The sequence below is a fragment of the Chionomys nivalis genome, chromosome 13, assembly GCF_950005125.1.
Source record: "Chionomys nivalis chromosome 13, mChiNiv1.1, whole genome shotgun sequence".
NCBI classification, from domain to species: domain Eukaryota; kingdom Metazoa; phylum Chordata; class Mammalia; order Rodentia; family Cricetidae; genus Chionomys; species Chionomys nivalis.
Genome location: NC_080098.1, coordinates 41,509,006 through 41,650,691, shown reverse-complemented (window position 1 = coordinate 41,650,691; position 141,686 = coordinate 41,509,006). Strand labels below are relative to the sequence as shown.

The 141,686-nt window shown below is 43.3% G+C and overlaps 7 protein-coding genes, 1 long non-coding RNA gene and 6 other non-coding genes across 21 annotated transcripts; 7 read left to right on the top strand and 7 right to left on the bottom strand.

Moving 5' to 3' along the window:
- Window positions 1-131: 131 nt before the first annotated feature.
- Zscan26 (zinc finger and SCAN domain containing 26) lies at window positions 132-13,290 on the top strand. The gene is made up of 6 exons (XM_057787551.1): window positions 132-269; window positions 5,205-5,279; window positions 5,376-5,435; window positions 6,196-6,513; window positions 6,763-6,880; window positions 8,868-13,290. Exons 2-6 carry the CDS (start codon window positions 5,265-5,267, stop codon window positions 9,767-9,769), a joined length of 1,413 nt encoding a protein of 470 aa, XP_057643534.1. The 5' UTR covers window positions 132-269; window positions 5,205-5,264; the 3' UTR covers window positions 9,770-13,290.
- Window positions 13,291-14,521: 1,231 nt separating this feature from the next.
- Window positions 14,522-18,915, top strand: LOC130885891 (uncharacterized). 2 transcript variants are annotated; one of them, XR_009058201.1, is made up of 2 exons: window positions 14,522-14,802; window positions 17,334-18,915. It is a non-coding gene; the product is annotated as an uncharacterized LOC130885891 (long non-coding RNA). The 2 variants fall into 2 exon arrangements; XR_009058202.1 differs by having other exon boundaries at window positions 14,522-15,078.
- A 3,829-nt stretch (window positions 18,916-22,744) lies between these two features.
- On the top strand, window positions 22,745-22,849 carry LOC130886303 (U6 spliceosomal RNA). Its single transcript, XR_009058276.1, has one exon. It is a non-coding gene; the product is annotated as a U6 spliceosomal RNA (small nuclear RNA).
- A 9,807-nt stretch (window positions 22,850-32,656) lies between these two features.
- On the top strand, window positions 32,657-45,697 carry LOC130885592 (zinc finger protein with KRAB and SCAN domains 3). 6 transcript variants are annotated; one of them, XM_057787163.1, is made up of 6 exons: window positions 32,657-32,718; window positions 38,884-39,358; window positions 40,511-40,658; window positions 40,958-41,022; window positions 41,282-41,405; window positions 43,980-45,697. In XM_057787163.1, exons 2-6 carry the CDS (start codon window positions 38,942-38,944, stop codon window positions 44,882-44,884), a joined length of 1,659 nt encoding a protein of 552 aa, XP_057643146.1. In that variant the 5' UTR covers window positions 32,657-32,718; window positions 38,884-38,941; the 3' UTR covers window positions 44,885-45,697. The 6 variants fall into 6 exon arrangements, with proteins under 6 accessions (XP_057643146.1, XP_057643144.1, XP_057643145.1 ...); XM_057787161.1 differs by having other exon boundaries at window positions 38,881-39,358; XM_057787162.1 differs by lacking the exon at window positions 32,657-32,718 and adding an exon at window positions 32,729-32,997.
- Window positions 45,698-49,007: 3,310 nt separating this feature from the next.
- On the bottom strand, window positions 49,008-60,236 carry Zscan12 (zinc finger and SCAN domain containing 12). 2 transcript variants are annotated; one of them, XM_057787899.1, is made up of 4 exons: window positions 60,099-60,236; window positions 58,488-58,894; window positions 55,790-55,934; window positions 49,008-54,460 (listed from the first exon to the last, which is right to left on the bottom strand). In XM_057787899.1, exons 2-4 carry the CDS (start codon window positions 58,887-58,889, stop codon window positions 53,553-53,555), a joined length of 1,455 nt encoding a protein of 484 aa, XP_057643882.1. In that variant the 5' UTR covers window positions 58,890-58,894; window positions 60,099-60,236; the 3' UTR covers window positions 49,008-53,552. The 2 variants fall into 2 exon arrangements, with proteins under 2 accessions (XP_057643882.1, XP_057643881.1); XM_057787898.1 differs by having other exon boundaries at window positions 58,488-58,941; window positions 60,099-60,168.
- A 7,790-nt stretch (window positions 60,237-68,026) lies between these two features.
- On the bottom strand, window positions 68,027-68,971 carry LOC130886015 (olfactory receptor 2B11-like). The gene has a single exon (XM_057787900.1). The coding sequence runs from the start codon at window positions 68,969-68,971 to the stop codon at window positions 68,027-68,029; it is 945 nt and encodes a 314-aa protein (XP_057643883.1).
- A 9,553-nt stretch (window positions 68,972-78,524) lies between these two features.
- On the top strand, window positions 78,525-78,597 carry Trnam-cau (transfer RNA methionine (anticodon CAU)). Its single transcript has one exon. It is a non-coding gene; the product is annotated as a tRNA-Met (tRNA).
- Window positions 78,598-82,901: 4,304 nt separating this feature from the next.
- On the bottom strand, window positions 82,902-82,975 carry Trnat-cgu (transfer RNA threonine (anticodon CGU)). Its single transcript has one exon. It is a non-coding gene; the product is annotated as a tRNA-Thr (tRNA).
- A 4,202-nt stretch (window positions 82,976-87,177) lies between these two features.
- On the bottom strand, window positions 87,178-96,718 carry Gpx6 (glutathione peroxidase 6). The gene is made up of 5 exons (XM_057787909.1): window positions 96,632-96,718; window positions 95,039-95,192; window positions 90,048-90,165; window positions 89,488-89,587; window positions 87,178-87,384 (listed from the first exon to the last, which is right to left on the bottom strand). Exons 1-5 carry the CDS (start codon window positions 96,716-96,718, stop codon window positions 87,178-87,180), a joined length of 666 nt encoding a protein of 221 aa, XP_057643892.1.
- Window positions 96,719-104,740: 8,022 nt separating this feature from the next.
- Window positions 104,741-105,832, bottom strand: LOC130885977 (rRNA 2'-O-methyltransferase fibrillarin-like). Its single transcript, XM_057787846.1, has one exon. It carries the CDS (start codon window positions 105,773-105,775, stop codon window positions 104,792-104,794), a length of 984 nt encoding a protein of 327 aa, XP_057643829.1. The 5' UTR covers window positions 105,776-105,832; the 3' UTR covers window positions 104,741-104,791.
- A 12,454-nt stretch (window positions 105,833-118,286) lies between these two features.
- Window positions 118,287-125,644, top strand: Gpx5 (glutathione peroxidase 5). Its single transcript, XM_057787888.1, has 5 exons — window positions 118,287-118,373; window positions 121,215-121,368; window positions 123,309-123,426; window positions 124,271-124,370; window positions 125,438-125,644. The coding sequence occupies exons 1-5, from the start codon at window positions 118,287-118,289 to the stop codon at window positions 125,642-125,644; spliced, it is 666 nt and encodes a 221-aa protein (XP_057643871.1).
- Window positions 125,645-130,548: 4,904 nt separating this feature from the next.
- Trnar-ucg (transfer RNA arginine (anticodon UCG)) lies at window positions 130,549-130,621 on the bottom strand. Its single transcript has one exon. It is a non-coding gene; the product is annotated as a tRNA-Arg (tRNA).
- Window positions 130,622-133,596: 2,975 nt separating this feature from the next.
- Window positions 133,597-133,670, bottom strand: Trnat-ugu (transfer RNA threonine (anticodon UGU)). Its single transcript has one exon. It is a non-coding gene; the product is annotated as a tRNA-Thr (tRNA).
- Window positions 133,671-141,265: 7,595 nt separating this feature from the next.
- On the top strand, window positions 141,266-141,337 carry Trnaq-uug (transfer RNA glutamine (anticodon UUG)). The gene has a single exon. It is a non-coding gene; the product is annotated as a tRNA-Gln (tRNA).
- The last annotated feature ends 349 nt before the right edge of the window (window positions 141,338-141,686 follow it).

Sequence of the window (141,686 nt, the reverse complement as noted above, 5' to 3'; positions counted from 1 at the left end):
CTCGTGTAAACGAAGCGTTTCGACTAGACCCAGCCAGGGCACCACCGAGTCGAGTCGTGGTCCTCCCACCGTCCTAGAGTGGAGCCGGAAGCTACTGGGCTGGAACACTGAGGGGCCATGTGACTGACCCTGCGGCCAGGGCGAGAGGACGTAGGGTCGTCGGGTTCGAGCGGAGTCGGAACGGCAACCTTGGGACTCTGCAGCAGCGCGTCTGGCAGGAACACACACAGAACCGGTCCACGCCTCGGAGCTGGGAGAACCAGAAGCGGGTGCGTGGCGGAAGCTACCGTTCTCGGGCATGGGAGGGGGTGACGCTGAGGCTGTTTCGTGCTTATCCAGGAACGCACTATGTAGCTCAGGCTGACGTCAGACCCCCTAATATCAGCCTCCCGAGTGCTGAGATTACAAACGTGATCCAACACGCCTGGCTTCTGTTGGTTTTATTTTTGTTGTGGTTTTGTTTTGAGAGGGTTTCGTGCCGCCCATATTGGCCTCACTCCTTTAGCGGAAAATACCTTTGATTTGAACCAAGCGCCGAGCTCATAGACTGGCGCTACCGCACATGGTTTCTGCTGCATGTTTAAGTAGTTTCCAATGCAAATAAACAGAATATTTGGGTAGATAATCCAAGGAAGATAGATAGACGTAGATGGCTTTAAGAGGCATGCGCGGTGGGGCCTGGGGTGATGGCGCACGCCTTTAATCCCAACTTTTGGAAGGCAGAGGCACAGGCAGATGGACATCTTTGAGTTCGAGGCCAGACTGGTCTACAAGAGCTAGTTCCAGGACAGTCTCCATAGCCACGGAGAATCCCTGTCTCGAAAAACCAAAAACAGAAAAGAAAAGAAAAAAAAAAAAAAAAAAAACGAGCAGTGAGCGCACAGAGACTCGAAAGCTGGAGCTTGTTTTGTCTTATTTAGGGAATAACAGGGCCACAGGGGTGTTTTGAGAGCAAAATTGTCAGAAAGAATAAGTGTAGAAAACGAAAAGGTGGGCATTTTGTTGTGTGAGGAACTTGGTCTTGGCGTGAAAGATATAATCCGACATGTTTGAAAGCATTTGTAATTGGAAATCCATAATAGGGATAGATGGGAGGATGGGCCCAAATGAAATCCAGAATAATTCAAAGTTGGATGCACTACACCTGAGCATGGTGGATAATTTTATAGTCCTAGCACTTGGGATACTGAGGCAAGAGGATTGCCATTACTGACTGCAGAATGAGACCCTTGGGAGAAAGAAAAATTGGCAGGAATTCTAGTGGGAAGTGAAGTCTGACTGTGGTGGCTGTGGCTAGGTGGAGCCCACAGCATTCGCTTCTGGATCAGATGCACACAAGCAAGAAAAAAGGGAAAAATAAATTCAAAATTTTGGATCTATGAATTAAAAAAATTTTTTTTTTTTGGACAGAAGCTCTGAAGTTCGGCTTTAAGACCTTGTGTAAATTCTCCAACTCTCCACGTCAAGTTTTCTCTGTAGTATAAGGTTGGAAATATTTCTTAGGTTTCTGAGGAGATTGAATTAGCAAGTGAAAAGCAGGTGGAGCAACTCTATTGGCTTGTTTATTATGCTGGGACATGACGTGTGACTGGTCATTAATAAGAAGAAAAGAAATTGAAGGGGTTTTTCATGTAAGAGTGAGATTTATAAGGGCCCAAGAACAAACAAAGAAGCCAAAGTATTACAAGTGTGAGAAACTGAAAGTAGTTCATTAAAGCATAAGAGAAGTTTAGACCGTATTCAATGTCTTGAGCTTGATCTTAATGGTGATGGCCCATCTTTATACGCAACAGGCACAAGGGAGGTGTGCTTCGTTTCCTCCTTAGGAAGATCACAAGTGCAGTGTGGGAAATAGGTTGGTGTCAGGAAGAGAACAGTGGTTCTCAACCTTCCTAACGCTGTGATTCTGTAAGACAGTTCCTCGTGTTGTGGTAATCCCTGGCCATAAAACTATTTCGATTGTTTCTTCATAGCTATAATTTTGCTATTGTATTGACTTGTAGTGTAAGTATTTTGGAGATAGAAGTTTGCCAAAGGGGTCACAACCCACAGATTAAAGGATTGCTGCTTTAGAGTATTCCAAGTAAGAGACCATGTCACCAAGAAGCTACAAGAAAGATGTATTTGAGGGATATGAAGCTGTAGAAGCAAAAGAACATGGGACTGCTGGAGAGGTGACTCAACAGTTAGGAGCAGGGGGCTGGAGAGATAGCTCAGCGGTTAAGAGCATTGCCTGCTCTTCCAGAGGTCCTGAGTTCAATTCCCAGCAACCACATGGTGGCTCACAACCACTTGTAATGAGGTCTGGTGCCCTCTTCTGGCCTGCAGGCATACACAGAACATTGCATACATAATAAATAAATAGATATTAAAAAAAACAGGAGCACTAGCCAATCTTCTATAAGACCCAGAATCAGATCCCCACACCCACACGGCAGCTCAACCATTGGTAACTCGGGTTTTAAGAGATCTACACCCTCTTCTGGAACTCGTGTGATGCACAGACATACGTGCAGGCAAAGCACCCATACACAATTTTTTACAGGAACTTGATTAATTTTATACATACAATATGAAAGGAGGAGGAATGATCAGTTTCCTGTCTTTAATCTCAAGGTAGCTGGACCCTCCCAAAGACGTTAAACTACTATATTGTGTATTGAGCAGTTATACTTAATCACATTTAAATATAATTACTCATCTACTTAATATATTTCATCTAATTATTATAATATTTAATCTAATTACTAATCCCATGTTTGATTAATTGATCACATAATTGATTAATTAAGAGTCACCACTAATTTATGTGTTATGCTTGTGCTAGAGTTTTTACTACCTTTAAAAAGAGATTTGACTTTTAAATTGTTTATATATGTCTCGGTTTGTACTGTTGTCCTTGGAAACAAGAAAGGTACTCAGATTTCTTGGTACTGAAGTTGTCAGTATTGTGACAAGGATTCAAGAAGCCTCGGTGGTACCCTCTGCAAGAGCAGGCTGCTGTCTTAACCACAGAGCCAGCTCTTCAGTCCCTTTATTAGTTATTTAAAGAAATATTACCATTTTTTATATTAGTTTTGGTTAGTAGATGTCTAAAAAGAGATTTATTTTTAGAAATAAAGTAGAAGGGGATTGTTTGGGAACAGGATCATGGGAGTGGGGTGCCAATTGATTGAGATACAGGTGTATGACATGCCATAATGAAATCCATTGTGCATAGTTAATAAGTGCTAATTTTAAAAAGAATAGGAAAAAAGGTCAAAGATTATTACAAGGATTGCCTCATGATTATGGCAGCTATCAAGTCCCAATATCTTTAGGGGAATTAATCTAGAAACAAAACAGCAAATGATTTCATTCTAGTGCAGGCCAAAGACGTGTGAACTACAAAAGTTGATTATGTAGTTCAAGTCTGAAGACAAGAGACTTAGCACCCAGAGGAACTGAAGTCTCAGTCCAGAGCTGAAGGCAGAGTATCTGAGTTCAAAAGCTGCTAGAGAAGAAGTCTTATTATTCCCTTACATGGGAGAGAGGATCAGTCTTTCTCTTCTCAGACCTTCAGCTGACCGGGCAAGGCCCAGTGCATTATGAAGGACAATCTGTTTTACTCAGTCTGCAGTCTATTCAAATATCCAAAATAATGTTTGACCAAATGTCTTCACACTGTTTTTCCCAGAATTGCCTACCACAATACCAAACTACATTTTCTGGCTAATAATCATCACTTTCTTGGACATTTTCAAACATCTACTAACAGGACATGGTGATGCAAGCCCCGCACATCATTGTTACTTGAAAGGTTGAAATACAGAGGATTGGTGGTGGCGCACGCCTTTAATCCCAGCACTCGGGAGGCAGAGGCAGGCGGATCTCTGTGAGTCCAAGACCAGCCTGGTCTACAGAGCTAGTTCCAGGACAGACTCCAAAGCCACAGAGAAACCCTGTCTCGAAAACCCCCCCAAAAAAACCACAGAGGATTTTTTTCACTGCAGGCATATGCGTCTATGCTGAGTAACATAGCATGACCGCATCACAAACAAACAAAAGAATACACTTGGTAGCTTTTAAATTTAATTATTTTTTAACTTTTATTTATTTATCTTTAAAAAACCAAACTTTATCATTAAATATACCAATCCAAGTTCCCATTCCTTCCACATATCCCTCACCCCACCCTCCATCCACTTCCCAGAGAGGGTAAGGCACATTGCTTTGGAAAAGGTCCAAGGCCCTCCCTACTATATCTAGGCTGAGCAAGGTATCCCTCCAAAGAGAATGGGTTCCCACAAAGCCAGAACAAACAGTAGTGATAAATTCTGGTGCCATTGCCAGTGACCCCTATTTATTAATGCAGGATCCCATTGTGTAGCCTGGGTTGACCTCAAAACATGCAAGCCTTCTGCCTCAGCTTTTGGAATGTTGGGATATAGGCCTGAAGTACCAATTCTGGTTTTAGATGTTTGATATTTTGTTTTTAATGCACCAATTCATATTTCCTTTAGTCATGTCTCCTTAGCCTAGAACAGTAACCTCCCAGCATCTGCTTTGTTTTGGGGAAATTGGATCCATGCCTGTTGTAGATGGACCAGAGTTCTGGATTTCTCAGAAAGTTTCCTCGGCAAATTTATGATAAATAATATTTATTAAAAGTGTTTCATAGGTGATAGGGTAGTTAGTGTTGGAATCTTACTATGGATGCTGCTAAGTTTGATTATTTGGTTATATTTGCAGCTGCCAGATCCTTCATTTCCCTTCATTAATACAGTGTGGTGGTTAATGCTGGGAGCATCCTGTTCTTCCTTCTTTTGCCCCAGTGGTTTTAGCATTCATTTGTGCTTTTTAACTGAATTGTTTAATTTTGAGAGTTTAAAAATGATGAATTTTTTTTTTTTTTTTTGAGCCAGGCCTTGGTGGCACACATCTTTAATCCTAGCACTTGGGAGGCAGACACAGGCAGATCTCTGTGAGTTTGAGGCTAGTCTGGTCTACAGAGGAGTTCAAGGACAGGCTCCAAAGCTATACTGAGAACCATGTCTCAAAAAAACAAAAACCGGTGATTTTTCAGATCTCCACTATTGCTAGGTTATGTGGTATTCTATAAAGGTTCTTCACTTTGCTTATTTTGAAGAAAACAACCCTAAGGAAAGATTATTTTGCTGTTCTTACTACTAGCATTGCTGTTTCTGTGACTCTTGTGTCTTTAGGAGTGTCCCTGAGGATACAGTCAAAGAAAGTTCTCCAGAACAAAGTGCCTGCAGCACAGGATGGCACTGGCCTTGGTGAGTGTGTGTTCATGTGCATTCTTATTTTGAAAAAGTTCTTTGAGTTTTCAACATGTTCTGATCATATTCTGTTCCACACATACCTCTTCCCAGATCCACCCTAGCAAGCGTGCATACTCTTTTTCTCCCCTGAGTCTGAAGGAGGAGCTTCAGGTAATGAGGGGATCACTGCTGTTCATGGAATCAGAGGTGTGACCTTGGGGGTCCTAGCAGACTAAAATTAGTGACTTGCCACTCAGCCCAGTGAGAGAGGTGAGTGGTAGTGAGATAACAGGATTTATTACTTAGCGTGTCCATACTGGGAGGAACCAGGAAGACAGTGCCCTAAGCCCCATCTTAGGCCTGACAAGAGCTTCAGGATTAAATGGGAAAAGGACAAAATCTGAGAGGAAGAGGGACAAATAGCATACATAGTCCTTGTCAGTCTGTCTTGGACAAATTGATCAGCCATTGTTTCATGCTGGTTCTGTAAGGTCCTGAAAACTCCAGCGGAGTCACTACTGCTGAGGCAGCCAGTACTGGTGCCTGGGGATCCCATCTCATGGGTGATCTGTCTGCAGAGTTCTTGGTCTCTTAGTGATACTAGCCAGAAAGGGGGACTAGAAGCTGTGCATTGTAGTTTAGGACTTTAATCCCAGCACTCAGTGGCAGGTAGATCTCTGTGAGGCCAGCCGGAGTCACGTAGTGAGATCCTGTAGAAGAAAGAAGAGTGGGGGTATTATCAAGACTAGGTAGATTAGGGACATCAAGCTTTGTTTGCCAGTTGTCAGAGAGACACTGCTTAAATGATTAGGATATATATGCAGAGCTAAGTAGAAATCTGACTCCGAGTATAAGGTAGCAAAAGAGATGATAGTTGCAGATCCAAGTCTGTGCTTTAAGCCACTGTTAAAACTACTGTGCTTGGGAACAGGGATTCAAAGTTCAAGGAAACAGAAAAGGCCTTGGGCAGGAGCCGTTGAGCAAACAGTTCAGGCAGCTGCGCTATGAGGAAAGCACTGGACCTCGAGAGGTTTTACGCCGACTCAGGGAGCTCTGCAGACAGTGGCTGCAGCCTGAGACCCGCAGCAAGGAGCAGATCCTGGAGCTGCTGGTGCTGGAGCAGTTCCTGACCATCCTGCCAAGCGATCTGCTGGTCCAGGTGCTCGAGCACCACCCAGAGACTGGGGAGGACCTGGTGGGAATACTGGAAGATTTGCAGCGGGACCGTGGAGAAGCAGGACAACAGAAGGTAAGGGGTACAGGTGTCCTTTTGCAGGAAAGTAAGTGAGCCCCCAGGTCAAATAGGTGGACATGAACACAGCAGTGGGGGGGGTCACTGCTCACTGCTGGTCAGTTTCGGCCTCATCTCTCCCTGCCATCCCATGGTGTGAGGAGGCCCTTCATTCCTCTGCCTCTTAAAGTTTCTCTTTGTTCTCTTTTCTAACACTGAGGTGGCTTTTTGTAAACCAGCTTTCTAATTATCTATACTTATCTCTAGGACCCAACCCAAGGAAACAGACAGACTGTGCTGGTTGGAGGGCCAGCCCTTCACAAAGAAGCACAGGAGCAGCTGGTCCTACCTGAGCATGAGCTGCAAAAGCCCGAGGAAGAGAAGGGTAAGAACTAAATGGCATCCTTTTACATTTGAGTTATGGTAGGCCTTGCAGTGCCCTCTGCCTTGGTACTTTTAGTTTTTTGTGTTTTGATTTTATCAGATGTGTTGTGGTATAATTTATATATACAATCCACACTGGAGCCTCACTAGTTAGTGAGTTTCTTGTATATACAATAAACTTAGTCAGTACCACAGTCAAGATCTAAAAGACCAGCCACTCCATAAACAACTCGAATAAACAACACATCGGGGAGAAGTGGATCTGGACCCCACCTGCCTTCTCTTCTCACCCGAGACAATGGGTCTCAGGATCCAGGCACAAGTTTCCTTATGCATTTTCTTATCTCCTTCAAATGACTATAAATGCAAGTAATGAGGGCAGTTAGTTGGTCTGGGTTTGTTTGTTTTTGTTGGTTTTGTTGTTGTTGTGTGTGTGTGTGTGTGTAGACAGAGTCTTCCTCTGTAACCCGGGTTGATCTCAACTGCAATTATGTAGACTAGGGTGGTCTTGAAATCTCCACAGTGTCTTCTTGATAGTTCCATTTAGTGGCCCTCTGTTCTTTTCTGTTGCTTAAAGATAAATGTATTGTTTTCTCTTCCTGAAAAGCTTTAGTGAACTGGGTACTTATATTTTTTCATATATGAAAACTGGCCATGTTGAAAAGAAGAGCAGCAAAATGCAGCAAACCCCCAAGTTCAATAGCAAGTTGTCCCTGCCTCTCACACACAGGCACTTCTGTCACGCCCCATTTCATTACCCATCTCCTCCTGGGTCTCTCCTGCCTTGTTCATTTTGTTCCCCACTTTTCCAACTCCCTGCCTCCCTTTATCCTTCCTCTGAATCTGGGTCAGTGTCCCACATGTGTTGTCATGTTACATTACATTGTAGTTTCTGGCTTCTCTTCTCTTTCCAGAGTTAAAGGGCAGATTTGTACTGTGCCCTACCCTTGTGTAACCAGTATCTACTAGTGTTTGGCTGTTCTTATTTCTAAAGCTGACTTTCTGTGTTCTTCCCTTACATGTGTAAGTTAAGAAGCCTCTGTTCCTCTCTTGGAGGAAATACTTCATGTTTCAACACATGATATTTTTGTGGATTCGTTATTCTCAAGGTCCAGTGCTGTTGATTTACTGATAAGGACTCACACTGCTTTTTCTAAGGTTACATTCTGCTCAGTGATCAATTGTCACTATGCCAACAGATTTTCATTTTTCAACATACCATCCCTTTTTAATGTGATTGTCCTCGGATGACTTAGTTTTATGGTTTTATGCTTTTTGTTCCCCATGTAACAAATCATGATCAAGTATGTGCATTCATGCTTGGTTGCTTCTATGTCTGTGATTTATATCACATAATAAAATGTAGAGCATCTCACCTCCCACCACAACCCTGTTCCCCCAAGCCAGTCATAGTTAACAATTTCTCGGCTGACAAGCTCGATTTGCTGGCACCTGAATGTGATCTCAGGACTTGAGAGATTGAGGGAGGAGGCTTTGTGGCCAGGTTGTTCTGCTTATTAAACCTTTTCTCAAGGAAAACCAAAAATCAAAACCACAGATTCTTGTGAATTGTTCCATAAATATATTTTAAATAATCATAAGCAAAGGTTTTGTTTGTTTGTTTGTTTGTTTGTTGTGGGTTTGTTTTGTTGTTGTTTACTTTGTGGGGACTGAAGAGATGGTTCAGCTGTTAAGAGCACTGACTACTCTAATAGAGAACCTGGTTTCAGTTCCTAGCACCCACATTGCAGCTCACAAAATTCTATAGCTCCAGTTCCACGAAACCAGACACCCCCTTATGGTCGTCATGGGCACTACATGCATGTGGAGCACATGTACGCAAAACATTCATTCATATACAGAAAATGTTTTGTTTTCTTTTAAATTTGTACACATGGCTTGATTTAAATATTTCTTCCTATTTGCAGATATCTTTTCCTGAGCACCAAAAATGAAATAAGTAGTGATGTATATATTTAATGTTCTAGGTAAGGAACTATGGAATGAGAATGGGCAGCTCATTGTAGTGGCAGACTCTTTTGGAAGAATACAATCATGTTACACAACATCTGAACACATCCAGGCCCTCTGTATGGACTTAAGCTTGGAAAAGCAACCAGCCATGGCCCAGGAGAAGACTAGCAGCCAGTGGTCGGAAACTGAGGAGGGACTCGCCCAGCCCTCGGAGCTGACTGAGCATGAAAGGGCACATGCAGGAGAAGAGTCTTATGAGTCCACAGTGTATCAGAGTTCTCTTCCTACTGAACACCCAGAAGACCTCTCTAGAGAGAAAGGTCACCCCTGCCATGAGTGTGGAAAAATCTTTCAAAGGAGTTCACACCTCGTCCGACATCAGAAAATCCATCTTGGTGAGAAGCCTTTCAAGTGCAAAGAGTGTGGAAAAGTCTTTAGCCAGAATGCAGGTCTTTTGGAGCATCTCAGAATCCATACTGGAGAAAAACCCTATCTGTGTATCTATTGTGGAAAGAACTTTAGGCGAAGCTCTCATCTTAATCGACACCAAAAAATTCACGGTCAGGAGGAGCCCTGTCAGTGCAAGGACTGTGGGAAAACCTTTAGTAAGGCCCTGCTCCTCAGCCACCATCAGAAAGTCCATGGTCGCTTCAAAAGACATCACTGTAATGAGTGTGGGAAAGCCTTCAGTTTGACTTCGGACCTTATTCGACATCACAGGATTCACACTGGAGAAAAACCTTTCAAATGTAAAGTGTGTCAGAAAGCCTTCCGTCTAAACTCACACCTCGATCAGCATGTCAGAATCCACAATGAAGAAAAACCCTACCAGTGTAGTGAATGCAAAGAAGCCTTTAGGCAGAAGTCTGGTCTCTTTCAGCATCAGAGACATCACCACAAAAAGAAAGCGGCTTAATGAGGTTCTCTGTCTGCGATAACAGAATGTTACATCGACAAGCAAACAATGCTTTGTAGAGTCACCATGGCATCGATTCTTGGAGGCTAAATTGGAAGCCATTTGCCTCCGTTGCTTCTTTCTTCTTTGTTTTTCTTAAAGCCATAATTAATTAGACTATAATAATTTTACTTTAGATTATAGGATCAGAGTTAAGAGTTCTTCACTACAGGATGTGACAGAGCTTTTAATGTGATAAGTACATGATTATCTCTAATAGTCTTGTGTATGAATGAAATCTTTTAAATCACCAAGTCAAGTGCCTACAGATTTATACAGAATGGGAGCAAGCTGATATTTTTGCAAGTACTATAGCAACAGGCTCCTGTAAAATAAAACTAATGAGGATTGGGGAGATGGCTTGGTGACTGAGCCAGTTGCTATGCAAGTGTAAGGACAGTGCTTTGGGTCTCCAGCATTCCTGTAGAAGTCAAATGGGTGTACGGCCCACCTGTGCACCCACCCCTCAGGAGGCGGAAATCGGATCTTTAGAGCAAGCTGACTGCCTGTCCTGGCTATATCAACAAACTCTGGATTCAGGTGGGAGGATTTGGTGACCAGTTGGTAGAATGATCAAGGCAGACTCCAGTGTTAATCGAAGTGCACATGTATACCCACACATGTAAATATCACACACATGAAAATAATCCCCAGGGGCTGGAGTGATGACTCAGCAGTTAACACACACTGCTCTTGCAGAGAATCCATCCATCTTCGGTTCCTAGCACCTGGATAGCAGTTCACAACCACCTGTAACTCCAGTTCCGGGGATTTGATGCCGTCTTATGGATGATCTTGTATACAAATGGCCCACATAAGCTCACACAGGTACACACATACACAAATTAAAAAATCGTCAAAAACACTAAGCCCAAAATAAATGGGATAATGCTTATATGTACACATTCTCGAAAGTCTAACATGGGTTAGCTAAACCTTCTTCCTACTGGTTTACCCACACGTGGTCCTTATCTCCACTTTACCAGTGAACCATCAATGAATGCAGCTTCAGAAAGCAAAGAGAATTTTTTTTCTGTTTAACTGTGGAGCCTAATTTTTTTTCTGTTTAACTGTGGAGCCTACCCCTCATGGATTAGCTCATGTTATTTTACATTTCCTACCTGTTTTAACCACAGTATCAAATTAAGTTATAAATCAAAGTTTTCTTTAAACTATGCAAGAGACTGAGTCATTTAAATGACCTGTGTTGAATTAATCTAAGCAGCAGCTTTCTTACATGGCAACTCCAGTGCCATTAGCGTGACTGCTTGAAGAACACTTTAATGAATGTCCCTTGGGGGGAAAACGACTTTTTCCCTTTAAATACCAATGATGCGAATTTTAAATGATATTTATTTTTGAAATAATTTTGACCATTAAAATAAAATCTGGTTGGAGAGATGGTCATGATGCTGGTGATACAGAATAAGCTTGGGGAGTCTTCCCCGACATGTTGCCGGGATGGTGAACATTGCTTTGGGAATAGCACAGGGTATAGTTCTCCCAGAAAAGGCTTCTCAAGTTATGCCACTCTGGGAAGATAAGTGGACCTTTGTAGCCATTACAACTTGGTTTCACTATACTTGGTTTACAAATATGTTCCTTGTCCAATAGAAAAGGCTGAGGTCAGGCAAAGATGATTCATACTTTGACTCCAGTCTGAATCTCTGGCCTTTTGGCTCCGTCATCACAGCCCATGCCATGAGCTTTTAAGGCCATATGACTGCTGACGTTGCACCCATCACATGCCAGGTGTGGGCAAGGAGGGTAAAGAGGTTCTGCCTGGTTTCGGTAAACCCTTATTGAGCTGCTTTCCCCAAATTTGCTTAGCATATGTGTCTTGGGCCAAAACTTTGACAAAGGAAGCAGGAGAGGGTCATGTTTCGTGCAGAGCTAAAAACATGGCTAAAGGGATGAAAGGAAGATGTCACGGTCACACCTAGCAGTAGTCCTTGGCCTGTTCCCTCCTACTTAGAGCAAGCGGACTAGAAGCAACTTACCGTCTTCTATAGGGATACCAAATGTGTAAGAGATAGGTGTGGCATTTTGAAACACTAAAAATCTTCATGCAAAGTCAGTTCTGTTGCTTATAAGCTAAAACTATTTTCTTCTGCCTTTACAGACAAAATTAATTTGATATTATGGGTACTTTTCCCAAATAATTTGAGGACTATACTAAGGTCAATACCTAAACAGTTCCATGTTAAAATTTAAAGCTGATTTATTTCAGTTTAGTAAGGAAGCATATAGCTAGTATCTTGTTCTGATGAAGAACTTTTAAATTGGAAACCCTGCATACTCAGAATTACTTGGTTATTTGGTCTAAGCTTTAGGTAGTATCCTGCCTTTAATAGAGTGTTTCCTCCCTCTCAGTTCTCCCCTTTGTAGAAGGTAAATGCAGTTATATGATTTGCCACTACTGAATATGAACAAATAAGAGAGGGGTAAGTAACTGATTGTCATATCTTTATAAATTCATAATTCACTTATCTTCTGCCTCAGCTCCCTCCCCCCACCCCTAGTGCTGAGATTAAAGGTTTATGCCATCATGCCCACCACTTAGGTTTTTGATAGAAGTTTGAATTATATTTTCCTAGTAATTTTTAAAGATAATATCTTTTCTAAATTATGTGCCATGGGGTGAGGGTGGGCAGGGGTGTCCGTGTAGGCCAGAGTTGTTAGATCTCCCTGGGAGCTAGAGTTCAAAGCAGTGAATTGCCCAGTGTGGGTGCTGGGAATTGAACTCTGGTCTTCTAGAAGAGTAGTATGTTCTGCTAAGTTATCTCTCCAACCCTATTATAATAGTAATATAATACAACCTAAAAACAACCTTGAAGTTGGTACTGTGTTGCATAGGATACTGAAGCAGGGGACCACAGGTTCAAATCCAGCCTTAGTTATGTATTTATAAGACCCTATCTCAAAACACAAGCGCTAAGGATACATCTCAGTGATAGAGCATTTGTATAGCATGTGCATGGGCCTGGGTTACGTCCCCAGCACCACCATGTTTTATTCATGTCCATACAAAAACCTGCATGTAGGAATTTATCACACTTGTGCTATTCCTAACCCTCCGAAGACAGCTAGTTATCCTTCCGCAAATAGAACCTGTTTTAGAACATGCTTTATATTTCTACTGTTGAACATTCTTTTCCATGTTGATTAATCATTTGCTGCTGGTTGTGTGAAAGTGATAATCTTTTTCTGGCTTTTCTGTTAACATTTTCTTTTACTCCTAAACAGCATGGCCCTTAAAAGTTAGAGAACTATCAAATTTTTAAATGTACATTACTTTTTGTCAGTTTGTGTGTGTCATATTTACCCAACAGATATATTTAAAACAATGTAAAAAAACATAATTTAAATATTGATAATATAAAGAGAATACTTTCTTATGGAAATAGCGATATTGACAGTACTTTAACAGTCTGTAAAGAGTTATAATGTTTCAGAGTAATTTTTCAATAAAGTTTAAGTTTTAAAAATAATTTAAAGATTTTGAATGGTGTTTCCTATAGCGTTACTTAGAAAGAATATAGCCTAAGCCTATTAGTGAGGATACATTGTAGCCTTTACAATGGAATACCATTGTTGGGATGTTTATAAACTAAGCTTAAGCCTAGGGGAGGCTCAGTTGGAAAAATGCCTATGACAGGAGTTCAGAACCTGAGTTCAGACTGCCGGAAGCTATGTAAAACGGTGGAGATAGTAGCACACAGCTTTAATACCCTTGGGGGCATGGGGATCCCTGGAGTTTGCTGGTCCATCGGTGACGCTGCGTCAGTGAGCTCCACAATCAATGAGAGACCTTGCCTAAAAACGAGAAGAGTAACAGAGCATCTGGCATCGACCTCTGGCCTCCACGCCCACATACACGTGTGCATGCTCGTGAGCTCGCGTACAGAACACTTTTTAAAAGCTGGAAAAAAATCCCATGCTATCTTAGCAGAAAAAAACTCAAGTGCAAAATTCCATTGTGATTTCCATAAGTGCTTCGAGCACTAATATACTCTCTGAACAAAACGTTTCAAGGGGGGTCCTGAGAATATTTTATAAAACTCGGGGAGGCTGTGGAAATGGGACCCTGAGTAACAGCGCTTGCCGCCAAGTCTGACAACCTAAGTTCAATCCCTAGGGCCTTTATAGCAAAACGAGAACCAACTCCAGGTTGTCCTCTGACCCCCATTCGAACAGACAACGGAAATAAATGTAAATATGGTGATTCTTGAATTCACACTACCTGGATTTTTGTCACACATATAAAATCTGTGTACTTCCTCACCTTGCGGCTTTGTGCCTTTTTACTCCTCTGGCTCTCCGCACAAGGCCGGGTAAAGGTAACTCGGCTTTGTCTTTTCAGATGCTAGTTGTCTAGGAAAGAAACTATTTTTCCCTCGAGGTGCTGGGGACTGAACCCAGTAAGTATGCCAAGCAAGAGCTCGCCCTCAGGTACATCCGACGGGTTTTTTGGCTGAAATGATTGATATAAATGTACGCCTGATTGAGCGATTCGGAACCACCAGGAGAGGCTGGTGCCGAGCAGGAAAACCTCGACCTGGCTCCACCGGAGCACCAGAGACTGGGGCCTCGCTCCTGAAGTGCACAGTGGCAGCCGGAAGTTGCCTCTGAGCTCCAGCTCCGTCTACAGGAAGTGTTCCTTGGTGCCCCGCTCTGTCTGCAGGAAGTGCCCCTGTCTCTCATCCCGTTGGACCCCGCCGAACTGCACCATTGAGGGCTCGGACTAACAGCAGGCACAGCCAGACTGTGGAGCTCTGGCCTCCTGACTCCGGTAGCATCCTTTCATGAGCTCGGCACATCCTCCTTGCACACGTCCCCTAAAGCTTTAAGCAGCAAATACACACTTAACTGCAGTGCGCAAGCGCTGGCTCAGAGTCTTAGCATAGATTGGGCGCGCTAGAGCCCTGGCTAATGCTCCTCAGGTACATCTGTTACATACGTCAAGAAGTCCATCAGTCTGTGTTGGGTACCAGGTACGTGCTGCGTTTGAAGAGTCTACGCAGAGGTCTGCTTGGGGCAAAGATGACTGTGCAGTGATCTGTAATAACAGCTGGAGACCGAAGTGCACACACGTCCCGGAGTGCTGCCACCTGTGTGGCTGTCTTCTCCATTCGTACATTAGGTTTGAGGGTGGCCACCAAAGACTATGCACATACAGAGTACAGAGTAGGCCACATGCCATTGGGAAATTGAAGAGAAAGCCCAGTACAAAGTGGGCAGGAAAATGTCAGCCTGCAGTGACTGCGGAGGTGAGAAAACTGTGATTTTCTTGTAGGTAGGAACTAACTTCTTGTATTCCAAGATTAACTTTACACCTGGAAAATAATTAGGCGTTTAATATGATGGGTGGTAAACTGGAAGTAAAACGCAGGTAAGATCCGATTCTGGGAGTCTGAAGTTAGTTCAAGAAGTGTTTGAACCTTGGCGGTGGTGGTGGTGCTGGTGAAGGTGCTGGTGGTGGTGGTGCTGGTGGTGGCGGTACTGGTGGTGGTGCTGCTGGTGGTGGCGGTGCTGGTGGTGGCGGTACTGGTGGTAGCGGTGCTGGTGGTGGCGGTACTGGTGGTGGCGGTGCTGGTGGTGGCGGTACTGGTGGTGGCGGTGCTGGTGGCGGTGCTGGTGGCGGTGCTGCTGGTGGTGCTGCTGGTGGCGGTGCTGGTGGTGGCGGTACTGGTGGTGGCGGTGCTGGTGGCGGTGCTGCTGGTGGTGCTGCTGGTGGTGGCGGTGCTGGTGGTGGCGGTACTGGTGGTGGTGATTTTCAACATCCAGTTTAAAAGCTCCAGCTTATTTTGCCCGCGCTTCTGACCCACTGGCTGGAAACCAGGGTGTTTACTACCCCTTCCAGAGGCACAGAACCCAGGAGACATTCTTACTGGTGTGCTTAAAGTACATTGCAAAGAATACAGATGAAGCAGAAAGTGTGCTTGTGTTTCCCAGGATATGATTAAGGGGTGTGGTGCTCCCAAGCCCTCTGTGAAGACATCAACCTCCAACTGCTTGGAAGCTCCACAAAACCTGCCATTTGGGGTTTTGATGGAGACTTTATTATATAGACCTGATTAATTAAATAATTGCTTAGTGGCCATCGATTTAACTTACAGCTTATCCCACCCGAAAAATTTTAGGAGTTACGTGCAAGCAAACAGTATTCCACATTAACACAGGAGGCATGTTGAATTATGATCAAAATTGTGCTTTAGGAAATATTAGTGATGGAAGGTCAGAAGTAAGAAAAAAAATTATTGTAATAGTGGATGGAAATGGTAACTAAAGGAACAGGAAACAAGGAATAGCTGCAAGAGGTGTTTTGAAGAAATAGTAGCTGAACTCAATGGTTATCTGGGACCTGATGTTAAGCCTAAATGCATGGGAAGTGCTGACCTCAAGAGAAACGGAGGGCTAGATAATGAACGCGCCTGTGAGCGGGCTCATGTTTCCTTTCGATGTGGGATTAAATGATGGTACAAGACAGGAATGAGGCTGGAGGCATCCTGCTAGCGCTGGAAGGTGGGGGTCTGGAGTCAAAGGCAAGTTGGAGCCAGTAAGGGATCTCCATGTCCTTGAAACAGATATGCTGAATTGAGATCACAGAAGGAGAAAATGAGATGAGGGAAAATAAAGAAATTGCTGTGTGTTTGCTGTTTCAGGTCTGCTGTGGTTCTATTTTTAAAAAATAATAAAACCCTAGTAATGTAAACAGTTTCTTGGGGTTCTATGGGTTGACTTCCCAGCTCTACTGCTTGGAGTTACTCATGTAACTGTATTAGCTAATAAATTATCTAGGCCCTAGGCCTGCCTAGGCTTTAGCTTGGACAACAGTATGGTTGTCTTATGGAGGTATCTTAAGAGCTACAGGACACTTCCTTTTACTGTGCCATGTCTGTCATACTGTTTATCAAAGCAGGTCATAGGCACACACACACAGGTCTGAGACAAGAATTATGGGAGGCATATATGACCAGATCTCGCTACAGAAGGCATTTGGTGATTGAGCGCTTTGTAAGAATACTACCATACCTGTGCATAAAGTGAAATATTCAATGCATGTCGATAAATGACCTTTGAACTATACTGTGTTTCTGCCAAGATAGCTTCTCCAAGTGTCAAATTATCCATCCTCTCTAGCTTAAGTATAATACATTCAAGTATTCTTACTGTGTATTAGTTTAGGAGGTTCTGTTGTTGTTTTCGGTTTCACTGAGCCAGAGTCTCTATATTTAGCCCAGGTTAACCTTGAACTTGCTAAGTAGTGCACACTAGCTCCTGCGCCTGCACGCTGGGATTTCAGGCCCGCACCACCATGCCTGGGCAGTCATCCTTATAGTTAGTCTTTCTCTCCTCATGGTGTATCCCTTCCCTCTAGGCTCCGCTCCCTTAATGTTCAGGATATGATTTTGATGCATGGAACCCTATGTGCATAGCATAGTTGAGACAAAAATAAAAGTATGTTTCATGGGGTTTTGACACTCTTTTGGCTTTAATTTTCTGTTCAATTCTTTCACTGTAGATGTTTCTTTAGCCATACTTTCCTGAAGCATAGACTTCAGCCAAATGAACCTTACTGCAGCTTCTGAGTTCAACATGTATGAAGCTTTGCCGGGTTCCACCCCTGAGATGAAAACAACCTTGTGACAGCGAAGGAGGAAAAGACCAGCTGGGAGCAGCCAGGCAACTCACAGGAGGGCAGGAGCCACACTCAGGGGTTTACTGCCTGAGATTTTGACAGTTCTGCTACCAGGAGGCTCCTGGGCCCCCGGAAGCTGTGGCCCAACTTCGGGAACTTTGCCATCAGTGGCTGAGGCCAGACACCCACAGCAAGGAGCAGATCCTGGAGCTGCTGGTGCTGGAGCAGTTCCTGACCATCCTGCCCAAAGAGCTCCGAGGCTGGGTACAAATGTATCATCTACAGAGTGGTGACGAGGCGCCAACATCGCTGGAGAATCTAGCCCCGGAACTCGGAGACACAGGCAGCAGGTGGGAAGATGAGGAATGTTCTAGTGTGGGAGAGACAGGGTGAGGAGTGTCTGTTTGCTAGCGTGTCACCTTTTATTCTGAAATAATCCAATTAAGAGAAGGACCGAAAAAACCGTGTAGAGCGCTCAGATCCTTTTCGGACAGATTTAGCTGTTGGTAGCACTAGTTCTGTGATATAGCCCACCCACCCCATCCATATTCCTGTGCAAGCCAAATTCATTATCTTTCGTATAGGCATGCACATTTATCCAGACTCTTTTCCCCTTAACCAGCTGATAATTAATTATAAATATGTCTTTTTACCACCAACTACTTCAGCATGTATTTATGAAGATAAGGAAATGCTTTTACAGTCTGAATATGGTCATCAGATTGTTCCCTTTGGCTGCCTATTTACCCCAGGGGCAGTGCATTCGCTTGCCCATCTTCTCATAGGTACATAGGGTGGTTTTGCCTTAGTCACGGGGTCATAGGAGTGCTTGTCCAGATTTCTTCTCTAGAGAATTATCATTTTTCCCCTTTGTAGGTATTGTGTAAATTGGTGGAAGACATCTTGAGAGCGTACAGACCCTAGTCCTGATGACATGTTTGCCTGTAATCCATTGTGTGTTTCTGGGGCACAGGTCCTTTGTCTGTCTTGCCAGCCTTGATTGTTGAGTCCCCAGACACGGAGGAGAGCCTGTCTGAGTGAGTCTGCAGTGCTAATTTGCTGAATGAATGTGTGTCAGTCTTCTTGAACCTTCTTTAGAGGGGTAAATGGAGCTCGTTCTGTGTTCCCCTGCAAGAGTCTCTGCTTCCCCCCAGGATACTTATTCAAGGTGAATCTTTTGTCTCCAGGCGCTTTCTAGCCTAGTGGCGACAGAGTATCAAGGCGCCTCTTTGGAGTATCAGAGTCTTCAGTTCCTCCAGCCTGGGGCCACGCCCATGGCATGTGACCCTCTACAGGTGCCCCAAGAAGTAAGTGGTGAGTGCTAGATGGTGGGTTTGGTGCAGACACCAGAGGAGGCCACCAATAGATACATTGTTTTCTCAGAAGAGAGCTGACTGTCTCTAGCCTCAAGGTCTTCTTTCTTGTTTTTGTATACAAAGTAATTAAAGTATCATCTCATAGTCAATCACGTGTGGTGTGTGTGTGTGGTTATAATTTAGGGGCTGGAGATGTGGCTCAGGTAAATATGCTTGCCCCTCAGCCTGACAACCTAAGTCAGATCCCCAGGACCCACATGGTGGATGGAGAGACTCTTGCAAGTTATCTTCTGACCTCAATGTGCATGCTGGAACGCAGGTATATAAACACACACACACATGCACACACACACACACAAATAAACGGTTTAAAAACAGAAAATATTTGAGACCTACTTATTAAATTTTGAGTATGAAATTAGTCACAGTGATACAGTGACAACTCTGACACATGCCCGTAGTTTCAGCTACTCAGGAGACTGAGGCAAGATTGCTTGAGCCCAGATTTCTTGTGTGTGTGTGTGTGTGTGTGTGTGTGTGTGCTGTTATTGTTTTGGTTGGGGATGTTTTGGGTTTTCTTTGTCTGTTTGTTTTGTTTTGATTTAAGTCTGGGTCTCAGTATATAGTCATGGCTGACTTGGAACTCACATGAAGACCAGGATGGACTTGAACTAGACCACCAGCCTCCACCTCCCAAGGGCTGGGGTTAAAGTCCTGCACCCCCATATATGTGTGTATTTGTGTGCTCACAGGAGCCATGGCACAAGTCTGAAGATCAAAAGACGACTTGCGGGATTCAGTTTTCTCCTTCCACTCTGTGAGTTCTGGGAATCAAATCCAGGTCCACTGGCTTAGCAGCAAGCGCCTTTACCCACTGGGACATCTCTCTGACCCCTCCCTTTTGTCTTTTTTATGCTTTATTGGGACTCGAACCCAGGGTTTTATATGTGCTAAATGAACACTCTACCAACCGAGCTATTATCACCTCCCTTTTTGTGTTGTGGGGAGGCAGGGTCTTACGTAGCCCAGGCCAGCCTCAAACTCACTGTACAGTCAAGAATGACCTTTAACTCTTCCTCCTCTGTGCCCACCTCCCAAGCTGGGTTTATGGACATATACCACGAAGACTAACCAGAGCCCAGGACTTCAAGACCAGCCCGGGGAACACAGTGAGACATTGCCTTGATATATTAATCATCATATAAGATACTCAGGCATACAATTTATGATTCATGTTAGTTACCACAGTATTCATTAAATTTCCATTATTTGACACTTTTTATAAATACAAGTTTATATCTTGTATTTAAAGCTGTGACTTTTGTTCATTCCCATATCAAAGCAAGTTTTTAAAATGATACAAAATTGCAAACTGTTATAATTTTACCATATTGTTTATCTTGCCTGTACGGTGGGGGGAGGTGTTTGTGCACATGCTATATAGCAAGTGTGCATAGGTCAAAGGACAAGTTGTGGGGATCAATTCCATCCTTCTACCATGTGGATCCTGAGGATCAAACTCAGGTCCCAAGGCTTGGTGACTTTAGCCACTTTAACCACTCGGTCACTTGAACCACTGAACCATCTCACCAGTTCCGAATTATAACATCTTTTTTATTTAATACCTTCAATTAATAGGAAAACCAAAATTTAGTTTAAATGATTTGCCCAAGACCAAGAGATTCAGAGCTACTTCTAAAATATAAGGCTCCTGACCTTTGGCCCTTGTCTACCACATGTCTGGTTTATAGCAAAAGCACAGGTCTTGTGTGAAGATTCACCTTAGCAAGCTCTGTTATCTGAATGCAGCCTGCACCAGCAGCTTCTTCCTTCTCTTTCCCTTCACAGTGACATACTTCCTCCAACAAAGCCACACCTCCAGATAATGCCACTCCCTGTGGCTTATGAGGGCCAATAACTTTCAGACTGCCACACTAGTATAGCACAAAGTCAGAACAATGAAACTACACCATTGCTGCAATGCCACTATGCTTTTTGCCTTGTCTATCAGAACTGGTCAGGTGTGTCAGGCCTGTCATCAGGCCAGGCTGCCACCACCACCCACGTGTTCTGTCTAGTCAGTGGCTGTGCCAGTACAGCACAGTTAACTTTCTCCTGGTGTATGCCATTAGGTGGGCTGCGAGATCTTCTGACTGTATATAAAGTCTTCCCACACTTACAACAGGTGGACTTTTTCCATTGTCTGTTTGTCCACTGGCCAGTTCTGTCCCATCTGGAGCTCTGATAGGTGTGTGAAGTCTGCATGGAGTTGCTAAAGGGGAGTTTGTATCTTCAGATGTTTCTTGCTTGACAGCCAGCTCATTTTGTTGCCCGTGGTCTCTACATTTTCAACCTTGGGAAGCTGGAGGATATAGCTCCATGCTACAGTGTCTGTATGAAATCAAGGTTCAGTCCCCAGTACAAGTGTGGGGAAAACTGGATTCTTCATCAGAAATTCAGAAGAAATTTGTCAACTCTTCCCCATTCCGAGAGAGGGAAAGATGACTCAAATGAAGTTACTGTAAGCTCGAGTACCAGTAAAGGACTGCAGAGAGGCCCTGTGTAGGAGCCAGGAAAATCCAGGAGGGTGGGCTTGGCTAGGTGTTGAAGCCTGGTAGATGTTTAGATAGCAAGGACAAACAATGCAGAGAGCTAGAATGAAGATGAGAAGAGCTTTGGGACTTAGTAGTCATAGAAAAAGGGGTTTGCTGAATAGAGCTTAAAAATAAAACGGGGGGTGGAGATATGGCTCGGTGTTTAAGAGCATTTGTTCTTGTAGAGGACCCAGATTTGGTTCCCGGAACCAACATGGCAGTTCACAGCCATCTGCAACTTTAGTTCTAGAAGATCCAACACCACCTTCTGACCTCTTTGGGCACTGAACACATACATGCAGATTAAAAAAAAAATGGAAAATAAATAAAATACCCAAAGAATTTTATAGTATGATATCTGGGTTACAAGCTGATATGAACAGTAGTCTGCTGCCAAACAAAGAGTTTTGGCAGAGGCAAAGGATGAATGAAGACCATGAACATCCTGATGGTGTGATGGAGAAGACTCCCAGGGGCAAAGAAAGGGGTGAGAAATACAGACTCAAAGGAAAAAAGAGATTCTTACCCAGAGGAGCCAAGGAGATGTAGAGCGGGCCAGTGAACTACATGGTCTCTGGGCCGACAAACGAGGTGAGTTCCAAAAGCATTTCCCAAATCACCTGAACCAAAGCACCAAAGGAACTGTTGTGAGGCAAGGAGAGAGCGGGCAACTTTGGTTCCTCTGACAAAGGTTGGAATCATCATGGATGTGACTTAGCACTAACCTTGTGTGTTTGTGTGTCTGTGCCTGTGTATCTGTGTGCTGTAGTGTGTTCATGTGTGCCTGTTAATATACGTGGAAGCCAGAGGAAAACCGTCAGTGTCCTTTCTCATGCACTGCCCACACCTTCCTCTTAGTTTTCTTCAAACAGGCTCTCTCACTGGTCTGGACCTCACCGCCTTCTGCCACTGGGATTACAAGAATACTACCATACCCAGATTAATATGTATGTTAATAGGTTCTAGGGATCAAAGTCCTCATGGTTTCAGGACAAGCCCTTTACCAACTGAGCTCTTCCCAGCCCAGCATCTAGTTTCCTAAACTATAGCTTGCAAATCCATGTGGGGGTCATATAATTGAGTGGAGATTATAAAAAATGCAACAGTACAAGTTTCTGAATGTGAAATGACCAAAAATTAAATAAAAATGTGTGACTAGGAGACGTTCCTAGTAACTCCTGCCTATATTATACCACACAGCAACTCCACTATAGCCTCGGTTTTGAATGCACAACAAGCATATCATTCCATCACACCCTGCCGTTCCAATAAGCATTGTCTAAAACGACCTCAGCTCAGATTTGAAAACGCTGTATGTTACGCACTGAAGTGTTTTTACTGTACATAAAAAGCTTTCTGTTGTTACAGAAACACAGTGGCTTATGTTCCCATTGACAGCACATATATGAAAATCAGAGCAATACACAGAAGATTAGCACGGCCCTTAAGCAAGGATGACACTCAAATTTGTGAAGCGGTCCATACCGTTTAGCAAGGAAATGGAACCACCCTAGATGTTCAGAGTCTATGGATTACCTGCAATCTACTATAGATGGAAGTTTCTGTCCCACCCAGCCATCCAGCTGTTCAATCCCAAAGAAATACACAGAGGCTTATATTAATTATAAACTGTTTAGCTTATTAGCTCATGCTTATTATTAACTAGCTCTTACAACTTAAATTAAGCCATAATTCTTGTCTGTTTAGCCACATGGCTTGGTACCTTTTCTCAGTAAGGCATTCTCATCTTGCTTCCTCTGCATCTTGCTGGAGACTCACTTCCTGCCTTTCCACTTCTCAGAATTCTCCTAGTCTGGTCTCCCCAATCAGCGTTTTATTAAACTAATATGATTGACAAATCTTTACAGTGTACAAAAGCATTATCTCACAGCAATCCACAAAGAAATTCTTTTGTAAATATTTTCTACGTGCCTAATGTGTGTTAGGCAGTGAAGTAATTCTAGTTTGATGTGTTCACATTTTCCTCCTTCCGTAACTAAAAATTGAGAGAAAGTATATGAACTTTTTTTTTCATTGGCTTTGGTATAGTTAGTAATAACAGAAAATTTCCCAAAGGATACCCGGTCACAATTACAGGGAAATAGAGGAATACCGTTAAGTACCATGAAGACTCAAGCAAATTTGTAAGCAGATGATTTGTAGGAGAGTTAGTGGAATCTCAACAAGATGGTGGAATGGAAAGAAAGGAGAGGAGAGGTGGGATTATAACGAAAAGAAAATTTGAAACTACATACACCAAGTGGCCTATAATTACATTCTAGGTGGCAGAAATCAACAGCAAAAGAAATCTGTGAGACAACTGTGGGGGTAAAGGGAATCTGAATGTAGTCTGCTATTAGGGAACGCTCCTGCTCATAACTGTGTCCGCTAATAATACGAGGATGTAGGAAAATGTCCTTAGAAATGTACTAAAGCCTGGAGAGATGGCTCAGTAGTTCTTGCAGAGGAGTCTGTCCTCAGCACCCATGTGACAGCTTACGAAATGTCCATAACTCTTGTACTCTAACTCTAGTACGGTACTCAGGGCACCACACACCTCCTGGCTTCCATGGGCACCTGGCAGCACACACACTGCACATGCACACGTTCAGGTGAACCACTCAAACACATAAACAAAAATTAATAAATCTTAAAAAAATATACTGGGGGGGTGACATGTCGCGATTCTTGTAGTTTATTTTACAACAAAGAAAAGTATATGAAACAAATGCTACCTCGTGTTAACATTTATGACGTGAGAGTGACGGTATGGCTAAGGTCTAGCTGACCGGCAGAACGGTCTCACCGCTAGACTGGCGTTTAGCATGTCCCTGGCTTCAATAACCAACATCGTAAAATACAAATAAGGGCTGGAGCTCGGCGGCAGAGTGTTCGCCTATAGTAAGAGGATGCCCTGGGCTCCACTCCCAGCACAATCAATCCATCAACTCCTCTACTCGTCTCAGGTGCCTTAGGACTGGGCTTGAGCCGGGAAGATCCAGACTCCTCCGGATTTCACCCAGTCTCTGAGCTCCTAATCGGGGTCACATCGCGCAGGCGCAATTGTTCCCTAGCTCCTTTCCAAATAAGGGCCTTAAATCTCCTGGAAGCCTGAGAGTCGGCAAAGCCGTCCGGACTCAGCTTCCCAGCCCCGGAGCGGCTGACCGCCACAAAGACGGGAAGTGCGTCATTGGCCCCGAGCCCAGGCGCCAAATTAAGCCTTCCTTCCCTCTTTCTAAAAGCAGTTTTTCCCTGGGAATTACAAGATTATTAACGCCGCGGTGACCTGTAGTTGTCAGGCTTGGGCCACGAACGGCAGCCCCACGGCTGGAGGCTGAGTTTATAGGGGGCGCTGTTGCGAGCACGAACACCAAAAAGGAGACCGGAAGGGACTGCTAGTTCCCCACCTGTATTTCTTACCCTTTAGTTCCGGTGACGAATCTGTTCCCCAATCTTGACTCTAATTGACAGTGTGAAGAGAGAAGAAAGGCGGCAAACGAAAACATAAACTTGTTCCTCTTTAGTTTGTTTTTTTTTTCCCCTCCTAAATCCCCCTTCATTTCTCTTCTGGAATCTTAAACCCCAGAAGACAAATGTGTAGGTAAATAACTGAAAGACTGGCTTGGCGTAGGAAATGAATTAAATATTTGTAAGTTGATTAGAGGAGTAAATTCTGTACCTGCCGAGCAGGTAACGTAGACACTGCCTTGCTGAGAAGTAGCCCTCACCTGGACCCACAAGGTCACTAAACCCACGGTAAAAAGCCTGTCATCCCTGCCTTCTTTTTGTAGTCTTTACGTCAGGTCCTGCTCAACTCTGCATATAGGTATGTTAATCATTTAAGTAGGTTCTGTCTAAAACTTGATGATACTCCTCCCCAGTCAAGGTTGAAGAGTAATAGAAGTACTTATGGCCAGCTTTTGTCAGTTCTTATCCCGGGTCCTGCAATGGCACCGGAAAAGCCCTCAATCCTGGGTCTAAACCTCCAGACATGTGAACAACAGGGAAAACAGGGCCCTACAAACAGATAATCCCAGGAAGATGCAGGAGAGAAGATATTTCCTGGCTGACAGAAACCTTAAGTCGAACAGTCTGCTTTATAGCCAGAATGATGCAATGGTGTTTTTATGTGGAACCGTTTGCATCAGTCACAGTAGGGTCCTTTTGGTGGATCACCAAGGACAGCATTCGCCCTCTGACCTGGGTGAAAATGGCTCCAGAGTTCACCAAAGCAAGTGATGCTTAAACATGTCCAGCATTAACAGTTACAGCTGGAATAGTGCCTTCCGAACTGGAACTATGTTTTAGCAGCAAGCAGCTAAAGTCGACATGTAGTCCTTAAGGTTTCCTTGGAGTACTTAAAGCAGATGGATTTGACATTAGATCAGCCCGGCTGGCCGTGGCTAATAGTCCTTGCTCAGGGCAGCTAGGACCAAAGGAAACGGAAAACAAAACAAAACAAAACAAAAGCCAGCTATTAATTAGTGAGTCAAATAGCCCCAACTTTGAATATCTTTGCATACTTAAAAAATATTAAAATAAGTGGTAATAATAAAGCTCTGTTATTAAATTTTAACAGTGCTTTTGGTATTGCTTTAACAATACTTTCAAACAAACAAATACTATTTGAGAAAGTTGAGATACCTGATATATCCAAACTGATGTATCCAAAGAATTAAGCAGTTCTGCTTGACTAGGAAGTAGAATTTGTGGCAAAGAGCACCAACTGTATCCTGAACAGAGGAACCTGGGCAATATGATTACTTTTGCAGCTAGAAGTGTTCTTGCAGCAGCTCTGTGGGAGACAGACTCTACTGATGGAGTTCAGGATGTGAACAAAGAGGCCCGTAAAGAGACTGCAGTAAAACCCTGACTGGAATACTGTGAGTGGGAGTAAAGGTGGTAACCACAGAAACAGAGAACAGATATGCCAGAAGCTTAAAGTGATGCATTTTTTGTTTTTGAAACAGAGTCTCCTATAGTTGAGTCTGACCTCAAACTCACAGTTCAGCCTAGGATAGCCTTGAGCTCCTGATCCTCCTGCCTCTGCCTCCCAAATGTGGGAAGTTTATGCCATCAATTGACTTGTTAAATTTAAATAATTGTTCAAAGTCTGTTTAATACAATATTATGCTACATAATAATCATGAACACAAGTTCCTCATTCTCATGAATGTTATAATACAAAATAAACAACATACTATTTGCAAGAACATATCTAAGGAAAATAAATCAAAATTATAAATATAGGTACCAAATAGAGATTTAGAATGGAAAAAATCATGCCAAATGTTACAGTTTTAAAGTCTTGCAGATATCTCAAGCAAAATCAGGAAAGCAATAGTTTTATTATGTAAATGCATGACACACATCTACAATATTTTATTATTTCTTTGACTTTATGCCCGTGGACCTCTTCTTTATATATGCATTTCTTTTTGATATCCTAGACTGGCCTCAAACTCAATATGTAGCCAATGATGACCTTGAATTCCTGCCACTATCTCCCAAGTGATGGAATTACTGGCATGTGTCACCATGCTCTGCTTATGTGGTACTGGGCACTGAAGCTAGGGCTCTGCGCATGTTGAGGATGGACTCTTCTTGCTGAAACTACATTTTAAGCCTCTTCATATTAATTTTATTTTTTTAATTTCCATAAATAGATATTGGAGAGATGGATCAATAGTTAGCATTTATTGCTCTTGCCAGAGCCCCAGGTTTGATTCTCAGCACCTACATGGCAGCTCCCGGCCACCTGTAACTCCAGCTGTAGTAGCTCCAGACTCTTTTCTGGCTTCCTCCAGTGCTAGGCAATCACATGATGGCAGATATACATTCGGGCAAAATACTCATACACATTAAAAAAAAAATAGTGAAATAAGAAAGTCTCATTTACACTGGGTTTTACCAATTAGATGCTAATCATTTCTCCCAATAGAAGTGTTTCCAATATTTTTCTCCAGCCCAATGTGTATGTAATCTCAGTACTTAATATCCTTATGTAAGAGAACAAACACAGATTCTTATTTCTTTTTTTTTTTTTATGGTTTTTCGAGACAGGGTTTCTCTGTGGCTTTGGAGCCTGTCCTGGAAATAGCTCTTGTAGACCAGACCAGGCTGGTCTCGAACTCACAGAGATTCACCTGCCTCTGCCTCCCAAGTGCTGGGATTAAAGGCGTGCGCCACCACCGCCCGGCACAGATTCTTATTTCTGATCCTGTACAAAAACCAACCCTAACTGAATCAAAGCCCTATTGAAAGACCTGAAACTCTGATACTCTTAGAGGGAAAAGTAGGAGAAATCCTTCATAGGCAAGGAATTACGAAGAAATAAATGCCAACAATTCACAAATGGTTTCTAAAGAAATTAAAATGTGTCTTTACAGCAAATGAAGTGAGTAAAAAGACTACAAGATGGGAGAAAATCATTCACTACATCACCGACAAGATTAATACCCACAATCAATAAATAGGCTAGTTAAATCAACAGACGGTTCTCAAAACTTTAAGTACAAATGTCCAATAAACAAATGAAAACTCAACCTTGTTAGACATCGGAAAAATTCACATTAAAACTAGATTGAGATTCCATTTTCCTTCAGTCAGAATGACATTAAGAAAAAAATGCTGATGGGAATGCTGAAAACACAGAGCCCTTAATCACTGCTGGGGGAAATGAGAACTAGCCCACCACTGTAGAAATCAGCATGGAGGCTCTTCAGAAAGTTATACACAGATGTGCCATGTGACCTAGTTATACTACTGCTGAGTATTATCCAATGACAGGTCAGTATAACAGATAATTGCATATCGATGTTTATTACATCACTATTCACAATAGCTAAGTACTGGAACCAACCTGGGCATCTATTCAACAGAGAACTATGTTTAAAAACTATGTGTGTGTGTGTGTGTGTGTATATGTATATATATGAGATATACATACTATATATACCTATATATACTGTATATATTTCATAATTTCTCAGCCGTAAAGAATAAAGGTTATCATTTACAGGAAAATGGATATAATTGGTGATAATCAACTAAGCAAATTCAGTTTCAGAAAGATAAATATTGCATGCTTTCATTTGGAGTTCCTAGACTTCATATAGACACTTAAAATCATGTACATGTTTATGACACAAAAGTAGAAACAAACTTCTGGAGCAGTGGTTCTCAACATGTGGGTTACAACCCCTTTAGGAGTTGAATGACCCTTTCCCAGGGTTGCCTAAGACCATCCGAAAACACAGATATTTCCATTATGATTCATAACGGTAGCAAAATTATAGTTAGGAAGTAGCAAATGAAAATAACTTTATGATTGTGGGATCACCTCAACATGAGGAACAATATTTATGGATCACCACAGCATTAGGAAGGCTAAAAAACACTGGTCTAGAAGAACAATACTAAACACAGATACAGGAAATATCTAAACACAGGGGGGAAATGGGACTTATGGAGGTATATACTCAAAGTATATTATATAGTTGTATGAGAAATGTCCTTAAACAAGCCAATATCCTGTACAATGAATATTCACCAATGGAAAATGTTAATTGGAGATGCAAAGCTGTCCTCATCATTCCCTCCTTTTTCTCGGTTGCCTATCCTCACAAAACCAGACAGATCCTAGGGAATGATAGTTAACTGCAAACTAAACAAAGTAGTTGCCCCAGTCAAAGCTGTAATGCCAGATGGGGTGTTATCTAAAAACAGACTAGTGGGACCTCAGGCATATGATCACCAGTTGTGAAATTTTGAAATGCATTCTTCTATCTCTTTTGGAAAGGAGAATAAGAAATTCATATTTGTAAAAGATGAACAAAATTTTTATTTCTGTCTCCCAGCATTCCTGTTGTGATTTGAGTAAGAAAGGCCCCCATAGACTCATAGTTTTGAATGCTTTCATCAGGGAGGGGCACTGCTTGACAGGGGTTAGGAGGTGCGGGCTTGCTGGAGTAGGTGTGACTTTGTTGGAGGAAGTGCGTCACTGGAGGTGGGCTTTAAGGTTTCAAAGGCCCAAGTCAGTCCTAGTGTCTGTCTTCCTGCTGCCTGTTGATCTGGATGTAGAAGTCTTCCCGCAAATGATGATAATGGACTAAACCTCTGAAATTGTAGGCAAGCCCTAATTAAATTCTTTCTTTTGTAAGTGTTGCTATGGCATGGTGTTTCTGTACAGCAATAGAAAAGTGGCTAAGACAGTTCCTCTCCTATGCATCACATCATAGTCAGAAGGACCTGGAATAACAGGACAATATTTTATTAATAATTAATTTTTCCAGGCCCCATCACATTTCCCCCTCCCTCTGTGACTAGCCTGAAAGGATTCTTATCCATTTTTCCCATTTGGCTATGATCTTTTTATTTATTTGGATATATTCATTTTCTATTCAGTGTAATGCTCTTTTCCTGATACTGTGTGTCACAAATAATTTCTCCAAGTCTTTCAACTGTCATTTCTACTAGCTTCTGCCATTTTTATTTCTATATACATAGTTCTAATTTCTAATAAGATAAGATTTTTTTTCTTCAATTTGTATTTTGTTCAGTGTCTTAGTTGCTTTTCAATTGCTATGCTAGACACCATTACCAAGGCAACCTATAGAAGAGAAAGTGTATTTGGGGCTTACAGTTCTAGAAAGATAATAGTCCATCACCGTCATGGGGAACATGGCAGCAGGTGCCAGAGCCCCAGGCGAATACTCACAGGAAGCACAGAGAGCTAATTCAAAAGGCAGGAGTCTTTTTATCCTCAAAGCCCAGCCCTAGTGACATACTCTCTCCTGGAAGGCCAAACCTCCTAATCCTCCACCAACAGCCACCAAGTATTCAAAGGCAGGAGCTTATGGAGGTCACTTCATTCAAACCACCACATCCAGTTTAAGAGAAATCCTGCCTAGGGTTGATAAATAAGCAATCCTATATATTTTTTAAAAATAAAAGTTCTTTTTACTTTACAGTGGAATTGATCAGTCTGTGACATGTTAAGTAGAAACCCAATCATATTTTATTCCTTCACTTAGCTACCTAAATGTCACCTATTTGTCAAGTAGCTACTGCTTTCTCCAGTGACTTAGAATGCCGCTTTTGTCATGTGTTGAACATCTATACATACATGTTTGTTTCCCCATGCTCAGTTCAGTTTCACGGATCTCCTTGTCTTTAGTGGTGTCTCTATTACACTGTTGAAACTCCTTCGCATTTTAAGCCATCTTTATTTCAGGCAAAGCCAGTTTTACGTTACTTTCATTTGCTTAAAAATTTAATTCCATATTCATGACTCTCATTATTCTGTAACAATTTAAAATAGACCAATTAGGTTCCATTGAATACACACTGTTGGGGTTTCTATTTATTCTGGAGTCATTTTTTAAGAGTATCGATGCTTTATGAATTTTCATGTCATCCTGTGCAGTGTCATAATAATCTGTGTATCTATCTAATTATAGGCTATGGTGCTGAAACAGGCACTCTGCATTAAATTTTTGTATTAATTTAGGGAAAAATAACACCCTAATACAGTTGAATTATCAAATACATGATATTTGATATTATCTTTATTATTATTTATTTATATTTGTTATTTGGTAGGGATATCTTTCAATAGGTATGTACTTTTATGGTTTAAAATTCTATTATTATTTGACAATTTCATACACTTACATTGAGTTTTGATTATCTTCATCTCTCATCACCCTCCCCCTTCCTCACTTAAACCGTCTCCCACTGAAATCCTTCTTCCCATGTCTCCTCTACTTTGATGTCTTTTTCTGTGTGTGACCCATTGAGTTTAATTACGGTTGCTCGTGTGATCATGAACGGGGTTGTTTTGTTTTATGAGGATGGGTCTCACACTGTAATTCAGGACTCACAGTGTAGACCAAACTAGCCTTGAACATGAGGCTGTAATTTAAAGTGAGTCTCTTTCCTCAGCTTCCCACGTGCTGGGATTATAGACATAAACCGACTTATCTGGCTCTCAACTATTGATCCTCCATCAATAAAGCCTTATGTTTCCATTTAGGTCTCTTATACTTTCTTGCTACTGTAATGGTTGCCTTTTTAAGGTGATGTTTTCTTATTTGGGTTGGTGATGAAAAACGTAATTATCGACATCAAAATTTTTCAATTTAACATCTTAGACCTAAATTTTTAATTATAATTTGAAGATTTTCTTGGATTTTCTGTAAAAATTATTCAGAATTTTCATTAAAAATGTGTTGTATTTATAATTAACATTTTAATCAGAAAATACAACTAGTTGTAAATTAAAAAAAAAAAACACATTCCCCTCATCCTTAGTTCCCTTTTTCATCCAGTTTCTAAACATTTGCATAATTTTCTGATACATTGCCTTAGGACTTCTTTGCAATGACACAAGAAAATAGAATTTTCTTTTTACCTTTTTCTACTCACAGAGATGTCAGCCGATACAAAGACTCATTATTTTGTTATCTTTCCTTAGTTGTCCTTGGAAAAATCACGTTTTGAAAGTCTGTTGGTGCTAGAGCCATATAGCTACCACCCCTCATCAAAGAAGCCTCTCTTTACAACCAATAGAGAAGACCTCACAGAAAACCGCAACTGGACACAATGTAGAGATCAACAGATACATTTACATCTGCATCTATGGCTCAGAGAACATGGAGGAACAGGAGGAAAAAGATTATTAAGAGCCAGAATACCAAGAAGCCAGCCGTGAAACAGTTCCACCCAGAAATGGCTGCATACACAAGACTGGAACATGTTAACTTGGGGGGTGGCAAAATTTCACCGGGTGCCACCCCTAACCAGAGAACCACAGGCAACTATTGACTGCTGAGGAATGGAGAATGGAGAATTAGTCTGTCCCAGGGATGACTCTTACTGGTTGTCAATGCAAAGTGGTCAGCCTTGAAATCATATATACACAACAACAAACCCGGCATAGCAGGTTGAGTGTGTGTGTGTGTGCGCGCGCGCGCGCGTGCGTAAATATAAATAAATAAATATAATTTGTGCGTGCACATACATACGTACATATACGAATTTAACAGTAATAAAAAGAGGCTATCAACTTTAGAGTGGGAGAGTATGGAAGGGTTTCTTGGAAAGACCTGGAGGGAAGAAAGGGAGGAGAGAAAGTGATGTAATTCTACTTCAGTTAAAAATATACACTTTTTTTTTTTAAAAAAAAATCTTTTTCACGAAGCAACCACGAAGAGGAGGGAGAAAGTGGGGGTGAGACGAACCATAGAGTGTCGCTGTTGCCTAGAGAGGCCGGAAGTGCCCTGTGCCCCGCCCCCCGGGGTCGGACTTTCGGACACTTTTGTGACTGCGGGGTGCTGCGCGGTGCTGCGATCGCGGGTGGGTTTGGGTCACGTCTTGCTACAGTCCTCCAGCGGGCCGGGCTGCTTATGGGTCGGTGAGGGTGGGACAGAACGCCTTCCCCTGCGGCCTAGCGGCGCCGGAAAAAAACCTCGATGGCCATTTGGGCCGAGTGCCCGACAGGGCCTCGGGCGCCTCGCCTCGGGCCGGTTCCGGGTGTCTGGTCAGTCTCAGGGCGTTTGGAGATGGGATTCTTGGGTCTTGTGCTTAAGCTTTGAAAATGGGAGACGGCACAGTTTTGCTTTTCCTGGAGACAAGGTCAGTTCCAAGGTCTTTATTCTGGGGTACTGGAAAAGAGCCAGAACTTTGGAGTCGGGTTGCCTGGTGGATTTTGGCCTGTGCTATTTTGTGACTTTCTCCCAGTCCCTTAACTTTTCTATGTTTTGCTATTTTAGGGGATAATGATATCGCCTAACTTACTGGATTGCTGTGAGGAGTAAAAGGCTTCGTTTGTGCAAGGTGCTTAAAATAGTACCAGGCACGGGGTAATCTGCAGTGTAAAGATTGCTTTTATTATTGCTGTCGCTCTTTCTAACTAGAACAGCACTTTCGCCTCGGTGACTAGCCTTGGTACTGGCTGTTGCCTTTTGAATTTTAGTGCTATTTACCAGTTCTCTTTGTAATGGGTAATTTCTGTGATGGGTATTTTAGGAAGGAAAATAAAACTCTGGAGAAGAGCCTATCCCAAAGGAAAGATGAGAAGTGGTTTGTGTGATGTGATGCTCAGACTCATAGAGTTTTACAGTCTTGGGGATGCCATTTTTTTAGGGGGAGGAGGAGCTTGAGAAACAGAAGGAGCAGCAAGAGGTATCTAACAGTGAAGAGACTAAGGACCCTGGTGTAAGCTGACATTCCTGTTTTGCAACCTGCCAGCTTTCTGGCCCTCAGCAAGAATCCTCATCTGCATAAGGATCCCATGGATGGATGATCGATATGACTGATAGTTAGGTAGCTTGGTGACAGATTAGCGATAGATAGATTTGAAACTGAGTCATACTAACACTTGGTTCTTGTTGTAGGTTTTTAAGGCTAATGTTGACCATATATCGTTTACCATTGTCACTGAATCGATGTCTCTTGCAATCTTTTATAATCCTTTTATCTGCCTCCTTTTCTTGGAGAATTTGGGGTTTTTAACATTTTTGGAACCTACAGGGATCCCTGTAACATTCTTTTCTCTATTTGTAACTTAACAAAAAAACTAAAAGCCTTGTCTTTGGTTTACTTATTTGGCAAACTCTCCGACTTTGTACACAGTCCTGATCCTGCACTTTTGAACTCTGCCCAGTTGGGCAGAGACTTCAGATAGGACAGGCTGTGAAACGTGAGTGGCTGAAAATGATTTCTAGGAATATATCAGCGTTCCTTTTTCTCCCTACAGTCTCTCTCTCCCAACACCCTTTCGATCTTGGGTTTACTCTTACCTCCCTTGACCCCAACAAAATGTTTTGGACTGTATTTAGGAAAGAAAGGATAGGATTTTGTTTCATGTTTAGCATTATATGAAAAAGGTGTAAATGTCAGTTGGCGAAAAATTTCAGCTCGACTGCGGCAGTCAGCCCAGCATTCAGCAGTTTTACTTAATTTCATTCGCGTTTTTCCTGGTTTTCCCATGTCCTTCACTTTCCTCCTCTCGCCATCTGTCCTTCCCTGCCTCCCTTTTCCTTTTTCTCCTCTTCCTCCCATCTTCCTTTCATTCATTTTACAGCAGACTGGAGGCCAAGACATCATAACCATCTGCAAGCATGTCAGTACTAAGATAGGAACTTTACTTTAGCCACACTGTCACAATAAACAGAATTGACAGCAATTCCTTAACACTGTGTTCATGTTTTCCTGATCGAACCACAAATATCTTTTTACAGTTTGGGGATGTTGTTTAAACTACATAGCTTGTACTGAATTGCTGTCTCTTCTAATCTATGCTAGTCTGCCATCCCTTTGCTTCCTCTTTAGCATACTATTTATTTATGGGAAAATGGGTTTTTAATATTCTCATATCAATTGCTTTATTCTACTGATACTTAAAAAAAAAAAAAACTCTTCTCTTTAGCTTCTTAGTTCTCACCCTTGGCTGTACTTTGGATCACACAGTAAGTTCTCACATACTGAGGCCTATAGCTCACCCTGAGAAGCTGGTTCAGTTGACCTTATCTGCCTAACTATCATAGGCTTTAAAGGCTTTTCAGTGAGTCTGTTGTGTAGCAAAGCTTTAATAATTTTAATTTGCTCTTATGTTTTTACCTGTACTTGAGTTCTTGGATCTAAAGTATGATTAAATTAGGTTTACTTGAGAAAAAGTTAGAGTATACCAGATCTCTTGTGATGGCTAATTAGAAGGAAGGGTTTTTTTTTTAATTTTTTAATTAATTAATTAATTTTTTTTTTTTTTTGGTTTTGTTTTGTTTGTTTTTTCCTAACAGTTGATGTGATGTTCATCCAGATGTAATGGTTCACACCAGTAATCTCAGCTCTTGGGAAGTTGAGTCAGGAAGATTGCCCTGAGTTCAAGGACACCATGGGTTACGTGGTAAACCCAGGGCCTTCCTGAACTGGAGTGAGACCCTGTCTTATAAAACCAAAAGAAAAAGCACAATTAAGTCAAGGTTCCTCAGCTTCCGTCTGTCATCTATGCTGTCCCTGGAACTGTAGAAAACTGGAGTGAGAGGTAGAAATTGAAATGGGCACACACTTGGAAATATCCTTGCCTTAGCTGCTCCGCCAGTCTTGCTCGCTCTGGTCTTGCTCCAGCGGGTGAAGAGGAGCGCTCTGACAGTACTCACTGAACTTCACAGACAGTTCTAGCCTAGTCCCTCCCATTCCTTCTAGTCATAGGAATCAGATCGTCCACCCCTTTTAGGAATCACAGGTCTCACAGTTTCTGAGAAGCTGTGAAAACCTTGAGGCACTGACTGGTTAATATGTGACATTTCCAAGGTCTGATAGTGGGTAGAGGAAGGGCCTCCATAAATGTTGTCTTATTCTAGTGCCCATATTCTAACGCAGGTGGGGTACTCATCCAGTCTTCTTTGACATGGATTATGCCAACTTCATTTCCCTTGTGAAGCCTATTAGACAGCCACTGAATGCCCACTTAACACAGATTTGGTTACGCAGTGGAGGAAAAGAAGGGGTGCCTCCCTTTACTCAGTCTGCATGTGTCAGATCTCCGACACATTGCCCATCCATCTGCTATCTGTTGTTCAACCCTGGGAAACAAACATGCCTGCCGGGGTGCTACGGAGGCAGCCTGTATCCTTACCTCCTTAACCTCCTCTGGTTTCTAAGTTTCCTGTAAGCTTAGAACACAGAGATGAATCAGCATATTTTCTAGTTTTGAAGTCTACAGTGTGTGTGGTATGTTTGTTCAAATGTTTGTGTGCTTGTACATACGGGTACATGCACACACGTGTGCACATGGAAGCCAGAGATCAGTATTGAATGTCTTCCTCTATTGTTCTCCACCTTTATCTATTTATGTTTCTGAGACAGGTCTCTCACTAAACCTATTGCTCACCAATTGGGCAAGAGTTGGCCATCCAATCTAGGGATACTCTGTTCTGTACATTCCTGCAGCTAGAATTACAGATCCACTGAAACTTGGCTGCCCTAGTCTCAATTTCTCTCTCCAGGGGTATGAGGTGTTCAGACCCATTTCCAGAACATCCTTTGGAGAGCTTATTGTAGGGTTCAGATTTCCTAATTACTCTAGCAAAATACCTAGCAGTATAACTTAAAGAAGGGTTTATTTGAAGATATTGTCTACCGTAGCGGGGAATCAGTGTCGAAGGTTGGGGTGGCGGGTCACATTCTGTCATCAGGAAGCAGAGAGAGAGATGGATGCCAGTGCTCTACTTTCTACTTTTTATTCAGTCTAGGATCTTAGCCCATGGAATGGTACTACCTTTATACACAGTAAGTCTTCTTACCTCAGTTAAAGTTCTCTAAAAATGCCCTCAGAGTTTCCTAAGTGATCTTAAACCCTGTCACGTTAACAAGATTAACTTGTCATAATTAAATGCATCACTTAAATATAACATATTAACCCTGACCCCCACAGTCACATTCTGATAAGGTAAAATGTGTTTTAGTCTTTCTCCAAATATCCATATAGTATTTAACAGTCCCAACATTATTCAGAATATAAGTGCAGAGTTTTTTCTGAAACTCAGGCAATCTAACTGTGAGTTTCTATAAAATAATATAAGTAATGTACTTCTTATGTACACGGGCTCAAAGTAAACATTCCTATTCCAGACATGAGAAACAGGAACATAGCAGGGCAAGATTGGACTAAAGCAAGACCCGGAGGAAAACACTAAATCCTGCATGCCTTGGACTCGTGATGCAGTCATCTGGGCTTAACAACTCTGGGCAGCTCCACCTCTCCAGCTCTGTTGTCTACAGCACATGACCTCTCTAGTTCCAGCTCTCCTCTGTGCCTTGGCTTTCCTCAGCGGATGTCCCATGATCCTAGCATCTCCTATATTTTGGAATTTCCATTGCAATGTAGGCTTTATATTCCCAGCTTCATGCAACGACCTTCTTATGGGGAATCTGACCCCAGCACACAGCCTAGTTGGAGGGTCTTTCTGGAATTGTACAAGCCTCCTTGATTCCTTTACTTTTATATCTTTCATGCTTGCAAAGCCAGTACTACTTGGATGATTCTTTCAAGTATTGCTTGTTTGAAATGTAGCTTGATTCCTTTTCACTACTGTTATAGTGGTCTCCGCATGCCTTTGAGGCTGTCCCGGGGGACATGTTTCCATAGGCTGCCATTTTGAATCAGTAAACTCTTATGGTGATCTTCTCAGTTTCGGTTCTCCCTTTTAAATGAATTTCACAAGTTAGAATTCTGAATGGATGTGTGGGGTCTTGCCCTCAGAGAGCTTTTCCTATTTCCCAGATGTGGAACACAAGATTTATCTTTCACAATGCTCATGTGACAGCTGCAGAAGCTTTACCTGCCTGCACCCTCATTGTTGCATTGCACAGGACACTGCAGAAGCTTTACCTGCCTGCACCCTCATTGTTGCATGGCACAGGACACTGCAGAAGCTTTACCTGCCTGCACCCTCATTGTTGCATGGCACAGGACACTGCAGAAGCTCTACCTGCCTGCACCCTCATTGTTGCATGGCACAGGACACTGCAGAAGCTTTACCTGCCTGCACCCTCATTGTTGCATGGCACAGGACACTGCAGAAGCTTTACCTGCCTGCACCCTCATTGTTGCATGGCACAGGACACTGCAGAAGCTTTACCTGCCTGCACCCTCATTGTTGCATGGCACAGGACACTCGCCTTTCCTCAACAGACCACAGTTTTCATATATTTTTGGTTTCTCTACTTACTGATCTGAATAAGTGAGCACTAGTCATGCCACAGCCTGCATGCTATCCTAATTGGAATTTCTTCTGTCAAATAAATTAGTCTGCTATTTTTTTAATTCAGTCTTATGGCATGGACTGAATGCAGCCAGATACTTTGTCAGGATGTAAACATAAAGAGATTCTGTTCCTGTTCCTGAAAGGGTCTATATTCGACTCTGAAACTCCGTCAGCTGGGCTTCCACTGCTCACGTTTCTGGCATTCTGGAATTCCACACTCTCACCAGAATGGCCTATTAAACTTTAGTTGTGACCATTTAGGGCTTGGGTAAGAAACACGTGGTCAAGTTTATCACAGCAGCGGCCCCTCTTCTCAGGTCTAGTTAAGTTAGGTACTTCCTTATTGCTGGGACAAACTGCCCAACAGAAGCAAGCAGAGGAAGGGTTTCCTTTGGTTGACAGTTTGAGGGTACAGTCCAACAAGGAGGCAGCTGCTGACATCTGTCTGTAGTGGGGAAGCAGAGAGATGAATGCTGCTGTTCCACGTGTTAGCTCCTTTTCGTGTGAGGCCGGAGCACGTGGAGTGATGCCACCCGCAGTCACGTGGATCTTCAGACTCAAGTTTAACCTCTCCGGAACACACAGACATGCCTAGTTGATCCCAAGTCCCCCAGAATGGAAACCTACAGAGGCATTTGAACATGGGGATCTCCCCAGCTGCTCCTTGGCAGATTCCCCGGGGTCCTGGGCATAGGAGGAGGGGAGTATTTGCAACTCCAAGTGGCTCATAGTCCTCTCCACCTCTCAGTAGTCTCTTGCAGAAATACAGCTCACAGCTGCAGTGAAACGGGAGAACTCCTTGGCTCGGGATGGCTAGAGAATCAAGGGAAAGCACAGCCCTGGACTCACACTCTGCAGAGGACCAGATGGAGTTACTGGTCATAAAGGTGGAACAGGAAGAGGCTTCCCCCTTGGCAGAGGAGGCCAGTTGGCTGGGTAGCCCTGGGCCAGACCGCTCCCGCCAGCGCTTCCGCGCTTTCCGCTACCCAGAGGCTGCTGGACCCCGGCAGGCGCTGAGCCGGCTCCGAGAGCTCTGCAGACAATGGCTGCGGCCAGATATGCACAGCAAAGAGCAGATTCTGGAGCTGCTGGTGCTGGAGCAGTTCCTGACCATCCTGCCAGGGGAGCTGCAGGCCTGGGTGCGCGAGCAGCACCCCGACAGCGGGGAGGAGGTGGTGGCGCTGTTGGAGTACTTGGAGAGGCAGCTGGACGAGACGCCTCCACAGGTAGAAGGAACAGGTTTAGGGTCTGAGACCTATGCCCTGTGCCTTTCAGAAACCTCGAGCAAGATCCAAGGGAGGCATTGCTTAGAGCCTGCGAAGTCTCAGTCTGAACTGGGAACCTGAGGCAACAGCGAAGTGGCCTGGACCCCTCAGAATAGTTAAAAGCACAAAGGAAAGTACAAGGGTTGGGGAGAACTCAGAGCTAGCGCAGCTCGGGTAGACTGTGTCGAGCTGAGTGGTGAAAGGTTAGATGTGAACTCGTAACTGGTGTGCTGAGTAAGACCCGAAGACAGGCTTGAGCACAGTGGCAGTGGGCACTAACGACTTGATAAGTTTTCTTGGCTTGCCACATGTGACGACATCTTCAGTGCTGTCGTACTTAGCCACCTTGCTTTGTTGTTCTCGTTGAAAATGGAGGGAAATTCCACAGTTTTCTTAGAATCTAAAAGGTTTTTTCCTGTCCAAATTCATGGATCCCTTGTTTGATCCTCTGGTAGAAAATGGGCTGCTTTTAGCTTCCATCTCCTGGCCTATTATAGCAGACAGTTTCCTCTCTGCATTCCCTAGTGTTTTTATTCAGGAGACACGTGGCTTTCTAAGCAGTGACCGAAGTCAAAGGTCTGGACTTGGAGTTACTGCCTGAGTTTTCTAACAGTGAAAAGTCACCACAGCTGCTGAGCTTCAGTCGGTGAAAGGTGTGGGGATGCTGAGCTTGGGAGAGAGCGGAACTTAGAAACTGTAACAGTGATCTGAAGGAAACCTGCTGTCAGACAGCATGTGCCACGCCCTACTGGGTGGCTTCATATACTGTCGGCTTTCTGGTTTCACCCATTCTATAGACTAAACTAGAAATAGCATCCTCAGGTTTCTGGTAAGAAATTAGCATGGATTGGGTTTATATCACCATTTTCCTAAGCGAGTTCATAAATCTACATATATAGGAAGCATTGAATGAACTATGGAAACATTTGCCTGGTCGCTCCTCTTAGCTTTGCCATTTAGTAGAGTAATTTTGAGTAAGCTGTGCCCTCATGAAGTCGTTGTCTGCATTAAATGAGTACATATTTGTAGAGTTTGGAGACAGTGTCAAACTGAAATTACTTTGGGAATGTCTAATAAATATATGGAAAATAAAAATAAATGAATGACTTCTAGGTTCCAGATGATGACGATGGGCAGGAAATCCTTTGTTCCAAGGCAGTACTGTTGACATCAGCTCAGGGCTCAGAGAGTAGCCAGATGGAGCCCATGGAGCCTCTGCTTAAGCAGGAGTCTTTGGGAACCCTGCCCTCAGAAGTCAGAGGTTAGTGTTACTGGGCTTTATGTCATTTTCCTTCTTGTGGTGGTACATGTAATGAAATCCAGGACTTCACACATGCTAATCAAGTGCTTTCCCAATGACCCGTACTCTGGCTCTCCAAGAGCTTTTGTGTATCTTCACAGAATATCTTTGGCTCTGGTGGCAATCAGGTATTTTGGAAAAGAAAATTTTTTATAAACATGTATTTGCAAAAATTTATTGGTTAAGCTTTTAAACCTGGGTTTCCCAATTTGAGGGGACTGTGTACTAGTGGGAGTCTCACCCAGAGCTTTCTGTTGTAGTCACCCAGGGGGGCCACTGTGAAGAAGATGGAGTGGCAGCTCCCAGGCTCACTTCCGAGTTGCAGGTGAGCTAGAGTTGTTCCCCTCTTCAACATCCTTTACTAGTGTGCCCCCTTTCCGCTCCATCCCTCCCCCGGCCCCTGTTCTCCACCCAGTTCTTAGTTGGAGTCTGAATTTCCATTTTCATCCCAAGCTCTTCTTACTGTTCAATTTCCCATAGCGTGCTTGAGACTTTGCCATTTGGGGGTGGAATGGTCGAGCCTGTGAACTTGCAACCCAGAGTATCCCTGGTCCATTTCTTTGGTGGACTTTTATTTTTTTTAGGGGTTGCTAAAAATGGAAGATGTAGCTCCAGCCCTTTCTCCCAGATGGACAGAACAGGATTCCTCTCAGATGAACCTCTACAAGGACGACATGCAGGAAAACCCTGGCAGCCTGGTTTCCCTAGGTAAGACTGGAAGATGCTCCCCTGTCGGGCTGTTAGGAGCTATTGAGTTCATTATGCATGAAGTTATAAACACACTTTGAAAGCCTATTATTGACTAGCTCCTTAATGCTTGTAATCTTGATTCTTTTTTTTTTAAAAGATTTTATTTATTACATATACAATACAGTGTTCTGCCTCCATGTATGCCTGCATGCCAGAAGAGGGCACCAGATCTCATTTTAGATGGTTGTGAGCCACCATGTGGTTGCTGGGAATTGAACTCAGGACCTCTGGAAGAACAGTCAGTGTCCTTAACCTCTGAGCCATCTCTCCAGCCCGTAATCTTGATTCTTTATCCTCTGTCGCAGTTAGGGTTTCTATTGCTGTCACAAAACACTATGAGTAAAAGCAAGTTGGGGAATAAAGGGTTTATTTCAGTGTACAGTTCCACATTAAAGTTCAACATCAGTGTTCTGGCCTGCAGACATACATGGAAGGAATGCTGTATACATAATAAATAAATAAATATTTAAAAAAAAAAGTTCAACATCAGAGTCAGCACAAAACTCAAGCAGAAACCTTGAGTAGAAACAGGAGCCATGGCAGGGTACTGCTTCCTGGCTGGCTTTCCCAGCTTATTTAACCTGTTTCATTATATACTGTAGGACATCGTGCTCAGAGATGGCACTGCCACTTTTACAATCAAGAAAATGTCCCCACAGACTTACCTACGGGCCAGTCTTATACAGGGATTATCTCAATTAAGATTTTCCCCCAGTATACCCAGATTTGTGTCAAATTGACGAAGACAGTAGCACACTCCCTGGGTACTCTAGTATACAGTAGCACACTCCCTGGTACTCTAGTAGACAGTAGCACACTCCCTGGGTACTCTAGTATACAGTAGCACACTCCCTGGTACTCTAGCATAGATGAGGGGAATAAAGTAGATCCTGTCCGTAGTGCTGTGCTGGCTCAGAGGAGATTCTGGGTAAAGACTGAGTGCTGGGCCTGTGCATCTCAGAGGTAGAACACTTGCCTACCATGTATGAGACCATGGCTTGAATGAACCGGAAAAAAAAAATCTTCCCTTTCCCTTCCTATTCCCATCCATGACTAGTGAAAAAGCTGAGGAGCCTCTCCACAAGAAATGGGTCATGGAGTCACAGTGTGAGAATGAAGCAACATTAGATATCAGCTATAGGTGTGTGTATATACACATATACATGCATACACATACACCCACCGCGCGCGCGCGCACACACACACACACACCTAGAGGCAAGGACATAGGGTTGCCAGACTTGTCAAAAGTCACACAACTCATTGGTGGCATGGTGGTGACTCCAATTTTGTCTCAGAGAGCTGATACTCTATTCTGGTGTGCCCACGACTGCCACGGCATAGGTCAGCATAACTGCCTTTGTCTCTATTGTGAACAAATGTGAACACTGCCCTGCTCTCTGTTACTTCCTGTACTTAGTCTTTCTCACATCTGGTCTAGTTTGTTTTCTCCTGCAATAATAAATACCATATGACTCACTACTATGACTCTTTGCAGGGCTCCAGGATTTATTTCCATGACACCATTGAGGGAAATTAGAGCAGGAACTCAAACAGGAATCTGAGGGCAGGGACTGAAGCAGAGACCATTGACAGAATCTACAAACTGGCTTACCTCTTCCTTCTTGTATGATCAGGACTACCTGTCCAGGGACGGCACCCCACAGTGTGGTGGACCCTTCCCACGTCAGTGATCAAACAAGAAAATGCCCCACAGACTTGTCTGCAGAGCGGTCTGATGGAGGTGGCTACTCAACTGAGATGCCTTCTCAGGAGTGACTCTAGTTTGTGTCAGGTTGACAGAAAGTAACCGGCACAAATCAGTTGACCCTTGTCAAGCTGACATAAAAATACACCACTATTAAAGCAACCTTTCCTTTCTTGTCCCCAAGATTTTATCCCAATATAAAGCAGTATAACTTTTTAAAATCTCATAGCCTTTTTAAAAATCTCAACACTTTAGAATGCAGAGTCTTTTAAAAAATATCCAGTCTCTTTAACTGTTGGTTCCTGTAAGATTAAGAACAAGTTCGAAATTCTTTACCCCAAAAGGGAAGAACTGGGGCATAAAAACCATCACACTTAAGCAAAGCCAAAGTCCAGCAGCATAGCTTCACACCTTGTGGTTCAGTATCCAAGATCTGTGACCACTAATGATTTTCTGGCCTCCAAAGGCTTGGTCAGCTCCACTCCTCCCCAGCAGAGAAAGTGCAGTACTAACCTTGGGTGTATGTCTGTGCTGCCTTTCTAGTATCCTGCACCACCTCTACTCTGTATCCACAGGAGTCGTCGGTTCTCACTGGTTTCCTCCGCTCCCTCCTCTCAGTTGTACCCGTCTATTAACAGCCCCACTCCTGTCTCCAGGTCTCCCTAGCTTCACTGTATCCTCCTTTTGTCCCATCCTAATTTCTGCATTTAAATGCTTGACCTTGGTGTATATATATAGACCTTTGTAATTCTTTCTGTCCATGCTAGTCATCATAGTGCTCCAATGCAAAACGTAATTAGCAGTTGTTGGCATTTGTGTTTCAGATCAGGACATGCAGACTAAGATTAGGGACTTGCCTCCCACTGAGGAGTACACAGAACAAAAGCCTGAGCAGACACTGTGCTTCTTGGGTGAAGACACTGTCCAGATTCCAGCAGGTGCAGAAGCCAGTGAGCAGGAAGGCAAGTTACAGACAACACAGAAAGCTGCCACTGGAAATAGGCGGTTCTACTGCCGTGAATGTGGAAAGAGTTTTGCTCAGAGTTCAGGCTTAAGTAAACACAAAAGAATCCACACTGGATTGAAACCCTATGAATGTGAGGAGTGTGGCAAAGCCTTCATTGGAAGCTCAGCTCTCATCATTCATCAGCGGGTTCACACTGGTGAGAAGCCATACGAGTGTGAAGAATGTGGCAAAGCCTTCAGTCACAGCTCAGATCTAATCAAGCACCAGCGAACCCACACCGGGGAAAAGCCCTATGAGTGTGATGACTGTGGGAAGACCTTCACCCAGAGCTGCAGCCTCCTTGAGCATCACAGAATTCACACCGGGGAGAAGCCGTACCAGTGCAATATGTGTCCCAAAGCCTTTAGGCGCAGCTCACATCTCCTGAGACACCAGAGGACCCATACTGGGGATAAAGATTTTTTTGTTCCAGAACCTTACTGGGAAAGTCATAGTAGGGTGGAAAGCCATTGGGAAAATATTGAAACTCCTGTGTCTTATCAATGCAATGATTGTGCGAGAAGTTTCAGTAGGATTACAAGCCTTATTGAACACCAAAAAGTACACACTGGTGAAAAACCCTTTGAGTGCAAAACATGTGGAAAAGGCTTCACCCGCCCTTCATACCTTATTCAACATCAGAGAAGACACACAGGGAAGAAACCTGTCACAGTGACCCCCGCTGTACATTCCGAAGTTGGTGTTCAACTGTCATTGAACTGAAGTCACCCTTGAGCCTTATGACTGCAGAAGTCATAGCCTAGGGCTCTATCTAATAATGCACATTCTTAGATATTAGGGATCTGGCTGAGACTCATTATCTTCTACATGCTAGAAGGTAACTAGAGGAAAACAAAAAACTTATTTCATAGGAGGTTATGAGAAAGAGTTTTCTGTAAGAGTTCTCACCCATTGGAATCAAATGGGCTTCCTGACTGGCAAATTGCCTTCCCTTGACCTGCATCTCAGGTCTCCTGAGGGACACTTATGCTTTGGGGGGGTTACTCTGACCCTTTTTAGGCTAATGAGCCCTTCACAAGTGGTCAGACTTGGAAATCATATGTCCTGCTTTGTGCCTTGTATACAGGTGCTAACTCATAGAGACTTATTAAATATACTGGTGTGGTTTCCTGCATAGCTCTAAAAACCCATTATTATCTGGAAAATTTCACCAAGGCCATTTGTATATCTTAAAAAACAAACAACAGGATGTTTTAGATTGAGTCAATGTAGTACTGCCTTGTTTTTATTTTTGCTTTTGTTTTTTGCCAAGTTCTCTGACTTGGCAGGGGAGGGGTGAAGGTGAGGTTACTATGCTAGAATCCTTTAATTTTTTACCTAATTTAGGAATTCTGTGAGAGTGCCTTAAACAGCTTCTTTAGCATTAAGTCATTGTGAATGTGCCACCCATGGAATTCCAGTAATATTTTTTTTCTGTTAATTTTGTTACTCTTGGGAGAAAAAAAAAAAAAAAACCCTTTCCTACTCATGTAGTGTGAAAACCAGTTCCAGAATAAAGTGATCAATGTCTAAGGATTAGCCTCTTGATTCTCACTTTGCTGGTTGTCATGGGCCTAACCAAGAGCTCCTGCCTCCTCTCCTTATGTCCTAACCACAGGCTCAATTGTACTAAAGCAGTGGGGTTATGATACCAAGAGATAAAAACAAACAAAACCCCTCAGAGCTGGGGAAGGTTCATAAGTACATGTGGTGAGCAGGTTACTCACAAGATCCTGTGTGTGGGGAACAAGAGTTCACGGGAGCCTCACTAGTGGATAGACAGCATGTGTTCTCTTCATGTGCTGTTCCACAGTGCTTACTACCGGGAGGGGTTTCACAGATAACACTAGGTAGGCAGTGACATTGCTAGTTTGCTATGTCCTTGTATGACCAGCTTCCTAAGAAAGAACTAACATCAAATGCTTTCCCTGTCTCCTACAGTGGTGCTGGGGAACTATGTGAATACTCTCTAGCTTGACTCTAAGTCTTAAGAGTATTTTAGTAGCCAAGCTTAATCCCAGCACTTGGGGGGTGGGGGTAGAGGCAGGTAGATTTCTGAGTTCAAGGGTAGCCTGATCTACAAAGCAAGTTCTAGGCAAGTCAGGGCTATACAGAGAAACCCTGTCTCAAAAAAACAAAATAACAAGAAGTATTTTAGTAGGACACTTGTTCTTGCAGAGGATCTAGGCTCAATACTCAGTACCCACACGATGTACTGAAATTTCCCAGTTCCAGGAAATCCAAACACCCTCTTCTGACCACTGAGGGCACTGAGCACACTTGGTGCACAGACATACATATGAGCAAAACACTCATATATATATATCTAAACATCTCTTTATAGAAAGTTTCAGGAACCTGGTCGTTGATGTTCTACTTTTCCCGAAGATCATTCACCTACAACATATGGATAATAAACTGCACAAAACCTACCCCTGCTAAGTCCATACTTGAGCAAGCCAGTGAATTCACACTAACTATTTAAAATAGGGATTGCTTCTTTTGGGGTCCAGAGCACTAGTGTGAGTGTGCAACAGTCTTTGCTCTCTTACATGTTGACTCCAAATCACCCATACCCAATGCTGCTTAACTGCGCAGGCGAGTATGTGAGCTTTATGTACGTCCTCAGTACTCGCCTTGGACACTGCAGAGCAGCATCTGGTTGGTTGGTTGTTCATTTGTTTATTTTGTTTTTAATCATGGTGAAAATTTCATACTTATCAACTGAAGTCAGCACTGTGAAAGTATCACGTATATCTCCAATGGCGCTGCTTCTGCAAAGGTCTTAGAACACCTGCTTTCTTGCAAACTTTTATTAGTCGATCACAGTGGTTTTCAGCCTTCCTAATGCTGCGACCCTTTAATACAGTTACTCATGTTGTGATCCCCACCAGAAAATTTCTGTGTTGCTACTTAATAGCCATAATTTTGCTACTGTTATGAATTGTAAATATCTGATACACAGGATATCTGATATGCAAACCCCAAGGGGGTAATGCCCTACAGATTGAGACTCGCTGGTCTGTCACTTAGGAGAAATACTCCCATTACTGTATATTCTTATATTTCTCCATTGGTTTCTAGCATCAGCGGTCTTCCATACTTATAGGAGTAATGTGGAGATTCTGAAGTTTGGAGATAGCAAACCTTTCTAGTTTGATTTCACAATGATTTTACTTATGTGTTATATTCTCTCTCACTAAATGCATTTTCTTTTAAAGCTAGGAATCTAACCCCCTCACAGACTTATCTAGGTCTCTCTCTGTGTTTATGAGTTTCCACAGTTTGGTACATCAAGGTTTTCAGAAACCTACAGACACGTGTTTGACAAATCCTAATGTAAGTGGTTTGCATTTCAATAATAAATAATATTTAAAAATAATAAATTTTAATGTTTAGTTTTATTTTAATTACTAAGTTAACATTTAACAATATTTAAATCTAAAAATAAATGATAAATAATAATAAACCACATTTTTATTGTGTGAGCTTTTAAATGTAAAAATACATGGTATGGTCTCTAAACTTTCTGAATGTGTATTACGTACGATCCTGCAGAAAATCAACACAATGTGTGTGAGTGTTGGAGGGGGCATATCTTTGAGGAATTGGGCTGTGTGATTATGGACACTGCTTTCTGTAATCTGGAGACCAACGATGTGAGTTTCAGTTCAAAAGCGGCATGGTTCCAGACTAAAAGAACAATGTTCAGTTTGCATCCAAGAACTAAGGAAGCCAATGTCCTGCACAAGGTTTTGGAAGGAATGCTATCACTTTTCTAGGGAGAGTCAGCTTTTTGTTCTCTCAGGCCTTTAACTGATTGGATGAGAGCTGGGGCGGGGTAGGGGGTGGGCAGTGTACTTACTGAATTACTCATTCAAATGTTAATCTCCAAAACTACCTTCACAAGCACACTCAGAATGATGCCTGGCCAAAATCTGTGGTCCAGAGGACACAGGAAATTAACCCTCCTGATGCTGCAGTTGAGGATTAGAGAGAACATTCCCATTTGGCATCATGCTGTCTGTCACACTTTCCATGTGTATTTCCTATCCCAGACTGACTTCAACTTCTCTTTGTAGCCAAGGATGATCTTAAACTCCAGATCCTCTTGCCTCCACTTCTTAGGTGTGGGGATCACAGGTGTGTCTATCACAATCACACCTGACTTCTCCCACCTTTCCCCTCTGTTCTTTCCATTGGTAATGGAGCAAGGAAGGTAGTTTGTAGCCTCCCTACTCTGTTTCTAGATCAGAAGAGGAGCACTGTGAGGTTGAGGTAAGTTAAATGAATGTTCTACAGCATCCAAAATACACTCAGATTCTAGAAGAGTGCCTGTTTAATTCACAAAATTGACTGCTTCTACATTTCTTTTGATATAAAATGCCCAGGTGCTTACTGCTTTAGACCAAAATGTTTCTATCCTGTTTTCAGAAATGAAGATTCTCTATTTCCAAATTGTATCTTTAAAACCTCCGTGGCCTGACTATGTTGGGGCAGGTTAGAAGGAATCAATGGGCACGAGTATGAGAAGAACTAAGTCCTCTTCCCTCTTGTCCACCCAACAGGGAACTGACTGCATGTATTATAGCTGCCTGGTAACTAGCATTGTCTGCATGTGCCACACAGATTAAGACTTCACACAAGATGACCTAAACCCTGTCACCTACCCTGATCGTAAAATAAGATGCCTGGACCTGTGAAAGGCATCTCTGTGTATGAGAGTGTCTCCAGATCTGAGTAACTATATTACTTTTGTCGCTGTGATAAAATACCATGACCAAAGGCAACTTAAGGAAGAATTTTTTTTTAATCGAAAAGGTTTTTTTTCATACAATGTATTCTAATTATGTTCCCCTCCCCTTCTAGCTCCTTCTTACCTCCTCTCCCATCCAGACCACACTTAGTCTCCTTAAAAAAACAAGCATCTAGCCAGTGGTGGTGGTGTACAAATTTAGTCCCAGCACTCTGGAGGCAGATCTCCATGAGTTCAAGGCCAGTCTGTAGACAGAAGTTTCTGTCCTGACCAGCCCTGCAGCTGTTCAGTCCCAAAGAAACACACAGAGGCTTGTATTAATTATAAACTGTTTGGCCTATTAGCTCAGGCTTATTATTAACTAGTTTTTATTACTTAACTCATAATTCTTATCTATGTTTAGTACATGGCTTGGTACCTTTTCTCAGTAAGGCATTTTCATCTTGCTTCCTCTGCATTTGGTTGACAACTCTGTCTCTGCCTTTCCTCTTTCCAGAATTCTCCTAGTCTGGTTGTCCCGCCTATACTTGCTGCCTGACTACTGGCCAACCAGTGTTTTATTAAACCAATACAAGTGACAAATCTTTACAGTGTACAAGAGCATTATCCCACAGCACCAACCTGGTTTACAGAGCAAGTTCCAGGACAGCCAGGACTATACAGAGAAATCCTGTATTGAAAAACAAAACAAAAACAAGCATCTAGAGAATAATAATAAAATAAGATAAATAAAAAACAAATTGGAATATAACCAAACAAGATAAAGAGCCAAAGAAAAAGCATAAGAAACACACAAGAGATGCAGAAGACACACATGTTCACACACTCAGGAATCCCATAAAAATTCAAAATTGGAATCACATGATATATATATATATATATATATATATATATATATATATATATATAGAGAGAGAGAGAGAGAGAGAGAGAAAGACCTACAAGGTAAAGAAGACAAACAAAACAAAACCAAAAAATGTCCTTGATCGTTGACTTTGTTCCATGTTGGTCATCTACTGCTGAACACAAAGCCTACCCTTAAGAGTAGTGTGTTTCCCTAGTGAAACCCTCTTGGAAAAAACTAACTTTTTATTTGTAAATGGTTTTCAATCGGAGCTAGCTTCTGGGTTACGGATGGAGACGTGTTCAGTTCTCCTTTCAACTCTAGGAACCCATCTGGTGCAGATCCATGCAGCCCCATGCAGGCTGCCACAGTTTCTGAGTTCCTATGTGCACAGCCCTGTTGTCTACAAGGTCTTGTTTCCTTGGTGTCCTCCATCCCCTCTGGCTCTCTCTTTCTGACTCCTCTTCCAGGGGATTCCCTGAACCCCGAGGGGAGGGGTATAGTGATATTTCATTTGTATTTTAATAAATAACGCTTGCTTGAAGATCAGAGAGTAGAAGAGTCACCCTGGTCAGCCTTACAGAGCAGGGAGTGGTGACACACACCTTTAATCCCAGTAGCCACACTAGTTTGGCATAGAAACCAGGTAGGTGGTACTGGTGCATGTCTTTAATCCCAGCACTAGAGAGGTATATAAGATGGGAGGAGACAGCTCTTGGTCAGTCTCATTTTGAGAATTCCTGGAGGCAGGATCACCATTTTGTACTGAGGTAGAGATGAATTAGTGGCTGGCTGTTTTGCTTTTCCGACCTTCAGGTTGAACCCCAATATCTCTCTCTGGGTTTTGATTAATTGTGCTACAATAAAAATTCACAAATATGAACTGTTTATACAATACATACAGAAACAGTATAAATCTACAAAAATGTGCAAGGATGCCTTACCAATCATTCTGAAGTACATTTGGAGGAAATATGAAAAGCTAGTGAGATAAGTTTCTGGAGGGGTTGCAGTATGAGAACTTTCAATTAGGGATAGAAGCTAGAAAGAAATTCAAGTAAAAGTCAGCAAGTGGTTATTCCCAGGGTGGAGACATTGTTACTCCAGGATTTGTGGCCTCTAGAATTAGCAGAGCACCTTCTGACCTCTAAGAGGAAAAACTGGAGCAAATGAAAACGTTCTTTTCAGTGCCAGAAAACAAGTCCAAGATTAAGCAAGCCGCTCGACAACTGCTGCTTCCCAGGCCCATTTTATAGAATATACTTTCTATCTTCCTGCCACGAGACAAAACCTGTGGTCCAGACTAGTCCTACACTACTGAGTTCAAAGATCCTCATGCCTCAGCCTCCTGAGTGCTGGGGTGACAGTTATGCCACCAGCTCCCTTCCCAGCCAGGGCTACAGTATAAGAGTCCTTGTTAACAACAGATGTGCTGAGTCGACACCATTTGAGCTATCTCCCTAAATAGGATTTGTACTGAGAAGACAGTCAGATATCCCCCGTCTCGATAGGAAGGCAGAGTCTGAATTACGGTTTTAGGATGAAAGCTGATCCTTACTTAAATAAGGGCTCACTTTCGAGGTAGACGGGTCTTCTGCAAATCTTCCCTGTCCTGATTACCACTGGGGCTGACGTTTATGGAACATTGGCCAAATTGCACAAGATTTACTATGGAGAGACAATGATACCAGAATACTGAGGTGTTCGGATGAGGGTCTGGGCTTTTCTACTTAGGCTAAAAGGAGCTGAAACTGTCTGTAAAAAATTATGCAGGGTCCTGAAGACCACTGCAATGCAAGTTTATCCAACTAAAATAAGCACCATGTGGAAGAACTTAAAAGTATATGATCTGGAACACAGCTGCTTGTGTTCAAACCTGATCCGACCGTGCACTGCGTGACTTTGAGCAAATGGAATCCAAACTCAGCCTGTGTTTACGATTATGTCTTTCCACGGCTGCAGAGACTCAGCCCCACCCAACCACTTGTGCACTGTTTCACCATGAAATGTCTCAAAGTGAATTCATTATAAAACAAGAAGTCAGACAACCTGAACAGCTACTTCTACTTGACTGTCGAATTACTGGCTGCATTTCTTCCACCTTGAACCCACTTTGTTCTTCCATTCCTCTCAGCTTCCTGCTGTGCATTTCAAAATCTACTTTAAGATGCAGAGGGAATCAGGTTCACAGCTCAGAGTCATAATCCTAGCACTTAGAAGGCTGAGGTAGGAGGGCTATCAAAAACCTGAGACCACCCTGGGCTACATAACTACAAAAAGATGTCCTCGGGGCCATCACACAGCACTCTCCGCTCTCTGTGTCATGAACTGGGACACCCCACTACACACTTCCCATCTGTCATGGCCTCCATTTGACTGTTGCCAATTTGGCTCTACCTAGCCACATTCCACTCTATTTTGAGTCTGATCTCCTTCAAAGCTTTGGGGATTGAACCCAGGGCCTCATTCAGTGCACACAGCATTTTAAATACATGAGGCAGATGTCCAACCACGTCGAAGTTTCACAGGCATAATAGACAGGCTGAGAAGCCAGTCCCAGGAACTAGGTTTCTATGAGGAGTGTTTTGCCTGCATGTATGCAAATGCACCACCTGTGTGCCTTGTACTCCACAGAGGTCAGAAGAGGGCACCAGCTAACCTGAAACTGGAGTTATGGGTGGTTTTGAGCCACCATGTGGGTGATCCGAATCTCTGCAAGAGCAACAAATGCTCAGAACTGCTGAGCTACCTTTCCAGCCCCTAGCATCCTCTTTTCTTTTTCTTGAGGTCTCATGTAGTTCAGTCTGGCCTTGAATTTCCTAAGAAACCAAAGATAGCACAGAACTCCTAATCCTCCTGTCTCAGCATCACAGTGCTGAGATAGACAAGCATCATTCCTAAAATGAACTTGTACTTAGAGCTATTTTAGAGATAAAGAGAAGAGTGTTCTGTGTCAAAGCACTGCCAAGTGTTGGCTAGCATTCCTAGCACTGGAACTCTCCTACTCTGTCCCCAAGCTACTTCCAACCGATACCCATCGGTTAAGCTCTTAAATCAGCTCTCCAGTAGGATGGCTAGTCTCATCACTGATGCTTCCGAACCACCCAAATTCTTGCTTCTGCTCACCTCTGTTTTACCTACATGTGTTTCTTCCTTCTGACTACCAAGTCAATCCATCATACCCTTATTTTCAATAAAATCTTTCAGGAACTCTTCCCTGACCTAGTGTACAAATAATCTGTTCTTCAGAGTTTACGATACTTACTTTCTCCTATTTTAATTCTAAAACACACTGAGCATCAATCCACTGTCCTTCTTTTTAACTAACTATGGCAGATTTTCACATCCCAGGCTGGGCTTTAAGAAATCTAGTGTTAAAACTTCTTTCCTTCATGGTCCCATACAATGAGCAGTACACAGTGGATGCCATCAAATATTTATGGTCTTCTTACAGTACCAAGGGCTGAAGTGCGGCTACAAAGCATTACAAATAGTCTTTCTCATCATCCTGCACGCTGGGAGATGGCTGCCCTGCAGTCACCACACAGAAAGAGTTCCTGCTCCTTTGTGAACAGGCTGATGAGCAGGAGCTGAGCTCGGCCTGGACAATTCCCCACACGTGTTACCCTCAGAGGGGCCACTTCTACCATAAATTCTCTGGGCTTACTAATATCTGACCTCTGTCTGAAGGTCTGGCCACACTCACACTTGTGGGGCCTCTCCCCACTGTGGATTCCCTGATATTGAATAAAGCCGGTGCTTCCCGGGAAGGCATTCTCACACTCAGCACATTAATAGGGTCTCTCTCCAGCATGAATCTGCTCACGTTCTGTAAGACTTGATTTCTGAACAAAGCCTTTCCCACAGGCATCGCGTGTGTAGGGCTTCTCCCTGGTGCGGCTTCTCTGCCGCCGAGAAGGACCCCTTTGAGCGAGGGCTTTCTCCTTGTGGTGCGTTTCCTGATGGCTAACAAGAGAGGAGTTATACACAAAAGCTCTGCCACACTCATTGCACTCATAGGGTTTTGCACCAGTGTGAACTCCTTGGTGCTGAGTGAGTGTGGACCGGCGATTGAAACTTTTACTACACTTTAGACACTGGTAAGGTTTGTTCCTTTTGTGGCTCTTGAGATGGTGAAAGAGGCCTGCTTTCTGGCAAAAGGCTTTGCCACACTCATTGCAGTGGTAGTGCTTTTCTCCCGAGTGAAGCCTCTGATGTTGGTTAAGGACTGACCACTGGCCAAAGGCCCGGCCACATTCATTACACTTGTACGGTTTCTCTCCGGTGTGCACCACCTTATGTCGAATAAGCACAGTCTTCCACCGGAAGGTTTTCCCGCATACTTCACACCTGTAGGGCTTGTCTCCAGTGTGGACGCTTTTGTGTTCGAGGAGGCGTGAGTGCTGACTATACGTTTTCCCACAGTCCTCACAACCATACAGTTTCCGCCCCGGACAGACGTTCTGGTCTTTAACATGGTCTAGGTTCTCAGGCAAGTCTGTCCCACTTTCATTAGGCGGAGGCTGGTTGTCCTCACTAGAAGCGCTAGAAGGTTCCTCTCCAGGGTCACGGGCTTCCTCACACTGAAGTGCATCCTTTCCTAATCCGCTGGAGGTATTCTGTTCAGCTTCCATTCCTTCACAAAGGTCTTGCTTTAGAGTGGTATTCCTGGACTCATTTCCAGTCTCAACACCTGAAACTGCAAAAAGGACCCTGCGTGTTACCCACTCTCCAGGGGCAGTAAACAGCAGCTCACGAAACCAGCAACAGAAAATTATAAAATGAAAGTCACATAAGACCCCAGAGCTTCTACTACAGACTATAGAACTGTGTTAGGATATAAGATGATCCATGTGAAAAAGTACTCCACAAACAAATAAAGAGATAATAACTCGACAGAAAACTAGGCAAAGGGAAACTACAGTTTCTAAAACAGGAGACACACAGCCCTTACCACAGGGAGAGAAACTGCTCCAGAATCAGGCAAAGATGAGTTACACGGCACAGATAAAATTTTAAAAACCTTTTATTAATGGGCACACACTGCTGCTGTGAGTTCATCCAGAGTGTCAGGAAGAGCAATGTCACATCTGCTTTTATAACCTCTGACACGGAGTACTACAGAGAGAAGTCTAAGCTATGTTATCTATTACAAAACTATTGGTTATGACAAAACACCAAAGACAAATTAGCAGCTGGCTAATCTGCTTCATGGTTTGTCTGCGTTTTAATACTAAGCAGCTGTTAAGAAATAAAAAACACAAGAGTCTACCATCGTAATGTAAAGGAGAAGAAAATGTTTAATATAAAAAGTCTCTAGAAGGGCACATAAGAAACCAGAAACAGTGACAATTGACTTCAGCTGGGGGAGGAGACTAGATGAGTCAATGGCACAAACATTTTTTATTGAATAATTTTTATAAATCTTTCTTTTAAAACCATAAAAAACGAGGAAGCAAGGATGAAGAAGGCAGCAAGTCCCCATCTATTCGCCTTCTTTAACATTTCTGGCATGTTCTCCTTACTGCTCCTTCACTCACAGATAAATACTTCTTTTTCTCTCAGACTACTTGATAGCTGCAGACAGCATGGAGGAAAACTCAGTTACTAAAAGGACTGAGGATACAGTCCAAGTGGAAGACAAAAATGCTGTTTAATAGGTCAAAGTCTACAAATAGCAGAGGTCAGAATAAAGGATTACAACTATCAGAAGAATGAAATTAAGTAAAGCTAAATAAAATAAAGCCAAAATTTAGAAAAGCACCAATTTTAAGAAGAAAGGGGGCTGTGGATATGCCTTCAAGAGCTACAGTGCCTGTCGGGCATGCATGAGGTTCTGGGTTTAAAGGAAGATGGGGGATGGGAAGGAAAAGTAAAATGACAAACCATGACATCTGGAAGTCTACACACGAGCACCAGATTTCCGGACAGGCCCTCCAGACTTTACTGAGAAGAACGGCGGGAAGTACAAACAAGCCCTCAGGCCCCATCTTAGCTCTGCTTTCCCTTCTGCACCTTTCTCCTTTACCTTTATCCTCTGGGGCTTCCCATTCTGCAGGTTCACACTTCAGCCTGGCTTTCAGAAGTTGATGGGATGCACTGGGTTCTGGCTCTGCTCCTAAAGTCTTCGTCTCCTGCAAAAACACTTTCTGTTCTTCAGTTTGCACTGAGGCCTGTGAGAGAAGAGACATGTACTCTAATAACAGCAAACAAGAGTATAGTGTTCATAACGTTGGCACCTGGCCTGCTCAAGCCTGAATGGACTTTTCCACAGCCAGCAGCCTGCCTCAATCCCACTCATTTTTTAAGATCATTTTAAAATGTCACCCTCTCCAGGGAACCTTCCTTTCCCCACTACAGCTACATTTTAATTTTCTACATTTTGTTAATTGTCTAATGCTCAAGAAGTAGAGCCGGGAAAGAGGCGAAAAGAGATAAAAAGAAGGCAGAGAGGAGGAAAGACTGAAGGTGGAAGCAGCTGGAGACAAGGCTCGGTAGTTGAGAACATTTGCTGCTGTTCAGAGGATCGGGATTTGGGGGTCCCGGTATCCACGTCACGTGACTTCCAACTGTCTGTCCTTCTAGTTAATCGGTACAACTTCCCAAAATGATTCCCACCTACTATCACTGTAGAATACACTGAGTGCTTATTTTAGAAATTTTTGTATTTACAATTCAGAGTGCTTATTTTAAAATTTAGTTTATATTTCTTTTCTGCTCAAGCTAGGAACTGACTTTCCATCTACCAAAATCTAAATTCTTTATAATGGTCTGCAAGGCTCTACAGGATATAATTTCTTAATTCTTTCATCTTCTCCAATAATTCACCTGCACTCTAGCATACTAGCAATACCTAAGGCCTATACAATGGGCATTCCTCTGCTGACCAACCGCTCTGTGGCCTGTCTATCAAATGGTACAGCCCTCAATTCCTTCATTATTCTTTTCCTCTATGGTTTTCAGTAGATTTATCAGCACCTGACACTTTTACTCTTTTTCCCTCTATCTCTTCCAAGGAGACTAGACTCTGCATATGAACAGTAACTTGCACATGACATTCACTGCTCCATCCAAGGGTCTTTGATGGCATGTGACAGAAAACTGGTATTTCGTTACTGCAGAATGGCCACCTACAGTCTTCAACTCTGCCGGAAGTGTCTTCATCACAGTTCTCTTACAAGCTTTAAGCCCTGAGTGCAGAGCCTACAACAGATTCCTCAGTAAGGACACCTCCACTGACACAGACCCTCCCATGTCAAAAATAAGAAAGGCAATACGCCTCTTTTACATAATTTTTAAAGCTCACTTAGACAGTGGAGAAAAGATACGGAGCCTTTGTACTAGAAGAAAATTTAAGACAAGACGTTGATGGTCAATGTCATGAACTCTGTATCTCAACTTTTCTACACAAACTTCGCCTTTCCCATAGAGATGGGCTTTCTATACCGCAAACGTGTCCTGCCCGCCCTGCCCCCCCATCTAACTTTCCATTCTCCACAAACGTGTCCTGCCCGCCCTGCCCCCCCCATCTAACTCTCCATTCTCTGCAAACGTGTCCTGCTCGCCCTGCCCCCCCCATCTAACTTTCCATTCTCCACAAACGTGTCTTGTCCGCGTGGCCCCCCCATCTAACTTTCCACGCTCTTCCCATATGTCATTCATTCAGGATAGCGATTTTGATTTTTTTCCCATCTTTTAACTGTTTAATGCAGAATCAGGACAATGGCTATAAGATATATGACTTTTCCTGGGGGGGGGGATGTGAGCCAGCTTCCATTCGCTCCAGATAGGCCACTGATAACAGACCAAATAAAGATCCCAGTTAAGTTTCACTTGGCCAATCAGTGAGTTCCTTGAGCTTGCTTACAGTCCAGGGGAGGGGTTTCTTACCGAGACCAGGGTGACAAGTTCCACCCTAGCCCTGGTGAGGAGTTCATCACATTGGCAGCACTGGAGTCCTGCTGTCCACTAACAGCTTGGTGGGTGTGGAGGGAGAGGAATTAGCGGCTGGTATCCCTCCCAGTGTTTCCGCTAGGGAATATTAACAGCCCCGTCACCATGTACACAGCTACCACAGTTCTGGGGATGAAGCACAGGACCTTGTACATACTAAGCAAGTCCTCTAACACTGAGTTACACCCCCAGTCTTCATATTTTTGAGACAGGGTTGTGCTATGTAGCCCAAATTGGTCTCGAACTCTCAATCCACCTGCTTCCACCCCCTTCTGGGTGCTAGTTGACAAAAGCATGGGCTCCTGCCCAGCTCACAACCTTATTTCTTAATTACTTGTTTTACATTACATAATACCCTTTACAAAAGGCTGCTCTCCATCTTAGTCCCATCATCTCTCTAATGCCCTCTCCTTCTATCACCTTCTGGTAGCTTCTCTCTGTAGTGTAAATCTTGTGTTTGAACCAAGAAGCATATTCATCAGATAGGATTTTGTAGCTTAGCAAGAAGTATACAATCCCTCTGATGAAAAGGTATAAATAAGCTGAGACCAGACAGGAGTGGTGGTGCACACCTGTAAGGAGGAGAGATATGAAGAGTACAAGCTCCAGACTTGTAACATACAAATTCAACCCCCAATTCCCATGAAACTACGGTCCCTTTTGGATCCACCTGAGTGTCAATGTGCTTTTTGAAATCATGGTATATAATTCACTATGGCCTACAAATCCACAATTAATTTTAGGAAACAGAAACCACATTTTTTTGTTCCTACCCGGTATCCTAGCTCATCAAGCTCTCTCTCTAAATCCTCCAACACAGTCACCACCTCCTCCGCACTCTCGGGGTTCTGCTCCTGCACCCAGGCCTGCAGCTCCTCTGGTAGGATGGTCAGGAACTGCTCCAGCACCAGCAGCTCCAGGATCTGCTCCTTGGTGTGAGTATCAGGTCTCAGCCACTGACGGCAAAGTTCCCGGAGTCGGTCCAAAGCCTCGCGGGGTCCAGATGTTTCCCGGTAGCTAAACTGTCTGAAGAACTTTCGGAAGACTTCTCTGTTGTAAGTGTTCTTTTGCAGGCTCCAATCCTGTCTGGCGGTATACTTACACTCTTCCTCCATCTTTATTTCCAAACCTCCATCCTGGTTCTTACAGATCTCGGTATCACCAATAGAAGCCATTATAGCTATACAAAAGATTTACCAGGATTTCAATAACTCCCTTGTAAAGGACCTAAGGAACAAGTCATCATTATTAACACAAACTACCATAAGCAAATATTGCATATTTTAAGAGTTTTAAGTGTGATAGTTGAAAGCCTGCCCTCCAGTTAATTTACTGTATTCAGCTGAAGCGGAAGTGCATGTATTTTCACAAAAATCGACAAAAGTGAAAAAGATGCCAAGTTGTTTCAGGACTTCGGGGAGTACGGCTTAATAAGAAACTTATCTCTGGAGGACCCAGGGCAGCTTGGTACACACCGGCCAAGACTGGCCCCGTTGACCAACAGGAAGGTAGGCTTGAGCCTCAGTTTACCTGGTTCCAAGAAAGACTACAAATTGAGAGACTATCCATGTTCCACCCAGAAACAGACAATCCTAAGGAAATACCTAATGTTCCAACAACCATTGCAGATAGGATCACCTGCCAGCACACACCCACCGCTTTTCACCAGTACACCCCCTAGACAAATGTCAGCCAAACAGGGGTCCTGAATTTTACAAATCCCTCTGCTATTATATAAAAACTGCACCCTAACTGTCCTCAGAGCTCTCCGATTGCGCCAATGCGTTGGGCACACGGAGAGTCCGAGTCCGCGAACTTGTGTAAGAATAAAGGGTCTTTGTTTTTACATACGGGACTCGGTCTCTTTGTTGGTGTCTGGGGGACTCTGCGGATCTGGGTATAACAATCTCCACTTTACTACTAAAGTAAAACACAACGATCTGAAAGAAGACTTTTAGAATAAGCAGACAGCGTTGGGGAAGGGCAAGTGCTGCCTACCATCAGCGAGGTTCAATACCAGTACCACAAAAATAATTGAACGAGTGGAGAGCAGACAATTAGGGTATCCACGACTCGCTGCTTTTGAAACTGTTCAGTATACCTGAAGCCTAGTGGGATAAAATCATATACACAGAATAGTCACAAATTGGCTTTTGCCGGGATGTGATCATTCATAAAGGTTAAAGGTTGGAGGGTACTCTGCCTTCCTTCTGCCCCTCCAATTCTGTGATTGTAAATCTAAGTTCCGCTGCGTTCCTGGGTCCCAGCCGGTTCTGCGCCCCAGACGTACGCATAGGCGGCCACACCGTGCCAGGAAGGCCTTCCCCCTCACCTCGTCATCCAACCCGAGCCCTCCCACCAGCCGGGAGCAGCAGCTCGCTCACCTAGGAGCTCCTGAGTAAAGACGGGGAACCCAGACCGCGCTGGAACCGGAAGCCCTCGAAGACTGCCAGTGAGGCCGGAACGCCGGAGCAGACGCGATGGCGCCCGCGCACGCCCAAAGCCACTCTACGGAGCTCTGCTGTTCTACTCTGTGGTTTGTCCCCCGCGCCTGCGCGGGAAGACTGGGCTTGTCTACCCAATAGGGAAGTAGGGAACTCCGGTTTGTTTCAGTATCTCTGAGATTAATGATGCTTCAATGAGTTGTTATCCCCGGCCCGTCCCCACGCAGCTATGCTTACCCGCGTGGATGGGCTCCTCAAATCCAGTCTATGGGGTTTTGATCACCTTTTCAATGATTCATCTTTAAAAAAATGATGAATTTTTAATATACTGGTAATATGATCATAAATTTGAAAAGCCACAATAATCAATTGGAAAAATATACTAAAAGGATAACTTAGTAAGTTAGGAAATAAACAACACTAAAATCAGCTTTCATATATAGGATGGTGAATGAAAAGGCCACAGCTACATAAACAGCAATAAAAAAAAAATACTCAAGACCAAGAAATGTACCACATTTGCTTGGAAGAAACTTTAAAACACACTTTAAAAGACCAAATATGAACTTAAATAGCTTTTCTTGGATAGAAAAACTCAACAAAGTAGTCAACGCCTCTTAAATATGATATCCCAAAAAACAAATATTTTTCTAGAATTAAAGACTATTTTAAAATTAAAATAAAGAATGGAGTACAGACCTAAACAGAGAACTCTCAACAGAGAAATATAAAATGGCTGAAAGACACTTAAGGAAATGTTCAACATCCTTAGTCATTAGAGAAATACAAATCAAACAACTCTGAGATTCCATCTTATACCTGTAAGAATGGCCAAAATCAAAAACACTGATGACAACTTATGCTGGAGAGATTGTGAGGGAAAGGGAACACTTCTGCATTGCTGGTGGGAATGCAAGCTGCTACAGCCCCTTTGGATGTCAGTGTGGCGTTTTCTTAGAAAATTAGGAAACAACCTTCCTCAAGACACAGTTATACCACTTTTGGGTATATATCCAAAGGATGTTCAATCGTGCCACAAGGACATGTGCTCAACTATATTCATAGCAGCATTGTTTGAACCTGGAAACAACCTAAATGCCCCTCAACTGAAGGATGGATAAGGAAAATGTGGTACATTTACATAATGGAGTACTACACAGCAGAAAAAAGATAATGACATCTTGAATTTTACAGGAAAATGGATGGAGCTAGAAAACATAATTTTGAGTGAGATAACCCAGACACAGAAAGTCAAGTATCACATGTACTCACTCATAAGTGGTTTTTAAAATAAAGCAAAAAAGAAAATAAAAACAGCTCACAAATCACAATCCCAGAGAACTTAGACAACAATGAGGACACTAAGAGAGACATACATAGATCTAATCTACATGGGAAGAAGAAAAAGACAAGATCTGAGTAAATTGGGAACATGGGGATCTTGGGGGAAGGTTAAAGGGGAGGAGAGAGGCAGGGAGGGGAGCAGAGAAAAATGTAGAGCTCAATAAAATAAAAAAATAAAATAAAGAAGGGTCAAGAACCCCTGAAAAAGAATAGTGATTAATAGTCTTATGACATACTAGAACATTCTGTTATGGAGGGGGGAAATCTCATTTTGATCTTAGGGAGCTAGTATTAGTACATGGGGAAGGTGACCAAAACCAAACAAACAAACAAAAATGAAAATTTCCAAAAACAGCAAGAGTTTATTATGGAGCAAAATATGTGTGGAACATGGATTTAGGTTACAAGAACAAAAGAAAGCAATAAATCAAGGCATATTAAAAAATAATTGGTGGAAATGAGTTGGGTAGGTTATAGTCATCTGAAACAGTCTTAGCCTGTGGATTGGTGGAACCCGGTGACATGTTAGTACATTTCAAAGGAATTTCCCTAATAAGCACAAGGACATTAAGTCAGACATAGAAGTAGACAATGAATGGTTATAAAATGAGCTAAATGTAGCACAAGATAATTTATCTCTGTAGCTGCAACATTAAAACTCTCCATAACCATTTATGTTCTAATCATTGAATCGGTCTTGTAGATAACAGAAACATATGCCAGCAGTCGAGGTAAGAGCAGTTTCTTGCCCAGTTATTAACTGTGCCGTGATAAAAGCAAACTCCATGTGGAGGTTCTTCAATGCCCATCATCTTTTCTGAAGTGAATTGTTGTCGCCAGGAGTAATCCACCTGTCTTTGTCTTCCAGTACTAGAATAAAGGGAGTGTGCCACCATGTCTGGTGTGCAAGACACTCTGAAGTACATTACCAAAAACAGCAGCTGGAAGGGGGAAGGTCTTTATCCACCTGGAAAGACAGTCCATTTGTCAGGGATCAGCCTTGGCAAAAATACCTCTTGCCAGGGTAGAGGCATGGGGATTTAGAAAATATTAGTAAAGAATACGAAGACACGAATGAAAATAATAAAACAAAGAAACATATAGGATAATATCAGGAGGGAATTCCAGTGAGTATTGAAATTCACCCGTGTTTGATTTCCAACTGCTTAAAATACCCCTGATCTCAAGAGGTTGGAGTAAAACAAAAAGACTGCATTAACAAGATCCAAGGAAATGAACACACCAATTGAATGTCATGGGCTACATTCATAGTTAAACATTCTGTGTTGCTAGAACAAAACAGTCACACTCACACCCTAGACCAAAACATTCTGTAGGCAAACCATTCCCTGGATGGAATCCAACATTATCTCCTTAACTGGAACTTAGTTGGATCCTTAGACTTTTGTTTAAGGTAGGAACAATCTACTTCTCTATTCCTGAAGCACAAGAGCTGGCTATTAGCCACACCTGTTGACAATAGCCTTGAGAGAAAAGAACTCTTTGGTGTAAATCTAAGTGGGACCTTTGTTTGAAGTAGAAGCACAGTAACATTGAAGGAACTAGAGGTAGTTTCCAACTCTCTGACCTTTGGTCAATATGAAAATAGGCTCACATTTTTGGGCCTCCACATCTATTACCATCAGTAAATATCTGTAGGTTTGAGTTTTGTTTTGTTTTGTTCTGCTTTGCTTCACTTTAGGCATTTCTGTGAAAGCTGCCCGGATACTTTTAAAGGCTCTCATTTTAGAAAGTCTCCTCTCTTTCTCCCTCTTTTTCCTTTGAAAAGTTACACTTCCCTCACACACCTTTTATCAATGGTCTAGACCCCACACAATAATACCCTCTGCAATGCAGTACACATAGCCTGAGGGTCCCAATATGCCCTCCCTGTAGAATGGATGCTCGTTAGTGTGTAATCCCTGCAGATTTTGTTGCCTATCCAATCAGGGGACAGGCAATTACTTTATCAGAGAGAGTATCATTGTCCCGTAGGTCCTGTCTGACTTTAGAGGACAAGGACCACAATGATGATTGTCCTCTTGGCCCTCTTGGCCTCATTTGTGCAGGCTTCCAAGTTTTGCTGAACTCCCAGAAGGATGGCTTTACCATTCTTGCAATTTTAATTTCTGGGTAACATACAACTTAGAAAAAGCAAACAAACAAAAACCCTAGTTTTAAATAAATTTTGGTTTTGTTGTGACTCAGTTTTCTCAAGTGGTTAAAATATAACTAAATCAGCAAAAGTGTACTTAATTATCTTAATTAGACATACGTGTTTTATTCTTGTAAGTTTCTGCAAATGTAACTGTGAGTAGGTAAGTATAACTTTTGAGAATCTTAATCATCAAACACATATCATCGTTAAGCACACTGGGGATATAGTAGAAAACAAAGTCCTTAATCTCAATGGAATTTACATTCTAATATACTAGCAGTGGCTGACATTTATAATGCTTTTAGTGTACAGGAACCAATTTAATCACCAATACAAACATGAATGTACTATTATTACCTTCTTATCCAGATGAGATAACTGAGACAAAGAGATTGAGTCACAGGTAATGTGCAATTCAAATCCAACCAATCTATACATAAAACACATAGTCTCTTGCCCAGCATGGTATAATACAACTGTAATCACACATTTGGGAAGAAAGGGTTACAGGCTTGCAAAAGAGTGGTCACCATGGGGTACAGAATAAGATCCTGTCTCCAAAAAATAAAGAAGAATCTCAATTTGTATATTTATGTAGAGTGAAGACAGTGGATGGACAAGGAAAGAAGGTGACAGGAGACAAATACATGATAAGTGTATTAGACAGAATAAACTAAAAGGATATAGGGAATATGCATAAAAGACAAAAAGAAAGGAAAGCTTCCAATTCTCTGTGATGTAGTCAGGGAGGTTGTGGTTTGAATAAAATGACACCCATAGGGGGTAGCAGTATTAGGAGGTTTAGTTTAGTTGAAGTAAGTGTGGCCTTGTTGGAGAAAGTATATCACTGTGGGGGTGGGCTTTGAGGTCTTCTATGTTCAAGCTATGCCCAGTGTGCTACACAGTTCTTTTCCTGTTGCCTGAAGGTCAAGATGTAGAAATCTCAGCTCCTTCTTCATCTTTTCTGCCTGCATGCTGCCATGCTTCTCACAATGATGATAATGGACTAAACCTTTGAAACTGTAAGCCGGGTACAATTGAATGTTTTTCTTTATAAGAGTTTTTATGCTCATGGTGTCTCTTCAAAGCCACAGAAACTCTTAACTAAGATAAAAGTTGGTACCAGGGACTGTGGTATTTTGTGATTGGCCTGACCATGTTTTCATTTACAGGAATATGAAACACGTTGGGACTTTTTTCTTTCTTTCTTTTTCGAGACAGGGTTTCTCTGTGGTTTTGGAGCCTGTCCTGGAACTAGCTCTAGTAGACCAGGCTGGTCTCGAACTCATAGAGATCCGCCTGCCTCTGCCTCCCAAGTGCTGGGATTAAAGGCGTGCGCCACCACTGCCCGGCCACTTTGGGACTTTGAACTAGAAAAGCAGTTAAACACTTTAAGCAGGGCACGGTGGGCTATACTAGTAGGAGCATGGAGGACAGTGGTGCTGAGAGTGATTTGAACTGTGGGCCTGACTCAAGAGGTTTTAGAAGAGAAGAATGTTAGTATGTGGCCTACTCCTCACCAGGCACCCTCCCTAATGCCCAGATCTAGCTTGGGTTCCCCATTCAGTCTGGTCAGTCTTGATTATACCACCCCAAACCACCAAGCCTAGACCACTACACATATCCAGGTCCCTGTATCCACTTGACTTCAGCCTGCCTATGCCATAGCCAACTTTCAGCCCAAACCCAGCCTACACATCCTGTGCATTTCTCCAACCTGCTGTATCCATACCAGAAACAGAACAAAAACAGTCCATGTGCCCAAGTCTCATCACAAAACAATAAAAAGATTTTGGCATTTCACAGTGTGTCCACATATTGAAAGATAACAATGTACACCTTCAATAGTATTGTGTTCTAGAATTTTCCCTGCTCCAATATGCAGATATCACCTGTCACATTAGATATTTGTTTATTTGTTTTGTTAGATTTGTTGGTAGTGGTAGAAGATTTTTTTTTCTTTTGCCAGAATAATAGGGGTTGGGATGGGGTTCATGAGCCAAGATTGGTCTTGAACTCCTGATTTTCCTGTCTCCCCTTCACTTTTGTTGGGATTCCAAGTGAGAGCCACAAAGCCTGGCATGATAGTGAAATTTAAAAGAAACAAATTTTTGCTTTAAAACTAATACTTTAGATTAGAATAGATAGAGGGTTTCATCACAGCTTGTGTTCTGTGGGGTGGACAAAGAACTCTTCATTCTGGAAAGAAGACCCACTCAAAGAAAGTAGATGTGTCTGGAAAGTAACACAACAGGAGAAGAATTGGATCTGCAGCACCAATCCCTTCTTGTGTTCCAGCAGGTCATAGATCGGGTGAATGTTGGGGTGGGTCAACTCATAGTCCTGGTTGGTTGCAGGGTGGATCAGCTCACCAGCTTTCCCATCTTCACTACCAGGGTGAACTCTCTAGCATTGCCCAGGCTAGTACACGCCATGCTCCAAGGAGCAAGGGGTGGGGCCAGTTCTCCCACTTTTATACCCTCTGGGCTGTCTCACCAGACCTACACTGCCAGAGTCAGCTCTACTGTGTTGCATAGGCAAGATGCAGGGGTCACTCTCCTGAATGCCAGAGCTGCTAAGAGGGAGGTCATATAATATATTTTGCTCATATTCTTTCCCCTCATGCAACTCTTCTCAGATCCTTCTTACCTCCCCTAACTATACACTTCATGTTCTTTCTTTCCCTCTCTCAAAACAAACAACAAAGGAAAATCATGAAAAAAAACTAGTAAGACAAAAAAACACTAAAATAAACCAAAACAAAAAGCATGCACACACACAAAAAAAAACATGGGCTCCATTTTGTGTTGGTCAAGGGCATGGAGCCTGTCCTAGAGTGTGATTGATATACCTCATTGTCACTCATTGAAAAAAAAAAAAAAAAGCAAAAGCTGATTTTCCCTGACCTAGCAGGTATAATTGCAAATAGCTTCTTGGTTAGGGTGGGACTTTGTGCCACTTCCCCTTCTCCATACTGGGGTTTTGTCTGGTTTGAATTAGTGCTGGCCTTGTGCGTGCTATTACAGTCTCTAAGTACATACGTGATCAACCGTGTTGGGTCTGGAAGATGCTGTTTCCTTGGAGTCATCTTTTACCTATGGCTCTTACAATCTTTTTGTCTTCTCTTTGGCATACATCCTTGAGCCTTGAGGTGAGGGGTTTGATAAAAACATCTCATTTAGGGCTGAGTGTTTCAAAGTGCCTCATTCTCTGCACATTGTCCATTTGTGGGTCTCGGTGTTAATTATTGTCTCTTGCAAGAAGAGTACAGCAATATGTGGTTGATATCATCGCACTGTCATGTTCATTTAGCAGAATAATAGTAGTAAGCTCTCCCCTAAGCCTGTGATCCATCTGATAGCAGAGTCTTGCCCTCATTAACTGTGTCAGGGTTCTAGCTCATGGAATAAAACTTAAATCCAATTCTTTTAAAAAATAGTCAGGGGGCTGGAGAGATGGCTCAGTGGTTAAGAGCATTGCCTGCTCTTCCAAAGGTCATGAGTTCAATTCCCAGCAACCACATGGTGGCTCACAACCATCTGTAATGGGGTTTGGTGCCCTCTTCTGGCCTGCAGACACAGACAGACAGAATACTGTATACATAATAAATAAATAAATAAATAAATAAATAAATAAATAAATATTTAAAAAAAATAGTCAGTTATTCCTATTTGTGCCATTGTTGCACCAATTTATTTTTTGCAGGCAGTCGCTGTTGTAGGTTGCAGGTCTTGTGGCTGAGGGATATTAATTACTTTTCTCCTCAAGTAGTGTTCACAGCACCTTCCAGCACCATGAATATTAGTTAGTTAGCAGTAAAGTTCTTGTTGGGCACCAGCTCAATTTCTTTATGACATAAGTCAGCAATGGGGTCTTACACGTTGGGGAGGATAACCGATAGCCTTGGCAATGATTTGTGATGATTAGATGAGCCTAGGGACCCATTGGGCCAACAACTTATTAAGATATAACGCATTCATGGCATTAGCAGCATGTGGGTGTGGTTTTTTTTTTTTTTTTTTTTTTTTTGATTTTTCGAGACAGGGTTTCTCCTTAGTTTCTCCCTTCTCCGTCCTGGAACTAGCTCTTGTAGACCAGGCTGGCCTCGAACTCACAGAGATCCGCCTGCCTCTGCCTCCCGAGTGCTGGGATTAAAGGTGTGCGCCACCACCGCCCGGCTTGTGGGTGGTTTTGATGAAGACATTTAAGCTGAGTGTGGTGATGTGCAACTGTAATCCCAACACTCTAGAGGATACCAGCAAATTCAAGGTCAGCAATTCCGCCATTTCAGACAAAACAAAATCAAAGTCCAAAGGATGCTTCATATGAATGTCGGGCCCTCCCATTCAGAATAAAGAATCGTTTTTCATATCCCCGTAGTTGAAATGGCCTTTCTCAGAAGCCTCCTCATAGCCCCTATGACATCTTTGTTCCTCAGAGTGTAGATGAATGGATTAGCCATAGGAGTAATGACACAGTAAAACAGAGTCAAGACCTTGATGAGGTCTTGGGAGCCGTCTTCGGAGGGTTGCATGTAGATGTAGATACCTGGCCCATAAAATAAAGACACCACCAGCAAGTGAGATGAGCAAGTGTTGAAAGCTTTAAGCCTCCCAGCCGCAGAAGGAATTCGAAGTACAGTTTGGGCGATGTAACTATAAGACACAAGTATCATGGAGAGGGGAACCATTATCAAGAATGTGGCCACCACTGATAAAGTGATCTCATTGACTGTGGTGTCCCCACAAGACATCTTAATAAGCCCAGGCAGCTCACAGAAGAAGTGGTCCAGCATCTGGTTCCCACACAGGGGCAACTGTACAGTGAGGGTGGACTGCAGTAGTGAATTGGCCAGGCCAGTGAGCCAAGCAGTGCTGGACAGCTGCAGACAGAGCCTGGGGTCCATGATGACAGAGTACCTCAGAGGCTTGCACACAGCCACATAGCGATCTAAGGCCATGATGCCCAGCAGAACACATTCTGTACAGCCTAGCCAATGAAACACATAGGCCTGGGCCATGCAGCCTAGGTAAGTGATGTTCTTGTTGGGCCCCTGTAAGTTGAACAACATTTGAGGGACAGTTGTGGTGGTGAAACAGAGATCCAAAAATGAAAGGCTGGTAAGGAAGAAATACATGGGACTTTGGAGCTGGGAATCAAGCTGAGAGACCAGAATAATAGCAATGTTTCCCAGCAATGTGAACATGTAGGAGATCAGGAGGACAAAGAAGAGAGGACGATCCAGCCATGGGTATTTGGTAAAGCCCAAGAGAATGAAATCTTCTGGAAAACCTCTATTGATGAGCTTCATTGAATTTCCAAAGGAGAGCGGCCCAATAAAATCAAGGAAGAAAAGGATGATCTGAAAAAAAATCACAAGTTGGCAGGAATTCTGAAAACACTAGAAAAATATAAACTTTTTATGGGGAAAGACTGGATATATGCCATCCACAGAAATCATCACAGAGGCTCTAAGGAGTGCAATAATTTATAGATAACTCTTCTTGATATTGGACCTGTCTTAGTTATGATGTTTGTTTGTTTGTTTGTTTGTTTGTTTTTCAAGACAGGGTTTCTCTGTAGCTTTGGAGCCTGTCCTGGAACTTGCTCTTGTAGACCAGGCTGGCCTCGAACTCATAAAGATTTGCTTGCCTCTGCCTCCTAGGTGCTGGGATTAAAGGCGTGCGCCACCACCGCCCAGCTTTTAGTTACGATTTCTATTGCCGTGGAGAGACACCACGACCATGACAACTCTGAGAAAGAAAACATTTAATTGGGGTGGATTGCTTACGATCTCAGAGGTTCAGTCCATTTTCATCACGATGGGAAGCATGGTGGCGTGCAGGCAGACATGATGCTGGAGTAGTAGCTGAAAGTCCTACATTTTGCAGGCAACAGGAAAGAGACTGTGACACTGAGCAAAGACCTCCAAGTCCACCCCCACAGCGAGACACTTCCTCTAAAAGGTCACACCTACTCCACTCCGACAAAACCATACCTCCTAGTAGTGCCACTCCCTATGAGATTATGGGGCCAATTACATTCAAACTTCTACAGGAACCTACCTACTTCTTAAAACTGTAATTGCACAGCATAAAAGACACCTGTTATTATAGCTATAGACTGAATTCAGGATCCACTCTTGTTTGTTTTTTTTTAAATGATTATTTGAAAAATTGGTGTTGCTGGGTATTTGGATGCAGCAGAAAAATACCTTATCTTTCTCTTTTGAAGGAATGAAAGAAGTCATCTCTAGAAGAGGAAGAGTAATAGAGCTCCTCATTCAAGAAGGAGGACTTGTGCTTGCATCAAAAGTCCCTGTGTGGAAAAGTTGGGCATGGCGGTGCATGCCTGCAGGCCTCATGCTTCAAAGACAGAGACAGGAGGGGCCCTGCAGCCTACAGCCCAGCTAGTTTTGCCAAATTAGCAAGTTCTATATTCAGTGAGAGAATTGACCTCGAAATATAGAGTGGGAAGGGGTTTGAAGAGATGGCTCTGTGTTGAAGAGGTCCTTCTGCTCTTGCATTTAGTACCCAGCACCTATGTCAGGTGGCTCACAGCTACCTGTAGTTTTAGCCCTGGAGAATATGGCGCCCTCTTCTGTCCTCTGCAAGCATGCATGAACACACACACACACACACACACACTCACATTAAATAAATAAATGAATGAATGAATAAATAAAAATAAAATTTTTAAAAAGTCAAGGTCAGACATGGCGTTGCATGACTTTAATCCAATCCCTGCACTCAGGAGACAGGCAAGCAACCTGGGCTGCATAGTGAGTTCCTGACAGCTGACATTGACCTTCACCTCACGAAGATCTTCACACACACACACACACACATGGATGACCGAAGACGAGAGATGAGAAGCTGAGAGAGGATATGAAGGCACCTGGGGACAGGAAGAGCATTAGCTGGTAAGGCAGTGGTGACAAACAGTAGCAAGGCATGGGTGTGAGACAGAAGGGTTAGAAACCCACACTTTGAGGTTCTAGGAGGCTAGAAAAGCAGTGACCAGAAAGGAAAAGCAGTATTGGTGTGAGCACTGCATGGGATAGTTTAAATTGAAACTCTCTTTGGAAGGTCAATTTTAATTTTGGCAGGCAAGAATCAGCTTGAGTGTCTCTCTTGAGGACTCTTAGAGATCTCTGGGTCAACTTAACAAACCATAATTAAAATACCATAAGGTCCCTGAATTCGGGGCTGGGATGGTTTGTTATAATAGTTTAATCACCAAAGCCAGGGACATATGGAGACAGAGGCAATGTTAGGGGGTTGTCTCCAATCAGACGAGATAACACAGTCGTTGACTTGTTGACAGGGATCAGGTCTTCACAGATAAAGTAGTACAGGAAAAGAATGACATCCTGTCTTCTCAAAAACATCCTTGACATTCCTGATTTGTCCATTGTTTGCACAATCTGATTCTTGAATTGACCTTAATGTGTTGTATCTTAAAGAATTTGTTTGATCATGGCCTGCTCTCTCATTCTTTCCTGAGAAAGAAAGAAAGTCCAAATAAAACTGAACAAAACCCAGGATATTTAATATTGTATTGAAGAAAGTGACATGACTGGCTAGCACATACCTCTGGTTTTGGGGGTCTAAGCAGATGTATTCAGCTATAGAAATCTAGTCAGGAGAAACGATGCTGAAGGGTCAGATGCCTCAGGTCTGGAGTGGGAGAAGTGGTCTAGATGTGGCAGGTTCCTTGATAGAGAATATTCTCTCCTGGCTCAAAGGCTGACTCAGCGGCAGATAATACCATCTTTCACTCACTGCACCAGTCATCCCTGAGAGACTGCTGCTGGTAAATTAATCTCCTGGGAGTATCATCAATTTTATGTTCACCACTTTGGCTACAATTAGAAATTGCATCAGTTTTTCCATCCATTAATTTCACCTTACTATCGAGGGAGATATTTGCCTCATCAATTTTCAGAAAGCAAACACATGTATTAATAACAATAATGATAGGGCCTGCGAGATGGATCAGCAGCTAAGAACACGTTTTGCTCTTGCAGAGGACCTGTGTTTGATTCCCGGCACTCATATTGGGTGACTCACAGTACATGTAACCCTGTCTCCAGGGATGACCTCTTCTGGCCTCTACAGATACCCAGATATACATGCATAATCACACACACACACGCACACAGAGAGAGAGAGAGAAAGAGAGAGAGAGAGCATAAGGGGGCCGCTTATTGGCTCCCAGCTGCTCATCCCTGAAATAATCACACAGAAACTGTATTATTTAAATCACAGCTTGGCCCATTAGCTCTAGCTTCTTATTGGCCAACTATTATATCTTAATTTAACCCATTTCCATTAATCTGTGTATCACCATGTGGCAGTGGCTTATCAGCAAAGTTTCAGCATGTCTGAGTCTGGTGGTGACCTAATGACTTCTCCCTGACTCCACCCTTCTTTTTCCCAGCATTCAGTTTAGTCCCCCTGCCCACCTAGTTCTGTTCTTCCCTGCCATAAGCTCAAAGCAGTTTTTCATTCATTGACCAATAAAAGCAACACATAGACAGAAGGACCTCCCACACCACACACACACACACACACACACACACTAAAAATAGTAACAATAATGATCATTTAACACAACCTTGACACTTTACATGAAGGTTCCTAATAGTTTCTTAGAGTGGGTATTATTATTGTCCTCATCTACAATTTGAAGCTTGAAGAAATTGAATAATTTGTTTAGGGTTTCTAAGACTTTCACATTTTTAGAGTTCACATACTAAGTGAAGGTTTGGCAGGCATCAGAGCCCATGGACTTTCCTGTGTCAGTGGTGTGTGGAGTAATTCAGATTTCATTTGTTCAAGCTTCCCATAGTCAAGAGTTAGGTCTTTTTTTAGCTGCCTTAAACATGTCATTTCTTACATGAGTTGGTACAGTTTCGACCCATCTCCATCCCATGAGTTTTCAGAGGAAATTGTTCCTTAGAACAAAGTAGAAGAAAGGCAGCAACTCTAAAGATGGCTAAAGGCTCTAGCCCCGCCCCTTCCCAAACACCTAGGCTGCCCTTGTAAGGTTATTAGATGGCTCCTGACCAAGTTGCTCAGAGCAAAATGTCAAAAAGTCCCTCCTCTGTCTGTTTTGTTTTGAGTCTGGCCTTGAACTGACTGTGTAGTTGAGGGTGACCTGGAACCCCAAGCAGTCTGCCTCTAGCTCCCAAATGCTGGGATTACAGGAATATACTGCCCCACCCGTTCCAGTCTCCACCTCCCCTTTTCAAGCCGAAGAACAGGAGGATGAACAGACAACGGCCACCGCACAAGCACAATGAAACAGCCTAAGAGAAAAAAAAAATTACATTTTCTTATGATGCCCTCCCTCCCTCCCTTCCATTCTAGTTTGTGTTTGCATTTTATGATTGGGTCTTGTATAACCCAGGCTGGCTTCCACCTCATTGTGTAGGAGAGAACCTGGGACTCTCGATTCTCTTCCTCCTGCCTCCCACATGCTGGGATTACAGACCTGAGCCACAATGCCTGGTTCAGTCCGTCTGTTCTCCATAGAGGATCTCCTATATAGGTAGCTGGGGTTTTATTTTCTATTTTGCTCCTTCAGGAGTAAATAATTAAACAATACTTTACTAGACTGGCGTATTCTCTTTTTAAGAAGAAATAACAAAACTATTTTAGAATGCTTAAGGCAGAAAAGGACAAGGTTTGAGACTAATCTAAATTACTACATTTTGTTTTACTTTATGGCTGTAAACCTTATTCTTGACTCTAAAGAAAGAGAAGACAGATACCATGAGAGGATCATGAGTTTCCAAAAGAGGTAGTCTTGGATTTGAAACTGAACTTGGCCACTTATTCTGTTGCCATGAATATCATTAAACCTGTGTCTTCATCCACAAAATACTGACTGTAATACTTATTTATAGAATTATTGGATTAATTAAAAGAGACTATATATAAAAAGGTTTTTGGATAGAATGAATTCCAGTAAATAACTCCCCTTGTCTATGTGATGATAGGAGAGATACAGATCCTGAGTCAGCACACTGTGATGTTGGTGATGTTAGTGCAGCTCCTCAGTCAGCACACGGTGATGTTGGTGCTGTTGGTGCATCTCCTGAGTCAGCACAGGGTGATGTTCGCACAGCTCCTGAGTCAGCACATGGTGCTACTGCAGATCATCTCCCCGTTCACTATTGTAACCCAGTGTTTTGTAAGTCACTTGTTTCAACAGCACTTGAAGTGCTTACTAAAATACGCAGTTCTAGGCCACTGACCAAACAAAATTAAAATCCTAAGACTGTGTCCCAAAGCGTCTGTATTTTAAGTAGTTCCCTAGGCGATTCAAGTGTGTGTTTAGAAGGAAAGTCACCACGTTAGAGACTCAGACTGCTTCTTCAATTGCAGAGCTAAAATTCATATTCCAGTGAGGTTAATTTATTTATTCCCTTGAGGACTAAAAGTCTTCGCTGTAGACAAAAGGCACATAAACAGATATAAATGACTGTCGCTAAAATTTAGTAATATCTGGAAAAATATGTGCAAAACAGTAACACAATGCTGGGTTATCGAGTAGCAATAACAAACTATATCAGAATTCAGAAAAGACTTTAAACACTGGGGACATTCATTTTTTCCACTCTACAAAAAAGAAAGGAAAAGGCTGGTGCATCATGGGTGCATCTGAATAAATGTAATGCCATAATTTTGTGAGAAAATCGCCCCCATTGCTTACAAGATCTGTTGAAGGCCTTCAGCGGGGCTTTCAAACATTTCTCTATTATTCTGCACCTTCTCATGTGTACCCCTCTGTAACATACTCGGCCATGTACATAAACAGATATCTTTGGTCTTTCCAGAATATGGTTTGTTACATAGGGGTTGTCCTGGTACTCACTCTGTAGACTAGGTTGGCCTCGAACTCAGAGATCTGCTTCCTCTGCCAACTGAACTCCAACCCAACCTGTCTGTTTTGTATTCTGTCCTGGACCCTAAAGTGTCTCCTGTATTCAAGGTTGGTTTTCGAACTGACAGTCATCCCCAGACTTATATTCTAAGCTGACTCTTGTAGCTGGCAATTGATATCAATCACCATGAGTTCCAGGACAGCAAAGGCTGTACACAGAGAAAACTGATCTCAAGAGAGTAACTATCACAGACAGATTTGTCAAAGCGTGAGAAACCACCAGGGCTGCACACAAAGAATCCCTGCCACAAAAACCTGGCGGGAAATGAGAAACCATAAGTATAATTATTAGAAATTCCAAGATAGAGCCAGGCAATGGTGGCGCACGCCTTTAATCCCAGCACTTGGGAGGCAGAGGCAGGCGGATCTCTGTGAGTTCGAGACCAGCCTGGTCTACAGAGCTAGTTCCAGGACAGGCTCAAAAGCCACAGAGAAACCCTGTCTAGAAAAAACCAAAAAAAAAAAAAAAGAAAGAAATTCCAAGATAGAAATCTTATATAACTTGGCAATAGAAAACTATTTTTGCATAAAAAACAAAAATGGAGAAAATTTGATGTAAATATATATCTCAAAAGATAGAATATCTATATACATAGACATATACATATGTGTATATACATTCTGTCTGTTGAGGAATGTGGTGGAGCATCCTTTAAGCCCAGTTCTCCAGAGACAGAGGCAGGTAGATCTTTGATTTAAAGGCCAGCTTGGTCTACACCAGGCCTGACAGGGATACATAGTAAGACACTGTATCAAAAGAAGATGAGGAATAGAAATCTGCTTGCATATATTCCTATCCACTCAAAAAAAACATGTAAGCAAAGTGGAAAAAATCAAGATAAACTATGGGAAAACTATTTCTAAATTGTGCTCTAAAGAATCGAGTTTCATTAATGTTTAAGGAATCTCATCAAGAAAAATCCCACTTAAGAGTAAAACTATGCAAATAACATGGACATCAAATTCATGGAAAAAGATGAAAACCCTTAAGAACCAAGGATCAGCAGCGCCCTTCACAGGAGGGTCAACTGTAGATCTACACTGAAACAGAAAATTGCAGCTATAGCTTGGCAAACAGAGAACATTAGTCCTCTGGGTGTTTCTATAATAAATTACTACAAATGAAGTATTCCCTTTAAAAGTTATTTTTGTCATTTTTATTTATGCACATGCCCTTGCATGGGTTTACATGTTGCATATACACACAGCGTTCTTTGCTCCCTGATGTGGGTCCTGCAGACCAAAGGTCCTCTAGGAGAGAGAGAGAGAGAGAGAGAGAGAGAGAGAGAGAGAGAGAGAGAGAGAGAGAGAGAGAGGAGGAGGAGGAGGAGGAGGAGGAGGAGGAGGAGGAGGAGGAGGAGGAGGAGGAGGAGAAGGTTACTTCACACACATTTACAAAACATCCGGCTTTTAGTAAAAATTGAATCGACAGTTGCCATCACTACAACGTATTTAGCCATTGTACTTTTAGCAAGTTCTCTAATATCACATATTAATTGTATGTGTTGCTGTGTGACACTGTTGCTGGAGAGGCATGATCTAATGTCTTCTCTCCTGATAGGGAACTGGCGCAGAAGTAAGGATACCACTGAAGTCCAACTCACCTGATAGGGAACTGATGCAAAAGTCCAACTGAAGTCCAACTTGGTGAACCACTGGGTTTTATTCAGTTTCTTTAGGAATATGGGTCAGGTGTTACTTCCAGGGCTACACCACCAAAAGCCCATCCCAGCATGGGTGACAACCCAGGGAAGCTGGAACCTGGTAGCTTACTGTACAACTTACAGGGAACACAACAGGTTAGAGACTGCTTCAGGCAACTCAGGTAGACCGAGCTGTCCCAGGTTTCTTGGCTGATCTCTACTTTTTCCAGAAGTCTCAGCTGATCTAAGACTCCTCTTGTCAACACGGCTTCTCTAAGAATCTCTCAACAATATTTATAGCTTGGATATAGATATTTGGGGAAGGAGGGGTCAGTTTCAGGGACTTCCTGAAGTCATTGAGTTCCTTCTCTGTGTTTAAGGAGCTTCATGGCAGTATGGAATACTTATCTCCCCTTAGCATCTTGAGTTTCCCTCTAGCATCTTGAGTTATAATCAGGATTCATCTGGGATAGGACATTGCTACTCAACTTAATATATGGGTTAATTGTAACCCGGTCCGTGTGGTGAGATTCATAAACATAGCTCCATAGAATTGAACGTCATTGAAACACAGTGGAGAATGAAGAAACTCTGGTTTGGGAACCATGGCAACACTGTGAGGTGAGAAGGCAGTAGAACAGATTTGGAAAGTGTAAGTGTGGGAAGGAAGTAGGCTTTTGCTGCCCGTGTGTGCAAAGATAATGCAGATTGATAGTAACTTCAGTCTGGGGATGAGTCTGCTTAGAAAGCCAGTGCTCAGGGGAGGGTGGGGTAGTAGTGAGTGCTCACTGAAAGGCACTATCACCCTTTTGTTTTTTGTTTGTTTTTGTCTTACTCCTACCTTTGGGGATCAGGTATTTAAAGCAATTGGAAATTAAACACGGGCGAATTTCAGTACTCACTGGAATTCCCTCCTGATACTATTCTATGTTTCTCCGTTTTAATATTTTCATTTGCGTCTTCATATTCTTTACTAATATTTTCTAAGTCCCCACACCTTTACCCTGGGAAGAGGTATTTTTGTCGAGGCTGGTCCCCGACATTATTTTTGTTATTTTAAATATAAATTATTCTATAGATGTTCCAACCACCAATGGGATCTACAAACAGGGCCCCCTTCTTCCACACCTTGTTGAAGCCTAATCAAAGGTGTCCTCAATGGAAGCCGATTGCTATGTCTTCCTTAGAAAACAGGAAATCTATTCTCCAAATCTCTCACTCCAGCCGGGGTTGGTGGTGAGCTTTGCCAAAGGGAGAGACAAAACCTGAATCAACAGCCGGGTCTTTAGAGGAATGGGCTGAGCTCCTGCAAGTTGCACGACGAAATGTGCGCCCCAAAGCGCTGCATGCGTGTCTGCGCCCCTCTTACCCACACACATTGGAAGCAGGTTAAGCTCCCTAGTGCTTTCCTCACAAGTGAAATGAACACGATAAACACATGCTTAAACTTTTGGTTACAACTTTATTTCTTAAATCCCAGAACTCAGGAGGCTGAGGACGGAAGTATTTGAGGTACATTCTGAGATCAGGATAGGTTGAGCTACACAATGAAACTGTTTCAAAACAGAAGTTTCAAAGGCCAAAGAAGATATTTCATTTCTAGAAAAAATATATATAATATATATATTATATATATTTCAAAATTATTTAAAAGCAACAAAGTTCAGTGTCCTTGTTTGCGTCACTGATCAGTATTCCCCGACAACTTATTTGTGACGAATGTTCAGTGCGGTACTGTAAAGTATTACGCCATTCTGCATACAATCGCGCTTTTAAGTAATTTAGCACGCACACACACACACAAAAAAAAAACCCACGCGAATTACTTTCCCTTCCGGCCCTCCCCTCCGGCCGTGTCTTTCCATCTTCTAGCTATCCCGTCTCATCTTTATTACTCTAATTTGGAGCCTAGACAGGTAGAGGGCACTCAAGTGACACGGTTAAGGAACATGAATTGTAACTTTCTTGGTTGCGGCTCCTGCAGCGTCAGCGCTCCGCTGTCATCTAAAAAGTTCACGCTCAAGAACCGCTGTTTAAGCACAGAAGCAAACAAGACCTCAGGGTTTAAATTGAGTTTACGGTTTTGATGGGCTGCATCGCGGCTGTCGGTGGTTTCGTGCAGTTCCGGGCGTCGGGGTGGATAAAGCACAATTTCTTTGACTTCTGTTGGGAAAAAAAAAAAAATCTGACTTCGGGGGGTAAAAAAAAATATATAGAAGTGTGAAAAAATTGGAATCAATAGTTTTGGCCAAGGCTTGACTCCTCAGTGCCTTCTTAGCGCAGTAGGCAGCGCGTCAGTCTCATAATCTGAAGGTCCTGAGTTCGAGCCTCAGAGAGGGCAAATACTTTTGTTGATTAAGAAGCCTCGTGTCAGATAAAGTCTCCCGATCCTGTGGAGTTTTACTATACGAAATCTAGATTCGGTCAACTGATACACACCGTAAACGTAATGAGGCTATAGTCCTTCGAGATTTTTTTCTTTTTATTTTAGTACCTCTTGTTCACAAGATGGTTTTTAATATGCCTACCACAGTTACGTAATAAAAATAAATGTGTGCCTAACATCATAAATCTGTTACCTCCTGACGCTCTAGAAAACTGAAGCAAATGTAGAGGCTTCAAATGGTTCAGATATGCTCTCTTGTTCCGGTGAAGTTAGCGCCTCTGTCCCCGGTAAGTCAGCCTCTGGGGACTCGGGGTCCGGTTCATGGTCCGCTAACCCGGATATGCAAATGCAGATCAACCACAAGGTGGCAGAGTTTGAAAAAAAAAAAATGAACCACAGACCCCTTTGCTGGGTGCCTGTCTGCGTCTAACAGTCTTTCACCAGAGAATTAACAAATCGGGAATTCCGTTAAACTTTCAATCGCGGTTTGAGTTGCTTGGAGCTGTGTTTAAAATTCAAGAGATTTAAGTGCAAAACCCATTAAAGCGGGTGTGGCGCTGCACGCCTGGAATCCCTGTAATTCGGGAGGCTGAGGAAGGATTGGCAAAAGTTACAGGCTGAGTGAGACCTTGTCTCAAAAACCAGCCTGGTAGACGGAGCTATCTGCTAAACATTTCTCTTTGTTTCAATGCCACAATTTCAGGCCAAAATCGACTCTAGGACATCAAAGTGTCTCTGCGGCAGGACATAGCTTTAGCAAGTCCAAAGAAACATCTACATTATCCTGGGAAGGTCTTTTCGCCTAGGGGTCCTAGAACAAGCTGTTCCGTCAGTGACACTACACAGACTGAATAGGACCTACCTCGCTAACCCACCAACGGGTGAGCATTAGCTCACTCCTGGGAGGACAAACTGACAAGTCGCCACATTCTTTGTTCTGTCAACAGATACTATCCAAGCACTTTGGGTTTCTGTCCAGCAGTGTAAGGGGGACGAGTCCACAGAGGGGATCTGTGAGCGACCAAACCACGCCTACATGGGCTCCTCTGCAGCCCCAGCAGACACAGCTCTTCTAGATGGGGACCAAGCACTGGCTGGTCCTGTCCCAGTCAATGTGCATGATCTGCTCTCTTGGCAAAGGGTTCAAGCCCTCACATAGGTGCTTAAAAACGGACCTCAGTCTGGAGCACTTTGCCTGTGCAGCCAGTTCTTTACCCACTGTCATCCTGCCTCTGCTTCCTAAGTGCTGGGATGACATTTATGCACCACCATGCTTGGTTCCTGGGCCAGCATGAGTATGTGAGGGTTGTTTGTTGTTTTTCCTGCTCAGGTGTGTGCTTGGCCAACCCTGCTGCTCTTATCAGTCCTTGGCTGGAAGGCAACTAGGACCCTTGCCTGCTGCATAAGAGGGACGCACACACAGCAGCTGCAGGTTGTAACTGCGTGACGAGATCTTGGCGATGGTGGTCCTCTCATTTAAGTTTTCTTTAATTTTTTTCAGTTAAGTTTTTGGTTTTGGGAGGATTTGGGGGGTTTTTGGTTTTGCTTTTTTTGTGTGTGTTTGTCTAGTTTAGGGGGTTTTGTTTGTTTTTACTGTATGTTGGGAGCAGTGAGACCCCAGATCCTGAATTTCTTCTTGTAAACAACTTGTTTTCCCCTGATCTGAGTGCCTACAGCTGCTCTGAGCATGAGACCTTCAGGAGTTCCTGATAACAGGAGAGTGGTTCCTGGTGGGTTTGGCCGGGGCATGGCTATCTCTATATAATCTGCCCTGAACACAATAAAGGGGGCATTCTTGGGGAATTCAAGGATGACCCGTGTGGCTGTCTCTCTGTCTGTGTGTCTGTGTATTCTCAACCTCCAGCCCCTTGCCCAAAGCTTGCTAACTGGGTTCTAGCGCACAGAGCACAGACAAGGGGGCGCGGTGCACTGCAATTGGAGGGCCCCACCGAGATATCGGCAACTGTGTATGTCCTATATACTTTCACTTATCAGTAAGTATTTTATAGGTTTGATAATATTAAAAATGGAATCCTCCTTAAAATTTAGATTTCAGGGAGCTGGAGAAATAGCTTAGTGATTAAGAGTGTCTATTGTTGCAGAGGATTTCAGCTCATCTCCCAGAGCCACATCATACTTGCCTATAGCGTCACCTCCAGAGGATCCCAGCTCATCTCCCAGAACCACATCATACTTGCCTAGAGCGTCCACCTCCAGAGGATCCCATGTCCTCTCCTGGCCTGAGCAGGTGTGCACACCTGTGTTCCCATATGCACGCACATACACATAGATAGCAAAATAAATGCTTTTTAAATCCAGTTTTTCTTTGCTTTGAACTTAAGGGCATCCTGCTCAGTAATGATGTATTGCTGTCATTTCCTATACCGTCTGGATTGATTTGCTAACAATTTAAAGAACATTTTCTTTTTATGGAGACCACTGACTTGAAATGTGTCATTTTTTGCCTGGTTAATGCTGGCCTTCTAAAGTTGGCTCAGATATTTGTGCTAGGTGAAAAAGTACACACTTGGGAGGTAAAGACACAGGACCAGGGTTCAAGGCCAACCTGGGCTGCATGAGACCCTATTCCAAAACAAAAAACAATAAAACAAAACAGCAAAAGTCAGTTACTTCTACATTGAGTTTATTTCCAAATAAAGTCACATTAATAACAGTAGGCACAGGGGATTAAAGACTCAACACACTCATCAAAACATGCTTAGAATGTTTATTCATACATTTAAAATAAAAAGGGATCCAACATTTGTCAAAGCAATTATTTTAAAGATGGAAACAGAAGATGTTTTAAAGATCATTTAAAGATGACCTCACCACATACTAAACTTAACTGACCCCTTGTTTACGGGTCAGATAGCCATTTCGGATATTTCATGGGGATTTATCCAGCAATACCAGTCAGCTCTACTTGATGAACTTGTCACTGCTGCCCATAGAGCTGACAGAATTTGCCACAGGTGTCTCAACCACCTGGTGCAGCAGCTGAGGGTTGAATATGGAGATTGGGACCAAATCAAGTCCCCATCAAAATGGACAGAGATGAGATCCAGGCACAGTTAAAGGTAATTTTCTGATTATTTTATGTTGCTACTTCTGGTACTTAGAGAGTGACATACTGGTTATATTATGACAATGTCCGTTGAGTAAAAAAAAAAAAATTAAAGACAGGGCCATTGAGATGGCTCAAGGGCTACGGGCACCAGCCACCACGCCTGATAACATAGCTAGTTAGTTCTGTGTCCCTAGAACCAACAAGCTAAGGAGAAAATAGGTCCCACAGGTTGTCCTCTGACCTCCATATGCACGCACGCATGCATACACAAATAAAAAAAATACATAAAAAATTTAAGAGCATTTGCCAGTGACTTGACTTTACAGGATACTGTAAGTGCCTGCCCCACATTCTTTCCTCAGTACACCCCCACCCCAGACTTTATCAGAAGCTGACACACTGACTTACTGTATATTCATCTTTGTGCACCCGTCACTCCTACAACGGCATGTAAGATTCCCCAGAGGTTTTAGTTAGCTTTGCTCACTGCTGTATCCCCTCCCTTTGCCACATCAAAACAAACAGTTCATGTTTGTTGAGTTAGTGGAGGAGACTATGGGGGATGACGAGGCACCGACCTCTTACAGCTTTGGCACAATTTTTCAGTCTGCTCCTTCCTTACTCTGGCTATCCTTGCTCTAGGCTTACTTAGGTCTCGTAAGTTTTAACCAGTATATCATTGGGAATGCTTTCTGGTTATTACCTTGAGAGGCTTCATTTAGGTGTTCTTCCTTTTATCCTCTTCAAAATGCCCACGACAGGGCTGGCCTTGTAACTAGGTGGTTGGGTGCCTGCCCAGCATGTGGAAAGCCTTGGGCGTCCTTTCCTACAGCATAAAAAGGGAGAGTGTGGATGGAGGGTCCGGCCTCTCCCTACAAACATTCTAGCGTTCCTTTATATTGGCTCACTCAACTGGAAATGCTTAGGTTCTGGATCGTGTGTATCTATGGATCTAACTGTGGTTGCACCTAAATATCTTACTATGACTTAGTAAGATATTATGAAAAGTGACCAAGGTCCTGTCCATGCATTATTCTTTCACCAAGTTTTGAATTTGAATTATGTCACTAAAAATTGTCTTGTCTTAAAAAGTATGAGGACCATAACAGGTTACAATCTTGTAAATAAAGTAGTTTTTTAACAATTGCGTCTTATTTTACAAATAAGATGTGAAAGATAAGAAAATGCAAGGCCCCACTGGGAGTCGAACCCAGGATCTCCTGTTTACGAGACAGGCGCTTTAACCAGCTAAGCCATGGAGCCACATGGCAGCAGGTATGAAAGACGAGTGAATCTATCCTGTTTTATTTCTGCTTGATGAGGAAAAAATAGCTTCCGCTATCTGGTGATGTCCATTTTCGTCATAGAAGAAACAGCTGTGAAAAGATGCTGCATTTTCTGTAGTCAAGCTGAAAACATCAAACACGAAAACTCCCAGTGTCAGATATTTTTCTCTTATCACGAAGATAGTTATTTCACAAGAAAAGAAATCCGGCTATGTAGTGACAACGGCCATCTATGATAAAGTCGATAAATGTGTAGGTGCGGCGCTAGTGCACGCTGTACGAGTCTTCGGCCTCTTCAAAGAGCTATAAAAAGTAAATCATGTGCAGCGTTCTCGCTTGCCAGATTTGCTGGCGACTGGATATAAAGGCGATCTTTAGCTACAGTTATCTGCAGGTTTATGCCCTCTTCGAACTTCGTAAGATCGATTTCAGGGACCGTAAAGACGTTCTTACGCAGAGCCTCTTAAGCGAGAGGTTGGGGAGGCTGGAGCCTGCGCTCCGGATACTGCGCACCAGAAACCGCTTGGTTTCCTGGAAGTGGAGGGTTGTGGTCAAACTGGGAAGCTGGCGGGTGCTGGGACTGTTGGGGGCGGGGAGAGGGGGAGTTGGGGTAGAGGAGGGGCTTAGGAACTAACCTGCCAGGCCACAGAGATGGGGCAGGTATGACCCATCTTCCCAGGGCTGGGGAGGACTTCAAGAGTCGCATAAAATGCAAACGGGTTCCGAATCGAAGTGTAGGAATTAAGGGCTACCCCAAAACACCTTTGACAAAAGGCTTTCACCCTGACTTTATAACATCAAGTAGATATTAGATTCCCAGTATGTACAGTTGAAAGGCGCGGGGTAGCTGCTCTCATTAAAAATAAATTCTGTGGCGGTGTACACCCGCAATGCCAACACTTGGAAGTCTGAAGCAGGAGAATTGCCTTGAGCCGGAGGCCAACCTGGTTTACATAGCAAACCTGTGCTTTAAAAATAAACAACCTCCAAACGCAACTCTGCCACAGACCGCAAAGTGCAGCAGGGAAACTTGGAATGTCCTGGGACAGAAGGGACAGTTATGGGCTCAGGACCCCCAAGACCAAGTCCTCAGCACAAAGGAGATTTATTTACCCCAGAGAGACAAAGGTCCTGGAACAAGAAACAAAGACAGGAGATAGAGGACGAGGCAGAAGGAGGGAAAAGGGATGTTGGGAGTGGGGTGAGGCAAAGTACTGCCTCTGGGTAGAAGGACACGGACTAGGAGGTTCATAAAGGCACAGCAGGCAAATGGGGGTTTATAAAGATAAAAGGAGAAACCCCGTGTTAGGATAATGTGTTTAATTCTGATTCCTAATTCAGCATCTTAATTAGGGTAACCAAAAGGGAGCGTTTGATTGTTGGACTTCAATAATTTGATTGCTGGACCTTGGTAATCTGCCTCTGGAGGAGGAAGCGGCCAAATAAGAGAATAGACCTCGGTGGCTAGCTTTCAGAGTATAATCTGGTGGTTTCAGCAGGGCAGAGGGAATGGGGGAGAAGGGAAAGGCCAGCCAGAGCTATGGTTGCCATGCTCAACTGGCTAGAGACCCTCCTGGGACCACGTGAGGTCACTGTCCCAGAACCTGGTTCTCTGAGTGAGGACCCTTGTGAAAGATTTTGTGCTGCTGACCATCCATTAGGTTGTGAACAATCACAACTTATGATTACACGATAGGTTGTGGAAAAGTTTGGCTTAAGAAAATTGCTCCAGCAAAAATACTTAATTGTGGCGATAAGTAATAGAGTTATACTGACATTCTGAGCACTGCCACACATCGGGGCGCCTCGGACACGCCAGTTTGCCCTTTTCTAGGTAATATGCATAGTTTTCCTCCAGAACTAAGATCTGTCATAGAAATTAGCTGAGGAGTGAAATGGGATTTTTTTTTCCTTTTGTTCCTTTTATAAAGACTTTTACAGTATTACTATGGTCATTATCATTTGGTCCCATATCACAAACCAACTCTCACATCTCATACAGCAGGGACATTTCTGTTTCTGCTTCCCCCGGCTTTGGCTGCGTTATGATTTAGATATGAAATGTCCAGCACAGGCTCACGGCCTTCAACACTTGATCCTCAGCTGATGGTGGCTTTGGGGTAGGTTGTGGTACCTTTATGACTGCAGGGCAGGTTGTATGGGGTACAGCCTGTCCTGAGTTCTCAGCAATCACCTCACACTTTTGCTGCCAGAGAAACATCGTAAGCTGTCGGATTCATCATCAACTAGGAACCAAAGCAAGTCCTCCCTCCCTTATGTGGCTTTTGTATTTGGCTACACAGGCAAGAAAAATAACGAATATAGGTTCCTCAGAACAGCGTTTATTTTCCCTCGATCAGTGTTCTCTAGAGCAGCAGCGGACCTGAGATTTCAGAGATTCTCAGGCACAGAGCACACGGGCTGTGACGAGCCCAAGTTCTCCATTGCTAGGAGATTTTACCTCCAAGCCCTAAGAGTCAAGTGTCCCAAATTCCTAGACCCAGATGTTATAACGTTAGCTGCTGAAAGAACCAAGGGGCTTGCCCAACCATGGCTCAAATCTGGAACACTAGCTCTGGGATCCCAATACCTAAGGCTTGGGAGCAGCAGAACTGGCTGGTACAATCACCACCAGCTCCTGATAAGGGCAGAAGATTACAATTAGCAGCAAGCAGGTCACAGAGTAATAAGCCCCCACCCTACACTCTGGGAGCGGTAAGTCTCTGCACTGTGGAACTCATCGCCGTAAGCATGTAGTCTTCCAGACTTGTAGCTTTAACAAGCCCTGGAGCCTGACACTAGACCATAATCCCTGTGACACTCAAGGGCCAGAACTAGAGACACCAGAAAAGCTACTTTTCCTGCTTCAGGTTTCCATCTGAATAGAACAGAGTACATTAGTCAGCTGACCACTAACGGTGGGGCTTTCTGTAGGGCTTTTGCACCTCTGATAAAGATCAGGTTTTGTTACTTTTGACATTTTGTTCTGTTTATGTGCTTTCAGATTTTAACGGTAAGTATGAATCAATTTTATAAGCAGAAATGAGAGAGGAGGGAGGGGAGGAGGGAGAGGGAGAGAGAAAGAGATTCTTTCAGAAACAAAAAGTCCTCTTTTGTCAGGGCTTGGAGAGCTGGGCTGAATGACCAGAACAGGAGGCACAGAGAAGTCTGGTTCCAAAAGGTCTATGAGCTGGACTGCAGTACCTGGGTTCCTAGCTATTTGAAAGGCTGAGGCAGGAGGATTGGAAAGTCCAGGCCAGCCTGGGCTACACACACAGGTCTGTGCTTTAGGTCTGAGCTACAATGTGGTCTGCAGCACCACTTGATGCTTTTGGTAGTACGAAGGAAGATTCTAGAACACTTCTGAGAATACCAGAATGTTGGAGATGTAAGCAAGGTCAAGAAAGCACATAATAGGCACTGAGAAACATCACTCGGAGTCCACTGCTGCGGGGTCTTTGATTATTTATTGATCATTATCTTGAGACAGCAGTCACAGAAACGAATTTAAAGATGTGACGAGTCAGGGCGAGAGCAAAGTACATTTGGCGTGAAAGACATCCATGGCCCGGAACCAGGACTGGAATGCACTAACAGGAAGGCACCCAGGAAGGTTCTGATCAGATATCAGCCAGAGGGGCCCTGGGGCCTACCGGAATGGAGATAACCCTTCCTTCATGCCAGGTGAGGTTTCTGCTCTCAGCCTTCAGACTCCCCTAAGAAAACTACAAGATCACTACCAAGGGGACTAGACAGAAGAAGAGCTTGACAAAACATCCCCAGCTTGGGAGGAGAGGAGGCTGGGAAGGGAGCCCAGAGGGTCTTGCTACCCATTTCCACTTCCTTTAATTCACCGGGACAGCGAGTGATAGATTAGGATCATTGCGGAGTTACTTTTTTTAGGTGTATAGGATTGTCTGGATCATCAACTCTAAAATATGACTTCCTTTTGGAATAGATTAGGAAAACTTGATATAGCAGAGCCTGATAACTGGGTAAATAGATTTTCTTTTCCTTAATTTTCAATGCACGTGCACGCCTACCAGAACTACACTTCTGTATACATTCATACAGAGCTGTCCACACAAGCATTAGTAGGGACCTAGGCAGTGTTGCAGGCTTTGGTCATACAGAGGCTGGTGAAGGAGTAGAGCAAAGGCATTGTGTGTAAGGCATATCCTAGTGGGTCTGGGTTTGGTTTAGGTACTCCATGATGTCTGATTGGACAGCGCTGACAGGGGTATGGTGGAACCAGCGCATGACAGGCACTCCATCGGACCCCACCAGGAACTTCTCGAAATTCCAGCGGATGTCATGCACCTTCATGGGATTCCAGAAGAGATATTCTGTAGAGCCCAAAAGTTCAGAGGTGGGAGGACAGGAGTTCTAGAGCAGAGATATGAAAAATGGAAAGATGAAAAGATGATCTCGTTTCTGCTCTGTGTTATCCAGCCTCCTCTCTGTTGCTGTAAACCTTACTGTTTAAGCTCCACACGCTTCCAGCCCCTCCCAGACCAACAGCACACTACTATCAGCACACCAAGGCTACCAGCACACCAAGGCCGCTCTAGCCAGGGTGGAGAGTGTGGCAGCCAGCGAAAAGCACCTCACTTTCCTTAGTCTCTTGAATTCTAGTCATGAGTAAAATAATACTTTCAGCTGTGCATGATGGCGCACACCTTTAATCCCAGCACTTGGGAGGCAGAGGCAGGTGGATCTCTGAATACAAGGCCAGCCTGGTCTACAGAATGAGTTCCAGAACAGCCAGGGCTACATAGAGAAAGCCTGTCTCAAAAGAAAAAAAAAATCTGTTTCTTTCAGCAAGTCATGATTTCTATGGTTTCAGCTCCCATAGGTGATAATGAGTTGGCTTTAGAGCAGGAGCTCCCAGACTTTCGGGACTTCATAAGCCAGAAAAGCTCAATAGCTGTTTTGACAATGAGGAAATTAAAAATCTGCTGTAACTATAAATTGAAATAAGATATTTTGCCGAGCCGGGCGGTGGTGGCGCACGCCTTTAATCCCAGCACTCGGGAGGCAGAGACAGGCGGATCTCTGTGAGTTCGAGACCAGCCTGGTCTACAGAGCTAGTTCCAGGACAGGCTCCAAAACCACAGAGAAACCCTGTCTCGAAAAACAAAAACAAAAAAAACAACAACAACAACAAAAAAAGATATTTTGCCGGGCGGTGGTGGCGCATGCCTTTAATCCCAGCACTCAGGAGGCAGAGGTAGGCGGATCTCTGTGAGTTCGAGGCCAGCCTGGTCTACAAGAGCTAGTGCCAGGACAGGAACCAAAAACTACGGAGAAACCCTGTCTCGAAAATCAAAAAAAACAAAAGAAAAAAAAGAAATAAGATATTTTATGTATTTACTTTCCTTTTATTTTCTTTAGATTTATCTTATTTTTAAATTGTATGTATATATGTGTGTATGTCAAGTGGGTATGTACACCTGTGAGTACAAGGCCTGCAAAATTTAGAACAGGGTGTTGGATCCTTGGCTGAACAAGTGGTTGAAAGCTGTATAGACGTGGGTTCTGGGAACTGATCAGGAAGATCGGTGTGTGTTCTCAACTGATGAGCCACCCTCCACTTCAACTATTTGCTTATTTTTTTAAATTAGTTTCACTCAACAGCCCGAGTTGGTCTGAAACTCAGTGTGTAACCCAAGTTGACTCTGAGCTCAGTTTCCCAAGTGCTGGGATTTCAGGTATGAGGCACCACATCAGATAGGACTTTTAATTATTAATCAGCTGTGTATGAATAATATCACTGTTTGTTTGAAAAGAGGGCCTTGTTATGTAGCTGACTTTCCTGGACTATTTATTTGGACTAAGTTACCCTGAATTCTCAGCCATCCCCCTGCCTCTGCATCCTGAGTACTGGCATTATAGGCATGAGCCACCATGTTTTGTCATGGTCATCTTCTGTTATGTGGTATAACCTATCCATAACTTATTATTGGAATAAATAATTGTCTTTTCTATTTAATAAGCAGATCTGTTGTTTCAGCTTGCTGTGGATGAGTGAAAGTATCCCTAGGGACAGCTTTGTTCTGCAGACCACCCTCTGGGGACAAGTGACTAAATGGTCCTTGTTGGGAAGGTCCTTCTTACCTGCTGTTCTGCGGTTATAATACTCTGATTCTTCTCCCTTGGCACTCTCTTTTACCCATGTCTATGTCATATCCTGACTTTATAATAGTTCCTTCGGATAAGAGACTAATCTACTAATAACTGTTAACATGTATCTCACAGTTTCTTGAACAAAATAGGGATTTGATTAATGATTATAGAATAAAAAGATCATTAGTGTTCAGCAGGGGAGATTAATCCACATCAGAGCTACCATGGATATTTCCTCTGTGGAAGCCAAGGCCTCATGTCTGTGAATGGACTCCTTAAGGAGTCCCATCCCATCGTAGATACCAGCCCCATTGCTTCCAGAGAATCCTAGCTGATTGATCCATGCCATGTTTGCTTACTTACCTTTAGGAAAGAAAAAATCTTTTGTTCGTTTTCTCCATTCACATCCCCTTTCTCAAAGAGCTGGAAATTGGGGACATAGCCACCGCCTGGACGCACATATCTGCAGTGAAATAGGGTGTTCTCAAGAGAATCCAAATTAAATCAAGGAAGGTTAGGACTGGTCACCAATTGTCCTACAAAGGGATGGAAAGGACTGTAGAAAGAGAGAGGAGGGGGAGGGGTCTCTCGGATCAGGAATCCAAGTAGAGCTTCATAGAATCAGAGAATTCCAAGAGGGAGGGGATACTTTGACCCCAGATTTCCTGGCCCATCTCCATTTCCTATGTGTCCTTCTTTTCCCTGAATGTCTCTTCCTTAGATCTTCCCTATTCTCGCCCTCAAAGAAGCCAAGTGTGGAGAGAGTACTTGGGTATTTCCTGAGGGCAACATGGAATTCTAGGCATCATGATGCCATTCTTCAACCCATTGTTCCATCACCTACCTACTTAGAAGATTCTGGAACGGGAAGGTATCTAGGCAGATGAGAAAAGTGCATCCCCAGGGCCCCACATAGTACTTACTTGAGTCCAAGGAGGATCTCTGAGTTTTTTCCAGGTTCTTGTTTTCCAAACTGGTTGCAAGGAAAACCCAAAACAATGACATTGAAGCTCTCCAGCTCCTCCTGCAGTTTGTTTAGTTCTGCAAGCAGAGGGTGAGCGGCATGGGCAGACCCCCCGAACACAACCCAAAGGACCACAAGGTTCACCCTCTCGTCACGTGAATACACTGGAGACTGTGAAAAGCTACAGATATTGAATAATAGGCAGCACAAACAGCTATGACTTAGGTCTCCGGGAACTTTCTCAATGGCTGCTGATCTTGAGGCACAGGGTTCCCTAAATCTCATTGCTCTTCACTGTGCATACAGAGAGTTTATTTTAAGCAAATAGACACGGACTGATTAGACTTACGAGAAAACCTGCTTGATTCTGAAAGGAGGCTAGACTCAGAGTGCATTGTCTTCGTTAGCAGGGTGGGTAGGTTGACCAGATGTTTTCTGATGAAAAGGCAAAGAAAACGGGAACTCTCCTGTCCTCCCACTTTGTCTCGTGATGACAACCTCTGACACTACAAACACTCTCCCAGAAGCACTCTTGGCTGTTGCATGTTAGAAGTAACAGAAGAATCAGAAAATCAGAGTCTGGCTGCAGTGCTCACCTATAATCTCAGCACTGGGAAGATGATGGCCATAAGTCATAGGTCAGCCTGATCCATATGGTGAGTTCCAGGCCAACCAAGTCTACATAGTTAGACACTGCCTTAAAAAAGAGAGAAAAATCCAAACCTGGCTACATAGTGTTCTCTACCCTGACCTCAATGACAATTAACTAACACAGTTTTCACCTCCGTAGGCTCCAGGCCACAGTGTGAACTGTTCTTCATAGACCAAGAGTCTCTTACGTGTCTGCTCAGACTTGTGCCCCTTCTCTGTCTTCCTTTTCAGTTTGGAGTCACTCCTCAGAACCAGCTGCTAAGCTCACCTAGGCTCAGTGCTGCCTGCTGGCGTCTCCCCCGAGAACCTCTGCCTAGAAGAGAGTGTCTCTGAGTTTTAATATGTTTCTTGTATATTTTATGTGAAATATATATTTAATAAATGTAATATACAATTTATTTTGAGACAGAATTTCAAATTTAGTTTGAGTCGGTTTCCAGCTCACTCTGGAGACAAGGATGACCTTGAACTTCTGACCCTTCCCCTTCCCAGTGCTGGGATTAGCGACCTACATCACCGTCCTTGGCTATGTGATTCTGGACTTGAGCCTAGGGTTTCACACAGGAGAGGCAAGCACTCGGCCTGCTGAGCTGCCCCTCCAGCCCCTGCAGAAACATGTTTTATACAGTCTTACCCATTTCTTCAGTCTGCCTAGTTCACCTGTCTCTTCTTCAGTTTCCTTTTTGCAGCAGAAACTCAGTGGACCTCAACTTTAGTCCCTGGCAAACTCTGAGCACTCTCAACTTTTACACTGAGAATAAAATTGGAGGAGCACTCTAAAATTCTCATGACGTAGTTTAATTCAAAATGAGTGAAGTAACCAGGCACAGTGGCTGATGCCTATAATCCCAGGAGATGAATCAGAAGGATCAGAAGTTGTCTACCGGAGACCTTGTCTCAAACAAACAGAAAAGTGAGGGAATAGCAGATGCTGATAAGGAATAACATCCAAGGTATTTCATTATGCAAAAGAGCAAGGTGAAAAATAATTTGTGTATATGTATTCTTATCTCGCTCACACACCCACACATGAGAGAGACTGATTTCAGGAAACATATACTACAAACTATGACAAGCCACTTATAGTGGAGGGGATTGGGGCACCATGCCTATTAAACCTTTTTGTATCTTCTGAATGCTGTGAAGTATTATATACTCGACATATGTATCAAAATTAAATATAAAAAATTCCCTCAGACCTACCCGAATGCTAGGCAAGTACTCTACCATTCTCTTATTCCTAGAATTAAATTATAACAACTTCCCAAATACCATATTTTCAACTTTTTGAAGGAAAGAAAATCCACATTTGTTAACTGATACTAAACTGATTTGGGCTCTTAAATTTAGATTCTTGTGCTTTCTAAAAATTTAATGCACAGTGTTTCAGATTTTCCTTAAAGTGGATTCCACATAAGAAGATAGGAATATAGTGGTTAAGAGCACTGACTGCTCTTCCAGAGGACTCGGGTTCGGTTCCCAGTACTTACACTGCATCTCACAACTATCTGTAACCCCAGTTCCAGAGAATTCCATACCTCTTCTGACCTCTGTGGGCACTGCATGCATAGGTTCACATAATATGGTTCACATACACATAGATATATGCATATAGACAGACAAAACAGTCATATATATAAAATTAAATTTAAAAACAAAAGACAAGAACAAAAACCCTGTAATTTCACCACTAAACTGAAACAAGTCTTTAGCTTCTCTGGAAATCTGAGCCAGTTGTTTGGCTGTGATTTGTATCATGTGGTATTTTACTCTTTTTTTTTTTTTTTTTTTTTTTAATTTCCTTGAGACAGAGCTTCATGTAGCCTGGCTGGCCTGGAATAGAATACGTAACCAACAATGACCTTGAACTCCTGATTCTCCCACCTCCACCTCCCAGGCTCTACTATTAACGTCTGTCTGAGGAAGTGGCATCGCAACACAATCATGGCTAAGTCAAGCACCTTTCTCTGAAAAACTTCAAAATACCAAAATCTGATGATACATGACCTAGAGGAGACATTGCAATATACATAAATTTAAGTTGTATTTAGGAAGCAGAAAATTCTGAAATTTATAATTATTTTAGTTGCATTAAAACAAATTGATAGAGTGCAACAGCATTATTCACAAGTATAATCCAAGCATTTGGGGGCAGAGAAAGAAGAATCATGAATCTGAAAAAGTGAGATCCTCTCTCGAAAATTATTTTTGAATAGCACCTGATATTTTTGAATAGTCAAGTAGGTAGCAATGTCAATATATGGAATTTGTAAAAACTTATTCCTGTATTATTTTGGCCCATTTATCTGTAGCATATGATTCAATAAACCTTTCAAATTTGTTGTGAATATTCTTATAATAATAATGTTCTTAGCATATCAAAAATTATATCTAACGCTTGTACAATTCATGTAGAAATTTATATGACCTTATCTGTTTTTTGTTTGTTTGTCTGAGACAGGGTTTTTCAATGTAGCTTTGGATTCTGTCCTGGAACTCACTCTGTAGACCAGGCTGACCTCAAACTCACAGAGATTTGCCTTCCTCTGCCTCCCGAGTGCTGGGCCCACACTACCGCCGCCTGGCATGACTTTATCTGGATTAACAAAAATATAAAATTCTTCTGTGATGGACACAATAGGGAGATGGAGCATTCTCCCATATGTATCACTTGCTTCAAGCAGCCTTCATGCCAGTTACAGCGGCCTGGATAAAAGAAACTCCTTCTGTCATTTCGGGGTGCCTCTGGAAAATAAAAGACCAGTCTGTGTGTGTGTGTGTGTGTGTGTGTGTGTGTGAGAGAGAGAGAGAGAGAGAGAGAGAGAGAGAGAGAGAGAGAGAGAGAGAGAGAGGGGAACCAGGGTAGATGTTTGGTGTTTTCCTCCATTGGTCCCATCTCCTGTTTCCCTACTTTATGATCTATGACATACATTGTATTTTTTGAGATCATCTCTCTCTGAGAAGAGGTCACTTACCTAGACTGGCTGGCCAGTCAGCCTGAGAAATCCACCTGCCTCCTCTCCTCTGGTCTCCCAGTTCTAGGCTTACAAGCTTGTGCCTCTACCATGTTTGGGTTCTTGTAGGTTCTAGGGAACTGAATACAGGTCTTCGTGCATGTTCAGCAAACACTTTATGCACTGAGATGTCACCCTAGACTCATGATATTTGTTTTTATTTTGATACAGGGTCTTAAGAAGTAATTCAATGGCTGAGAATGACTTTGAACTTCAGATCCTCCTGCCTCCTGCTCACAAGCGTTAAAATGTCAGGTTCGTCCCACTGTGCAATGTGATACTGAGGACCAATCCTAGGACTTTGTGTATGCTAGATAAGCATGCTGCCTACTGAGCCACATCTCTCTTCAGTATTCTGACTCCCCATTTTACTCCATTGAATGCAAACCAATCTCCTTTATTCTAGGTTCTGGCCTGGGAGTCACAGGGAGGATTTGGTGTTCTATCAATCAACTCTTAAGAACATCAACATCACCGTATGCAAACATGATCAGCCACGACCAATCAAGAATACTCCCCAATCATGTCTAAACACACACACACACACACACACACACACACACACACACACACACACAGTCTAAAGCACAAAATGAGCACTTGCCACCCTGCCAATATAAATGATCGCAGCTGCTTTACCAGTTACAGTCTCAGCCTGTCTGTTTCTCTCACCATATAGATCTGATTTCTTTTTTTTTTAATTTATCTATTTATTTATTTATTATGTATACAGCTATCCAGAAGAGAGCACCAGATCTCATTACAGATGGTTGTGAGCCACCATGTGGTTGCTGGGAATTGAACTCAGGACCTTTGGAAGAGCAGGCAATGCTCTTAACCGCCGAGCCATCTCTCCAGCCCTAGATCTGATTTCTTAAGATAACCAATCACATAATTGCCCCTTCCATTTCCTGCCAGCCTCTAATTCACAGCAAAGGTCCGGTTCCTTGAATCTTTCCCCACACTGCCTGACACCAGCTCAGATGGCCTGAATGTTTTCTATCCCTTTCTGAGAAGCCTCCATGTTTCCCTTTGGCAGATGGACAACAACTCTGGCTTGTTCAAGCACAGATGCACTCTTAGTGGTTGTCCAGCATATCCTGGGGAAAACCTTAGTGCTTAGCGGAGATAATTCTGGCATGCAGCAGAATGGCAAGATTTAGGGGAATAGAGTCAGTGTGCTCATTCATTCCTCGATCCCAGCAGCACGGGGAAACCGTCTCCAGTCACGATATGGTGATGTGACAAGCTAGTTCTGAGAGAGAATTGCAAGTTGAGTTCTTACCAGGGTAAGTGGCTGTCAGGCCGCAGAAGGACGCCACGTTGACAAAGAGGACGTGCTTCCCTGCATACTGCCGGAACTGAACATATACTCCGCCATCCAGGGTCTTGGCTCCATACTCATAGATGGTGCCATTCACCCCCTTGTTGCAGTCCACCTACAACAGAACACACGCAACTGAGGCGGTCTGGCCTAGTAAGCGATAATCCTCCACACCTCCCAGCATTTTCCAAACACTTGAAGATTTTTTTTTCACCCTGTAACTTAAAATTGTAAGAACTGAAGAATTTCTGTTTGAGGAACTCCACACCCAAGCAGGCCTTGGTGGTGAGCACAGACCTGGGTGCCCCTAGAGGGTGCCCTCTCCAGTGGGCTATGACCTCACCTGATAGTAGGGTAACCTGGGACTTTACAGCTGCCAATCAGAAGTTTACATGCCTCCTTACCCTCCACATCCCCATTAACAGAGGTCAAAGCTCAAAGGTCAGAGGTAATGACTTATATAAGCCTCGTGAGAGCATTTTAGAAATGTTTGGGCTCCTAAGAAGATACTGGATCAAATGCTCTAGCGATGGAACCCAGTCACCAGTGGATTCTCCGTTAGCTAAGGTCTGGGAATTGCTGTGCTCTGTGATGAGATTGTTCCTCGCCTTTTACAGAAGGGAGTGGGAGCTGACAAAGGATACTTATAAGTAGCTGAAAGCCATGAGTGAGGTTGAGGTTTTCAACAAGTTTCTCTGATGTTAAAGTTAAGATATATTGGTTTCTTAAGTCATCCCCACTAGCCCTATTCTGTCTCCTAAGATGCATGCATGAATTTTTTTTAAAAACAGGGATGGACACTGACTCCCCATGTGGATACTTTGGGATACTAGTCCCTCTTTCTGGCTCTTTGTGAGGACTTTTGGCTACAGCCCCACAGTGTGATCCGTTCCCTGGAGCAGCACCAAGATCTGAGAAATCCTTACACTGAGCTGAGCTCTCTCTTCGCCTCCCCCCATCAGTCTCTGTGTCTTAATAGTCACTGAAGAAAAGTCCCCTTTCCCTAACCCCGGAGCCCAGTCCAAGTCTCTCTCTCTCTCTCTCTCTCTCTCTCTCTCTCTCTCTCGCTCTCGCTCTCGCTCTCGCTCTCGCTCTCTCTGGTCCAATTGGTTTGAGAACAATCAGTCTCCCTCCCAACTCACTTGCTACTTAACCACTCATTTCCCAGAACCCAAGGGGCTGCTCCAAAGTGCAGATCAGCATGGGATAGAGCAGATTCTGATTGTCAAGCAACCATCAAGGAGGAATGGCACAGGGAGCTGGGGAAGGGGGTAGCTTAAAGATCCACAAAGTGTAGAGAAGCAGAGAAGGTGCATGGAAAACACAATAAAGCACGGTGAACAGAGGCAGGCAAGGTGCTGTGGCAGAGGCAGGCAAGGTGCTGTGGCAGAGGCAGGCAAGGTGCTGTGGCAGAGGGCCTCAGTGGCAGAAGTCTGCAGGGAAAGGCTGTCAGGCAGCTCTCTCCCTTCGAGAGCAGGATCCTGAATCTCTTGGTAGCTGCATTAGATGTTGGAATCTGTTTAGATCCCGGGCCAGGTGAGGGGAGTTGCTTACCTTTGCTTTTTGAGGACTCAGAGACTCCTGAGCCAAGGCAGCTAGAAATAGTGTGAAAAGACAGGAGACCCAGAACTTCTGGGCCATGGCTGTACAAGGAACACTGGGTGAGTCTTGAACCTCAGGAACTGAGATCCCTTTTGAGTGTCCCCAGCAGGCACCAGTCTGGAGGTGCACAGCCAATCACAGAGCTCCTTTCACTCTCCTCCTCTCTCCTCTCCGCTTCACCCTTGCTCTTCTGATAGAGAAGCCACGTGAATAGGCACCTGTTCTGACAGGTGAAGGTGAAGTGAAGGTGGACATCTTTCTGTCTGGAACCTGAGAGGCTGTACCTCCCCTCTCCAAGTGGTTGGGCTAACTTGTGCCAATGAATCACAACCTCCTTTCCCACAACATGTTCACAAGGTTTGCATGCAAACTAAAGTTAGAAAAGCATTGACTCAGATGGTCAATGTGGCACAGCCTGGAGACACAGGCACTTGCAGTCTGAGGAGCTCTCTTCCCCCATACGTACCCCTGCTCCTGCTCAGGTAAAGCCAGATCCTTAACTATGCCTTAGAAAAGAACTCGGGAGCAGAGAGAACAAAGCAGTCAGTATATCAGGTATTTAGACAAAGAGGCATGAAGGGAAGGGCAGAGCACAGACCTAAAACATAGCTGTACGTTCTGCTGTGGTTTTCTAAGCCGATCCACAAATCCTGTAATTTACAGCAAGATTAAGTGAAGCTCAGAATTTAAGTAATGTTTAAAAGTAAAAAATACATGCACTGGTTTAGTTTGTAAAGACTTAAATTTTAATTTAGTGTTTTGTGTGTGGTGTGTGGGCATGCATGAGGAGGTTACAGAACAGCTGTGTGTGCCTAGTTGTCTTCTATTTTACATGGGCGCCAGAGACTAAACATCAATCATGTTTGTGAAGCTGACACCTTTATAACTGGAGTTACCTTGTGTCAGTGGCCATGAGAAACAGGTGGCAACCAGTGTTCAGATGTCAGCCCACCCGAGGTATGGTTAATCTATCTGATGGGGGGATTAATCCTGTCCAAAGTCGGCAGGGGCATTGACTCTGAAAGCTGTTGCTCACTTTTGCTGAAGCAGTTTGGTGTCTCCCCAAAATCTGCATTGTAGTGTGTAATCTCATGTGATGTTTATATGTAATCTCATGATTGCATCTTAATTTTATGGGCATGTATATCTGTGGGTTGTCAGGCTTAGCTATATAGTTTTTATATATAGAATATATGCTGGAACTTGCTTCATAATTGGATCTATTTGGCCCACAAGGACTGGAGATATTTAAAAGCCTGCCTTATTCTTTTGCTTACTGGATGACTTCACCAACCCCATAAGACCTCCAGTGAGAGAATTTAGTCACGTAGCCAGAGATCTTGGTTCCCACATATCTCCATTCTCTTCCCTGAGCTACATTGGGAGCCACCTCCCTGCAACTATCTTCCAATTGACAGGACATGCAGTCATGAAAGGAGTCTTTTATATAGATCACAGTTGAGACCTTCGAAGATAAAGGGAGATCCTGGCTCAGAGAATTGCCTTTGTTTTGCGTGTGCATGCAAACTGGAGACTTTACAGAACAGGGGAAGAATGGCAAAAGAAGAATAAAGAACATGATTGTAACAGTATGTATGAGTGCTCATTCAGTTACTTCTTGGGTTAGAACTTTTCCAAGTTCATTGTTATGCTAAGGCCACCCACCTGAACCTTGACAGGGAGTCGATAGAGCTGGTCTCTGCTGGCCGCTGATAACCTTGCCTTCCCTAGTTTGTTCATTTTTGCTGTTCTTTGGTTTTTGGTTTGGTTTTTTGAGACAGATTTTCTCTGTGTAGTCTAGAAAGGGTTTCTCTCTGTCAGCCCTGGTTGTTCTGGAACTAACTTTGTAGGTCAGGCTGGCCTAAACTCACAGAGATCCTTCTGCCTCTACTCCCAAGTGCTGGGGTTAAAGGCATGCACCACTGTTTTGTTTTTTCTTAAAGGCAAATTTTTGTGTATCCCAGGCTGGCCTCTAATTGATTTGCAGCAGATGATGACCTTGAACATCTGACTTTCCTGACTTCACCTCGGGGTTGATATAGATGCTTGCCATCATACCTGGTGTTCTGTGATGTTGAGGATTAAATCCAGGACTTCCTGCATACTAAGCAAGTGTCTACAAGCTGGGCTATTATACGTCTCCAGTCCTATTGTCTTAGTCAGGGTTACTTCTGATGTAACCAAAGCAACTTGGAGAGGAAAGGATTTATTTGGCTTACGCTTCCAGGTCACAATCCATTATCAAAGGAAGTCAGAATAGGAACTCAAAGAGGGTAGGAACCTGGAGACAGGAGGTGATACAGAGGCCATGGAGGAGTGCTGCTTACTGGCTTGCTCCTCATGGCTTGCTCATTCTGTTTCCTAATAGAACCTGGGACCACCAGTCCAGGGATGGCACCACCTACAATGGGCTGGGCCCTCCCCCATCAATCACTAATTAAGAAAATGCACTACTGGCTTGCCTACAGCCTAATCTATGCAGGCAATTCTCAATTGTTCTCTCTGATGACTCTAGCTGTGTCAAGTTGACATAAAACTAACCAATACAACTAGTCAGCCCTCCCTCCCTCCGTCCCTCTCCGTCCCTCTCCGTCCCTTCCTTCCTTCCTTCCTTCCTTCCTTCCTTCCTTCCTTCCTTCCTTCCTGTATCTTGTGTGTATGAGTGTTTTGTCTGAATGTATGTAAGTGTGCTACGTCATGCCTAGTGCCGACAGAAGGCAGAAGAGGGCATTTGGATCCCCCTTGGACTGAGGTTACTGCCATATGGGTGCTAGGAATAAAACCTATAGAAGAGCAGTCAGTGCTTTTAACTGATGAGCTATCTTTCCAGCCCCACATTTTTCTTAAGGAATCCCATCCCCTCTTTAAAAACTGAAACTAGAGGCTGTTTTATGAGACTTACTGTCTATATTTAGGGATGTATGAGGAGTGCTAACACAGTAGAGCCAGAGTTAGAAATATTTTGGCCTTAAATCATAACTCTTCTGTTTTGTAACACCTTTGTTTGGGACATTTTTAGGAAAACACATTACTTCTGTGGGCAATTTTGGATTGATTCACTGTGATAAGATTTGTTGACTTTCAGGCAGCAGAAAGGGCAAACTGGATCCCAAGGTAAAGGGTTTCTTTCTCTTCTCACATCCCCTTAATCTTCCCGTCCTTTTTATTCTGCCTCAGGATGACTATCATTTGTTCTGTCCCTTCGAACTTCACCATTTAAACAACAAAAAAAAAGGTCAGATTTTTAAAATATGAAGTCAGGCTATTAGTGCTAAGCATTTTGGCTTTGCCCCTCACTCTGGCCCCCAGGGAAGACTTCCTTAACAGAGGTGGAACAAAACAAGGGGCACACATTCCTAGTGGCAAGCTATCAAAGAGAAAGTTTTAGGCCACAAGTCAGGAAGGACCTGGCCTTCGGTTTCCTCCTCTGCAGATACTTGTAATAATCTCTGCCCTGCCTCTTCTAAAATGTGTTATTGTGAAGGTTCAGTAGCAGCCAAAATATTGCTCCAAAATCTTTGAAGTGGCTGAGAACTGTGCCTCCCCGCTGCCTCCTGTCACATCCATTCCCATCGACCTGGTTTTCACTACCGGCTTAGACTCATGAGGAAGCCTTCCTCTCCAGGTCTTAGCCTTCTGTCATCCAGCTCCGCCACCTGCCCCGCCCCTTCCAAGATCATACAAAGGGCCTTCTATGCCTTTGAGAAATGCGATCTGGATGGAGTCCAATTCTTGGCAACTCTTAGAAGGCACCCGTTTTGTTATCTGGGATCTCTGCATTCCTCCACAGTCCAGGCTTTGACCGGACATCCGATGCAGCCATGCCACACTCAGGGCCCTGAGGCAGCTGTGCAGAAGGCGCCCCTCATAGTGCACATCTCCAAGATCTTCAGCCTTCTCCCATTCTCAGTTTTACAAATGGCTGAACCTTAGGGTGAGTGTATTTTCCCACTTTACAAACGCAAGCAAAAACTTATAAAAGGTCACTTGACTTAATATTTCTGTTTGCTTTGTTCATCAGACGCACTAACTACACATATTAGGAACATGAAAAATGACATTTATTTATCTATCTGTTTTTTCGTATGTTTCAGGATCCTACACTATCACCTTGGACAGACAGCAACCTACTCTGTGGCCCAGGCTGGGTCTCAAAACTCATGACAAATCTCTGCTTCAGTATCCCAAGTGCTGGAGTTATAGGCATGAGCCACCCTGGCTTTCCAGTGATGCGTTTGTTGTAGTTTCCTTTTATTTACATTTTTGTGCACGTTTTGCCTTGTACTACCTAATGCTTGAAGGAAACTCTGACTCAGGCTGGCTGTGCTCTGGTCCTGAGCTTTCGTGATGCCCGTAGCTCTAACTTGGGTCCTCCCTCGGCTCTGTCGTTATTAGCAGAAACCCTACCTTCATCTGCTTCAGGAAATAGTTCTGGCAGTTGGTGGCACAAGAGGGAAACTGTGTAAAGATGAACATGAGCCTTCCTGGGTGCCTCTCATGTCCATTGTTCTCAGCACAGTGGACCTTGGAGGTCCCACCATGTCCCCACATAACCACAACATCTGAAATGCTGTGACTGCCCTGGATGGAGATGCTCTAAACATGTAACCAATGGACACCAAAGGGCTGAAATCTCCCCCAGAGTCCTATGCTAGACATCAGGAAAGGTTGAGGCCCAGCTATCAACCAGAGGAAGAACTTCTCTCCCATGTAGACATTTCACACGGGGCTGACAGCTTGCTTGACAGACCAGAGTTGAAACAATGTTGGGTCAATGTTGGGAGCGACAACCTATTAATCAGGACTTAGATAAGAACAGCCTTTGCCCTCTGTGTAAACCTAAACCCTAGTTCAGTATCCCAGAGATAGTCCTGAAGGTCATTAGACCTCTTTGCTTGTCCTTCTTCCCAAGTGGCCACAATGAATGAATTCTTCCTTCTCTGCTTTTCACTGCTGTTTCTTTAATTGGCCTCCTGGGAAATGCTGACTATTGAGACTGCCAGGCCCAGGTTTTGAGCATGATAACTCCAATAACAATGTCCACAGTGCTCACAAGAGTTACTGTCTCATTTGGTCATAGGACAAGATGTCTCCCAACAAGGCATAGTCCCAAGGTTGCTGTAACTTAGGTTTACTTTTCTCTGAGAAGGAAGGAGAGTGCTTATATCAGGCTAAATTTCAGAGATGAGACTAAAAGATGATTGTATTAATTTATTTTCAAATTTATTTTCTTCCCTCCTGTCCCCCTTTTTTCCTGAGGTGGGTCTCACTCTCCACATTAGGTTGACCTTCAATTCTTGGAAATCTTTTTGCCTCCCCTTTTAAAACCTGGGAATACAGTTGTGCACTACCTCACTTGACTTCAGAGTCTTAATGTTTTCTCCAGTTGTGAGAAACTCAGCTTTTTTGGTGATGTAGTTGTTTTTTATTTTTTTACTCTGGCTTTTTGGGGGTCCCATCACTCAGCTCCCAAAGAAATCATGTGCAGAACCTTATTATTATTTATGAATGTCTGACCTTAGCTTGGCTTGTTTCTAGCCAGCTTTTCTTAACTTATTCCGCCGACCTTTTGCCTCTGGGCTTTTATCTTTCTCTTACATCTGTAAATCTTTCTTTACTTCTTATTCTGCGGCTTGCTCCTCGAGTCCTCTCTCCTTCTTTACTCTTGCTCCTTCCTTTGTCCAGAGTTCTTCCATTTATTCTCTCTCCTGCCAGCCCTGCCTGTCCTTTCTCCTGCTTTGCTATTGGCCATTCAGTGCTTTATTAGACCATCAGGTGTTTTAGACAGGCAAAGAGTCACAGCTTCATGGAGTTAAACAACTGTAACATAAACAAATGCAACACATCTTTACATTGTTAAACCAATGTTTCAGAGCATAAGCAAATGTAACACACCTTAAAATAATATTCTACAACACTGCTGTGATCAGAGATATCTCACCTAGAGAAGAGTAGGACATGACAGTATTGACTCTAAAAGTCTAGAACCTCAGCATACATATATTCCAGCTATGTAATCTATATATAGAAAGGACAGGCACAGAAAGTGGAGGGGCTGGTCATCCTGACCTTGCACAGCCCTGGATAAAAGCCGAGTCTGCTTCTGTTGCTGTAGTGAAAAGTTAGGGCTCACTAAAACACTGGATTATATTATATTTGGTTGACCAAGGCTTTATTATTTGTATCTGGTATTAGAGTCACAACTTCTCTGCCTTTTTGATGTGTGTGCATACATTTGTGTACATGTGTGTACATGAACATGTGTGCGCGTGTGGAGTCCAGAGGACAACCTTGGATGTCATCCTCAGGAGCATCATCCACCTCCTTTGAGAAAGGCTCTCTCCTTGACCTGAAGCTCCTCAGCTGGGGCTAGACTGGTGGGCTGGGGGATCCTGCTGGAAGACAGGATGCCTTCATGTAACTCAGGCAGGCCTCAAACTCACGATGTAGCCAAGGATGATGCTGAACTAATCCCTTTGCCTCTCCTTCTGAGTGCTGGGATTGCAGGCATGCAGTACCACACCCAGTTTGTGTACTGCTGGGGATTAAACCCAGGGCTACTTGCAAAATAGGCAAGTACTCTACCAACTGAGCTGCGTACATCCCAGCCTTTTACTGTTCTTATAAGGAGAGTCAGAACATCAAAACTTTCTGCCAGGAAACCCATCTATTATGCCTTACTCTGGCTTGGCGGATTCCCAGGTAGAGGCTGAAGCCTTTCATAACCTCCGTTAATCCTCCCTTTATTACATTTCATTCTCGCTCCCTTGTGTGGTAGCATTACGTTCTGGCGGTGTGGCCTGTGCTACAGGGTCGTTACAGACTCGAACACGTGCACATCAATACTGATTATGCCACTTAGCTTCTCTTCCTTCCGAAAGGGTCTTTACCCCATCACTAAGTCTGAGGTAATTTGTTATAGGAAAGTAACATGAACTTTAATAGAAAGCAAGGTGCAACTGTAACAAATACAAAAGTCAAGTCCGTGGAACTGAAAAATGCGCAGAGACTAGAAAAAAATGTGAGCTACATTATGGACAAATGTTGTTTGCCTGATTGTTGCTAAACATGGATGTTACAGGTGCTTCCAGTGAGGGTTCAGCAAGAAATGAGGAACATATTATTAAAAGCCAAAGGAATGGATAAAGGAACTAAATAGATATTTCTCAAAAGAAGATACGGTGCACAGCTGTAATGCCAGCACTTAAGAAGCTGAGGCAAAGGATTGTTGCATTTGAGGCTAGCCTGGGCTACATTCAGATACCTTGTGTTTGAGAGAGAGACAGAGAGAGAGAGAGAGAGAGAGAGAGAGAGAGAGAGAGAGAGAGAGAGAATATATAGATGACCAACAAGTGTATAAAAAATCAACGTCACTGATAGACATCTAATTTCAACTTAAAAGCACAGGGAGACATCATTCCATACCTAGTAGGATAGACATGTAGGAGGGGACACACACTGTTAGGATAGACATGTAGGAGGGGACGCACACTGTTAGCGAAAATGAGCATTAGAACAGCCTGCATTGCTTACACTTCTCCAGTCTTCGGTAGGAAAATGTCCCTCAGCTTCCTCAAGGATATATGTGGTTGCATCAGAGATAATCCAGAGTAATCCCTCCATCCATCTAAAAATCCTTATCTTAATCGCTCTTGCAAAAATAGTTGTTCTGTAAGAGCATTTCCAGGTTCCAGAGACTAAGACCGTCGTTGTGTCTGCCCTGCACCCCCCACCACACACACTGTCCTCGCTTATGTTCTCTTTCAGCCCTCATTGCGTGGCCCAGAGAAAACATGGACTTGGCTCCAACAAAGACAAAGAACTAAGAGACGACCAGTGCCAACCCCTGGACAGCAAGAATCGAATGGGTACTTTCTGAGCTCTCCGCCATGCAGTCCTGATGTAAAGGTCTCCCGAGTTGAGAGGGGTACGGGAGTCAGCAAACACCAACTTAGCTTTTATCCCCTTGTTTGTTTGTTTGTTTGTTTTCCAGATCTTACAGACTAAAGTTTTTTTTTTTTGACAGATGAGTCTTTTAATAGAAAAAAAAAAAAAAACAACACGTGCAACAGTAGCAACACACATTTCTTCGAATCCAGACAGCTCCGAGTTTCAGTTCTTCACCTTGGGAGGTGGCCTGTACACACCTACAACCACAGCGTGGTCCCGTTCGTAGGGCTCAAGTGTCAGCTGCTCCTGGGGCTTCATATTCTCCTGCTGCATCTTCTTCACTTCAGAGGCAAACACAGCTTCTGCTGAGGCTGTAGAGTCAATGCAGTTCGCCTTAATGGAAATCACAAAGTGTCCTCCATTCCTCAGAAAGGTGTGGGCATTCAGGGCCACAATGCGGGTTTGGTCTGGCTGTGCCACATCGGCAAAGATCACATCCACCATGGCGATAAGCATGCGGTATTTGTGTGGGTGTCGGGCATCTTCAATCACAGGAATAATGTTGGTCCTCTTCTTGGCCAAGTTGATGAGGTCACGGCCAGAACGGTGGGAGAACTCAACTGCATAGACCAGACCATCCGGGCCAACGATGTCAGAGACGTGAGAGACGGTGGTGCCTGAGGCTGCCCCAAGGTAGAGCACCTTGGCCCCTGGCTTGATGTGGATCTGGTCTACGCCACCCAGGATTGCTGCTGCCAGCTTGAAACGGAAGGGGTTCCAGGCTCGATATTCAATTTTGTCATCTCCCTCTGAAATAGAGACTCTCTTCTCCCCATACACAGACTCTCCAGGGACCAGATTTTTTGTGACAAGGGCATCCTCCTTTCCGAGACAGATAAAGACGCCTTCATGCCGATGTGGTTCCACCATCACATTCTTCCCTGACTGGTTTCCTCTCTTGCCTCCCCGGCCACCACCTCGACCCCGGCCGCCCCCAGACTGGAAGCCTCCACCTCGTCCACCTCCTCCTCCACCTCCTCGTCCCCTGAAGCCTCCACCTCCACCTCGACCTCGGCCTCCACCAAAGCCTCCTCGACCTCCGCCAAAGCCTCCTCGTCCGCCTCGTCCTCCTCTACCACCTCTGTCACCACCAAAGCCTCCTCTGCCACCAAAGCCACCCCCACGGGGGCTGAAACCTGGCTTCATCACTGCGTTCTGGTCGCGCGGCTCCGGCAATCAGCAGCTTCCCTCACTCCACGAGTCTCAGGCTCCAGACTAAAGGTTTGTTGCTAGTCCCAAGACCAAAAGGACCACCTGTATTTCTGATCAAGCAATAATAAACTTAGGGTTCCTACAATGTTCTCAACAGTGCCAATGCTTTCCTTAAATAACTCGAGGACTCAAGTAGACACTTTATTCACATTTATTGGTTATTATAAAAGATGCAACAGAGGAGCAGCCAAATGAAAGGATGTTTAGGTCAGGACACAAGGTGGGTAGATGCAAACTTCAATATCTTTTGTGTGTGCACGCTTTCCTCAGTATCCTGAGAATTCACCACCTCTGAAGCTCCCTATACCTGCTGTCTAAGGCATTTTACATCATCAATTAAATGTGCCATTGGGGATTGAATTAGATCTCAAGTACCATCCCCTCCTTAGAAGATGGCAGCAAACGGCATCTAGTTTCTGATAATCACGCCTTAATTGTTGTGGCAACTAGCACCGATTTTGAAGAGCCATTGTGTCTTCTCATTAGCAAATAGAAGACATACCTGTCAGTCGGGCAATCCAGAGGGCTTTTGGACCTTTGTATTAGGAGCAGGGACAAAGACTAAATATTTTCTAATATACTTGTTGATATGCTCTCCCCAGATATCTGAGTTTGGCCTCAAGCTCACATCCTTCTACGGAGCCTCTCCAGTGCTTGATCACACCACATACTTCTATACTTAAAAAACAAAAATGAACAAAAAAACAATATTGTAGAGATAAAAGTAAAGGCAAAAATCCTTACACCTTTAGTCTCTGACTGACCGTAGCCTGGCCCAGTGACTTGTGATGTTTTATGTAAACATTTAGAATCCATTTCCAATGACTCATTGCCTGGCTCAAAATGACTAACCTCAAGAAAACAAAAGTTTACCGCATAATATTGTAGCAAAAATCTTGTCCCACAGAACCGGGAGCTCTTATTTCACCTAGGCTCTCTGACTGGCCAGTGGACTCCTGAGATCTGCTTGCCACTGTCTCCCAATCCTGGAGCTACAACCATGCAGCCATACCTGGCATTTCCCATGGATGCTGGGAATTCAAACTCAGGACATCAAACTGGCAGCCCAGCTGCCTTCAGCCACTGAGCTAACTCCTCATTCCTTACAATAAACCACTTTTAAATGAAGATTTTCAAACTTATCCAAAGTAGGTGCATTGTATAATGGTTCTTCTGTGTCTTCCCTGATCAAGATGTCAGTATTTTTCATCCTTCTCCCCCTTCATTTCCTTTTGCTCTCTCCTCTAAATAGCCTTGTGTTTCTCCATTTTCTTCCGTAACTACAACATCACCATCACTTACAAAGCCAACAATAATTATTTAATGTTATTTAGGATGCAACTTAGGTTCAAACATCCTTGATTATCTCAATGTTGCTGATTCTTAAGGAAAAACATCGAAAGCATGAAACAAATGCAGTCACTGAAGTTTACATGGTGATCACTTATGACACATATGACAAATACATATGACAATTTGTTTACTCATTCTCCTGATGCTAGGCATTTGTTTTATTTACACTTGTTCTACTGTGGGTAAAACTGGTATGAACATTCTTACTCAAACTTTGTGTAAACATGCTTTACAATTTTCATGGGTAAATACTGGGATTGTTGGGTCACAATTTTATGAGTTTAACTTTCTAACTTTAACTTTCTAAGAGCATTTCCTGCTCTTCCAAAGTTCCTGAGTTCAATTCCCAGCAACCACATGCTGGCTCACAACACTCTGTAATGAGATCTTGTGCCCCCTTCTGGTATGCAGGCAGAACACTGTATATAATAAATAAACCTTTAAGAAAAAAAAAATACTAATAAATCCCCAAAGTAATTACACTTATTTAGCTTTTTGTTTTTGTTTTTTGAGACAGGATTTCTTTTTGTTGCTCTGGCTATCCTGGATCTTGCTCTGTAGACAAGGCTGGCCTGGAACTCAGAGATCTGCCTGCCTCTGTCTCTTGAGTGCCGGAACTAAAGCCATGCGCCACCACCACCCAGCAACATACTTAGCTCTTTAATAATCATATTTCTCATATTCACCTGCCCACAGAACATCCACACATCTGAAAATATAAGCACATTAGACTACATCATCTTAAGATTTTCGCTGCTTTAAGCAGTGAGAGATGCCAAGTCATTCAAAAGCAGAACTGTTAAAGAATAAAAGTTTGGTTTAGATTTATATGCTGTGTTGGCTAGTTGACATTTCAGGGGAGAGGGCCCCTGAGTTGAGAAAATGGCCGTATCATATTTGTCTGTAGACAAGCCTGTGGTGCACTTTCTTAACTGATGAATGTGGTGGGAGGCTTGGTTCACTGCGGGCAGCGTCATCTCTGAGAATGCCATCCCGAGTGCTAGAAGAAAGACATCTGAGCAAGCCATGGGGAGCAAGCAAGAAGGCATCACTCTTTCACGGCCTCTGTATCAACTCCTGCCCTAACTTCCCTTAGTGATGGTGTACGACCTGACAGCTGTAATATGAAGCAAAGCCTTTCTTCCCAGAGTTGCTTTGGTCAGCAATCCAAACCCTAACTAGAACACAGGCAAATTAAGTGAAGCCCAGGATGAGCATAAAGCACCTAAGAGGTAGAAAGTAGAAGTAGGGGACACTGCTGTGCTCTGTGGTGCAGAGAGGCACTAGCAGACAAACGCTGGGATGGAGGCAAGTCAGGCCACAGGGAGTCTGAGATACCAGAGCTAAAAACAATACAGGATTACCAGCCACGTGGTTGCTCATGCCTGTAGTCCCAGTACTCTGGGGAATGAGGCAGGAGAATTACTGTGACTTCCCATAGCTTGAACCACAGGGTGAAACTGTCTCCAAAACAAGGAAATGAGGCAGAGACTGCAGCCCATAGAAGGTCCTGCAGGTTGTGATGAGGGCGAGACATCCAGGAGCCTCTCTAGGAGACCCGTTCTAATAAATGGGAGTTGAGCGGAGGACTTTCTGTAAACACGAAGACAAGATAGGATAAAGTTGTACTCATCCTAATCCCATTCATTAAAAACTTAAGCTCATAACTATGCACCGTTGAGGAGTACAATCCCCGCAGACTCTAGCACATCTGTGTGCCATGGCACAGGCAGTGGCTGCTGCTTCGACTGTCTTGTGAAGAGAGCAAACAACACTGGAAAAAGCCATATCACCTTCAGGAATGGAAAGTTTGCCTGCACCCTCTGAGTAGAGCTCATCTCTGCCCCACGAAAGAAAGATACGCATGCCCACTGCTCCTTATGAAGCATTCGGGTCCCAGTAGACTCAGAGTGCCTCTCCTGAAATGCAGTCTGTCAGAAGGCGGGTGTAATCTCACACTCTTTGGCCACTCTTTTGAGACCTGAAAACTCAGCCTACATTTAAAAAGGCACGCTGAGCATCTGTCCACTGTTCTGACATTACAAACGCCTTCTGTGCTCACGTGTCTTCCTAGTACCCACAACACGATAGAAAGTGGACTCTTAGCTTGGAGTGGGGTAAAAGTTTAATCGCTTCAAATTTCTTTCCAGTCACATATGATCATCTTCCCCTCCACAGTTCCACATCCTAATTTGTCAACAGGGAAGTTCCACCTAATACCAGGAGTTAAAAACAAACAAACAAAAAAGCTACAGAGGCTCAATTACAGAGGTTCCTCAAAAAGCCAGAAATACATTTACCGTATGGCCAGGATATACCACTCTTGGGGTAGGAGTAAAAGTTACTAACATTAAGGATGTTTAAGGAAAAAATGTATAGGAACATACTCTTTTATAAGCTTCCTAAACACATTTGTAATGAGTTTAATTGGAGTTCCCCTGCATGGGGGATAATTCTCCTCCTAGAAACCACAGGTTATTAACAAAAAGTCCAGTGCCAGGTAGAGTTGGTGGCTGGTGGTATCCTGGAGACCCCACAACACAATGTAAGCCATTGCCATTCCTCTTGGCTGTCCACAAGAATTTGATAGTAAGGCACTATTGGTGAAGATATGGCACACTTTCTCAGTGTGTTGTTGATTTCTAAACTTTGGGACTCTGGGGCAAGAATTTTCTTGGATTTCTTTAAAGAAAGTTATTTTGTGGTCACAAGTTGAGAGAAAACCGTTCCGGGGAACGACCCTCTCAAACACCTGTCAGATCTTGAAAAGGAAAAAGAGCCAAATTCATCCAAAGTTTCCTGAATCAGCAGAGTTGTCCAAAAATCAGAACGGTTCGCACCACAGTGTTGGCCTCTTACAAACCTTTCTCTCCCTCTCCCCCTCCCCCCTCTAGCCTTCTCTTGCCCATGAGTCAGAGTGGTGTGGGTTACTTGAATTCCTGTAGTTAGACCTGGACACATCCCTGACTCCCCCACAGCCTCCTCCAGCCCATTAAGCCGGGTGTAATGGACAAGAACAAGACCTCAGGAAGGACACATTATTCTTCTCGCCACCTTCCTACTGCAACCTCCGAGGGACAGACTTCCTTTCGGAGCCAGTTGGAGGAGGGACACTTGGCAATCAAGACAGACCCGTCAGGAAGTCTGTATTCTGCCAGCTGCTTCAGTGGAGACTCGAGTTTAAGGCACTGTTTGGCCAAACTGTCCAAACTTTATCACGTCGGGCAGGTCGGGGGAGGGGTGCTCAGAAGGTTTAGAGTTTATAAGCTTGAAAATTAAATACACAAGGACAGTTAGTGAGAGTCCTGTATTTCCATGCAGGTATTATAGGGAATTTCCATGAGGTGGTGGAGGGATAAGTAAATTTGAATAAGAATTTAAGTTTTTGGTCTGGATCTACCCCACTGAAAGACTTCAGATAAGTCATTTTCGCTTTCAGAACCTGCTTTTTTCCGCTGCATATCTGAGGAGTGATGTGTGCTCCGTCTCTGTAACTGGGTGACTGTGAGGACGCTGAGTGAGGTTAGGGTGTAGAATGCTCATGAACTAGGACTCCGGGGCAAACCTAAGCGGCGGTCCTTTACAGTGGCGGACTACTGGATTGTGGCCCGTGTTTCACTGTTGCAGTCTAGAAGGCAGGAAGACCCCGAATGGGGATCGACAAAAGCAACAGAAGGGCCTAATCCAGAATAGCCAAGAGAAAGGGAAGGGAGGAGAAAAGTGCCTGAGGTGGACGTGGGTCATCGCAGAAGACGCCGTCTGAATCTGTTGGAGAGGTACACTGCATCTCAAAAAGGTTGTCCTGTGTTTCCTTTGTGTTCAAAGAAGTCAAAACAGAAACCTAGTGTTGAACTTCAGGTAGGATTATGTCATGAACAAGGCCTAAAATCTAGTCGGCTGCTCACTGGGTGTGTGACCTTGAGCAATTTCCAGAAAGGCTGAAGTCTGACTGGAGAGAAACAGGTAGAGGCTGGGATCCGATTCTTTGCACTCTGGTGCCCACCACATTTAAGATGATAGGAGTTTAAAGTCAAGACACAGTTGAGGTTAGTGGTGGATTGGCTTTTATAGACTTGATAGAAAGCACATGTCCAACAATTTCCAGCTAAAATCTTTTTTGTTAAAATTATATTTCTTGACATTCCAGTGGAAACTTCCAGTCCCTTCAAAGGTTTGTGTGCATATGCCTACATCCATGCCACCATATAAAGTTCTCTCCATCGGTGATGGGCCACCTGAGTGGCAGTGTCACCAGGCAGCGGACTGGGAGTCTGTTGCTCTGCCCAGATAGAATTGCTGGGGAGACAAAAACAAGTTCAACAGCTCTTCTCTGGCAACTTGTTTCTCTTAGAGCTGCAGTTACTGTGCAGGTCTTGGGTGGCCAGGGTCTGAGACCCTAATCCTCAACGACTTTACAGTTCTCTCGAACCTCACTTCTGACAGCCAGGGCCTGCAACTTCTCTTTATAACCCCTTACCTTCACGCTCAGCTCTCTGCCCTCCCTTGGCTTCTCTCTACTTTTCCACTTTCCTTCTTCCTTGGCTCCATCCTAACTGTTCAATTGCTTCTTCAGCTGTCAGACATTGGGTTCCTTGCTCTTCTGCAAGACGCCCACAGGCACTCCTCCTGCCTTCACTCTGCGGGCTCTCTCTGTTACCAACTCAGCCCTCACTACAAATGTGTGCCAGAAGTGGTCACTTGAGAGAAGCCCTTTATTGATTGGGTCTAGTGTTGCAATACCAGCGGAGGCAGTGTGAAAGAGTGTCTCCCAGCCAGCTCACTGAGCTCGACTATAGCTCACAAAGGGATATCTGGACCAATTATAGCTACTTGTTTGGGCAAATCACAGTTTACCTGTTAGCATCAATTATAGCCATTGAAGTTTCTGTTCTGATCCAATTAATTACATAGCCTTTTATTTTTGACCAATCACAAGCCTTGCCTTTTTATCATCATCAAATACAGTAGTCTTTCTTCCAGGCTATGAGGAAAAATGCCTCTCGGGCCCCTCTGGTATAGGCAGAAAGGGTTGCAGGGTCATCTAGGAAAGTCTGATACAAACTGTTTCAAACAGCCGTGGCCGAGGATGTGCCTTTGGGGACTGGGGCAATCCGTTGCCATGACTGATAACTTTCATTATGGTTCCAAGATGCCTGCAGAGTGGTCCAGGTAGCTGATGTTGGTAAGGATCATGTGGCCCTTTAGCTCAAAGTAGCCATGGCAGCAGGCAGAGTCCAACAGCTGCTAAGTAGGGGTCAGACGGCCTTAGGAGCACTCCCTCCCTTAAATTCAGGAAGACAAACATCAGAAAGAGTGCTGAGAGTAAGCATTTACGGCTAACAATGATGGTGATTTTAGTGTGTTTTGCCAGTGTTTTAACAGTGTTTGATACTTGCACAGTACCCCAGAGGTTCCATCTCAACTGTCTCAATAGACACCCCTTAAGATTTATCACCTAGTGATTCTGTTGCTATCTTTGTATATGAAACTTGTGATGTTGTACTTGAACTCTGTGATGTTTGCATGGTGATACTATTGACTGACAACAAATTTCTTAGAATGCGTTCCTGTCAATAAACACAACTTTGTGCTCAAGATCAAGATCTTAGATTCAAAGGGGTGCTTTGAGGAATAAAAATCACCTCTTTTTACTGGCGGTGAAACTAAGGAAGTAAGCTGAGAGCCCACACAAGACTTCCTGGACCACACTGTGGCGACTGTTTGGAGACCTAATACATTGCTTCACATGCCTGCCTGGATGTCAGTCAGCCTTATCGTCACAGAGGACGTTAGAATTTCCAGATGACATACATAGGGCATAAGAAAAGGGACTGAAGAAAAAAACCCAGAAGAAGAAAGATGATTTCATCATCCAGAAAGGACATGATCAGGACTGAATAACTGCATCTGGTGGGAGATGAGAGGAAAAGAGGCAAGCAGCTAAGAGGGCAATAGGGCAGCTGGTTGGTAGTGCCTGGCTGTGGCCACCTGCTGAGTCTGGGATCCCAAGGAAAAAAAGACAAGAAGTCCCAATTTTAGTCAAATCCCTTTTCTAATTAAGTATTACTCCTCTTTTTGGAGTAACTGAAGTCTGTCAAATCAGCAACCTGTGAATCTATTTATTTCAGGCTAGAAGTTGAAATAAATTGGGTGTCTCCTTCATTTTTGAAATTAGCCCCTCATGCTAGTTAAGTTTTGTCAACCCCCAAAACCAGTCATCTGGGAGAAGGGAACCTTGACTGAGGAACTGCTTCCATCAGAAGCCAGTGGGCGTGTCTGTAGGATATTTTATTGGTTAATGATTGATGCGGGAGGACCCAGTCCGCTGTGGGCAGTGCCAGTCCTGGGCAAATGGTCCTGGGCTGTATAAAGAAGCAGCCTGAGCAGGGCAATGACCAGTGTTTCTCCAGCCTCTCCTTCCCCTGGGCTGCTTCTCTCAGCGATGGACTCCATGCCAAACAAACCTTTCTCCCCTAGTTGCTTTGGTCAGGATGTTCTAACTCAGCAACACAGAAGCAAACTAATATACTACATGACGTTTATATTCCCCAGTTCAGCAGATAACGTTCAAAGGTCTAGAACACAATTCAATCAAAGTCTAGGTGATTAGGACAGAAATCCAAGTATGTTGTTCCAAGATTTATTATTCTAATCTTTAGGATTATCTGAACTAAAATGCAGGAGAGGACAGGGAAGTCAGTGTCTTGAGGCAGGGAGGGAGGTGCCTTAAAGGATTTGAAGAGCTCTGTAGGTGGCTTAGCGTGCCATTGCTTTAGGTCCCGCCCCGCAGATTAGGGGCCTCCAAGATCAGAGGTCCTGACATGAGGAAAGGCTTCAGTTTCCCAAGATAAATCATGAACGCTTGGGCTCCGCCAGCACAGGGAGTAATTCCCACTCAGATGCAGCTGCTTTGGTGTGAATATGAGAAGGAAGAAAGAACTACAGAGGGAGAGTTTGGGAAGCCGGCGTAGAGTTGGGGCGGAGTCATTTCTGGTCTGGTAGCCACGCGCTGGCCGCGCTGAGCCTGTGGGCAGAGGGGCCTGAGTTCGGGGTGGGAAAGAGGAAAAAAAAAATCTGAGAATCTTTTGCTAGTCAAAGTCTTGTTCAGTGTCCTTTTTATAGTTATCTAGTCAGTTATAGTTAGTTAGTTGGTCTGGTTAGTTGATGAATTTGCCTCCTTCTTAACAACTCTAGAGCATTTCCAGGCATACCGGCTCAAACCTTTAATCCCAGTCCTCGGGAGGCAGAGGCAGGTGAATCTCTGTGAGTTCTACAGACAGAATTCTAAAAGAGCCAGAGCTCTCTCGAAACATGAAAAAATAGATCAATAAGATAATTCTAAAGCATCTTGAACAGCTATCGCAGATTAATATACACCCTTCTTTATTTTATATCTTTTCACCATTTCAGTCAACGTAGGCAACAGTTTAACCAAATATCTTGTTCTAGCATGGCCAAGATTGTTATCTTTCCAGCCTGGAGTATCTGCTTCCTTGATACAAAAATGGGTGTGGACTGGAGATTTTTTTTTTTTTTTTTAAGTAGCACAGTACTGTGCCGCTGAAGACCAAAGGCCACACTTTCAGAAATGATTGCCCTAGGCTGACCTTGAACTCCCAAGCTTTACCACTGCCTGTGTGGGTCTGCTCTGTCTGGGGGAGGCAAGAAGGCTATGCCTTTGCCTCTCAAATATCAGCAGAGGGAACTTGACACAAGGCAGTGCATTCTACAGAAGGCAGACCAAGAGGTCGCTGCTGCTGCCGCCGCCGCCGCTGCTGCCGCCGCCGCCGCTGCCACCACCGCCGCAGCAGCCCCACTACCACAAACTCTCTAGAGGCGCATGTGAAACTTCTTCAAAAGCAAAACTCCCCCAAAGGGACTTGAGATTAAGCCCTTCAACAGCAGGTGTCTTAATGAGATCTCCAAATAAGATCAAAACAATGTCTAAACTGACAGAGATGCAAGTTTTCTCACTGAAACACCATGAATCTGAAATAGCAAGGCGACATGACTCCAAAACACAAAAAATTCTTCAGCCACTGAGGTTTTTTGTTTTTTCAAGACAGGGTTTCTCTGTAACTTTGGAGCCTGTCCTGGAACTAGCTCTTGTAGACCAGGCTGGCCTCAAACTCACAGAGATCCGCCTGCCTCTGCCTCCCAAGTGCACCACCACTGCCCGACATATTTAATAAAATTATAGCAGAAAATTTTCAAATTTATAAATGGTCATCTCTATTAGTTATGCTTTATTTCTGCAGGAAAACACCATAGCCAAAGGCAACTTAAGGAAGACCGTTTGTTTTGGCTTATGGTTCCACAGGGAAAGGTCATAGTGACTTGAAAGGCAAGTTGGCAGACAGCCAGGACAGGGTACCGAGGGATCACATGTCCACCCACATGAAGGAAGCAGAGAGAAGAAATTGAAGTGGGTCAAGGCTGTGAACTCTGAAAGCCTGCCTCCAGTGACATGACTCCTCCAGGAAGGCTGCACTTTGTAAGAGGTTCATAAATTCCCCAGGGGCACCCACTGGGGACCCAATGTTCCAAATATGCGAGCCTGTGGGGGAACAGTTCTCATTCAGGCACCACAACATCCAAATACAAGAGGCATTTAGCACCCCCAAATATATGACTAAAAAACCTCTCTATGATATTCATATTCAAATGTAAAAAATATAAAGCAAAGAAATGATGATAAAGGATGTAAGAGAAAATGACAACTTGCAGCAAAGACGAGTCCATCAGTAACATCGGATCTCTCATCAACACCCATAAACGCCAGGAAAGCGTGGGCCAAGCAGGATAATGTATCCCAAGCCCCGAACTTCTGATCAAGAGTATATACCACAACAACCATGCCAGTACTACAGAAGATACTCAAAGGAAAGCTTCGACTGTGAGAGCACAGGAAACAATAAACTTAATGGGGGGAGTCTGAATCTCAGTACGGAGGTTTCTTGAAATCCAGAATCAGAACAACAATATGACCCAGCTATCTGTCCTTGGGCATATCACTAAGAACTAACCCCTACTACAGAGCTACTTGCCCATATCCATGTTTAGTGCCAGGAAATGGGTCCAGCCTTTAGGTGCCCATTATCAGACACATAAAGAAAATGTGGCATGTATACATAATGGAATTTTATTCAGCCATAAAGAAATATAAGATTGGGACAGGGAAATGAATGGAACTAGAAATTACTATGTTAGACAAAGTAACCCAGATTCAGAAAAACAATACCATATTCTTTCTCTCACGTGGGTCCGAGATTTTCTTTTCTATATATGCACATATGCATATATGTGTATGAAGGGTTAATATAGGTCATGAAACTGGAAAAAGACCGTGAAAGGGAAATGGGGGGTCTTAAGAAAATGAGGGAGCAATTAAAGATGGGTAATAGAGGACATAGGTCATGAAAGTGGAGTGGGAACATGGATGGGAGAGGCAGGGAACACGGGAGTGGGGAATGAGCATCAACAAAAATAAAGTTATGTCAAAAATATGATCCTGAAGCTGGGCGGTGGTGGCGCACGCCTTTAATCCCAGCACTCGGGAGGCAGAGGCAGGCGGATCTCTGTGAGTTGGAGGCCAGCCTGGTCTACAAGAGCTAGTTCCAGGACAGGAACCAAAAAAAAGCTACGGAGAAACCCTGTCTCAAAAATCCAATATATATATATGATCCTGATCCCGTTATTTTACATAATAACTTAAAAAAACAAGCCCCTAAATTAATAAGTTCGAAAAATAGAGAGCTACATTCAGAGCAGCCACCTACGAAGTTGCCAGTGTTCTGTTCTCCCCACCACACATCTAGTATGCAGGAGCATCCAGTGCCAGGCTGCACCCAGGCTGGGTCCCAGCATTCCTTTGAACTTGTGCCAATCTGATAAGCATGGATACAGCTCTTCCTATTCATAACCCTTTGGTTATTGCAGAGAGAGAACATTTCCTGCCACAGACACCACTGGATTGTGCCCATTTCCCTCTGGATGAGATTTTCTAAAAATTACTGGTTTATAAATCCTTGAGAGTGTTTCTATAATGAGCATATCATTGTGTTGTGGTTTATTTTCAATTCCTGCCCCATTCCCCGCCCCCAAGTTCTCTTGAGCAGATGGTTCTATCCTTTAGGGCGTTTTAAGCTTATTTTTATAAATTTTTGTTTTGTTTATTTATGTGTGCGTGTGTCCCTCTATCAGTATGTATGAGCATGCATATGTGGGTACCCTCTCTCTGTATGTATGAGCACGCTTATGTGGGTACCCTCAGAGGCAAGAAAAAGGCTTGAGATCCCCTAAAGCTGGAGTTGCTGCTAGTTGTGAGGCACCAGATGTGGGCGATGAAAACCAAATTCAAGACCCTTGCAAGACTAGCTCTAACTTCTATCCATTAGTTTAGTTTTTTTTAAAGATTTATTTATTATGTATACAACATTCTGCCTGCATGTATGCCTGCACACCAGAAGAGGTCACCAGATTTCATCATAGATGGTTGTGAGTTATCATATGGTTGCTAGGAATTAAATTCAGGACCTCTGGAAGAGCAGTCAGTGCTCTTAACCTCTGAGCCATCTCTCCAGCCCCCTATCCTTTAGTTTTTAAAAGCTAAAATAATAATGTTGGGTAAAGTACTTAATTGGCTGTTTTGTTGTTATTCTTACGCATTGAACTCGGAGCTTTAAGCATCTAAGCTTCAGTACACTGAGCTATATATCTCAAGCCCTAGAAATGGTATATAGAACACCCATGCCAACTGTTTGACAAGAAGTTTATCTTTATTTAAATATTCACATCCACTCCGGAAAACCAGCTAAGGCTTCTAGAAGCTATAAGGACTTGCCACAACTTTCTGATAATCCTGCCAGGATTTATATGAGTTCCAGGTCCTCACCACACTATTGAACTCTAAGCGATCATGGGGGCGTGTGTAGGCAAGGATATGACTTAAATTCTCTGGGTTTGTTGAACAGGAATACTTGCTGCCCTTTGATTGGTCTCAACAGGTGTGGGCTGGTCTTTGTCAAGGTATCAAAAAACTGGGAGATACAAAGACCCCAGGCTCTCAGACCAGCAATCTACAATACTAGTCATGACTATGCAATTAAGAGTCTTCTGTCTTGTCCCACTTCTTCTAGCCAGCTATGTGCAGACCTTTTCCAAGCCAGAAAAGATGAAGGTAAGTAAGGGCCATAAAGAGCACAGCAGAGCTGAACATAGTCGCTCTTAGGTTCTGCTCCGAAAGCTCGCCCTTCCGTCCTTCTTCTCAGAGTCTTACGCCTGTCTTCTTCTCCTGGTGGTCACCCCAAACCTTTCTTCCCTTCACTTTCGTAAATATATGTTGTTGAGTTGCATATGAATAAGGAAGAAAGGATTCCCTAGCAATGGTCCTTTCTCCACTAGTTCTCCAAGTGAATGCCCCCTACAAGACCCATTAGAAGAGGGCAGAACTACCATGGTCATCCAGTAGGTAGTAACTGGGATTTGGAGGAGAATTGTGGATAAAGGAAGGGTTTCTTTTTGAAAAACAAAACAAAACAAAGAAACACATGTGGATTTTTAAGACTAAAGGAACACATGGGGAGAAACAACAGCCAGAGTCCTAAAGCAATTCCATTTGGAGCTTTGGAGCACCAGCACTAGGTGTCTGAGAATTGAGTCTTAGCTCTACTCTCAATATGGAGCTCAGCAACCTTAACAATCTCTGTCTGTGTGGCGGTAGAAAGGGCAGTCCACAGGAGGATAGCAATATATGAGAGGGAACACTAGAAGCAATCAAATATTCATTCACACAGTGGGATATAACTTCTGGCGTACAAATTCTACCCATTCCTAATTTGTGGGTTATATTACCCAGCTAGGATGAGAGATCAAAAATTGCTATGCACATAATTTGTTCTATAAAAGGCAGCTCTGGGAAGATATGGTTTCTATGTAACCCGAGCTGCCTCATTAGATGTGGAGACTCAGTGTTTAATAAAGCCTGGTCTGAGGGCATGGGAACCTAATATTCAGACTCAAAAAACATTTGGAAGAGCAGAATAATCATCATCTACAATAAACTGGAGGAGCTGGAGAGATGACTCAGCCATTAAGAGTGCTTGCTACTCTTACAGAAGACCAGGGTTCAATTTCCAGCATTTACATGGTAGCTCACAACTGTTTCTACTTCTTCTCACCTCTGCAGGTTCCTACATATACACAGTATATACATATATATGTGTGTGTGTGTATGTATATGTATATATGTGTGTATATGTATATATACATACACATTCAGGCACACACACATATATACACACATATACACATGCACATTAAATAAATAAATATAATTTCGGAGGCAAAAATAAACTGGAATAGCTGGGCATGGTGGCTCATCCCTGAACCTAACACTCAAAGAGCTGAAGCAGGAGAATTGCCGTGAGTGTGAAGGCCAGCCTGGCCTAGATAAGATCAGACCATGCCTCAAACCCTCCCTCTCCCAGATAGGTAAGATGGACTAAAATGAATCTTCAAGTCCTGTCCCTCTAAGATACTGTACTGTAATACTCAATATGACTTTCATTGCTGTAACTCCCTATCTGCTTCCCCAAAATAGTGTGACTTGGAAGCGGGCACCAGGAAGGTGAAAATGAGAGCTTTTTATATCTTCTGAGTATTGCTGGTATTTGCATGTGTGCATCCATGTGTGTGTGTGCGTGCGTGTGTGTATTTAAAGAAAGGCTCAAAAGCTTACATAGAGAAAGTGCCTTTCCCATGAGAGGAGGACCTCCAACCTCAGGTGCTAGTGATGGGATCATCAGTTGTGTAGGGTTGGAAATGTTGCTTTGTTTTTCACTATTCCTTCTCTGGGTGGGAGCAAATGGTGTTGACTACACCCTTACCAGCCCTGCATTTCCAGGATGTCTGTCTAAGTCCATCTTCACTGTCTGATAAGGAAGCCAGTTTGGATCTTTTTCTAGCCAGCTCAGCAGCGCTTTCTCAGTCGATGGCATGTAGCTTTCTCTTCATGATTTTTTATACTCCATATATATATTCTGCCTCCCTAGCACTTGTAAGTGGACCTGTGACTGTAAGTGGCTGTGCTAGTGAGCATCCATTCACACACCTTTGCATTGCAGGGGCCTAGGCAAGGCAGAGACAGAAATAAAACATAAGACCTGCCTTATAGAGAAATTTAACATGAGAACATGCAGTGAGAACTTTCTGTAGAACTTATTTCTGCTCTCTTGAAATCTGCTCAAATGTCTTCAGATGTGACAGATTTAGCCTGTCTCAATCCGAGATAGGCTTTAGGGCTTTCCACATCCTTTCTTGACACATACCATGGTTTGTTTTCACAGTGTTGACATAAGACAACCATAAGAGTAAGAGAGCGACAGTAAGAGAATTTTATCATGAAAACTGCACTGGATTCTAGAATGACACACCTGGGAACTTCTTTGTTCTGTTTTACTGTTGGGGAGAGGAGCTCTGAGGCCCGGGAATGAGAGCTGCCCAGATTCACAGACACTCCGAATGGTAGATCTTATTCCAGGCTAGTGATCTCCCCATTCTATTATGCTCTTGAGCGGGTTGAGAAGTCAGAAGACTTAGAGAAAGAGAAATAACTAGGCCGTCTTGAAGCACTGAAAATGAAAATCTGGCCCTTTTGGAGAGCAAGCAGGCAACGTGCCTTTAATGCATGGTTGTCCACAGCCTCATCCTCACAAACGCCAGGGTTCTTTTCTCTTTGCTGTCATTTGCTCTCTAGTTCCTTTCAGTCTGATTCATCCACACATGGCCTGGTCTCCTGCCATGCCAGGGGAAGAGACAAGTGACAGACAACCCTTTTGCCACTCCTCTCTCCATAAGAAGCAACGATTGTATGTCAAGCCCCACTGTTCCGTCTTCTAATCCCTTACCCAATTCCTGTTTGTTGCTGCATTCTGGTTAACACCTTCATTGTTCATGCATGTTTTGACTGATCAAACAGACATGGGGTACTGCTGTCAACCATAACAAAGCTTTTTTCCAGATGAATTGCTACAAAGACGTGAAAGGCACTATCTATGATTACGAGACTCTCTCTCTGAATGGGAAGGAGCGTGTTCAGTTCAAGCAGTATGCAGGCAAGCACGTCCTCTTTGTCAATGTGGCTACCTACTGCGGTCTGACAATTCAGTACCCTGGTAAGAATTCAGAGCCATGTGATCTTGTGACAAAAATTTCCAGCTGCCTGTATTCTTGGGAATTCTATTCCAATTCTGTGTCATGGTAATTTGCTTCATTCTCTGATGTCTTAAATTGGCATGTGATGGCCCACATATCAAACCTAGGCAGTTTTTTTTTTGTTTTTTTTTGTATGGGCTTTATTGGAGCACAGCACTTCCTCACCTATGGCTGCTTTCGCATCCTAAGGCAGAGGTCAGTAGTTCTGTGGTTACTAGGGATGGAGAGCTTGTGATCTGCAACGTCTGAAACACCATTCAGCTCTTTACAGGAGAAAACAAAACTGCTGGCCCTTTCCTTGGGTAGGACTGGGGTCTGCTTTGAGATTGCCATTGGAACCAATATGTATCAGTGAATCTGATACTTCTCAGAAAGTTCCAGAAGAGTCCTTGGCAAAGACAAGAGGGAAGAGCCATGTTTTTTGAGACTGTTCTAGGGAGATCTACAATGAACATGAGAGGGGCACAGGAGCTTTGTACTTGGTTTACCACGTGACCAGAGTAGAGCTTGGGGGAGGAGGCTGCCGGCTCCTTGAGCTAATAAGGCCTTCTTGTGAAGTATTATGGTGTGCAGCGTGCTTTGCAGAAGTAATGCATTCATAAGGATCAAAAGTCAAAGGAACAAAAAGTCTTAGAGTGAAAAGCGTTTTCCTTCTTACCCCTCTGAGAATACTGTCATGTTTGTGGAAGACATTCTTTCTTCCAACATCCCTGTTGTCAATGTTGTAAACACTATTTGATGACTTCTAAATTAATAAAGCCCATTTGAAGTCAGTCCAACTCCTCATTTTTAATCAAACAAAAATTCATCTTACCAGTTTATAGGGACCTTAAAAATGACTTACAATCTGGCGTGCGATGCATAGCTATCGTTCCTATGCTCCAAAGGCTGAGGAAGAAAGGTCAGAGTTTGAGATTAGCCTGGGCTAATAGGGTGACCATATCTCAAAGAGAAAAAAAGAAATCTACTTATTTAATTTCCACTTAACATGTAACAAATAAGTAATCCTGGGAAGAGCCGCTGAAGGGCTGAAGGCAGGCTTCCTAATTTCTTGTCTCTTTCTTGGAGAGAGGAGGGATTTCCTGTTAAAGACAAGAGGGATGGGAAGGAAGAGAGGAAAGTGTGTGGAAATAGGGAGGCAATCTCTAACTGTAAAAGGGGCCTTTGAGAGATGCCAGTTGGTCAAGCTGTATCCTAGTGTGACAGACTTGTATTTGTCAAGGGACTAAACAGTTAATAAAATCAGGTAGTTGGACTCTTCATGGCAGTGGACAGGAGCACCGAAGTACGAGTTTTGAGTCAACTCTGAGAACTGTCTTTAGAAGTAGAATTTATCTTTGACTCCCAGGGCGGTTGCTGAGTATCAGGAAGTTCAGCTGGAAACTCTCGGCTCCTGCTACCTGTCAAGATTGTCTGCACCTGCTCAGCATGAGCTAGCCTGTACCCAGGAGAGAGTCTCAGTTCTCAGAATGACCCATTCTACCAATCCCCCAACAAGGAGGGCTAGACGATGAGCTGTAGTATTTCTAGCTGGCTTTGTTTAGATGGTGTCAGACTTTTAAGTAACAAACGTGGGCAGGCTCCATCTCAGAGGAAAAGAATTGGAAAGGAAACCTGGGAATCCTTGTTTGTAAAAAGGATTGTGTATAATTGTGAGCTTGAGAAATGTTGTACCGTAACTAAGAGGCTCAGAATGCACGTCTAACTTAAGTCATGACTTTCAGCCTCTCTGATCAGATAGTTTTCTCCTTCTGTTTCCTTCTCTGTAAAATGACCAACCCATGGGGTCAGCCTGGGCTATCTAAATTTCCACATGTTGGTTATAGTAGAAACAGATAGATCCTTCCTTGATGTGGGGTCTCCAGGTCAGGCCATCATGTTGTCCCTTTTCTAACCACAGAACTCAATGCACTTCAGAAGGACTTGAAGCCATTTGGCTTGGTTGTGTTGGGCTTTCCCTGCAACCAGTTTGGAAAGCAAGAACCAGGAGAAAATACAGAGATTCTTCCTGGGCTCAAGTAAGTACCTGCCTGAAGTTCATCAGAGACCTTGTTGTGGGGGCCAGACTGTTGTCGATTATAATAAAGGAGTTCCCACAACACCTTGTCACCTTCTCTGTCTCACAGGCCCCTCAGGGCCTCCAAACCTCCTGAGAGGGTGGTAATTCATAGGTTCAGGGCAACTGCAAGCAGATTTTAATTGATGAGAATCTGATGGGGTCCATGGAGCCTCTCTTCACTCCCGACTGAGACTTGGATGGACGGTGGAGAAATTGGAGATCAGCTACTCCTGAGAGAGAAGCAGTGAAAGGAGCGGAGATAGACTAGAAATCAGAAATACGAAGTCAACCAGAGACCAACATGGAAAACAGGCTTTTGTCCCCTGCATGCACTGTTAGCGGAAGCTGCTTGTTCATTCCCGGTCACCCAGACCCGAAATAGTTACACAAAAACCGTATTAATTAAATCACTACTTGACCATAGCTTAAGCGTATTTCTAGCTAGTTCTTATATCTTAAATTAACCCATTTTATTAATTCGTGCATCACCACGAGGCTCGTCGTGGTTTACTGGTAAAGTGCCCGGTGTCTGTCTTCTTCAGCGGCGGCTACGTGGTTTCTCTCTGACTCCGCCTACACTCTCTAAATATATCTTTTTCAGCCTGATTATATTCTGTTAAACCATTGGCCAAAAGCAGCTTTTTAATTAACCAATGGCAATAAAACATATTCATAGCATACAGAGGGGAGTCCCACATCATCCCACTACCACCCCACCAAATCCTGGGCTCTTTCTGCCCTTCCTCTGTCTGCATCTTGATGTCCTGTTATAATGTTTACCTTCACCCTTTGACTCGTTGCAGGTATGTTCGTCCAGGAGGAGGATATATACCTAATTTCCAGCTTTTTGCAAAAGGCGACGTAAACGGTGAAAAAGAACAGAAAATCTTCACCTTCCTGAAGGTGAGTGAATTGTTGGAATATGGATCACTCCCAATCTTGCTAAATTCCCATGGGGGCTTAAAATTTCCATTTGTTGGTTATGGTAGAAATGGACCCAAGGAAGGGTTCATTCCTGGAAGTGGGTTGATCTTTCTGGGTGAAATCCCCTGCTAGTCTTTCCATGTGTAGGACTCTGGTCTGGGGAGGAATAAACAGCTGTGTGCAGTGGCAGCTTTTACTTGGCCCATTGCTCACTGATGTGCATTCCCTCATTCATTCAAGGCATTTTTGATGGCTGTCTGCCACCTATAGGATAGGCTACATAGTAAGGACATAAAGAACTCAGAGCTCTACAACTGTGTGGCTCTCCACGGACTGAAGAAACAGAGCAGGGGTGGGGGGCTCCATAAATTCCACCCATCTCATTTTTATGATTGCCCTCTATTTGAAGGTCATGGACCAAATGCGAGTTATTCTTATGTTTCTTTTTAATTAAGTGACAAAATGTGGTTTAGTCTTTTTTCTTCCTTGATAAAGTCTTAAAGTAGCTCTAAGCTGTTCCCCAAATGTATTTTTTTGAAATTCCACAAGTTCATAGAACCCTAGACTTTGGAAAGAATATTCTAGTCCAAGTCACTCACTTTGCACCAAAAAAAAAAAAAAAAAAAAAAAAAGGAAAATGAGCCGCACAATCTTATTTATCTGACATCAGCATTTGGGAGGTAGAGTCATGAGGATCAGGAATTCAAGGTCATCTTCAGATACATATTGAGTTTGAGGCCAACATGGGCTGTATGAGACCCTGTTTCAGAAAACAAGAAGAAATGAAAGTTTGAAAAGCACTACATCTTAACCTATACAATATGACTGTGAGAGAAAGAACGAGGGCATACGTTTAGGCTATGGTGCCAGCAGCGCTCTTGGTGACTGGCTTGTTGGTGACTAGAAGAGCCTGTGGGGTTTCGCAGGAACCACAGGAGGCTAAGATGTTTAAGACTCATGGGGAGGGATTACCAGTGAGCTACAATAGCCTAGACCGTCTGGGAACAGAAATCATGTGTTTTCTTTTCTCTGCTTCTCCGCTGCAGCGCTCCTGTCCTCACCCCTCAGAGGTTGTGAGCACAAACAAGCACATCTCCTGGGAGCCGGTGAAGGTGCATGACATCCGCTGGAACTTCGAGAAGTTCCTGGTGGGACCCAATGGGGTCCCTGTCATGCGCTGGTCCCACCTTGCTCCTGTCAGCACTGTCAAGGCTGATATCGTGGCATACCTGAAGCAGTTCAAAACCATGTAGGAATGCCATGCTAATTCTCTCCTAGAGAGCTGCTCGGAAAAAAAAAGACTTCTTACCACACTCTTTACTTAAATGGACTCTGCCTGCCCAAGTCCCCCCTAAACTGCCTGAGTCCTAAACTCCCCTGCACAAAGTGGATTTATGCCTGGGAAGTGACAGGGATTTTTCCTTGTAAGATATATGAGTTGAAGAACAAAAGAAAAGAAAAAAATCTAGATCCAGAGATCCCAGTTATAGATTTGGCTGGGTGTGTCACTCACCTATAATGTCTGCACTCAGCAAACAGACAATAGGAACGTGAATTCCAGGCCTGTCTGAGCTACAAGAGACCTTGTCTCAAAAAAAAAAAAAAAAAAAAAAAAAAAAAAAAAAAAAAAAAAAAAAAATCCATCAACAACACAACCATATTGAACCACCCAAATTCATCAAAGGATTTGGGAATCGCTTGGTTGTGTCTAGAGGAAGAGTCTCCTTGGCCATTCTGATTCCTTCTCTTTCCACCCTGAAGGTGCGGGAATAGTAGTGGAGGATGGTGAGACAGTCTAGGTCCCTTTTCCTAAAATTTTTATCTCCTGATACAAATGTGTTGTGTGTTCACATTGCCTTTTTGATTCGGTCTTCATCTCGTGGGCCCTTCTGTGGCCGATCTGCAGGAGAGTGGGAGCAATTGGACTCACACAGGAGGAAGGTGTCTGTCTCCCTCCTGCCAGGATCCCAGCCAAACTCATCTCTGATTCTACAAAAGTGTTCCTTCCTGTCTTATCTTCACTGGTCCAGCTAGTGATGGTGCATTTTATCGCCTGAAGGGCAGGGTCCTCTCACCCAACCTGGGACTCCTCAACTTCAGAACTAGACATGTTATTTCCAATAAAATGTTTTCTGAAGCATTCAAGACCTCTGTGGTTCATTCCTAATCGGTGCTTATGTTTAAATCTCTCTCCTCCTGTTTGCAGTGTCGGTGACATCCAGATTACAAACCTCCTCAGGGACAGTATTTATCCTCCCAGGTGTCTAGAAAGTTGTCCCCTGATAATTTGTGGCTGGAAGCTATCTTTAGGAATTACTTCAGGACAAGTTTATCCCATGAAGACTTAGCTGCAAGGGTTTAGCTGAGACCCCATCAGTTCCAGAGATGCCAGGGGAATTGGCTGGTACTCCTTTGTCCTTGCCCTGAATTCTAGTCTTTCTGTCTAGTAAAGTCCACTCTCTAGCTTGCTGTGTGTTCTAGTCTTCATTCAGGGTGAGCATCAAATTCAGAATAATCCCATCAATGGGAACTCCAAGCTTAGGTGTTGACAATTCACTAATGTCCTTGTAAATTTTTCCTTGAAATGTAGGGTGTCAAACTGGAAATTGCTCATGATAGGCCGATGCTGCAGGCATTGAGTCACAACTCCAGTAATCCAATAATCAGGATGAATTAGCATCTCTATTTCAGTTCTCACAGTCTTCTTCCTAGGAACTCCAATGTACAGCTATCAAACACAAAAAAATCACTTCAAAGGAAAAGATGTTAATGTGATGTTTTTTAGGTTAAATTATCCACCACCTGGTTAGTAATTAGAAAATGAATATATTACCAATAGCTACTGGCACAAAGTAACTGTGTGGTTATTAAGCCTTCCCTCCAACATGAGTGATACAGCTTACCTTGGAGGGACACACACTTGTAATATCCTGGTACTCAAAGCCATGTGTGATAATAGAATGGCCATTCCCGAAGGACATCAACAGTTTGGTTGAACATAGTGAACAATTGTGGTGACACATCATGACATGGAGGCAAATGTGAAACCATGACTCCTGGATCCTTTTAAAAAAATCTCATTTATTTATTTATGCACATTTATAATCCCAGTATTGAGACAGGAGAGTCACCCAGTCAAGGTCAGCCTGAGTCACATTGTGAGACCCTGCCTCAAAACAAATGAGAGAGAGAGAGAGAGAGAGAGAGAGAGAGAGAGAGAGAGAGAGAGAGGTTCTGCTACTCAACAGCACGAAGGAACTAAGCTAAATTCCAAATTTAAGTTGTGCTCCCTCTGCGCCAGGTGAAGATGCTGATGGGAAAGGCTAGGTCATCTAGACACCAAATGCTTTAATACACAAGCATACCCAGCTTCCATAAAACTGAAGTCCCTGGTTGCAGACTCACTCGCTAAGACCCCTGAGCATCGTTAGAAAGCCTCTTGCGTGAACAGGGAAACATCTACCTCCGTGTGTTTCTTTGGAACTGAATGGCTGCGGGACCAGGTGGGACAGAAACTTCTGTCAACAGAAAGTGAGGCACATCAGAGTACATTTAACAAGTAATGCTGGGGACCCCCTGTGAATATGCCTCACAGCAATGCTGATGAATAAACCTTCAGTTTGAAAATAAATGTGCGGTGACATAGGTCATCTTAGTCATATTTTTGAATAATTCTTATATATTAATTTTTTAAATCATTGTGTGTGTGTGTGTCATTAGGGGTGGGGAACGAGCACATGCTATTGCACCTGAGTAGCCACCAGAGGGTAACTCTGGGTCAGTTCTCTCCTTTCATCTTGACAAGCACCTTTAAGTGGTTGAGCAAACCCTCTGGCCACCAACATTGTTGAGTATTTTAACAAAAAAAAAATGTGTTTTGAAAAACTTATCTCCTAATGTTATGTACATGGGTGTTTTATGTGCATGCGCATCTATCTGCAGACTAAGAAGAGGGCATGGCATCCCATGGAACCACAGTGACGGAAGCTTGGGAACCACCATGTGAGAGTTGGAATTGCACGTTAGGAATTGAACCCAGAACCTCTGAAAAGCAGCCAGTGCTCTCTTGCTGGGGTATCTCTCCAGCCCTAACAAAATGTATTTTTTTTAAAAGTTCACCTAAATCTGCAAATCTTCACAGAAAAAGGTACTGGTGGAGGAAACAAATTCTGAAATAAAAACAACAAATATAGCCCTCATGGTGCATGCCTGCAATCCCAGAAACTGGGAAGCTTAAAAAAGAGTATTGCTGAGACCAGTCGAGGATAGCCTAGGCTACTGTGAGGCTGCCTAAAAAGAAAATTGAAATTTTAGAAACTCTAAAAACAATTATTTTATTTCTCTTTCTGCATTTGCTTTAGTCACATTGCATATGTTAAATGTTTTTCTTTTCTTAATGATACTAAGTAGTGGTAGTATTGGGCGCTAAGAGTCTAAAAGTGTTTCAAGGCAGCAAAGTGTCTTAAACAGTCCTAGGTCACACCCTAAGGAGAGTGTCTGGAGAAGCTAGAGACACGTCTGCTGCAGAAGAGAGCTGAGCAGCTGAGCGGCTGAGTGACTGCAGTATGAAGACCATGGAGACAGGCCACAGTTTTCCAGGAGTGGAAAACTCACAGTGACCGACAGGACTGGTCTGCATGCACCTGCCTGACTCCATCTTTTGTTCAGCCAAGGTGATTTCTATCAAAATAATTTCTAATGGCATTTAGAGATTTTAAATGCTGTATTTAAAGAAGCCATAATAAAAAACCAAGGTTCAGGTGTCAGTGGTATGGACTCTGGGGGGGCCCAGTGTTGGTAGGACAGCCCTAACTGATACATCTATATCTCCTACAGTTCCTGCATCTAAGGCTCAGGAAACACCACTAAAGAGGGGCTGGAATACCAGGAAGTCTGCTACGAAACAGTCTTTCTTAGAAATGACTGTTTAAATGAGACTAGAACAATTGGCATTATCAGTGGACATGTAAAAATGAAAAGAAAGGAAAATTTGAGGGTCTCACTTGTAGACAAAGAAATATAGACAAATAATGCCTGCTGGGAGGAGAATTAGCGTCTCCAAGGATGAGCCCTTGTATTAACTATTCACAGAGTGATCGGTCTTGTAACTATATGCACATCAGTAACAATGGACTTGATAGGTTACACACAACACACACACATACACACATATGTAACAATAATGAAAGAAAAAGAGGTATCAACTTGAGAACTTGAGTGTGGAGGTGAGAACATCGGAAAGATTCAAAGGAGTGTAGCTGAGGGGGACTGGAGGGAGGAAATTAGGGGAAAACAAAATAATTTTATTTTAATTAAAAACATATTAAAGAAAAAAAAAGAAAATGTCACCATCGCATCATCCTGTGTATTCGGGACATTCTTTTTTTCTCTTCTTTCTTTCTTTCTTTCTTTCTTTCTTTCTCTCTCTCTCTCTCTCTCTCTTTCTTTCTTTCTTTCTTCCTTCCTTTTTTTCCTTTCTTCTTTTCCTTCTTTTTTCTTTCTTTCTTTGTTTATTTGTTTGGTGTTTTATTTATTAGGTGGGGGGTCGACATTATGCTCCTGTAAACAAGAAGTGGAGGCAAGAAGAGCAAGGTCATCCTTGGTACTATAAAGAGTATGATTCCTTGCTTACAAGGTCCCTGTCTCGGGACGGGGGAGGGGGGGAATGACAAATAGCCCAATTAATTTCATCACTTAAGACTATTTATAATTAGCTTGAATGTAACTTGACTCACCATATTTTCTAATGATGTGTCCATTTCCTCTATTCGAACTCGCCTGTTAGGATTAGTGTCCTTTTGCAGAAGCCTTTTGTCCTCTTGGCGTCCATCTTCTCAGAGTTTGAAAAGTCTGTTCTCTGATTCCTCAGATATTTTGGTTTCTCGGACTCTGCCACATCCACCTGATTAATGTGGATGATCCAGCTCTTCTGAGGTGCGAGAAATTTTCCTTTCCAATGGGACAATCTTTAAATGGACTTGAAAAATAATATTAGGCCCTTCCCACCCTACAGTGCGCATGCACCAGCCCTGCTGGCCGCACGGACCATCTGAAACACAGTTATCTCCAAACTCGCAGACCCGGGGCATCACACAGAGTGGTCACTGAAGAGAGACAATTCAGGATGGAGTGACAGAAAGGGGAGGTGAAAAAATACCAACCACGAAGGGATTCGAACCCTCAATCTTCTGATCCGAAGTCAGACGCCTTATCCATTAGGCCACGTGGTCCTACGGTAGCTTATCGGTGAAAAAGTGTAACAAATGGCTAGAATGAGAGCAGCCGGCTCGGCTCTGTACAGTCTTTAGTCTTAGCTGAACCGCACATTCTTTATAGTGAACATGATCCCAAAAACGCAACTGATATTCTAAAAGTCCAAGTCACACCTTGGACATAGCACAGTAGCAAGTAAAATGCAGATCTCCTGCCTTTAATCTCAGCACTCTGGAAGCAGAGGCGGGCGGGTTTCTAGCAGGTAGGACCATCTTGTCAACATAGTGTTTTTCAGGACAGCCAGGGATACAAAAAGAGACTCTGTCTCAAAACAAACAAACAAACAAACAAAATCACAACAACCCCCCCCCCAAAGAATATATTTCAGGTTTCTCCAAACGCCCCAAAGTGCGTATCGCTCCACGTGCCCCTCAACTGATAAGGGTTTTAGTAAAGAAATAGGAATTTAGTAAAGAAAAAAAAAAAAGAATTCATCATCCCTCTCTAATCTTTGCTCCACGTGGTTGGCCACGGGAATAAGCGATAATCCCGTAAAGGGAGAAGAAAGACCCTCCCTGTAACCCTACCCTGCGCGCCTGTCCCCAGCCCACCACGCAGTCGGTAAACCTTGCTAGGCGTCCTCCAGTGTGACCCTTGGAGAGTGAGTACAGTGTCGCGGTTGATCCATTGTCAACTTGCCACTCAGAATCGTGTACTTAGGGAGCCTCACCTGAGGAATTATCCTGATTGCCTTAAATGACGTGGAAAGACTCTCCCTGAATATGGTAGCAGCACTGACTCAAAAACAAAAACAAAACAAACAATCCTACTAGGTAGAAGGGAGATTATTCAACGAGGCTGTTTTGGTTCAGTGTTTCCGGGCTTCCATCCTTGACCTAAGGACCACGAATTCTCTAGGTTTTCCGTGCCAGGGTGTGACTGCTGAGGTGCCCAGTCCCGTGGGCTCTTCGACGTGAGACTCTCATCGTGGGACTGCACTACCACGGAAGCCCCCAGCTTCCAAGTTATATATATATTTTCATCCTATCCGTTCTGATCCCCACAGAAATCTCACACAGACCCTTGTCTTGGACTACCAGTCACGATGTTTTCAGCTGCCAAACTGCACGGGGAAACACCATGCCATTTTTTCCCCCAGCCCTTCTGAGGTTCCGGTCATCTGGGACTCATTTCCCCAACTTTGGAAATGTGGAAGAAACTTGATTTTCTAAAAAAGCTCGGCCAATCGGATACCGCCTCCTCTGACTCTGCGGTTTCTTTCCCTTGCGCTCTAGGAAAGCAGGGTCTAACACCCTCTGAACGTGGGCCACCTTAGTGTCCCATCACACAGCTTGACAAGGGTCAATGTACAACCAGGATCCAAACTTACTCTGAGATCTAAAAACATGATAATTTTTAAATTGATTTTATTGAGCTATACATTTTTCTCTGCTCCCCTTCCTTCCTCTCCTCTCCCCTTCAGCCCTCTGTCATGGTCCCCATGCTCCCAATTTACTCAGGAGATCTTGTCTTTTTCTACTTCTCATGTAGATTAGATTCATGTATGTCTCTCTCAGGGTTTTCATTGTTGTCTAGGTTCTCTGGAATTGTGAACTGTAGGCTGGTTTTCTTTGCTTTATGTCTAAAAGCCATTTATGAGGGAGTACATATTTGTCTTTCTGAGTCTGGGTTACCTCACTCAATATGATGTTTTCTAGCTCCATCCATTTGCCTGCAAATTTCAATATGTCATTTTTTTCTGCTGTGTAGTACTCCATTGTGTAAATGTACCACATTTTCTTTATCTATTCTTCAGTCAAAGGGCATTTAGGTTGTTTCCAGGTTCTGGCTATGACAAACAAAGCTGCTATAAACATAGTTGAGCACATGTCCTTATGGCATGGTTGAGCATCCTTTGGATAATACTCAAAAGTGGTATTCCTGGGTCTTGAGGAAGGTTGTTTCTTAATTTTCTGAGAAATCGCCACACTGAGGCAGGAGATTTCTGTGAGTTCAAGGCCAGCCAGGGCTACACAGAGAACCCCCCTGGCTCCACAAACAATAAACAAACAAAATAAGGATTTTTTAAAAGAAATGACAATGTAGCCCTGGCTGTCCTGGAACTCACTTTGTAGATTCACAGAGATCCTCCAGCCTCTGCCTCCCTCCCAAGTGCTGGAATTAAAGACGTGAGCCACCACCGCCCGGCTGAAACACTTAAAGCATCCCTGCTAAGGACAGTCTCTGGCTTCTTCAGCACGGAAACCTGAGCTGGAACAGGCAAGCCAAGGGAAGCCAAATGGGTAGAAGAAGTGGGCTCCCCTCCGCCGACTGATTCAGAAGTTTTGAAGGATCCCTTCTGTACTTGCGACCCCTTCTGCACCGGCAGAACCAGTAGTTGACACTAAGGATTCCTCAATCCCCAAGCGTCATCAAGACTCCAGGTGACTTAGACCCAAACCCGTACTGAATCGCAAAGCAAGAAAGAAAACCGAAGGAAACTGAGGAGGCGAGTGAGAAAGAGGCTGACTTTGACCCTGAAGGCAGAAAACACAGAGACAGGAGGCATCAAATCGCTCACTCACTCAACCGGAGCTCTCTGCTTAAGGAACAGAAGCCTTTGAACTGGGCAGCAGAAAGTGCTCTTTCCAAATTGTTATAACCGGCCATCGGTCAGAGTTCCCTCAAATCTGCTCGAGTCTCCAAGTACCACAGCAACTTCCAGGCTGGATGAAGCCTTTTCTAGTTTTAGAACATCAGCTGCGGTGCCCCGTGCCCCTCCCTCCCACTGCCGGGCCACTGTGCGCCCAGAGCGCACATACAAACCAGCGCTCTTAAAAAGGATCTTACTGCTCGGTTCCCCTTTTATTCTTTGTCTCCTATTCATTTGTTGCTGGAGAGAGATGTTGACAAGTCCGGGTTCTGTTATCCCGCCAATCTCAAGAAGGCGAACTGCTTCTTTGAAATGTTCAGGAAGAAAAGAAAGCTCTGCAGGCCCCACTGGGATTCGAACCCAGGATCTCCTGTTTACAAGACAGGCGCTTTAACCAACTAAGCCATGGAGCCAACTGCGATGCACAGTACCAAAATAAACCGCTATTTAATGTCTGACAGTCACTTTGTTCATTTTATTTTTTTTTTGAAATAACTTAAATGTATTTTTAGGGTTTTTTTTTTCTTCTTACTATAGGCTTAATTTCAATTTATTGTGTATTATTCACGTAGAATGCTCTTGAAAAGACCAAGAATATCAACTGCTTATGAAAACGCTCAGCCTTCATCACTTCCAGCCCCACAGGGCCCCTGCTCCCACAAAGCAAGTCCCCAGAAAGGTGGAACGCAGTACAGGACACCTTCCAAACCGGCAGTAGCCCACTCTCTGACTTCTGAATCCTCATACCATTTCTGCTGTGAATCCCTGTGTTGGGGGTATATTTACCCTACTTTCGTTTTCCATCTTTCCTTTTTGATCGCGGCTGTTTACTTGCTTGGCTAATAATTTTGTTTTGTTTTGTTTTGTTTGAAATAAGTTCTCACTTTGTAGCCCAGACTCGCATCCAATTCAGGACAATTCTCCTGTCTCAGCGTTGTGAGTTTTGGGATTAGGGTGTGAGCCGTCACACCTTGCCTATCTTCTTTAATTATCTTCTTTAAATGTTGGGGGAAAATCTGCTGATTATTTATTTAAATACTGATGTATCTTTTCATTTTAAAATCCCCCCTTTACTCTTACTCACCTTTATTAGGACAATCAATGTATAGGAAGGCCACATTTTCAGAATTAGGAGCAGACCATAAAGTTTTACACACACACACACACACACACACACACACACACACACACTTTAAAGTGGTCTCCAGAGGGACCCAAAACGTTGCTCTCAGCAAGGCAGAGTGAGGATACTCTGTGGTTTCCATCCAACACTGCTGTATTAATTCTGTTTACATTGCATTACCCCAGCCTGAGTCCAACGGGCTCAGCCTATGGCTGTGCAGTGGCAGAGGAATCTCACCCAGGAAGTGGCGGCAGATAATTCTTTCTGGTAATGGTTTACTCCAGTGAACAGCCAGTCATTCTGTTTGCAAAACTCAGAGAGATGCTTGGCTCATTTTTCTTTTTGTTGTTCCTCTCCCTCTCTATGTTGAAAATGTTGGGTTTTATGGCTTTAAACTTGTAGGCTTGAATACATGAAATATTGAATGCATCAATCCTGTAAAGGAAAATTGAATTCTGCAGAGGGTGGTGTTGTATATCTATAATATCTATCAATAATTGCAACAATCAGGAAGCTGGGACAGGAATATGGTACCAATCCAGCCTTGGGTACTTAGGGAGCTCCAGTCCAGCCTGGGCTAAGAGGACTGTCAAAAAGAGGACAGAAGGAAGAAGGGGGTAGGGGGAGGAAGCGAGATGGCTGTGAGCACTGTGGAGAATTCAATCAATATAACCTACAGTAGGTACCGCATGTGCTAAGAGGGGTAATAGAGAAGAAAAACATGGAGGTGCAGCCGGTGAAGAGGAATGAATGAAAGGTGCTCTTGAGAGCCGGGCTAACGGGGTGGGGGGGGGAGTAGAAGATAATTAGGGAGAAATGATGTCGATTTTGGAGGAAAGAAAAACAGAAAGGGGTATGGATATCAGGTGCCATCCTGAGCTACTACAAGAGCTCTGAGGCAGGAAGCCGTGGGAGGATTTTGAGTAGAGGAATGAAAGTTAACCTGTCACTTGTGCTGCTGAGGGCAGACTGCAGGAGGCTGCCTTGGTTGGCTTATGATGTCATAGCCAAAAGAATGCACTGGGTGGCATATAAACAAGGAACATATCCACAGTTCTGGAGGCTGCCAAGTCCACATACAATAGCTCTGCATTATTCCTGACACACTCTTGTGGCCCACATGGGATTTCCCACGCGTGTTACTTTACTTAAGATTCTGTTTTGAGCTCAGAGTTCCCTTCATTCTCTTCCGGCTTCTTTGAGGATAGATGGGATCTCGCTCTGTAGCCCTGTGGCAGTTTTTCAACCACTTCAGGAGAAATACAACTGGAAAATTACTTTGCCAAGACTAACAAATAAGCAACCTAATTGAGACCAAGCCGCTGATCTCCGTGGTGCTGAGGAGTCACGACAGCAGAAATAAAACACGTTCAGAGCTCCTTGTTTAGTAAAAGCTTGCTGTTGTCAAATCTCTCATGAGGTTTCTGGGGAAAAAATCATTCTGCCACAAATCACTTACTGCTAGCTGTTTCCTTTATCTCTAGTACAACATCTCTTTGCCACACTATGAGAGCTTGTGTATAAAAGTTTAGTTTCATCTCTTTTGCTTTGGAATTCTCCCCTCTTCTATCCACTCTCTGAGCTGGTAACTGAATTCTTCAGCTTTCCTCTATAACTTTAATTCTTCCATTATATTTCCTTTCCTTACCTATTTGGTTTTTGGGATAATTCCTGTCATATCTGAACAAAAGATTAACTTATCCATTTACATTTTAAACACTGAAATTATATAACAGAACGTAAGCATGTCACTTAAACAGCAGTGCATGGGATACCCTTGCAGCCCTCACCCATCCTCTGAACATAAACTTAGTGACTCTGCAAGGTGGCCATCCCTTTTCCTCTTCTACTCAGGCAAGCCAAGTCCTCTTCAAAATCCTGCAATTGCATTTTGAGCATGCTCTCTTTATGTTTCTATTCTATACTATCTCTAATTTATGCTGCTTTTTCTCACCATTTGTGGGTTTTATCTGAAGGGAACAGTACTCGTGTAGTCTTCTACAACCTGACTTTAAAATTTAATATACCAAGCCGAGTGCTGGTGGCACATGCCTTTATTCCCAGTACTGGGGAGGCAGAGGCAGGCATATTTCTGTGAGTTCGAGGTCAGCCTGGTCTACTAAGAGCAAGTTCTGGGACAGGTTCCAAAGCTACAGAGAAAACCTGTCTTGAAAAAAAGGAAAAAAAAAAAACACCATAAGCAAAAGCAACTTGAGGAGGAAATGGTTCATTTCATTTTACACCTCCAGGTAACAAGTCCATTACTGAGGAAATTCAGGCAGGAACTTCAAGGTCAATGAGAAATGCTGCTTGCTGGTTTGCTCCTCACATCTTGCTCAGCCTGTTTTCTTTTTTTTGAGTATGAGTCCCCTACTGCTGTGTGCCACATAAAGTACAAGCAGGCTGGCCAAAATACGTTCCTGCAAAATTTGATCTCTTGAAAAAAGTCTTGAAGAAACATGTTGCATTCATACTAACTACTCAACTTGTTTGCCTTGTCGAATTTTGTTGGGTAAGGCAGAAGAAAACAATGTGGTTTACAAATGTAAGATCTGATGTAAGAAACTCATCAACTAGTTCTCTACAACTGACCCACAAAACCCAAGGGAAACAGCTTGTGCCCACCTGGCATTGGTAGACTTGGGAAATTCAAAATTAAACCATCATCCATGTGACACAGGATCATGAGAATGTTGCTATGATCTATCACACAGAAGACATCATAGTACATTATCTTCTCCCCACTTGCCTCTCTCTCTTTTGAGACATGGAACAACTCAGCCTGGCTTCACATTTGAGATCTTCCTGCCTCAGCAGGAAGATACACCACCAGGCTCAGCTATCATTTCTCAATACACTTTTTGACTGTACTGATTACAAACACTATCACAGCTTGCCTGGCCATCTCTAACAATGCATCTCTGGCTAACCTAGAACTCAACATGTATACAAGACTGGCTGGCCTGGAACATGTGGTCATCCCACTGCCTCAGCCTCCAGAGTGCTGGAGTAAACCGTCACGCACAGTTTACTGTTTATTTATTTATTTTTTTATCATTTCTCTCCAAACAGTTTGCAACGTCAGTGTTTTTCTTCTTTTACACTGATCATTAAAAATTTATCACTGGCATGTTTCTGTAGCACATTCAAATACTTCTATGCCCCATTTTCTAGGATATAAAGCAATTTCGCAAAAAATGCACAAATTGGAAGGTATTCACACAATGGTAACTCCTAAACACAGACCATTTCCAAGTTAGAGGAAAGATGACAGGAGAAATTACCACTAGCCACTAGGTGTTGTTCAGTATGCTTTTACATCTTGTTGGTTTTGGCTGCAGATGTTTTGAATTTAGTCTCCTTTATTTCAACATTCATGGAGAATGAATGCCTGAGCTGGAACAATCTTAGCAGTACATTGACTCATTTTAGAATTAGACAGATTTTATATTAAAGATTTAACATTCCAGAAACACATGTCTTAACATAACAGATTATACACATTAAAAATTCACTCAAAAATATTTCAAACAAGTGCCTGGATAATATCATTACAGAAATGTAAAGGTATCTGGAAATGTACATAATGTTCTTAAATTATTGGTATAGAAGGCAAATAGACTGGAAGAGGTGATACGAGAAACTGGCAAGAAGGCTCAGCCAGGAAGGGAGTTTGGTGATGCACATTGACATTCCTAGGACCCACATGACAGAAGAACAAAACAAATCCTGCTGCTTTCCCTCAGAGACAAGCACCGTGGCAGATGCGCACACACACATACTCCAAACACTAAATAAAACTTAAAATAATAATAATAATAACTTTAGCATAGTTCTAAAACTTCTCAAACTACTTCACATATCAACAATTCTAGGTCCTGAATCAACCCTCTGCAATCACGCAGTTAATGTTGTCATTGTACAGATGACATTAAGGCACTCCAAAAGGTCCGACAGTCCCAAGGTTACACTGATAATTAAAGCCAAAGCCTGTCACACAATGAAGCTAAATTTGTAACTTTTTGTTTCTTCATAATATCCAGTATACTAGGCTACTTTTCCTTTTTGTCTTTCTTTGAAGGTATCTGTATCACAATTAATAAAAACTCAGGGACAGCTATTGGGGTTCAAACTGAAGATGAGAAAAGGAAAACAGCTAGCCACTGACTCTATCTCAGTCCCAAGCGAAGATCCTGCCTCCAGGAATCTCAGGATGAGACTGTTCGAGAGCTGTCTCCTCCAGTCTTATATTCCTCTCTAGTGCTGGCAATAAAGGCGTGCACCACGACTAACCAGTTTCTATGGCAAACTAGTGTGGATACTGGAATTAAAGGTGTGGACCCACTGCCTGGTCTCTCAGGATGACCAATGCGAATACTTTACTCTCTGAACTTCAGACAAGCTATATTTATTAAAATATAAATGAAATATGACTACAGGTATCCACTGAATTCTTCTGCTGAATTATTTTTCTGTATGATAAAAGTAGTTGGCATCAGATGAAGCAATAGGCGCCTACAACACAACTAACCAGGCTACAGTTCATCAGACGTTCATTTACATCATACATCCCCACCTCTGTTGTACCTCTGCCCTCATCCCTACCTAAACCGAGCATAGCAGATTGTCAGGGCATTTGTAGACCACAGTTTTCTTTTTCCTAGTACTGTATATTAGACATGAAGAAGAACTGTAAAACCAGTCCATTCTCTGCATTTACAGATGGGAAACCCAATTTCGCCTATGAGCAGATATGTGGGAGCCTGGCTCCAGAAAACTAACAAAGTCTGCCTGTGAGACAAGATAGAGACACTGAAGACTAAGGGAACTTGAGAAGGGAAAGGAAGCTTTTACCCAGGCATCTGGTTAAAGTCTCTCACCACCTGAGAATCAAGATTTCTACAATTGCCAGGCTGTGGTGGTGCATGCCTTTAATGCCAGCATTCTGGATGAAGACAGAGCTTGTTCTCTGTGAGTTCGAGGCCAGCCTAGTCTACAGAGCAAGTTCTGGAACAAGCCCCAAATCTACAAAGAGAAAACCTTGTCTCAAACAACCGAAAAAAACTCTACAATTAACACCTGCTTAAGGCCTTTCTCCTTCCTGACTGTAAACCTGCAGATTTAGGAATTCTCTTTAGAAATTCTCATAAAGAAGGTGAAGTCCCAGAGGCTCCTAATTGTATCGTATCAGATTATAATCCCATTTGAGGCATCTCCAGAGCCACCCTATAATTTCAAATTGTAATTTGAGAGACAACAAAATGGGATGTACTGCTAGCACAGGCACTGTGTGACACACACTCTGGCCCCCAGAACCCAGAAGTCATGCTCTAGAGCCTAGAGTCTAAACTGTCGCACTGTGTTTCTTAGAATCTCTTTCTCTTAACCCCATGCATAAAACTTTAGGTTTGAAATATGTGCTGATGAGATAAACTGTATTTAGTTTTTGTACCTGCATCATTCCAGACCCTCCACATCACTGAAGTTCTATTCAACCCATCTGCCTTGGCAGATACAACTTCTTTCCAGGAATTCCCCTGCACACTGTACATTACACTTCAACAACAACAGTCTTCTTTGTTTAAACATATCCCTGTTCCCAAACTCCCAAGCTGATGTGGGATTCCCTTCTGTATGCTGTGACTATGTTTTATTATCATTGGATAATGAAGAAGTTCTTTGGCCTATGGCAGGACAGAATATAGCAAGGCGGAAATCTAAGCAGAGACAGAGAAGAAAAGAAGGTGGGGTCAGAGAGAAGCCTTGTAGCTGTTGAAGGAAGAAGATGCCAGAACATTATCAGTAAACCATGAACCTCATGGCAAAATATAAAATATTAGAAATGGTTAGTTTAAGATGTAAGAGCTAACTAGGAGTATACCTGAGCCGTTGACTGAGTGGTGTTAGAATTAATACACTTTTGTGTGATCATTCAGGTCTGGGTGGCCAGGAAACAGAGGCAAAGTCTCTGCTTACACCAAGCCAGCAAGTACCATGCACAACTGTCCCGTTCTTTTTATGGACAGTCAAATAGATCTGCGTTATTCCAGCCTTGTTGGATTGCAAATTCCTATTCTTAGACAGGCTTAAATCATTCCCAGATAATTTTTAGAGGAAAAACTACAAACATAGATTATTTTTTAATTCGGTTTTTGATGTGTGTGTGTGTCTGCCTGTGTTCCTGTCTACATTTGTGAATATGTACCACATGTGTGCACTGGCCCTGGAGACCAGAAGAGGGAGTCAGATGCCCTGGTTCTAGAGGTGCTAGGGTGCTCATTGTTGCAGGGTCTGAGAACTGAACCCCAGACATCCACAGGAGTAGCCATTGTATTTAACGGCTAAATCCTCCCTCCAGCACAGCGTGATTATTTTTATAAACATTGTCAAATCACACGATAGAATGAGTGTTAAACACTTTTTATCATGAGTGTTAACTGTCAAAATTACTTTTTCAAGGGGCCTTTTCCATGGTTTTATCAGAGGTTCCTCTTCGTAAAATGTGTTTTGGTCAAATTTGCAAAAGTATATGTTATAATGGAAATTATCTGAGACTCGGTAGGAGGAAAGCTTTGCTCCAGTTTTACCCCATACTTCACACCATCTTTGCAATGGTTGTGTCTAATTTTGTGTTGGTGACTCTCACTTCTTTTACAGACATCCTAAATTGCATGACACAGGGCCTCATAAATCTTAAGTTTACCCCTGCTGTCTTATCCAGTCTAAGCCCTCAATAGCAGACAAGAGAGAGAGAGAGAGAGAGAGAGAGAGAGAGAGAGAGAGAGAGAGAGAGAGAGAATCAAAATTGAAGCTTAACCTATCTCTTCCAAAGTTCAGTTTATACAAAGTTCCACAACTATGGTTACATATTCATAACTTTTTGTCGGTCCCATGGTGTAATGGTTAGCACTCTGGACTTTGAATCCAGCAATCCGAGTTCAAATCTCGGTGGGACCTTTTGTAAAGACCTTTCATAATTTTCAGCCTGGCATCATATGTGGAAAAACTTGTTCTTCTACTCCATGTGACATTGGACTCTGAAAACACAGACACAGAGGTAACAAGGCCTGGAGAAAACCTCCTGTCTAGGTGGAGATGACCCAACGGCTGGAGAGAACACCTTCCTATGAATGCCTGAGACCTCTTGAACCCCAAGCTGCTTGCTCCTGAGTCTCATATTTCTCTTTGTCTTTTTCCTGATTCGTGTCCTGGCACTACAAGAGAAAGACCATCTCCTGTGGGCTGGAGCTGGTAAGCAGCTATCTCTGCCAGGACCACAGACCTGGCCCTGAAACTGAGCCTCTTC

Coding starts and splice junctions, on each gene's coding strand:
- Zscan26 (XM_057787551.1), top strand. Junction 6,514..6,762: donor GAGAAGCAGGACAACAGAAG/GTAAGGGGTACA, acceptor ACTTATCTCTAG/GACCCAACCCAAGGAAACAG. Junction 6,881..8,867: donor AAAGCCCGAGGAAGAGAAGG/GTAAGAACTAAA, acceptor TTAATGTTCTAG/GTAAGGAACTATGGAATGAG.
- LOC130885592 (XM_057787163.1), top strand. CDS start 38,942: ATGGCTAGAGAATCAAGGGAAAGCACAGCCCTGGACTCACACTCTGCA. Junction 39,359..40,510: donor TGGACGAGACGCCTCCACAG/GTAGAAGGAACA, acceptor AATGACTTCTAG/GTTCCAGATGATGACGATGG. Junction 40,659..40,957: donor CCTGCCCTCAGAAGTCAGAG/GTTAGTGTTACT, acceptor TTTCTGTTGTAG/TCACCCAGGGGGGCCACTGT.
- Zscan12 (XM_057787899.1), bottom strand. CDS start 58,889: ATGGCTTCTATTGGTGATACCGAGATCTGTAAGAACCAGGATGGAGGT. Junction 55,935..58,487: donor TTGATGAGCTAGGATACCGG/GTAGGAACAAAA, acceptor CTTCTCTCACAG/GCCTCAGTGCAAACTGAAGA. Junction 54,461..55,789: donor GGAAGCCCCAGAGGATAAAG/GTAAAGGAGAAA, acceptor TCCTTTTTGCAG/TTTCAGGTGTTGAGACTGGA.
- LOC130886015 (XM_057787900.1), bottom strand. CDS start 68,971: ATGAAGCTCATCAATAGAGGTTTTCCAGAAGATTTCATTCTCTTGGGC.
- Gpx6 (XM_057787909.1), bottom strand. CDS start 96,718: ATGGCCCAGAAGTTCTGGGTCTCCTGTCTTTTCACACTATTTCTAGCT. Junction 95,193..96,631: donor TGAGTCCTCAAAAAGCAAAG/GTAAGCAACTCC, acceptor GTTCTGTTGTAG/GTGGACTGCAACAAGGGGGT. Junction 90,166..95,038: donor CCTGACAGCCACTTACCCTG/GTAAGAACTCAA, acceptor CTCTGCTTGCAG/AACTAAACAAACTGCAGGAG.
- LOC130885977 (XM_057787846.1), bottom strand. CDS start 105,775: ATGAAGCCAGGTTTCAGCCCCCGTGGGGGTGGCTTTGGTGGCAGAGGA.
- Gpx5 (XM_057787888.1), top strand. CDS start 118,287: ATGACTATGCAATTAAGAGTCTTCTGTCTTGTCCCACTTCTTCTAGCC. Junction 121,369..123,308: donor TCTGACAATTCAGTACCCTG/GTAAGAATTCAG, acceptor TTCTAACCACAG/AACTCAATGCACTTCAGAAG. Junction 124,371..125,437: donor AAATCTTCACCTTCCTGAAG/GTGAGTGAATTG, acceptor TCTCCGCTGCAG/CGCTCCTGTCCTCACCCCTC.